This window comes from Salvelinus fontinalis, chromosome 8, assembly GCF_029448725.1.
Source record: "Salvelinus fontinalis isolate EN_2023a chromosome 8, ASM2944872v1, whole genome shotgun sequence".
Classification (NCBI taxonomy): Eukaryota; Metazoa; Chordata; class Actinopteri; order Salmoniformes; family Salmonidae; genus Salvelinus; species Salvelinus fontinalis.
In genome coordinates, this window is record NC_074672.1 from 26,428,308 (window position 1) to 26,572,486 (window position 144,179).

The following is a 144,179-nucleotide window of genomic DNA, read 5'->3' on the forward strand; positions in this document are numbered from 1 at the left end:
CTGCCAGACACGCCTTCCCTCCCTCAGCCATTTCCGAAATGTGGGGATTTCATTTATAGGCTGTATATTCACCAGCAGAATAAATTGTGTGATTAAATTGGGAATAAAAGTGATATTTTCATATAAACGACTTTTTATCCACTTTGCAAATACAAGGAAATATATTTGGTCATATCCATATAAATTCATGTTTAACTCAAATAATAAGTGAAGGGTGATGATTATATCGAAAGAAAAGCAATGAATAGGGGTTAGCTAGGCTACTGTAAATGACTCATTGATGTTTAGGCAGAGCATGACGTCATGGAGAGGCTCAACTCAGCCAGTTCATCTGGTACATAACATAACTGGTACATAACATAGGCCTAACTGTCTTTATAATGTATTAGGTTACGAGTGACAGAACATGTGCAATAATAAACATCATTTGCAGTACTCTCTGTGTTATACTTTAATATTTAATAAAGCATAAATATTTCTAATTATCACCAAAATGGCATTTGTTTTCATATGCTACATGGCTATTAGGTTCTGATATAGGCTATAAGGCTGTAATGTAATTTATTGAGATGGGTTTATTAAAAGATGATTGTGAGATATAGAGTCGCCTTCCAGTTGTGGATATGGCGGCTACGGGTGTAACAGCCCTGCGCGTGGAATAAACCATTCTCTCCTATTTCTGTGAGTAGAGAGGGAGGCAAAGAGCAGCGAGGGGGAGGGGTGTTGAGAGGAGGAGAGTGTAACGCGAGGATGGTAGTACCACGGGGTCTGCTGAGAGCCATGTTGGATATGAATGAAAGGGAGAGATGCTGCACCCCTGACGCCGACAGCCCGAGTTCTACCGAACACAGCGAGTAAATGACAACTTCCCGGGCCCAAGGAGAGACGGGGGAGCGCGGGGGAAGGTGTCGAGCGGTGCCGCTGGAGCTGGCGACCTAGCCGGCGACGGAAGAGAGGAAGAGACGCACTCGAAGATAGAGAGCGAGGGAGAGAGAAAGAGAGAGGGGTGAGAGGGAGAAAGGGGGAGAGGAGAAAGGATCTTACCAGACTAATGGCTGCACTGCTACTGGGTTCCTGCCTGCTCTCGCCACTTCTTCTCCACCTGCTCCTCAGCCCTTTGTTAGCAGTTATCCCGGTGAAGGCAGCAGGACCCTGCCGCTGGAGCCCGGGACCCTACCCTGAGACACCTAGCCATCCCGGGGAAGCTGGGGTCTTGGCGAGCAACAGCGGCTCGGTGATTCGCCCCAGGTGGACGTTACAGCGGTTCCCATCGGGACCAGAATGCCCAGTGTGGAGTCTTTTTATATGGCACGGAGCGCACGGAGACCCTTTTGGACCCGTGTGCACGGAAGAAGGGGGGGCGACAAGGGCATGGAATGGAGACATGCTTACCGACCCTGCAGGTATGAGCAGGAGCAGCAGTGGGGAGAGGGGCGTTGTTTCACCTGTTTTCTCTTCCCCTGTTCAAAATGGCAAAATGCGGTTTGTACAAAGGACTAGAGTGTGCGCGCGGTTACCAGCCTGTCTGCTGCTCTCCAAACCCGACACCAGGAGAGTCTTTGTGCGCGGCCACCACCGGGGACCTGATCGCGAGGCGCTCGAGATAGCTAGGGACGTGAGAGAGGCTTCTGAAAGGTGTAGAAGGCCTCTCCACCAGCCACTTTCTCCAACACAGCACATATATATAGCTAAGCAACCACCTGGACAGGTGGGTGTGGGCCAGAGGATGGACGGAGAGAAGGCACAAGTCAACAATCGCGTAAACGCAAATGATCCGGATGATGATTTTGCCTCTGTTTATCTAACAACCAAGCCTAAAGTGCGGGCTGCTCCTCCACAGAAATTATCAGTGGTGGCAGGCCGAGAACAGACCTCTCAATCCCGTGTAGAGAGCAAGGGGTTACCCTGGGGGTCTCTCCCCGTAACGAGGTGTTGTGGTTTGCAGCAGATGGATGTGGGGGGAGGACCTTCAGCCAGCGTTTTTAGACCTAGGGGGAGCATAGCAGGGAGTAATGTCAACATCCAATTTCCCCCCACCACAAATATTACGGATAGTCTCTGTTTTCTATCTAACGGTAGGCATACCGCTAATGAAAACATACATTCACTTAGCTCTATAAACTCGTTTTCCTTATTCCATGACGACATACAGGCAGCAGAATTGTCTGCTCGAGCCACTAATCCTAACCCTCAGTCCGAGCCAGCTCACAGTGAGTCAGCTCTCGTCACGCCTGTAATGTCTTCCATCACCGCTTACACTATATCATTCTCGGCACACGCCTGTGCAATTAAGTCTGGTGTTACTCACAGGGATATCGTTACCACAACCCCTTTATCATTCTCCATCGAGCTCAACCTGACTAAACGGGATGATGACTCAGACTCACATTCCCGGCCACGAGCTAGCCCCCACCACACTACCCGTTCTCAGCACATGAGTTCAGCACCACAGGCACTGTGGACAGCTCCCATGAAAACCTTTACACAGGATTTCCAAAGTAAACACGCAGATTTGGCTCACCACTTTCAGACAATCTTTTTCGGGAGTGTTCACAACGTCAATAGCAATAACAACATCAGAAATGACAACCAGAACCACAACAACAATAGCAATGAGGAGAACAAAGAGGAGAATGTTCTAACTAATGACGAAAGTAACGATGCCGATAGTAGACAGGTGTCGGGGGATCTGAGTGGACCGTGCTCACAGACACAGCAGGGGTCGTTCCCGGAAGAGTGCCTCCACGCTGCGTGTGCTGTCAACACCTTAACCACTGTACAGGGGGGCACGCGCACGCAATTAAAATCCAGTACACTGGTGCCATTACAACAAGAAGGTGTCAGTCTGCGAGAGAGGCATATGGGGGTCGAGGTTGAAGAGGGGTCTGGGGAAGGAGAATTACCGGTGGGGGGGGGACAGGCCAGAGAGCCGTGGAGAGAGGAAGTGGAGGAGTGGGAGTCAGAAGGAATAACAAAGAGAGCCACAGCCCAAACAGATATAACTGGAGAGGGAGAGGGAGAGGGAGGAAAGGGTCAGGAGAGGGCCAGGCACACACAGGCACAGAGTGGAGCAGGAGGAGGGGGGAACAAAGAGTGGCAGGGGGATGAAAGCACACAGGGAGAGTGGGAAGAAGAGGAGGAAAGGCACAGTTCCAGGGGAGAGAGAAGCCTGGAAAGGCACATAGTGAAAGATGGAGGTGAGGAGGACAGAGAGAAAGAGGTTTTGGTGGTGGGACGTGTTCGCCGTGCTGCCAACAGACACCCTCACTTCTCCCTGTATAACTTCCAGGTGCAGGTACCAGAGAACCAGCCCCCAGGCACCTCAGTCATAGCCATTTCAGCCACAGACCCAGACTCAGGTGACGCAGGCATGCTCAGCTACACCATGGCCCCTCTCATGAACAGCAGATCAACTGACTACTTCCACATTGACCCCGACACAGGCCTCATCACCACCTCCCAGGTGCTGGACAGGGAGCACATGGACCTGCATTACTTCCGGGTCACAGCGTCAGACCACGGCTCTCCACGCTTCTCTGGCACCACCATGGTGGCCATCACCGTGGCCGACCGCAATGACCACTCGCCCATTTTTGAGCATGCAGAGTACCGGGAGACCATCCGGGAGAACGTGGAAGAGGGTTACCCCATCCTGCAGCTCCGAGCCACTGACCTGGATGCCCCGTCCAACGCCAACATCCGCTACCGCTTCATAGGAGACACCGCAGCCACCGCCCGCGCCGCTTTCGAGATCGACCCCCGCTCAGGGCTGATCACTACGCGGGGGGCAGTCGACAGGGAGACTAACGAGCGTTACACCCTCCACGTGGAGGCCAGTGACCAGGGAAAGGAGCCCGGGCCGCGCTCAGCCACCGTTAAGGTCTTCATCACGGTGCTGGATGAGAACGACAACGTTCCCCAGTTCAGCGAGAAGCGCTATGTGGTGGCGGTCAGGGAGGATGTCCGGCCCCACTCGGAGATCTTGAGGGTAAGTGCTACGGACTATGATAAGGATAGCAATGCGGCCGTCCACTACAACATCATCAGTGGGAACAGCCGGGGCCAGTTCAACATCGACAGTGTGACGGGGGAGATCCAGGTAGTTGCCCCTCTGGACTTCGAGGCAGAGAGGGAATACACTCTGAGGGTACGGGCCCAGGACAACGGCCGGCCGCCCCTCTCCAACAATACAGGTATCATCAGCGTGCAGGTGACCGACGTCAACGACAACCCTCCCATCTTCGTTTCCACACCGTTCCAGGCATCAGTGCTGGAGAGCGCCCCCGTGGGCAGCTCCATCCTCCACATCCAGGCCATCGACACCGACTCTGGGGACAATGCCCGTCTGGAGTACAGGCTGACTGGCACTAGCCCTGACATGCCCTTTACCATCAACTCTGCCACCGGCTGGGTGACGGTCAGCTCGGCTCTGGACCGAGAGTCTGTAGAACACTTCTTCTTTGGGGTGGATGCCAGAGACTATGGCGTCCCACCTCTCTCTGCCACAGCCAGCGTGACCATAACAGTGATGGACGTCAATGACAACAGGCCAGAGTTTCTGCAGAAAGAGTACTTTGTGAGGCTTAATGAGGACGCGGCCGTGGGCACCAGTGTGGTCGTTGTGACCGCGGTCGATCGTGATGTCAACAGTGCGGTCACCTATCAGATCACGGGGGGCAACACGCGTAACCGCTTTGCCATAAGCACAGCCGGAGGGTCGGGGATGGTCTCCCTAGCGCTGCCACTCGACTACAAACAGGAACGGCGCTACGTTCTGACTGTGACCGCCTCAGACCGCACACTACACGACACGTGCCAGGTCCACGTCAACATCACGGATGCCAACACGCACCGGCCTGTATTCCAGAGCGCTCACTACTCAGTGTCTGTGAACGAGGACCGGCCGCCGGGCAGCACGGTCGTGGTCATCAGTGCCACGGATGATGACGTCGGTGAGAACGCTCGCATCACCTACTTCTTGGAGGACAACATCCCCCAGTTCCGCATCGACCCGTCCAGCGGAGCCATCACCCTGCAGGCCGAGCTGGACTACGAAGACCAGATGACCTACACTCTAGCCATCACCGCCCGGGACAACGGCATCCCACAGAAGTCTGACACCACCTACGTAGAGGTGAATGTGAACGATGTGAATGACAACGCACCACAGTTCCTCAGCCCCAGGTACCAGGGCACCGTCAGTGAAGACGCACCACCCTTCACAAGCGTCCTACAGATATCCGCCATGGACCGAGATGCCCACGCCAATGGCCGCGTCCAGTACACCTTCCAGAATGGGGAGGACGGCGACGGTGACTTCACCATCGAGCCCACATCGGGCATTGTACGCACGGTACGTCGTCTGGACCGCGAGAGTGTTCCCTTCTATGAGCTGACGGCGTACGCAGTGGACCGTGGGTTGCCTCCACAGCGGACACCCGTTCACATCCAGGTGACAGTTCTCGATGTCAATGACAACGCGCCCGTGTTCCCAGCGGACGACTTTGAGGTTCTAGTGAAGGAGAACAGCGCTGTGGGGTCAGTGGTGGCCCAGATTACAGCCACAGATCCAGACGAGGGGGCCAACGCCCAGATCATGTACCAGATCGTAGAAGGTAACATCCCTGAGATCTTCCAGATGGACATCTTCTCTGGGGAGCTCACCTCCCTCATCGACCTGGACTACGAAGCCCGCTCAGAGTACGTGATCGTGGTCCAGGCCACCTCAGCCCCCCTGGTGAGTCGTGCCACGGTGCGCATCCGGCTGGTGGACCAGAACGACAACCGGCCCCAGCTCCAGGACTTCCAGATTATCTTCAACAACTTTGTGTCCAACCGTTCCAACAGTTTCCCCAGTGGGGGGATCGGACGGGTGCCGGCCCACGACCCGGACGTGAGCGACCGTCTCTACTACACTATCGACCGGGGAAACGAGCTGCACCTGCTGCTTCTCAACCACAGCAGCGGGGAGATCCGGCTGAGCCGCAAGCTGGACAACAACAGAGCCTTGGTGGCCCCCATGCTCATCACTGTCACAGGTGAGCCAGAGAGAGAGAGAGTGTGGCTGGATGTGTAGAGAGGGATGGGGACAGAGAGATTTGTGTGTGAAAGAGTGTGTGGTTTGTGTGTGTGTGTGGGACAGAAAGAGTGTGTGTGTGGGACAGAAAGAGTGTGTGGTGTGTGTGTGTGTGTGTGTGTGTGTGTGTGTGTGTGTGTGTGTGTGTGTGTGTGTGTGGGACAGAAAGAGTGTGTGGTTTGTGTGTGTGTGTGTGTGTGGGACAGAAAGAGTGTGTGGTTTGTGTGTGTGTGTGTGTGTGTGTGTGTGTGGGACAGAAAGAGTGTGTGGTTTGTGTGTGTGTGTGTGTGGGACAGAAAGAGTGTGTGGTTTGTGTGTGTGTGTGTGTGTGTGTGTGGGACAGAAAGAGTGTGTGGTGTGTGTGTGTGTGTGTGTGGGACAGAAAGAGTGTGTGGTTTGTGTGTGTGTGTGTGGGACAGAAAGAGTGTGTGGAAGGGCTGGTCAGAAAATGTGAATGACTGAGCGGTAAAGGGGCATTTCAAATACTTAGGCTCTTGTTCCATGATTTATGTATTTGTATTGAGATAAATAAGGCAAAATGTGGCATGGTATGATAAACTGCCTGGTAACGATGGTTTATGATTTATTTTACTGTACAACAGTCATGCATTTCTAGTTTGTTAATAAATAGGTTTTATATGGGCAGTGTTTTTGTGTGAGCTGGCCTATTTACAGAGCTTTTATTCCAATTGCATTGTGGGTGCTTAATGCCTATTTGTGTGTGATTTTGAATACGAGTGTGTGTTTGTTTGTCTATCTGTGTTTGTTTGTTTGTCTGTGTATGTTTGCGTGATCGTATGTGCGTGTGTGTTTGTGCATCTCTCTTTCTCCCTCTCTCCCTGTCCCTTTCAATTTTCCATCTGCAGTAGGAGTCTCTGTTCATCGTTTCCCTCCCTCCATTTCGCCCTCCCTCCGTCTCTCCCACACTCAGCCTTTCTCAGCCTCTCTCTGCCCACTCCTCTCCTCCAGGGCTGGAGTGTTATGAGATTATAATGAAATACAGTCAGTCTGAGAGCAAGTCTGTCAGATTCATTGTATATGCTGCTGTCTGTGTCTGCCTGGCTCCCCTCCCCTCTCCTCCCCTCCCTTCACATTCTCTCTCTCTCTGCTCACGCTCTCTCTCTCATGCTCTCTGTCTCTCGCTCTATCTCTCTGTCCCTCATGGGCTCTCTGTATCACTCTCTTTTCTCTCTCTCTCTCTGGGGCTGTGGCTGTCTCTGGTTCTCTCTCGCTTGCTTGGCTTTGACTCGTGCTCTTGTCTAAGACTGGAGAGTGGGGAGATTAAGATGTAATATAGCCAGTCGGTCTAAGATCCCAACAGGACAGCAGGACTCATCTGATATCTGTCTCTGTCCATCTGTCTGTCTTCTTCCCTTGGGACACCAACACACACCACCACCACTTCCCCTCTTTTGTGTGTGTGTGTGTGTGTGTGTGTGTGTGTGTGTGTGTGTGTGTGTGTGTGTGTGTGTGTGTGTTTGTTTGTGTGTGTGTGTGAATCTGTGTGCTTGGGTGTGTATCTGTGTTTGTGTGTGTCTATACAGTACATATGGGTGTAGACAGAGATATTTAAACATGAAAGGCAAATAATAGAGATTTGATTTGCACTTTCTATAAAACGTGTGTTGTAAACGTTTACCGTCCAGCATATATAAATGTGTTCTTGACTGGTCATGCAAGGGATGGCCAGATAGTTTTGCACAGTTTACAGTGTTCGTAAAGAGATCCTTTTCTTCCTGCTCCAGCTGTAGGATTTTCTCATTAAATAATCCCTCTGTTAGCAGCCCAAGTGGCGCAGAGGTCTAAGGCACTGCATCGCAGTGCTTAAGACGTCACTACAAACACTGGTTCGATCCCAGGCTGTGTCACAGCTGGCCATGACCAGGAGACCCATGAGGCAGAGCACATTTGGCCCAGCGTCATCCGGGTTAGGGGAGGGTTTGGCCCACTGGGATGTCCTTGTCCCATTGCACTCTAGCGACTCCTTGTTGTGGGCCGGGTGCGGCTTGGCAGGGTTGTGTTTCGGAGGACGCATGGCTCTCGGCCTTCACCTCTCCTGAGTTCATACGGGAGTTGCAGCGATGGGACAAGACTGTAACTACCAATTGGATACCACGAAATTGGGGAGAAAAAGGGGTAAAAGTACAAAAAAGAAATAATAATAATATAATCCCACTGTAATGCACTTTAACCACAATAGACAGCAGGGTCCAATACCCCCTCTCTCTTTCTCCCTCTCTCTTTCTTTCCTCTCCTCTCCTCTCTTAGGATCATCCTTTACTTATTCAACACACACCGATGCATCCTGTAGTAAGTGTGTCCAGGTGTATTTGTGTGTGCAAGCGTAAGGACAGTATAATCAATGTGAGGGAGTGTGTATGCTACAAATAAGTAATTTCCCGTTATATACATACAGTAGTTGTAAACGTGGCGTGGTAGATACGTCTGTACGCCTGGGAAGATAAAACAGATAGATCAGATCACTGAGACTATAAGCATATGTCTGTAAAATGCACTTTTATGCTGATGCCTAATGTGTGTGTAAAGTGATCGTGTGTGTGTGTATCCATGTATGTGGTTTAATGGGAGATGAGACACTGTGTTGTTAAGATGCAGTATAAGCCTGTAGAGAGCTCTTTGACTGTGTGGCTTATTCCGTTCTACTTTGCACTGAGAATAATGAGTGTTCAGACCTCAGGGGGAGAAGGGATTTTAAAACAAACAGAGCACAGAAATCATCTGTCAGACCACTGCCTGTAGTGTGCATGTGTGTGTCTGTTCACACGAGCAAGATTGTGAATGAATGCAGGCTATGGATGTGTTTCTTTCTGTGGTTGTGTGTGTGTGTGTTTCCGTGTGTGGGAGTCTGAGCCACATTGTGTGTTCACAATTTAACCATCCTGGGGACCTACACTTGTTATTTCTAGGTGACTCTGCATGCCCAAAACAATTTCCATCCATTTGAAAAGGCCAACACTTGTTCAGTCTCCCCTGATATGACTGGAGGGAAAGGGAGAGGGGCTACTCTCTCCCTGTGTGTGTACATGAAATGAAAGTTGTTCCCGTCTCGCAGCAGGTTCAGGTTTGGCTGAAGTGACAGAGGAGCAAGGCAAGGCTCCATCTCTTTAAAAGGGTTTGGGCATGTACTGCATAGCTACTGACGTGGGTAGCAGGCAGCTTGCTATTTCCAGCCCTAGGTTTAGGAAAGGAAGCATTGCTTATATCTAGGAGGCGGTAAAACTATATTAGCCAAGTGTACCTGGAGTAGCCCCTCTCAACCCAGCAGACCTAAAACACCACTCCTCCGTTTGAAGTGTGGAGTCATGACACGAAAACATGGATAGGAGCAAAAAGAAGCACACAAAGTGTTATTTACAAACGCTTGTTTTCCCCTCAATGCTAAAGATGCTAAAATAACCTCCATTTATGCTTTGGGGAGGGTTCTAAAAGTTTATAGCTAGAAAGGTAGCTTAGCCTCAGAGGGCCAGTAGCTACAGTGATTGGGGACACTGCCCTGTGTAGGGTGCTGTCTTTCGGATGGGACGTTAAACGGGTGTCCTGACTCTCTGAGGTCATTAAAGATCCCATGGCACTTATCGTAAGAGTAGGGGTGTTAACCCCGGTGTCCTGGCTAAATTCCCAATCTGGCCCTCTAACCATCATGGTCACCTAATAATCCCCAGTTTACAATTGGCGCATTCATCCCCCTCCTCTCCCCTGTAACTATTCCCCAGGTCGTTGCTGCAAATGAGAAGGTGTTCTCAGTCAACTTACCTGGTAAAATAACGGTAAAATAAAAAATAAAAATAAATAAATAAACATGCATTAGGTCTGGGTTGTGTTGTACTCTGTGTAGCTACAATACCTGCTTCAGAGTGAGTTAGCTACTAGCTGCTAGCTGGGTTCTATTATTGTGCTGTATGTACAGTATCTGTTCCTAAGTTATTGCTGATTGCTCAGTTATATTGTACTGTATGTAGCCTACCTGCTCCCGACTTAGCTAGCTGCTAGGTGGATTAGCCTATATTGTAGCTCATTGTGTGTACCTGTTTCTGAGTTAACTATGTAGCTGCTAGCTGGAAATAAGCCAGGCAAGGGGTGCAAATCACAAAAGATGACCTCCTTGACTACGATCCATGTCTCATTACAAGAACAAAAGTAATTAGATATTCATTTTTGCAAGTTATTTTGCCTGAGCTGTATTCCCTATTTTGTATTCTGTGTTGACATTTCCTTTTTCTTTTTACAATGAGAGAAATTCTCCACTGTTTTTCCCCATATTATTTCTTGAACATGAAGAATCATATTTTGGTTTGAGCCTTCCTCTCATAATCCTAGTCGACCCCCTGGCTGTTCATTTATTAGCGCCTGGTGTGTATGTGTGTGTGTGGGTGTGTGTGTGTGTGTGTGTGTGTGTGTGTGTGTGTGTGTGTGTGTGTGTGTGTGTGTGTGTGTGTGTGTGTGTGTGGGTGTGTGTGTGTGGGAGTGTGTGTGTGTGTGTGTGTGTGTGTGTGTGTGTGCGTGTGCGTGTGTGTGTGCGTGTGCGTGTGTGTGTGCGTGTGTGATGTGAGCGTGTGTGAGGTCAGTAGGGAGTCAGCCTCCTCATAATCCTGTAATCAAACCAGCTGCCACCGCTCCCCTCCCCCCACAATGTCAACATCCTCATTCTGTCTCCTTTCTCTCAGTAGCTCCACAGACCTTCACTCTCTCCTGTCTCTCAGTAGCTCCACAGACTCTCACTCTCTCCTGTCTCTCAGTAGCTCCACAGACCTTCACTCTCTCCTGTCTCTCAGTAGCTCCACAGACTCTCACTCTCTCCAGTCTCTCAGTAGCTCCACAGACTCTCACTCTCTCCTGTCTCTCAGTAGCTCCACAGACTCTCACTCTCTCCAGTCTCTCAGTAGCTCCACAAACTCTCACTCTCTCCAGTCTCTCAGTAGCTCCACAAACCCTCACTCTCTCCTGTCTCTCAGTAGCTCCACCGACCCTCACTCTCTCCTGTCTCTCAGTAGCTCCACCGACCCTCACTCTCTTCTGACTCTCCTGTCTCTCAGTAGCTCCACCGACCCTCACTCTCTCCTGTCTCTCCTGTCTCTCAGTAGCTCCACCGACCCTCACTCTCTCCTGCCTCTCCTGTCTCTCAGTAGCTCCACCGACCATCACTCTCTCCTGTCTCTCAGTAGCTCCACCGACCATCACTCTCTCCTGTCTCTCAGTAGCTCCACCGACCCTCACTCTCTCCTGTCTCTCCTGTCTCTCAGTAGCTCCACCGACACTCACTCTCTCCTGTCTCTCCTTTCTCTCAGTAGCTCCACCGACCCTCACTCTCTCCTGCCTCTCCTGTCTCTCAGTAGCTCCACCGACCATCACTCTCTCCTGCCTCTCCTGTCTCTCAGTAGCTCCACCGACACTCACTCTCTCCTGCCTCTCCTGTCTCTCAGTAGCTCCACCGACCTTCACTCTCTCCTGTCTCTCAGTAGCTCCACAGACCCTCACTCTCTCCTGTCTCTCAGTAGCTCCACCGACCCTCACTCTCTCCTGTCTCTCAGTAGCTCCACAGACCCTCACACTCTCCTGTCTCTCAGTAGCTCCACCGACCCTCACTCTCTCCTGTCTCTCAGTAGCTCCACAGACCCTCACTCTCTCCTGTCTCTCAGTAGCTCCACCGACCCTCACTCTCTCCTGTCTCTCAGTAGCTCCACAGACCCTCACTCTCTCCTGTCTCTCAGTAGCTCCACAGACCCTCACTCTCTCCTGTCTCTCAGTAGCTCCACAGACCCTCACTCTCTCCTGTCTCTCAGTAGCTCCACCGACCCTCACTCTCTCCTGTCTCTCAGTAGCTCCACAGACCATCACTCTCTCCTGTTTCTCAGTAGCTCCACAGACCCTCACTCTCTCCTGTCTCTCAGTAGCTCCACCGACCATTACTCTCTCCTGTCTCTCAGTAGCTCCACCGACCCTCACTCTCTCCTGTCTCTCAGTAGCTCCACCGACCCTCACTCTCTCCTGTCTCTCAGTAGCTCCACCGACCATCACTCTCTCCTGTCTCAGTAGCTCCACAGACCCTCACTCTCTCCTGTCTCAGTAGCTCCACCGACCCTCACTCTCTCCTGTCTCTCAGTAGCTCCACCGACACTCACTCTCTCCTGTCTCTCATTAGCTCCAGCGACCATCACTCTCTCCTGTCTCTCAGTAGCTCCACCGACACACACTCTCTCCTGTCTCTCAGTAGCTCCACCGACCCTCACTCTCTCCTGTCTCTCAGTAGCTCCACCGACACTCACTCTCTCCTGTCTCTCAGTAGCTCCACCGACCTTCACTCTCTCCTGTCTCTCCTGTCTCTCAGTAGCTCCACCGGCCCTCACTCTCTCCTGCCTCTCCTGTCTCTCAGTAGCTCCACCGACCCTCACTCTCTCCTGTCTCTCAGTAGCTCCACCGACCCTCACTCTCTCCTGTCTCAGTAGCTCCACCGACCCTCACTCTCTCCTGTCTCTCCTGTCTCTCAGTAGCTCCACCGACCATCACTCTCTCCTGCCTCTCCTGTCTCTCAGTAGCTCCACCGACCATCACTCTCTCCTGTCTCTCAGTAGCTCCACAGACCATCACTCTCTCCTGTCTCTCAGTAGCTCCACCGACCATCACTCTCTCCTGTCTCTCAGTAGCTCCACCGACCCTCACTCTCTCCTGTCTCTCCTGTCTCTCAGTAGCTCCACCGACCCTCACTCTCTCCTGCCTCTCCTGTCTCTCAGTAGCTCCACAGACCCTCACTCTCTCCTGGCTCTCAGTAGCTCCACAGACCCTCACTCTCTCCTGTCTCTCCTGTCTCTCAGTAGCTCCACCGACCATCACTCTCTCCTGCCTCTCCTGTCTCTCAGTAGCTCCACCGACCATCACTCTCTCCTGTCTCTCAGTAGCTCCACCGACCATCACTCTCTCCTGTCTCTCAGTAGCTCCACCGACCATCACTCTCTCCTGTCTCTCAGTAGCTCCACCGACCCTCACTCTCTCCTGTCTCTCCTGTCTCTCAGTAGCTCCACTCACTCTCTCCTGCCTCTCCTGTCTCTCAGTAGCTCCACCGACCATCACTCTCTCCTCTCTCAGTAGCTCCACCGACCCTCACTCTCTCCTGCCTCTCCTGTCTCTCAGTAGCTCCACCGACCCTCACTCTCTCCTGCCTCTCCTGTCTCTCAGTAGCTCCACCGACTCTCACTCTCTCCTGCCTCTCCTGTCTCTCAGTAGCTCCACCGACCATCACTCTCTCCTGTCTCTCAGTAGCTCCACCGACACTCACTCTCTCCTGTCTCAGTAGCTCCACCGACCCTCACTCTCTCCTGCCTCTCCTGTCTCTCAGTAGCTCCACCGACTCTCACTCTCTCCTGCCTCTCCTGTCTCTCAGTAGCTCCACAGACCCTCACTCTCTCCTGGCTCTCAGTAGCTCCACAGACCCTCACTCTCTCCTGTCTCTCAGTAGCTCCACAGACCTTCACTCTCTCCTGTCTCTCAGTAGCTCCACAGACCTTCACTCTCTCCTGTCTCTCAGTAGCTCCACAGACCTTCACTCTCTCCTGTCTCTCAGTAGCTCCACCGACCCTCACTCTCTCCTGTCTCTCAGTAGCTCCACCAACCATCACTCTCTCCTGTCTCTCAGTAGCTCCACCGACCCTCACTCTCTCCTGTCTCTCAGTAGCTCCACCGACCATCACTCTCTCCTGTCTCTCAGTAGCTCCACCGACCCTCACTCTCTCCTGTCTCTCCTGTCTCTCAGTAGCTCCACCGACCCTCACTCTCTCCTGTCTCTCAGTAGCTCCACCGACACTCACTCTCTCCTGTCTCTCCTGTGTCTCAGTAGCTCCACCGACACTCACTCTCTCCTACTTTCCTATTTGTCCTGTAGTACTCCACACTACCAAGCTCTTCATGCTACCTAAATATGTGTATCTCTACAGATTGACATAGCAACCTCACCCCCCTCTCCCTCTCCCTCTCTCCCCCTCCCTCTCAGACGGAGTCCACAGTATCTCGGCCCAGTGCGTTCTTCGAGTGCTCATCATCACAGAGGACATGTTGAGCAGCAGCGTGACAGTGCGCCTCCAAAACATGTCCCAGGAGCACTTCCTGTCCCCACTGCTGGGTCACTTCCTGGAGGGGGTGTCGGCGGTGCTGTCCATCCCTCCGGAGGATGTTTTTGTATTTAACATCCAGCCGGACGGCGAGGCAGGGGGCATCCTGAACGTCAGTTTCACCGCTGCGCTGCCCGGGGGTAACTTTTTACCCTCAGAGGCCCTGGAAGAGCAACTCTACCTCAACCGTCCGCACCTCACCTCCTTGGCAAAGATGGAGGTACGGGAGGCGGAAGAACAGACAGATCAACTCAGAAACACAGATAGCATTAGACATATGTGGTTACGCATCAAGATACATAGATGTACGCACTGAACACACACACTTACAAGAATACATTTTACTCATGGACGGACACGCACACACACACACACATACGCTCTCTTTCACTCTCACGCTTTTCCCAACCCGTCCACTGACTTGAAACTATCTGTGTGGGTGTGTTGTAAAACAGGTGCTCCCGTTCGATGACAACGTGTGTCTGCGGGAGCCGTGTCAGAACTACATGAAGTGCATCTCGGTGCTTCGCTTCAACAGCTCTGCTCCCTTTATCTCCTCTCCCTCCGTCCTGTTCCGGCCCATCCACCCCATCGCCGGGCTGCGCTGCCGCTGCCCCGCAGGCTTCACTGGGGACTACTGCGAGACGGAGATCAACCTGTGTTACTCCAACCCCTGTCTCAACGGAGGGGTGTGTGCTCGCAGGGAGGGAGGCTACACCTGTATCTGCAGAGAAGACTACACAGGTAGACTACACAGCTAATAGGTGTTTAGTTACTGCGTGTGTGTGTGTGTGTGTGTGTGTGTGTGTGTGTGTGTGTGTGTGTGTGTGTGTGTGTGTGTGTGTGTGTGTGTGTGTGTGTGTGTGTGTGTGTGTGTGTGTATGCTTATGTCTGATGCACATTTTGTGTGACATTTCTGACTATTTATGAAAAATGTGTGTGTTTGTTCCTGTGAATGAGTCTCTGGAAACAGAGTAGTGTTATGTCCTCACAAGGACACAGGACTAGACGTGTTTCCCATCCCTCCTCCTTTCCCCTGGGAATAGCTGCAATACTGTCTTATGGTGGAAGTGATGGAGGATAGATGCCATAAATATGTTAGAGGTGTTTCATATTCTCTTTCATTTCAGATCAAAAAAGCTTGGGGTGAACCAGCACTTATCTTTCAGAAGTGAGAAGGAGCCTTAAGCGCTGTTCAAACTCTTACAGAGAGAGAAGTTAGAGACTAAAGGAGAGAGGGAGAGCTAGAAAGAGGGTGAGAGAGATTCCTTGGGATGAAGAAAGCGATCGCAACGATGAATAGAAAATAGAGACTGATGGGAAATAGAGGAGGGTTTTGAGGATTTTCTGTGTTGCCTGTGTTTGTATGAAATGTCACTGTGTTGTTTCAATGGACTGCAGAGAACTAACACAGGCATTTAATAATGATTCTATAATAGACGGCATGATTCCCATGGAGATAATAAAAGATATGGAGAAAAGAGAACTACTTAGAGTATTTATAGATAAAGGAAAGAAGGGGAGTAGAGAGTACATTTTCCATTTCCATTTAAGTCATTTAGCAGATGCTCTTATCCAGAGCGACTTATAGCAGTGAGTACATACATTTCCTTACTGGTCCCCCGTGAGAATGGAACCCACAACCCTGATGTTGCAAGCGCCATGCTCTACCAACTGAGCGCCATGCTCTACCAACTAAGCGCCATGCTCTACCAACTGAGCTCCATGCTCTACCAACTGAGGTCCATGCTCTACCAACTGAGCTCCATGCTCTACCAACTGAGCTCCATGCTCTACCAACTGAGCTCCATGCTCTACCAACTGAGCGCCATGCTCTACCAACTGAGCTCCATGCTCTACCAACTGAGCTCCATGCTCTACCAACTGAGCTCCATGCTCTACCAACTGAGCGCCATGCTCTACCAACTGAGCTCCATGCTCTACCAACTGAGCTCCATGCTCTACCAACTGAGCGCCATGCTCTACCAACTGAGCTCCATGCTCTACCAACTGAGCTCCATGCTCTACCAACTGAGCTCCATGCTCTACCAACTGAGCTCCATGCTCTACCAACTGAGCTCCATGCTCTACCAACTGAGCTCCATGCTCTACCGAGCGCCATGCTCTACCAACTGAGCTCCATGGGAAAAGGGGGACTAAAGGGAGTGGGAGGGGCTAAGCTAGGAAGAAGAAAGGGAAAGCATCAGAGGCAGAGAGAGGAGAACTAGGCAGAGAAAAAGAGAGAGGGACTAATGTACAGAGAGAAAGAGAGGTAAGGAGGTAGAGAGAGAAAAAGAGAGAGAGGGATGTAGAGAGAGAACAGGGAAGGAAGGAGGTAAAGATGGAGAGAGAGGGAAGGAGGTAGAAAAAGAGAGCGAAAGAGTCAGAGGAGGTAGAGAAGGAAGGAGGTAGAGCGATGGCCTCTGGGGATGTACCATGTGTGGGAGGGAAGGAGGGGTAGGTTGAGGAGCCGTAGGGGAAGCGATGGCCTCTGGGGATGTACCATGTGTGGGAGGGAAGGAGGGGTAGGTTGAGGAGCCGTAGGGGAAGCGATGGCGTTAATGAATAAAACAGCCCATGAATGAAGGGGTGTGAATGCATTAGCTCGAGATACAGAGAGAATGGGGAAGGGAGGAGAAAATAAGAAGCAGGGGAAATAAGAAGCAACGATAGGGATGAAGGGCAATAGGAAGATAGTTTTAAGAATGTGCAGGCATAGGGATGGAGAGAATGAGGGAGGAAGAGAGGAAAAGGGGAAGTCAGGATGGACAGGGTGTGTGGAGAAGAAAAGAGGGAGAGGGGGAAGAGGACAGAAATAGTGCTCCGTTTGTCCAGAATAAAGATAATAGAGAAGCACCGGTAGAATGTAGAGTCGTTTTTTATAACAAGAGCATAAGTGTCTTGTTATCTTAGGGAAAGCTTTTGTACAGTAATTGCTCCATTTCTATGTAAGTCTATGGAGAATATGAATGTAGAAGCTAAACTGTGCTCCCTATCGGTTTGAGTGGGCCTTCAGTGTGTTGAGTGAGCACAGAGTTGTACACCAAACAATTATAGGAGAGTCAGTGAAGTGAAAATAATAGGATCTTCTGTTCTTTGCCAGGGCAACATGGACTCAGTGGTAGACATAACATAGTAACTGTAAATCTGGGCAACTCCAATTAGTATGATATGTTACGTTTAATATGGCATACATTGATTTGTGGATGTCTATCATCCATTTCGTACAATATGTTATGAATTGCAATTTGTACAATATGTTACCAATTAGCAAAACGTATGTATTCAAATGTGTTGTCTCTAACATCAGCTAGGTGGCCAATGTTAGCTAGGCAAAGGGTTAGGGTTAGGGGTTAAGGTTAGGATTCAGGTTAAAGGGTTAAGGTTAGGGTTAGAGTTAGGGGAGGGTTAGCTAACATGCTAAGTAGTCGTAGCTAAAAGGAAGTAAGTACTTGCAAATTTGCTAATTAGCTAAAATGCCAAAGTTGTCCGTGATGAGATTCAAACACTCAACCTTCGGGTTGCTAGACGTTTGCTCTGTCTGTCTGTGTGTCTGTCTTTCTGTATCACTAGACAAATAATTCATGTTTATTAATGTCTGTTTATTTATTTTAATATTAATAAGTTGGTGTGTGTGTGTGTGTGTGTGTGTGTGTGTGTGTGTGTGTGTGTGTGTGTGTGTGTGTGTGTGTGTGTGTGTGTGTGTGTGTGTGTGTGTGTGTGTGTGTGTGTGTGTGTGTGTGTGTGTGTGAGCATGCAAGTGCCAGAGAGAGAGAAAAATAATGTAAATGGTGGTGGTGGTTTTTGTGTGTGTGTATGTATGTGGTGTGTGTGTGTCTTGGGGGGGGGGGGGGGGGTAGAAAGGAGGGAGAAGGAGGGGTGAAAGTTGTTTAAACTCTTCATGCTTTTAGACACAGAACTTTACCATGTTTTAACACTGCACATCACACCGGGGGGTACAGTCAGCCAGTTTGTGTGTGTGTCAGCGTGGGTGTCCATACACGCATGAGAAAAAGACCAAGGCACTCTGCAGTCTCGCCCACCAAGCACAATCGTCTGCTTGGTGGTTGTTTTAAACCATGCCAGTGGCTGCATTCACCATAGTAGTGTCTTGACGCTGAACAAATATTGTACCAATGAGACACCATTAGGCCCGCCATACAAAGGCCTAGCCTGCAGCTCTAACATGATCTGCATGTCTCCATGGACCTCAGCAGGCCTCTAAACTGGGGGCCTGGAGGAGCAGTGTGTCTGCAGGGTGAAGGCAGTTAATCCCCACACTGTGTTTACACCAGCTCATTGATAGGGAGGCTGGCTGGAGCTCTCTAGCTGTGTATTGTACTCAATCTGCTGAGTCTGACTATATGTATATTTTTGCCTGTAGTGATATAGTTTTATTTGCTGGGCATTCAGCAGAGACTACTGCCCACACAAATGGGTTTGCCTGCAGTGACAGTCATATTTTGAGAAATCCTGGCAAAGGAATTGTATGAGGAAATGTTGGTTTCTCCCATAGAGAATGACAGAAGCCTCCCATAGAGAATGACAGAAGCCTCTAGTGGCCAAAAGGCTGTTATAGCATGGACAGCACCATTGTGTGCTTCCACCATGCTTCAGACATTTTAAAGTAGATTCTGATGGGTTGTAGCCTCAATGGCGCTGCCCATGCTGTCACAGATGCTATAATGGCACAGATATGAAGATGAGTCCTCTATACATTCTTATGGTTCATCTATACATTTAATACACTACATGACCAAAAGTATGTGGACACCTGCTCGTCGAATATCTCATTCCAAAATGATGGTCATTAATATTGAGTTGGTCCTCCCTTTGCTGCTATAACAGCCTCCACTCTTCTGGGGCTTTCCACTACATGATGGAACACTGCTGCAGGGACTTGCTTCCATTCAGCCACAAGAGCATTAGTGAGGTCGGACACTGATGTTGGGTGATTAGGCCTGGCTCGCAGTCGGCGTTCCAATTCATCCCAAATGTGTTCAATGGGGTCGAGGTCAGGGCTTTGTGCAGGCCAGTAAAGTTCTTCCACACCGATATTGACAAACCATTTTTGTATGGACCTCGTTTTGTGCACGGGGGCATTGTCATGCTGAAACAATGCCCAAACTGTTGCCACAAAGTTGGAAGCACAGACTCATCTAGAATGTCATTGTATACTGTAGATTTAAGATTTCCCTTCACTGGAACTATGGGGCCTGAACCATGGAAAACAGCCCCAGACCATTATTCCTCCTCCACCAAACTTTACAGTTAGCACTTTGCATTCGAGCAGGTAGCATTCTCCTGGCATCCGCCAAACCCAGATTTGTCCATCGGACTGCCAGATGGTGAAACGTGATTCATCACTCCAGAGAATGTGTTTCCACTGCTCCAGAGTCCAATGGCGGCGAGCTTTACACCACTCCAGCTGACGCTTGGCATTGCATATGGTGATATTAGGCTTGTGTTCGAGTGTTCGGCCATGGAAACCCCTTTCATGAAGCTCCCAACGAACAGTTCTTGTCCTGACGTTGCTTCCAGAGGCAGTTTGGAACTCGGTAGTGAGTGTTGCAACCAAGGACAGTAGAGTGTTACCCGCAACTCGCTTCAGCACTTGGTGGTTCCATTCTGTGAGCTTGTGTGGCCTACCACTTCGCGGCTGAGCCGTTGTTGTTCCAAGACGTTTCCACTTCACAATAACAGCACTTACAGTTGACCAGGGCAGCTCTAGCAGGGCAGAAATTTGATTAACTGACTAGTTGGGAAGGTGGCAACCTATGACTGTGCCACGTTGAAAGTCACTGAGCAGAAATAGAGATAAAATTAATCACTAACCTTTGATGATCTTCATCAGATGACACTCATAGGACTTCATGTTACACAATACATGTATGTTTTGTTCGATAAAGTTCATATTTTTATCCAAAAATCTTAGTTTACATTGGCGCGTTATGTTCAGTAATGTTTTGCCTCCAAAACATCCAGTGATTTTGCAGAGAGCCACATCAATTTACAGAAATACTCATAATAAACATTGATAAAAGATACAAGTGTTTTACATGGAACTTTAGATAAACTTCTCCTTAATGCAACCGCTGTGTCAGATTTCAAAAAAACTTTACGGAAAAAGCATTACCATGCTATAATCTGAGTACAGCGCTCAGAGCCCAAACAAGCCATACAGATATCCGCCATGTTGTGGAGTCAACAGAAGTCAGAAATAGTATTATAAATATTCACTTACCTTTGATGATCTTCATCAGAATGCACTCCCAGGAATCCCAGTTCCACAGAGAAATGTTTGTTTTGTTCGATAACATCCATAATTTATGCCCAAATACCTCCTTTTTGTTCGCGCGTTTCGTTCCAAAATCCAAATTGATGACGCGCAGGTCAGACGAAAAGTCAAAAAATTCCATTACAGTTCATAGAAACATGTCAAACGATGTATAGAATCAATCTTTAGGATGTTTTAACAGAAATTTTCAATAATGTTTCAACCGGAGAATTCCTTCAGAAATGCGATGGAACGCAGGTCGCTCTCATGGGAGCGCCAGTGATCAGCTCATGCCAGACACCTGACTCAAAGAGCTCTCCTTCCCTCATTCTTCACAGTAGAAGCATCAAACAAGGTTCTAAAGACTGTTGACATCTAGTGGAAGCCTTAGGAAGTGTAATATGACCCCAAAGACACTGTATATTGGATAGGCAAACCTACAAACCTCAGATTTCCCACTTACTGGTTGGATTTCTTCTCAGGTTTTTGCCTGCCATATGAGTTCTGTTATACTCACAGACATCATTCAAACAGTTTTAGAAACTTCCGAGTTTTTTCTACCCAAATCTATTAGTAATATGCATATCTTAGCTTCTGGGACTGAGTAGCAGGCAGTTTACTCTGGGCACCTTATTCATCCAAGCTACTAAATACTGCCCCCAGCCATAAGAAGTTAAACAGCCTGGAGGTGTGTTGGGTCATTGTCCTGTTGAAAAACAAATGGTTGTCCCACTAAGCGCAAACCAGATGGGATGTCATATCGCTGCAGAATGCTGTGGTAGCCATGGTGGTTAAGTGTGCCTTGAATTCAAAATAAATCACAGACAGTGTCACCAGCAAAGCACCTCCACACTATCACACCTCCTCCTCCATGCTTCACGGTGGGAACCACACATGCGGATATCATCCGTTCACCTACTCTGCGTCTCACAAAGACACGGCGGTTGGAACCAAAAATCTCACATTTGGACTCATCAGAGCGAAAGGACAGATTTCCACCGGTCTCATGTCCATTGCTCGTGTTTCTTGGCCTAATCTCTTCTTCTTATTGGTGTCCTTTTAGTAGTGGTTTCTTTGCAGCAATTCTACCAGGAAGGCCTGATTCACGCAGTCCCCTCTGAACAGTTGATGTTGAGATGTGTCTGTTACTTGAACTCTGTGAAGCATTTATTTGGGCTGCAATTTCTGAGGCTGGTAACTCTAATGAACTTATTCTCTGCAGCAGAGATAACTCTGGGTCTTCCTTTCCTGTGCCGGTCCTCATGAGAGCCAGTTTCATCATAGCACTTGATGGTTTTTGCGACTGCACTTGAAGAAACTTTCAAAGATCTTGAAATTTTCAGCATTGACTGACCTTTTTGTCTTAAAGTAATGATGGATTGTTGTTTCTCTTTGCTTATTTGAGCTGTTCTTGCCATAGTATGGACTTGGTATTTTACCAAATAGGGCTATCTTCTGTATACCACCCCTACCTTGTCACAACACAACTGATTGGCTAAAACACATTAAGAAGGAAAGAAATTCCACAAATTAACAAGGCACACCTGTTAATTGAAATGCATTCCAGGTGACTACCTCATGAAACTGGTTGAGAAAATGCAGAGTGTGCAAAGCTGTCATCAAGGCAAAGGACGGCTACTTTGAAGAATCTAAAATATATTTTGATTGTTTTGACACTTTTTTGGTTACTACATGATTCCATATGTGTTATTTCATAGTTTTGATGTCTTCACTATTATTCTACAATGTAGAAAATCATAAAAAAATAAAAATGAACCCTTGAATGAGTAGGTGTGTCCAAACTTTGGACTGGTACTGTATGTGTACAGTAACATGCTGCATCCCCTCTCCTTCCCAGGCGAACGGTGTGAGTGGGACAGGCGTCAGGGCCGCTGTGTCCCGAGGGTGTGTAGGAATGGGGGGACGTGCAGGGAGCTGTCTGGAGGGGGGTTCCGCTGTGAGTGCCCCGCAGGAGGGTACGAGCGGCCCTACTGCGCTGTCACTGCACGCTCCTTCCCCCCCAAATCATTTATCATGTTCCGAGGCCTCCGCCAGAGATTCCACCTCTCCATTTCTCTCACGTGAGTACTGACTTTCCTTTTCTTTTTGTCTTTATTTTCTCTCTCACTCTCTCTTTTTCTCTCTTTCTCTCTCTCGCTCTCTCTTTCAATCTTTCTTTTTAGACCCTTTCTCAATTTCCTGCTCTTTCTTTCATGTGTCATGTCATTTATTTTTTATATTTTACCCTCTATCCTGTTCTCTTTGTCCCCTCCCCCACTCCTAGAGGCCCAACTTGGGACCTGGTGTGGCCCCTTGGTGTGTTCTGATTGGTCAGACGTGATTGCTAGGGTGAAGTGGTCACACATGTGATCTCAGGTCTAACTAAATCCCGTGACTCAGAGGTACATTAGCTTTAAGACACATGACGTGATCCGTCCCAGCCTCTCTCAGCAGGCATAGATCTTTTATTTATTATATACCACAATGTCCTATATACTCATGTACATTTGCATTAGAGATTTGCAGTGAACCCTACAGCTTATCCTGTACTATGTACAGAGCATCTCCTGTACCGTGTGTGTGATGGTGGGGTTACTCACAGCGCTCTAACATGGTTGTGGGTTGTATTACAGTTTTGCCACTCTGGAGAACAGTGGTCTCCTCTTCTACAACGGACGCTTCAATGAGAAACACGACTTCCTGACTCTGGAGATCCTAGAGGGACAGGTGGTGCTCAAGTACTCCACAGGTATGTGTCGATCTGGATCTGTATGTGTATGGCTTTGTAGGTGTGCCCCGCCTATACAATGGTAGGCAAAACCCTGGTTTTGAGTGTGACCTCTGACCTGTCTGTCCCCAGGGGAATTGTCCACTCAGGTGAGCCCCTTTCTACCTGGGGGCGTGGCCGATGGAAACTGGCACACTGTCCACATCCACTACTACAACAAGGCGAGTCCCTGTGTGTGTGTGTGTGTGTGTGTGTGTAACCCTTAATATCTGCACATACCATGCATTTGTTAGAATTTTCTCCCCTTCTACATTTTTCTCAGCCCTCGCACAGTGTGAGTACGGTATGGCTGTGTGTACAGGTTTGTCTTTCACTCTCTGTGAGTGTGGCTGTGAGTTCCCCTGCCCTCTTAGCCCATTTGCAGTGTCAGTGTTTATTTCTATGTCACATATTCTTCCCTCTCTCTGATAGTCCACTGTGTGTGTACTACATTTTACTCTCTGTCTTTGTAGCAGCACAAGCAGCAAGAGTACAGCAAGGTGTTTTGGTGTATTCTGTGTGTTCTGTGTGTGTTCTGTGTGTGTACTGTGTGTGTACTGTTTGTATGTATGTGTGTGTGTGTGTTAAATTTGACTGTCCCTGTGTCTGCCCCAGCCCAAGCGCAGTGTGAGTGGGGAGGCCCAGGGTCCATCTGATGAGAAGGTGGCGGTGGTCAGCGTGGACGACTGTGACACAGCAGTGTCGCTACGCTTCGGAACGCAGCTCGGCAACTACAGCTGTGCTGCTCAGGGCAAGCAGACCAGCTCCAAGAAGTAAGTCTCTCCATCTCTCTATCTCTATCTCTCTCTCTCTCTCTCTCTCTCTCTCTCTCTCTCTCTCTCTCTCTCTCTCTCTCTCACACACACACACACACACACACACACACACACACACACACACACACACACACACACACACACACACACACACACACACACACACACACACACACACACACACACACGTACGTCACGTGCAAGTCAGTGTCAGGGTTAAACCCTCAGCATTGCCACTTAAGCCTGGCAATGTTGTCTGGACTTGACAAGTCACTCACCACTGCTGCTGTGGTCTGTAAGCGCTGAGGAAAGTACAAGGGCAAAGGACAAGGACAACATCTACTAGTGTTGTGCTCCTCTCTTCCATCCTCCTTCTCTCTCTATCCCTCTGCCTTCTCTCCCTCTGCCTTCTCTCTCTATCCCTCTGCCTTCTCTCCCTCTGCCTTCTCTCCCTCTGCCTTCTCTCTCTCTCCCTCTGCCTTCTCTCTCTATCCCTCTGCCTTCTCTCTCTATCCCTCTGCCTTCTCTCCCTCTGCCTTCTCTCTCTATCCCTCTGCCTTCTCTCTCTCTCCCTCTGCCTTCTCTCTCTCTCCCTCTACCTTCTCTCTCTATCCCTCTGCCTTCTCTCTCTCTCCCTCTGCCTTCTCTCTCTATCCCTCTGCCTTCTCTCTCTATCCCGCTGCCTTCTCTCCCTCTGCCTTCTCTCTCTCTCCCTCTGCCTTCTCTCTCTATCCCTCTGCCTTCTATCTCTATCCCTCTGCCTTCTCTCCCTCTGCCTTCTCTCTCTATCCCTCTGCCTTCTCTCTCTCTCCCTCTGCCTCTCTCTCTCCCTCTACCTTCTCTCTCTATCCCTCTGCCTTCTCTCTCTCTCCCTCTGCCTTCTCTCTCTATCCCTCTGCCTTCTCTCTCTATCCCGCTGCCTTCTCTCCCTCTGCCTTCTCTCTCTATCCCTCTACCTTCTCTCTCTATCCCTCTGCCTTCTCTCTCTATCCCTCTGCCTTCTCTCTCTATCCCTCTGCCTTCTCTCTCTATCCCTCTGCCTTCTCTCTCTATCCCTCTGCCTTCTCTCTCTATCCCTCTACCTTCTCTCCCTCTGCCTTCTCTCTCTATCCCTCTACCTTCTCTCTCTATCCCTCTGCCTTCTCTCTCTATCCCTCTGCCTTATCTCTCTATCCCTCTGCCTTCTCTCTCTATCCCTCTACCTTCTCTCTCTATCCCTCTGCCTTCTCTCTCTCTCCCTCTACCTTCTCTCTCTATCCCTCTGCCTTCTCTCTCTATCCCTCTGCCTTCTCTCTCTATCCCTCTATCTTCTCTCTCTATCCCTCTGCCTTCTCTCTCTATCCCTCTACCTTCTCTCCCTCTGCCTTCTCTCTCTATCCCTCTGCCTTATCTCTCTATCCCTCTGCCTTCTCTCTATATCCCTCTGCCTTCTCTCTCTATCCCTCTGCCTTCTCTCCCTCTGCCTTCTCTCTATATCCCTCTGCCTTATCTCTCTATCCCTCTGCCTTCTCTCTCTCTCCCTCTAACTTCTCTCTCTATCCCTCTACCTTCTCTCTCTATCCCTCTGCCTTCTCTCTCTCTCCCTCTACCTTCTCTCTCTATCCCTCTACCTTCTCTCTCTATCCCTCCGCCTTCTCTCTCTATCCCTCTGCCTTCTCTCTCTCTCCCTCTACCTTCTCTCTCTATCCCTCTGCCTTCTCTCTCTCTCCCTCTACCTTCTCTCTCTATCCCTCTACCTTCTCTCTCTATCCCTCTGCCTTCTCTCTCTATCCCTCTGCCTTCTCTCTCTATCCCTGTACCTTCTCTCTCTATCCCTCTGCTTTCTCTCTCTCTCCCTCTCTCTCCGCCCTTCTCAGATCTCTGGATCTCACCGGTCCCTTGTTTTTGGGCGGAGTGCCCAACATGCCTGATCATTTCCCGTTTCACACCCGGGAGTTTATTGGCTGTATGAAAGACCTCCATATCGACAACAGACCTTTGGACCTGGCGGGATACATCGCTAACAATGGAACCCTACCTGGTCTGTATAGCATACTCACAGATACAAGTGGGAACTCAGATACTTTACTGGGGGTAAAAATCCAGTTGGAACTTCCACTCACTCACCACCAAATATGGTGATGAGAGGAAGTACAGTGACCAGCAAATGGAGAAGATGGAGCGAGATGAAACTGGGCTGACGTTCTACATATTTTCTCATCTATGAAAAATTCAATCTCAATACAGTTTTCTGTTCCCAAAAGTATAATATTTTGTGAACACAGTGCACAGGTTTTGTAGACTTGACACAAAGCATCTTTAGCATACCTGTCTGTGTTTGTGTTGTCAATAGAAACCACTAACCGCTAATTTGATTGAGTTTGTTAACACAGATGTAATGATTTTCTCTGGTTCTGATAGGATGTAGTGCCAAGCTGCCCTTCTGTAACTCCGACCCATGTCAGAACGGAGGAACGTGTCGTGTCAGCTGGGAGACCTTCTCATGTGACTGCCCCCTAGGGTTTGGAGGGAAGGACTGCAGCCATGGTAAGATAAGCACTGACATACCTGTCCAGTAAACATAGGCTGTTCTCACTCCTTTATAAACGGACGTATACACACACCTCATACTAACCTCACTGACCTCTTCTCCCTGCCCCCCTACAGTGATGCCCCACCCACATCGTTTCCTGGGAAACAGTGCCCTCTGGTGGGACCTGAAGAATGACGTGACCATCTCCACACCTTGGTACCTGGGGCTGGTGTTTAGGACGCGGGCCAGGGAGGGCACCCTGCTGCAGGCACAGGCCGGACAGTACACCAGCCTGGTCTTCCAGGTCTGTACACACATACATCTACACTTACCTGTGCTACCTAACCTGCACTAGTTTATCTGTGTCTATATGTCCGTCTGTCTTTGGAAATGTGTCCATTTATGTTGGAGTAATAGCAACCTACAGGGGGATTCCAAACCATATTTGTGTGGATTACTCTGTGGATTATTTAAACGTGTCTCTGTTGCAGCTGGTGAGTGGTCAGCTGGTGTTCTCGGTGACCAAGGGGTCAACGCTGCCGGTGCGTCTGCGTCTGGACCAGGTGCAGGTGAGCGACGGGCGCTGGCACGACCTGCAGCTGGAGCTCCGAGACGTCCGCAGCGGGAGGGAGACGCGCTACGTGGCTACCGTCCGCCTCGACTTTGGCCTCTTCCAGGTGAGAGTCACAAATTGTCCATACACACTGATTTAAAGTCAGATTTGCGTTTCTTCCCTTAATTGATTAGGCTATGATTGTCGAGGTGTAAACTGATCCTAGATCTGTACCCAAAGGTGACTTTTACCCGGAGAGACACATTAAGGTCGTGACCAGAATGACAAGTGACCCACTAAACCCCCATATCACTCAGCAGTGCAGACGTCTCAATGCAAATCATAACCTCTAATTGGCCCTGTAATCCTGGAGGTTGTTAATCCCAATATCCAATCCTAAAGCCAGTGTAATGTCTGCCCACTGCTGGTGTTAAAACCTGTGCTTGTAAAAATTCACTCCAGCCATGTAGCACCACACATTGTCTTGTTATGCTCTTTCATGGTCTCTCCTGTATCCTTCTTGTTCACTTGCTTTCATTGAAATATTTTTGTGTCTCTCACTCTTTCTCTCCCTAAACCTGTCTAACCCTTTCTATCTATTCTGTTCTTTCACATATTCACTCTTCCCCCTCTCTTTCTCTAACTCCATCTATTTGAATGCACTGAAGTCATTCCGAATAACAGCGTCTGTTAACTGGCTAAAATGACAAATTTTAAGTGTAATTTATTTAGTCTCTCTATTTCTTCCCTCTCTCTCTCAGGGCACAGTGATAGTGGGGAATGAGATCCATGGGCTGAAAGTGAAACACCTCCATGTGGGCGGAGTCCTGGGCTTGGGGGAGGTGCAGAACGGGATACGGGGCTGCATCCAGGTAAGGGTTCGATCACAATGGCAACTGTATCTTAACCGATGCCCATAATTCTTTCTGGGACTCTTATAGACTTTGTGTGTCAGCATGTACAGTCGTGGCCAAAAGTTTTGAGAATGACACAAATATTAATTTTCACAAAGTCTGCTGCCTCAGTTTGTATAATGGCAATTTGCATATACTCCAGAATGTTATGAAGAGTGATCAGATGAATTGCAATTAATTGCAAAGTCCCTCTTTGCCATGCAAATGAACTGAATCCCCCCAAAACATTTCCACTGCATTTCAGCCCTGCCACAAAAGGACCAGCTGACATCATGTCAGTGATTCTCTCGTTAACACAGATGTGAGTGTTGACGAGGACAAGGCTGGAGATCACTCTGTCATGCTGATTGAGTTCGAATAACAGACTGGAAGCTTCAAAAGGAGGGTGGTGCTTGGAATCATTGTTCTTCCACAGTCAATCATGGTTACCTGCAAGGAAACACGTGCCGTCATCATTGCTTTGCACAAAAAGGGCTTCACAGGTAAGGATATTGCTGCCAGTAAGATTGCACCTAAATCAACCATTTATCGGATCATCAAGAACTTCAAGGAGAGCGGTTCAATTGTTGTGAAGAAGGTTTCAGGGCACCCAAGAAAGTCCAGCAAGCGCCAGGACCGTCTCCTAAAGTTGATTCAGCTGTGGGATCGGGGCACCACCAGTAGAGAGCTTGCTCAGGAATGGCAGCAGGCAGGTGTGAGTGCATCTGCACGCACAGTGAGGCGAAGACTTTGAGGATGGCCTGGTGTCAAGAAGGGCAGCAAAGAAGCCACTTCTCTCCAGGAAAAACATCAGGGACAGACTGATATTCTGCAAAAGGTACAGGGATTGGACTGCTGAGGACTGGGGTAAAGTCATTTTCTCTGATGAATCCCCTTTCCGATTGTTTGGGGAATCCGGAAAAAAGCTTGTCCGGAGAAGACAAGGTGAGCGCTACCATCAGTCCTGTGTCATGCCAACAGTAAAGCATCCTGAGACCATTCATGTGTGGGGTTGCTTCTCAGCCAAGGGAGTGGGCTCACTCACAATTTTTCCTAAGAACACAGCCATGAATTAAGAATGGTACCAACACATTCGGTATCAAGAATGGTACCAACACCAAACTTCTCCCAACCATCCAGGAACAGTTTGGTGACAAACAATGGCTTTTCCAGCATGATGGAGCACCTTGCCATAAGGCAAAAATGATAACTAAGTGGCTCGGGGAACAAAACATAAATATTTTGGCTCCATGGCCAGGAAACTCCCCAGACCTTAATCCCATTGAGAACTTGTGGTCAATCCTCAAGTGGACCAACAAAACCCCACAAATTCTGACAAACTCCAAGCATTGATTATGCAAGAATGGGCTGCCATCAGTCAGGATGTGGCCCAGAAGTTAATTGACAGCATGCCAGGGCAGATTGCAGAGGTCTTGAAAAAGAAGGGTCAACACTGCAAATATTGACTCTTTGCATCAACTTCATGTAATGTCAATAAAAGCCTTTGACACTTATGAAATGCTTGTATTTATACTTCAGTATTCCATAGTAACATCTGACAAAAATATCTAAAGACACTGAAGCAGCAAAGTTTGTGGAAATTAATTATTATTTTATAATGTGTCATTCTCAAAATTTTGGCCACGACTGTATGCTATGTATGGTATATTGGTCTGTGTATGGTATATTGGTCTGTGTATGGTATATTGGTCTATGTTCTTATGAGACTGTATTTGACACCTATTTCGTCTATGTTTTAGGGGGTTCGTTTGGGGGTGCGACCAGATGCCACGCCCCTGCCCCGCCCCTCCAGGGCTGTCAAAGTGGAGACTGGCTGTAGCGTTGGCAACCCCTGTGTCTCTTCCTCCTGCCCGCCCCACAGCCGCTGTTGTGACAATTGGGAACGCCACACCTGTCTGTGCGAACCAGGTAAGATACTGCAAGAGAGAGAATATGTATTTGTGTGTTTGTGAGTCAGCAGATGTGTGTGTGTGTATATGTGCAGGCATTTAGCATTTGCAAAAAGACCTATGTTTATTTCTCTGTTGGCAAATTATACAAAACTATCAGGTGAGGTGAATATAAAGAGAAAGAAAGTTTGAGAGGTGTGATGGAGAAAGAGTGAAAAAAGAAGGAGAGAGGAAGCGGTGAGCACCGCGGGGGGAGGAGAGGAAATACAGAGGCTGACATCCCTTCAGCACCATCTACAACAAACACCTCTCCCTATTAGCATAGTGTAGCAGCGCTTCATTACCACGGTGTTGGCTTTCATCAGCACAATGAGCATTACAGTACATATGGAGCTGGCCAATGAGCGTCAGGAGGAGACCAATCAAAGTTTCATAACGCCACTCGGAAGTGCTCTGAATAATTCCCTCTCATCTTTGGCTGTGAGTACTCCAGTGCTGAATTAGCTTCAGGGCTTTCTCACGCACGAGAGAGTTACAGCTCTGTTCACACACTATATACTATACAGGCACACATACTGTACATACACATAGGGGACCGCACGACAGGGCACTGACATGAGGACATCTGCTGTCAGTGTGGGGCTGTATTTGTTTGTGTTCGCCTGTTTGCTTTTTAGCATGCAGAGGATAATTAGCTGCAATGAAAATTAAATAGGGTTAGTTCTGATAGATTTCAGTTGAATCGACCCAGAGCTCGCAGTCGGCGTTCCAATTCATCCCAAAAGTGATCGAAGGGGTTAAGGTCAGGGCTCTGTGCAGGCCAGTCAAGTTCTTCCACACTGATATCAACAAACCATTTCTGTATGGACCTCGCTTTATGCACGGGGGAATTGTCATGCTGAAACAGGAAAGGGCCTTCACCAAACTGTTGCCACAAAGTTGGAAGCATAGATTTGTCTAGAATGTAATTGTATTCTGTAGCATTAAGATTTCCCTCCACTGGAATTAAGGGGCCTAGCCTGAACCATGAAAAACAGCCCCAGACCATTATTCCTCCTCCACCAAACTTTACAGTTGGCATTCTGGCAGGTAGCATTCTGCTGGCATGCGCCAAACCTAGATTCATCCGTCACTGCCAGATGGTTGAGTGTGATTCATCACTCCAGAGAACGCGTTTCCACTGCTCTAGAGTCTAATAGCGGCGAGCTTTACACCACTCCAACCGACGCTTGGCATTGCGCATGGTGATCTTAGGCTTGTGTGCTGCTGCTCGGACATGGAAACCCATTTCGTGACGAACAGTTCTTGTGCTGACATTGCTTCCAGAAACAGATTGAAACTCAGTAGTGAGTGTTGGACAGACAATTTTTAAAGGCTACACGCTTCAGCACTCGGCGGTCCAGTTCTGTGAGCTTGTGTGGCCTACCACTTTGCGGCTGAGCCGTTGTTGCTCCAAGACGTTTCCACTTCACAATAACAGCACTTACAGTTGACCAGGGCAGCTCTAGCAGGGCAGAAATTTGATGAACTGACTTGTTGGAAAGGTGGCATCCTGTGACGGTGCCACGTTGAAAGTCACTGAGCTCTTCAGTAAGGCCATTCTACTGGCAATGTGTGTCTATTGAGATTTTATGATTGTGTGCTCGATTTTACACACCTTGTAGCTGAAATAGCCGAATCCACTAATTTGGAGGGGTGTGCACATACTTTTGTATATATAGTGTATGTTAATTTCCCAACATGCAGCTTGCCACGGCAAGGATGGTGTCATTGTGTGCATTTGTATGCAGTCAAGGCCAACATCTCTGTCTTTGTCAGTTTCCATGGTGAGGGCTATTATGTGTAGGAATCTATAGTGACATATATCCTTATATTGTGAATGCAAGGACACATTTAATAGGTGCAGGATCCTTTGTGAGGGACTTTTGTAAGAGCTGTTCACAGAAAGAGGTTCACAGCACTCACCTGGTTCTATAGGGAGATTATTTTAAACTCGGTTCGCTAAAGAAAACTATGTGAGAAGAATTCAACATGAAGCTTTGTTTTTTCTGATGAAAACGGTGTTTGTGAGAAGAGCTCTAGGAGGCTGTAGTTTTATATGGATTTCTTTGATACACAAATATCGTATGTGTGTGGACAGTACATTTACATTTACATTTAAGTCATTTAGCAGACGCTCTTATCCAGAGCGACTTACAAATTGGTGCATTCACCTTATGACATCCAGTGGAACAGCCACTTTACAATAGTGCATCTAGATCTTTTAAGGGGGGGGGGGGGGGGCAGAAGGATTGCTTTATCCTAGGTATTCCTTGAAGAGGTGGGGTTTCAGGTGTCTCCGGAAGGTGGTGATTGACTCCGCTGTCCTGGCGTCGTGAGGGAGTTTGTTCCACCATTGGGGTGCCAGAGCAGCGAACAGTTTTGACTGGGCTGAGCGGGAACTGTACTTCCTCAGTGGTAGGGAGGCGAGCAGGCCAGAGGTGGATGAACGCAGTGCCCTTGTTTGGGTGTAGGGCCTGATCAGAGCCTGAAGGTACTGAGGTGCCGTTCCCCTCACAGCTCCGTAGGCAAGCACCATGGTCTTGTAGCGGATGCGAGCTTCAACTGGAAGCCAGTGGAGAGAGCGGAGGAGCGGGGTGACGTGAGAGAACTTGGGAAGGTTGAACACCAGACGGGCTGCGGCGTTCTGGATGAGTTGTAGGGGTTTAATGGCACAGGCAGGGAGCCCAGCCAACAGCGAGTTGCAGTAATCCAGACAGGAGATGACAAGTGCCTGGATTAGGACCTGCGCCGCTTCCTGTGTGAGGCAGGGTCGTACTCTGCGGATGTTGTAGAGCATGAACCTACAGGAACGGGCCACCGCCTTGATGTTGGTGGAGAACGACAGGGTGTTGTCCAGGATCACGCCAAGGTTCTTAGCGCTCTGGGAGGAGGACACAATGGAGTTGTCAACCGTGATGGCGAGATCATGGAACGGACAGTCCTTCCCCGGGAGGAAGAGCAGCTCCGTCTTGCCGAGGTTCAGCTTGAGGTGGTGATCCGTCATCCACACTGATATGTCTGCCAGACATGCAGAGATGCGATTCGCCACCTGGTCATCAGAAGGGGGAAAGGAGAAGATTAATTGTGTGTCGTCTGCATAGCAATGATAGGAGAGACCATGTGAGGTTATGACAGAGCCAAGTGACTTGGTGTATAGCGAGAATAGGAGAGGGCCTAGAACAGAGCCCTGGGGGACACCAGTGGTGAGAGCGCGTGGTGAGGAGACAGATTCTCGCCACGCCACCTGGTAGGAGCGACCTGTCAGGTAGGACGCAATCCAAGCGTGGGCCGCGCCGGAGATGCCCAACTCGGAGAGGGTGGAGAGGAGGATCTGATGGTTCACAGTATCGAAGGCAGCCGATAGGTCTAGAAGGATGAGAGCAGAGGAGAGAGAGTTAGCTTTAGCAGTGCGGAGCGCCTCCGTGATACAGAGAAGAGCAGTCTCAGTTGAGTGACTAGTCTTGAAACCTGACTGATTTGGATCAAGAAGGTCATTCTGAGAGAGATAGCAGGAGAGCTTGCCAAGGACGGCACGTTCAAGAGTTTTGGAGAGAAAAGAAAGAAGGGATACTGGTCTGTAGTTGTTGACATCGGAGGGATCGAGTGTAGGTTTTTTCAGAAGGGGTGCAACTCTCGCTCTCTTGAAGACGGAAGGGACGTAGCCAGCGGTCAAGGATGAGTTGATGAGCGAGGTGAGGTAAGGTAGAAGGTCTCCGGAAATGGTCTGGAGAAGAGAGGAGGGGATAGGGTCAAGCGGGCAGGTTGTTGGGCGGCCGGCCGTCACAAGACGCGAGATTTCATCTGGAGAGAGAGGGGAGAAAGAGGTCAAAGCACAGGGTTGGGCAGTGTGAGCAGAACCAGCGGTGTCGTTTGACTTAGCAAACGAGGATCGGATGTCGTCGACCTTCTTTTCAAAATGGTTGACGAAGTCGTCTGCAGAGAGGGAGGAGGGGGGGGGAGGGGGAGGAGGATTCAGGAGGGAGGAGAAGGTGGCAAAGAGCTTCCTAGGGTTAGAGGCAGATGCTTGGAATTTAGAGTGGTAGAAAGTGGCTTTAGCAGCAGAGACAGAAGAGGAAAATGTAGAGAGGAGGGAGTGAAAGGATGCCAGGTCCGCAGGGAGGCGAGTTTTCCTCCATTTCCGCTCGGCTGCCCGGAGCCCTGTTCTGTGAGCTCGCAATGAGTCGTCGAGCCACGGAGCGGGAGGGGAGGACCGAGCCGGCCTGGAGGATAGGGGACATAGAGAGTCAAAGGATGCAGAAAGGGAGGAGAGGAGGGTTGAGGAGGCAGAATCAGGAGATAGGTTGGAGAAGGTTTGGGCAGAGGGAAGAGATGATAGGATGGAAGAGGAGAGAGTAGCGGGGGAGAGAGAGCGGAGGTTGGGACGGCGCGATACCATCCGAGTAGGGGCAGTGTGGGAAGTGTTGGATGAGAGCGAGAGGGAAAAGGATACAAGGTAGTGGTCGGAGACTTGGAGGGGAGTTGCAATGAGGTTAGTGGAAGAACAGCATCTAGTAAAGATGAGGTCAAGCGTATTGCCTGCCTTGTGAGTAGGGGGGGAAGGTGAGAGGGTGAGGTCAAAAGAGGAGAGGAGTGGAAAGAAGGAGGCAGAGAGGAATGAGTCAAAGGTAGACGTGGGGAGGTTAAAGTCACCCAGAACTGTGAGAGGTGAGCCGTCCTCAGGAAAGGAGCTTATCAAGGCATCAAGCTCATTGATGAACTCTCCAAGGGAACCTGGAGGGCGATAAATGATAAGGATGTTAAGCTTGAAAGGGCTGGTAACTGTGACAGCATGGAATTCAAAGGAGGCGATAGACAGATGGGTAAGGGGAGAAAGAGAGAATGACCACTTGGGAGAGATGAGGATCCCGGTGCCACCACCCCGCTGACCAGAAGGTCTCGGGGTGTGCGAGAACACGTGGGCAGACGAAGAGAGAGCAGTAGGAGTAGCAGTGTTATCTGTGGTGAGCCATGTTTCCGTCAGTGCCAGGAAGTCGAGGGACTGGAGGGACGCATAGGCTGAGATGAGCTCTGCCTTGTTGGCCGCAGATCGGCAGTTCCAGAGGCTACCGGAGACCTGGAACTCCACGTGGGTCGTGCGGGCTGGGACCACCAGGTTAGGGTGGGCGCGGCCACGCGGTGTGAAGCGTTTGTATGGTCTGTGCAGAGAGGAGAGAACAGGGATAGACAGACACATGGTTGACAGGCTACAGAAGAGGCTACGCTAATGCAAAGGAGATTAGAATGACAAGTGGGCTACACGTCTCGAATGTTCAGAAAGTTAAGCTTACGTTGCAAAAAAATAAAAATAAAATACAAGATCTTATTGACTAAAATGATATAGTACTGCTGGCTGGTGAAGTAGCCTGGCTAGCAGTGGCTACGTTGTTGAAAGTGAAGCTGGCTAGGTAACCTCGACAATTTCACTAAATTTCTCTAAACTACACAATTATCATGGATACAAGGACAGCAAAGACAACTAGCTAACACTACGCTAATCAAGTCGTTCCGTTGTAATGTAAGTTTCTACAGTGCTGCTATTCGGTAGAAGTTGGCTAGCTAGCAGTGTTGGCTAGGTAGGAGGACGGCAGCGCGGCAGGCGAAAAATAGCTGGCTAGCTAACCGATAATTACTCAAAGCTACACAATTATCTTAGATAAAAAGATAGCAAAGAAAACTATGTAGCTAGCTAACACTACACAAGTCAAGTCGTTCCGTTGTAATGAATCGTTTCTACAGTGCTGCTAATCGGTGGCTAGCTAGCAGGGTTGACTACGTTACGTTACGTTAGGGCGAGAATACCTGGCTAGCGAACCTTGATAACTACACAATTGTCACCGATACAAAGACGGCTATGTAGCCAGCTAAGTAGCTAGCTAAGATCGAACAAATACAAATCAAAGATAGCAAAGACAACTGTGTAGTCAGCCAACACTACACTGATCAAGTCGTTCCGTTGTAATGCACTCGTTTCTACAATGCTGCTATTCGGTGGCAAGCTGGCTAGCTAGCAGTGTTGGCTACGTTGCGTTACGTTAGGGCGAAAATAGCTGGCTGGCGAACCTCAATAACTACACAATTATGTTTGATGCAAAGACGGCTATGTAGCTAGCTAAGATCAAACAAATCAAACCGTTGTACTGTAGTGAAAATGAAAATCAGACCGTTGTACTATAATGAAATGTAATGAAAAGTTTATACTACTATTCGGTAGACGGTGGACGTTTGCTGGCTGCTGGGCAGATAGCAGTGTGGACTACGATAGACGACGGAATACGATAATTACGCAATTATCTTTTATACACAGACGGCTAAGTAGCTAGCTAAGAAGAAATTGCTAAGGTTAGACAAATTAAACCGTTGTACTATAATGAAATGTAATGAAAATGAAATGAAAAGTTATACTACCTGCAGAGCGAATGCAAATGCGACCGCTCGCTCCAAACCGGATGTTGAACTTGAACTCTATGGTGTTATGCATAGGTTTTTATAGTGACTGAGGGCTATGTTATAGGCACTTCGCTTTTTAATAAAAGGCCATTTCCAATTGAGCCAACATTTGCAGCATTTACCATGAATTGGTTCTCCACAAACACATTGCCTTTAAAAGCCGCAATTCCTAGAACCTGCGATAGGATTGAATAGCGGCCTATGTATCTTGTGTGAACAGCTCTATACTAAAAGTGTTTTTGTGTGTAGTATGTATTAATGCACAAACAGTTGAAGTTGGAAGTTTACATACACCTTAGCCAAATACATTTAAACTCAGTTTTTCACAATTCCTGACATTTAATCCAAGTAAAAAATTCCCTCTCTTCGGTCAGTTAGGATCACATTCCCAGTGGGTCAGAAGTTTACATACACTCAATTAGTATTTGGTAGCATTGCCTTTAAATTGTGTAACTTCGGTCAAACGTTTTGGGTAGCCTTCCACAAGCTTCCTACAATAAGTTGGGTGAATGTTGGCCCATTCCTCCTGACAGAGCTGGTGTAACCGAGTCAGGTTTGTAGGCCTCCTTGCTCGCACACGCATCGGTTTTCAATTCTGCCCACAAATTTTCTATAGGATTGAGGTCAGGGCTTTGTGATGGCCACTCCAATACATTGACTTTGTTGTCCTTAAGCCATTTTGCCACAACTTTGTCACAACTGGAAGTATGCTTGGGGTCATTGTCCATTTGAAAAACCCATTTGTGACCCAGCTTTAACTTCCTGACTGATGTTTTGAGATATTGCTTCAATATATCCACATAATTTTCCTTTCCTCAAGATGCCATCTATTTTGTGAAGTGCACCAGTTCCACCTGCTTCGAAGCACCCGCACAACATGATGCTGCCACCCCCAGGCTTCACGGTTGGGATGGTGTTCTTCGGCTTGCAAGCATCCCCCTTTTTCCTCCAAACATAATGATGGTCATTATGGCCAAACAGTTATATTTTTGTTTCATCAGACCAGAGGACATTTCTCCAAAAAGTACAATCTTTATCCCCATGTGCAGTTGCAAACCGTAGTCAGGCTTTTTTATGGCGGTTTTGGAGCAGTGGCTTCTTCCTTGCTGAGCGGCCTTTCAGGTTATGTCGATATAGGACACTTTTTATTGTACTTTTGTACCTATTTCCTCCAGCATCTTAACAAGGTCCCTTGATGTTGTTCTGGGATTGATTTGCACTTTTCGCACCGAATTACGTTGATCTCTAGGAGACAGAACGCGTCTCCTTCCTGAGCGGTATGACGGCTGCGTGGTCCCATGGTGTTTATGCTTGCATACTATTGTTTGTACAGATGAACGTAGTACCTTCAGGCATTTGGAAATTGCTCCCAAGGATGAACCAGACTTGTGGAGGTCTACAGTTTGTTTTCTGAGGTCTTGGCTGATTTCTTTTGATTTTCCCATGACGTCAAGCAAAGAGGCAAGGTAGGCCTTGCCTGTACCACAGGTACACCTCCAATTGACTCAAATGATGTCAATTAGCCTATCAGAAGCTTCTCAAGTCATGACATCATTTTCTGGAATTTTCCAAGCTGTTTAAAGGCACAGTCAACTTAGTGTATGTAAACTTCTGACCCACTGGAATTGCAATACAGTGAATTATAAGTGAAATAATCTGTCTGTAAACAATTGTTGGAAAAATGACTTGTGTCATGCACAAAGTAGATGTCCTAACCGACTTGCCAAAACTATATTTTGTTAACAAGAAATTTGTGGACTGGTTGAAAAACAACTTTTAATAACTCCAACCTAAGTGTATGTAAACTTCCGACTTCAACTGTATGTCCATGTCTTTGCTTTTGTTTTAGGTTTCAATGGACAGTTTTTTTTATTGGTAATGGCTCCTAATCCGTGACCAGAACTTTTATTTCTGAAGCTCTGTATTGTTGAGTTTGCAAATTCTCTGGGAAATTGGAACTTCACTCATTTTCTCATGCCAAAACCAGATTAGATACACACCGGTAGTTAAATCAGAGGTAAATGCCTAAAAGATTATATTCGCAATGTCACTAAAGAAAAAACAAACAACCAAAACAGCAATAGCCACCACAATGTCGAAACATGATTTTGTCATAAGTTCAGTAACATTTGCTTGATTTTGCAGTCCCAGGACATCGTGGTGCATCGACATTAGCATGCTAGCGACGCTAGTCAGCATGCTACATGATAATCAGCTTGCGTTAGCTAGCTAGCGTTAGCTTCTTAGCTAACCAGCTCTAGTAGGTGTAAACCGATGCTGGCTATGTGGCTAGCTAGATGACCAGCAGTGGTGACAGTGAGGGCCCTAATGTGATTCAAGACTTTAATTTATAAGTACCATTGTGCAGAAATGGCAAAGAAAATACTGGTTGATGAGCTAACTAAGTCAGCTAGTGTGATAGCTATGACATTTACCAGTGTGCATGCACAAATGCATGACGACACATTGTATCGAAGTCAAGAAGGAATGCAGAATGGACTGCCTCTCTGGAACTGGACTGCCTCATCTATCTAGCTAGACCAGGCTGCTCTCAGTCTGCAGCAGAGGGGTACAAAAATGCCAGTACACAAATGCATAGCTCATACAATTATATTTTGTTCTCATCAATGACAATACATCTTGCAAAGTAAATACCTGCATCAAATATATATCACTGCATTCCACAATAGTGTGTAAAATCTCTAGTTGTTTTTTGTCCATAGGAAAGGGGACCCAACATCAAGCGTGTGAAGGGGCGATACACATTATGATAGCTTGTGACTGAGGATGAAAAACCCGGTGACCACTAGACGTCCTCCTATACCCAGATCAAATGCACTAGATTTTCATCAGTACTGTGTGATTCTATAGTTATCTTTATTTTTTTATACTCAGCAGGTAGGGGCCTACGTACTTCAGATCTTTTGTCTTCATGAATGGTTTCATGTAAGCTTGGTTGCACCTCCCATCTGTTTAGCTAGCACAGACTGGAATACGTTCTGGGATACTTTCGATGGCATTGGGGAGTACACCACATCAGTCACTGGCTTAATCAATAAGTGCATCGATGACGTTGTCCCTACAGTGACTGTACGTACATACCCCAACCAGAAGCCATGGATTACAGGCAACATCAGCACCGAGCTAAAGGGTAGAGTTGCCGCTTTCAAATAGCGGGACTCTAACCCGGACGCTAATAAGAAATCCCGCTATGCCCTCCGACGAACCATAAAACAGGCAAAGCGTCAATACAGGACTGAGATTAAATCATATTACACCGGCTCCAACCCTCGTCGGATGTGGCATGACTTGCAAACTATTACAGACTACAAAGGGACCACAGCCGCGAGCTGCCCAGCGACATGAGCCTACCGGATGAGCTAAATTACTTCTATGCTCGCTTCGAGGCAAGCAACACTGAAGCATGCATGAGAGCATCAGCTGTTCCGGACGACTGTGTAGGCACGCTCTCCGTAGCCGATGTGAGTTAGACCTTTAAACAGGTCAACAAGCTTCCTGCCATCCAGGACCTCTATACCAGGCGGTGTCAGAGGAAGGCCCTAAAAATTGTCAAAGACTCCAGCCACCCTAGTCATAGACTGTTTTCTCTGCTACTGCACGCCAAGCGGTACCGGAGCGCCAAGTCTAGGTCCAAAAGGCTTCTTAACAGCTTCTACCCCCAAGCCATAAGACTCCTGAACAGCTAATCAAGTGGCTACCCAGACTGTTTGTTCCCCCCTTTCTTTTCTGCTGCTGCTACTCTCTGTTTATTATCTATGCATAGTCACTTTAACTCTAACTACATGTACATATTACCTCAATTACCTCGACTAACCTGTGCCCCCGCACATTGACTCTGTACCGGTATCCCCTGTATAAAGCCTCGCTACTGTTATTTTACTGCTGCTCCTTAATTATGTTATTTTTTACTTAATTTTCTTTAAACTGCATTGTTGGTGAAGGGCTTGTAAGTAAGCATTTCTCTGTAAGGTCTACACCTGTTGTATTCAGCGCATGTGACAAATAACATTTGATTTGATCTTAGTGTAAGAAGGCAGTTGATACAACAAAGGATGCAGTATTTACATTTCTCCTGGATTGCCATTTCTCATTTAGTTAGCCCCACCTCACCCCAGAAATGTGAGTCAGTTTTCTAATCAGTTTACAGAGAAAATACATAGATGTATGTGCTCCTAAGAGATCCATATGTGTTTTCCAAAATGTCCCAAATATGTTTATATACAAATCATATGCAATAGACATGTTACACCAGTGCAGCAAGCTAGTGGACTCTACATCAAGTACTGTTGAAATCAATTTGATTCTTGGGGATACGATGATACCTAGTGGTGATATGGTTGATTTCTCCCTAACCATCATTTTTTATCTCCCCCTCGCTGTTCTGTTTGTTGGGATCTGGTAGGTCACTAAAAACTGTCTCCACTTCTTTCCTGTTCAAGAACTACGAGTCAAATGTCAGAGAAGTTGTTGACTAAATAGGCAACGTAGTGAGATATATTTTGTCGTATGCACTTTTTTATGCAATAGCAAGATAATTTGCGATGACACATCGAGCTAGATACTTTACAGTTTACAACATGCTCACTCATAGCTATGTTAATTTATGTGTATTGACTATGATTAACTACAGATAATAAAATCATTGCAATGCATGAGAGCTGCATCTGTGTATGTGCCGGCACTTTTGCATACCATAGAACAGTCCGTCCTGGTTGTAATATTGACAGCACCAGAGGCGGTCTCTACTGGTCCTGCCATGCATGCAAAGCTAGCTAGCATCCTCTTTGATAACAGGTATACCTTGCTAGCTAACTTAGCTAGCTCATCAAACAGTGTTTTCTTGTTTTTGTCTGCACGATGGCACTTATTAGAGGCTTGAATATCATATGAACTTCACTGTCCCCACTGGTCATCTAGCTAGCCATGTAGCCAGCAGGGTTGCATCGATTTCCATTGGACTAGACTAGAGCTTGCTAGCTAGGTAGCTAATGCTGGCTAGCTAGCAAGCTAACACTAGTGTAAAAAATTGATGAAAAAGATATTAACGCAACCATTTCATTTTTTTACATTTCATATAAGGAAATAATTAAATTAAAATACATTCATTAGGCCTTAATCTATGGATTTGACATGACTGGGAATACAGATATGCATCTGTTAGTCACAGTTACTGTATCTTAAAAAAAGGGTAGGGGCGTGGATAATAAAACCAGTCAGTATGTGTCCACCATTTGCCTCATACAGCGTGACACATCTCCTTCAAATATAATTGATCAGGCTGTTGACTGTGGAATGTTGTCCCACTCCTCTTCGATGGCTGTGTGAAGTTGCTGGATATTGGCAGGAATTGGAACACGCCGTTGTACACGTCGACCCAGAGCATCCCAAACATACTCAATGGGTGACATGTCTGGTGAGTGTACAGGCCATGGAAGTACTGGGACATTTTCAGCTTCCAGGAATTGTGTACAGATCGTTTCGACATGGGGCCTTGCATTTCATGCTGAAACATGAAGTGATGGAGGCAGATGAATGGCACAACAATGAGCCTCAGGACCTCGTCACAGTATCTCCGTGCATTCAAATTGTCATCGATAAAATTCAGTTGTGTTCGTTGTTTGTAGCTTATGCCTGCGCATACCATAACCCCACCGCCACCATGGAGCACTCTGTTCACAACGTTGATATCAGCAAACCGCTTGCCCACACAGTGCCATACACACTGTTTGGCATCTGCCCGTTACAGTTGAGACCGGGATTAATCCGTGAAGAGCACACTTCTCCGGTGTGACAGTGGCTGTCGAAGGTGAGCATTTGCCCACTGAAGTCGGTTACGATTACGAACTGCAGTCAGGTCAAGACTCTGGTCTGAGATGTTTCTGACAGTTTGTGCAAAAAGTCCTAGGATGTGCAAACCCACAGTTTCATCAGGATGGCTGGTCTCAGACAATCCTGCAGGTGAAGAAGCCAGATGTGGAGGTCCTGGGCTGGTGTGCTTACACGTGGTCTGCTGTTGTGAGGCCAGTTGGACTTACTACCAAATTCTTATGGTAGAGAAATTAACATTAAATTCTCTGGCAACAGCTCTGGTGGACATTCCTGCAGTCAGCATGCCAATTGCACGCTCCCTCAAAACTTGAGACATCTGCATTGTGCTGTGTGACAAAAATGCACATTTTAGAGTGGCATTTTATTGTCCCCAGCTCAAGGTGCACCTGTACCCGCTAACTAGCTAGCCATTTCACATCCGTTACATAATGATCATGCTGTTTAATCAGGTTCTTGATATGCCACACCTTACAGGTGGATGGATTATCTTGGCAAAGGAGAAAGGCTCACTAAAAGGGATGCAAACAAATTTGTGCACAATATTTGAGAGAAATAATATTTTTGTGAGTATGGATAATTTGAGAGAAATAATCTTTCTGTGAGTATGGGACATTGGAGAGAAATAATCTGTTTGTTAGTATGGAATATTTGAGAGAAATAATATTTTTGTGAGTATGGAACATTTGAGAGAAATAATATTTTTGTGAGTATGGAACATTGGAGAGAAATAATATTTTTGTGAGTATAGAACATTTCTGGGAGATTTTATTTCAGCTGGTGAAACATGCATTTATATTTTTTTAGTATAGAACAGTGAGGGTTAGTTATTAAAACAACATTTTATAGCGTCGTTAGCATGCTAATGTTGATACACCATAGTTGTGGGTCCATAAAATCAAGCAAATGGTACTGAACTCATGTTTTGACATTGTAGTGGCTATTGCTGTTTTGGTAGTTTTTTTGCTTAGTGACATTGCGAATATCATCTTTTTGCCTTTTAACTCTTATTTAACTAGCTATGTATCTAAGTCCCAAATTCTCTTGAGATACTGTGAGAATTAGCGCACTCACAGATATGAAGCCTCAGAAATAAAAGATCCAGTCACGGATTAGGAGCAACTCCCTTTTTATATCAAATTGTGCATGTGTGATAGGTTTTTAACACGTGTGTGTGCACGTGTTGTAGGTTCCCATGGTAATGACTGTGTGCACGTGTTGTAGGTTCCCATGGTAATGACTGTGTACATGTGTTGTAGGTTCCCATGGTAATGACTGTGTGCACGTGTTGTAGGTTCCCATGGTAATGACTGTGTGCACGTGTTGTAGGTTCCCATGGTAATGACTGTGTACATGTGTTGTAGGTTCCCATGGTAATGACTGTGTGTGTGTTTTGTAGGTTTCTATGGTAAGGGCTGTATAGAAGCATGCCAGCTGAACCCGTGTGAGAATGATGCCAAGTGCCACAGGAAGCCCAGCTCATCACACGGATACATCTGTGACTGTGGAGACAACCACTATGGCCAGTACTGTCAGCACAGGTTAGTCTTTCAACTTTACATCTACTGTCGATCAACCATAGATCAACTACTATGGGCAATACTGTCAGCACAGGTCAGTGTGTCAACTTTACATCAACTTTAAATACATGAACATTATTAACGTACTGTCCATCTGTGACTAGGGAGACAGGTCAGTAAACACTAGAACTACAGATCAACTTCAGATGACTGAGGCCCAGATGTCTGTGTGTGTTTCTAATGTTAGTAACAGTATACCATAGCAGTGCCTGAGACTGGGGTGAGACAGCAGTGGTACAGTGCTCTGCTCTGTCTCTGTCAATGTGGATTTTGTTGTCCTTGTTTTTCAGCAGATATGCCCTAATCCCCAGGAGAGGATGAGAGGAGACTTAAGTTTCTCTGTGATGATAAAACACAGTGTATATATGTGACCCAGGTGTCACCCCACTCCAATGTGAAATCCCTCCCAGCTTTAGGTCTCACAGATTTGTCACTTCCTAATTTCCCTTTAATCTAGGTACTGTGGCCTATATAGCAGACAGGGACTGAAATTGAGAGAACTACCACTTTTAACGTGTGTGTGCGTGTGTTTCACTGTGTGTGTGTGTGTGTGTGCGTGCGTGCCTGTGTAGGATTGACCACCAGTGTCCACGTGGTTGGTGGGGCTCTCCAACATGTGGGCCCTGCCACTGTAACACCAGTAAAGGATTCGACCCCGACTGCAACAAGACCAGTGGCCACTGCCATTGCAAGGTGACCTGCCCGCCACGACACACACACACACACACACACACACACACACACACACACACACACACACACACACACACACACACACACACACACACACACACACACACACACACACACACACACACACACACACACACACACACACACAAGCATGCGCACAATCACGCATATCAGCAGTAAATACTCTTACCGTTAATCAACTCATATCGCAATCCCAGGCATGGGATCCCAGATCCATGCTCTTATATACCTCAGCAGACCTATCATCACCGTTGACCCTTACCTACTGTTTTCTAATCCCTGCTTGTGACCCTAATCCTTGATACTGATCCTAACCTGACACTGCTATCAAACAGGCGTTGTCTTATCGAGGCATTATCAGCAGCTTCACCTTGTAATCTGAGCAAGCCCATTACCCTTAACACTCTTAATGCCAACGGACCCACCGTATCCCTCATACCACCCTCCACACTGTGACCCCATTTTAAATCCTGTTTCAAGGACAGTACAGAAGCTCCATTTTCTCACAGTATAGTATTATAGTATTATATTGAGTATTGTAATTTAAATGTTGAATTGTTCTAAGATGAGATTTAACAAACTGGTGTTTCTTAACGCCCACCTGACAATATTTTTGTGTGTTTGTCTGTCCATGTCTCTGTACGTCTTTCCTTTTCTCTCTAAATCCTTCTCTTTTCTGTAAATCTGTCTGCTTTCATCTTCCCCTCTCTCTTTTTCATGTTGATTTGTGCGCATTTGTGTGTCTGTCTGTGTGCGTCTATGTACATGTATATGCCTGTATATGTGAATGTTTGCGTGTATATGTATGTGACTTTGCTATGTCTGTTCTTTGTGTATTTGGATGTGGTTGTTTTTGGTCTGAATGTTATGTCTACGTGTGTTTGGGTGTATATTTGTTTCTGTTGTGTCTGTCTCTCTGTGTACCTATCTCTGTGTATATATCCGTGTGTGTCAGGAGTTCCACTACCGCCTGCGGGGCAGTGACTCCTGCCTGCCGTGTGACTGCTACCCTGTGGGCTCCTTCTCCCGGTCATGTGACCCAGAGAGTGGCCAGTGCCAGTGTCGGGCTGGTGTGATTGGTCGACAGTGCAACATGTGCGACAACCCCTTCGCTGAAGTCACACTGAAGGGCTGCGAAGGTGAGACCGAGGGATTCCTCTCCTCCTACCTGTGATCTTCTCTTTCTCTTTTCCTCTCATGTCTTCTCTCTCATCTTCTCTGTGCCTCCCGCTTCTCTGATTCACTTATTTTCCCTGCTGTAAGACTCGTTCTCTCTCAAAAAACATCTCCCTCTTGTCAAACCTCTCTCCTCTCAAACTAGTAGGAGATTTTCATTGTCTTCATACACAGTTTTTATTTTTATTCATACACAGTCTTTTCCCCCCTGTTTCTCTCTCTCTCTGTCTGTTAGTCATCTATGACGGCTGTCCTAAGACCATCACCCTGGGTATCTGGTGGCCCAGGACGAAGTTCAACCTGCCAGCAGCCGTGCCCTGTCCTAAAGGATCCGTGGGTCAGTCCCTCAACACTCTACACTTTCTCTGTAGTTATATGAACCGTAACTCATTAAATTCTTTGAAATTGTTGCTTTTATATTTTTGTTCAGTATACTGTCTATTTTCTGAATCTTCCAAAGAAGGAAAGATGATAACATCTCCCATTAGAAGACTCATGATCTATACTGACAATAGGCAGATAAACGCCCCATTCCTTTGAAACCTAGTATCTGTGTTTGAATGTATTCCCTGTGCTGCTTTTTAGTGTTGTGGATGTGTTATACAGGTATTAGTGTCTGTGTCTGTTCTCTCCAGGTGCTGCTATCAGACACTGTGACGTGGAGAGGGGCTGGCTGGAGCCGGATCTCTACAACTGTACCTCTCCTCCCTTTGTGGAGCTCAATGCAGCAGTAAGAATACTCCACTACCCCATTGCTCATACTGGTTGGAACTGTACAATACGGAATGGTGTCTAACATAGTGTGTGTGTGTGTGTGTGTGTGTGTGTGTGTGTGTGTGTGTGTGTGTGTGTGTGTGTGTGTGTGTGTGTGTGTGTGTGTGTGTGTGTGTGTGTGTGTGTGTGTGTGTGTGTGTGTGTGTGCATAGCTGGAGTCGGTTGAGCGGAACGAGACAGAGCTCAGCACCATCGTGGAGAAGAAACTGGCCCACCAGCTCCGTGATGTCACCGAGGCCACGCCCCGTCTCTATGGCAATGACCTCCAGATTGCCGAGCGGCTACTGTCCCGCCTGTTGACCTTCGAGAGTCTGCAGACGGGCTTCGGCCTGACCGCCACCCAGGACGCACACTTCAACGAGGTGAGGGTTGCCTGGCAACACGCTCGTAAAACCTTTTATTGGAGTTTGGAAAATGTAGTCACTGTTTTATTAGATTGTGTGTGTAGGAACTGAATCTCCCTCTCTCCTTCCGTCTCCAGAATGTTCTGCAGGGCTGCAGTGCAGTGCTGGGTCCAGGCAGTGCAAGTTTATGGCGGGCCCAGATCCAGGCCCAGGGAGGGGCAGGAGGGCTGGCTGATCTGCTGGAGCAGTATGCCCAGACCCTGGCCCAGAACATGAAGCTCACCTACCTGAACCCCGTGGCTCTGGTCGCCCCCAACATCGGTGAGTCCCCCCCCAGGACAGAACCATCTGCTCTCTTACCCTTCATGTAGTGAGATCAGTTCATTGTGTCAAATGAGGTCCACCTTTCTGTATTGAGTGGTTGTTCCTGCTTTATTTGGTCAAGTAGTTAATCCATGCAAGTGTGTAGCCCTAGTCCTTTTCCTGTGTAAAAACGAAGGAGAGAACCCTATGCACAGCAGTGCATGATGAGATCCAGGGTTGGTTTTGTCAGAAACATATAAATATCAAAAACAAGTGTAAAAACCACACACTGATGACAGATGACCGACGTTGACTTTAATACTTGTTTTATTGCTGAGTAGTGAGTAAACCAACAACATTGTTCATCAGGTTATTTTTGTTATGTTGTGTGGTGTAACCTGGAGTCATGGACTGTGTGTATGCTCGTGTTTCAGTGATGAATCTGGACCGCGTTGAGAACCACACCCATGTGCGCAGACGTTTCCCTCGCTACCACAGCCCTCTTTTCCGCGGCCAGGCTCTCTGGGACCCCCACACACATGTGGTGTTGCCCCCTGCTGCCCTGGTGCCACAACGACACCAACGTAAGGAGAACACACACATACACGACAGCCACTGAAACACACAAACACACATACTGTACACACACACACAAGCACATGCACATACCTACCTTATGTCACTCCTCTTATGCCTTGTGCATGTTCCAGTTTCAGCTTCACAGAACACAGCTCCTGCCCCTGTCAGTATGTTGGCCAATCAGACGGGAGACTATGCTGCAGCCAGGCATTCTGTTTCGCTACTGGAGCCGCCTATCACCATTGTCATCATGTTGATCTATCGTAGCCTTGGAGCAGCACTCCCCCCCAAGTACCACACTGACCGACGAGGAGTCAGGTGTGTGTGTACTGTATATGCCTGCCCTCCAGTGTCTGTCTCTCTCATGACATCTGGTTTACTAGGAGTGTGTATTTATGACTGTTTATTTATGTTTTCATTGGACTTTTCAAAGCACAGCATTCGAATTGTGTTTGGTGGACCATAAAACAGTGTTAGGGCTATTAAGGCCGTCCTACTAAATCAAATTCTCTCTCTCCCTCTCCCCTCTCTCCTCTGTCACTCCTCCTCTCCTTTAGACTCCCCAGACATCCAGTGATGAACTCTCCAGTGGTCAGTGTGTCCATCTACAACAACCAGACGTTTGTCGGGGGTCCGCTGGACTCGCCCCTGCTGCTGGAGTTCCGCCTGCTGGAGACCACCAACCGCAGCAAACCCCTGTGTGTCCAGTGGAACCACAGCAGCCCGTGAGTAGAGCTTTACATGACTTGAGGGGGCTTGTGCTCTATGGGAAATAGATACTGTCCGCTGGGAGTTGTAGTGTGTTTGATGCTGTTATCTTTCTCTCACTTAACCCATCTCTTTTCTTCATCCTGACTTTCTCCCACCTTTTCTCTACCCCTATCCGCCCCTTCTCTCTCTCTCTTTCACTCTCACTCTCACTCTGATGCTCACTCTCTGTCTCTCTCACCCCACCCCCCTCTCTCTACAGGTTGGAGGTGGGAGGTTGCTGGACGGTGAGGGACTGCATCGTAGTATACAGGAACACGTCCCACGTGCGTTGCCAGTGTCAGAGGCTGGGCACCTTTGGTGTCCTGATGGACAGCTCCCAGAGAGAACAGCTGGAGGGGGATCTGGAGACCCTGGCCCTGGTCACCTACTCCTCCCTGTCTGTGTCCATGCTGGCCCTGCTGCTCACCGTCCTGGTGCTGTCCTGCCTCAGGGGCCTCAAGTCCAATACCCGCTCCATCCACTCCAACATGGCCGCCGCCATGCTGCTCTCTGAGCTCGTCTTCCTGCTCGGCATCAACCAGACCGAGCAGCAGGTATGTGTGGGTGGGTAGGTTACGTGTGTGTGTGTGTGTGGGAGGGGGGGGGGGTCTGAGAGAGAAAGAGAGAAATCAGTGTGCATGGGGCTATGTGTGTTTATGTGCATGGGTATGTTCAACAACTGTGTGTTCCAACTGTGTATCGTATGTACAGTGATGGTATATCATTGTCTTCAATGACCTTTAATATCCCATTTACTATTTTTAACTAGCTAATCTACACAGTCTGGATCATTTCCAGTCAAACTGACTGAAAGGTTTTTCTGTTTGAGTGGGTGGACAAAATGACCGTCTGGCTGAACATCTCTCTGCCTTGGTGTTCATTGCTGTTTTGCACTGTGATGCTTACAGTATAACACCAGATTTCATACATTCTCTCTCCCAGTAAATGTTTTCTAACTTGTCTGAAAGCCAAAGGCCTTAAACAAATTTCGGCCAAACTCACCAATATAAGCCCAATGGGCAAATAGTCACTGAACTCGGCTACAGACCCATATGAATACATTGAAAGTTGTCATAACATAATCTCTATACATGGCTCTGACTGTCCTCTCTCTGTTAGTTCCTGTGTACGGTGGTGGCCATCCTGCTGCACTATTTGTTCATGGCCACGTTTGCCTGGCTGTTTGTGGAGGGGCTCCATATCTACCGCATGCAGACAGAGGCACGCAACATCAATTATGGAGCCATGAGGTTCTACTATGCCATCGGATGGGGCGTGCCTGCCATTATCACAGGTAACACACACACACACTCGCAGTTCCCTACAGAGACCTGTTTTAGAATGGATTTCACTGATACTAGTAAGAACACAAAGTGAAAAACACATCTTACACTCGTTCAGGTTTGGCGGTAGGGCTGGATCCTGAGGGCTATGGAAACCCAGACTTCTGCTGGATCTCCATATATGACAAACTCATCTGGAGCTTCGCTGGACCCATCGCTATCGTCATTCTGGTACTGTCTCCCTCTCACTCTGTGTCAGTCACTTTGTTATCCTCAATGCCTCTAGTTACATTTACATTTAAGTCATTTAGCAGACGCTCTTATCCAGAGCGACTTACAAATTGGAAAGTTGATACATATTCATCCTGGTCCCCCCATGGGAATTGAACCCTGGTCCCCCCGTGGGAATTGAACCTACAACCCTGGCGTTGCAAGCGCCATGCTCTACCAACTGAGCCACACGGGACCGTGTAGTTCTGTGTCAGTCACTTTGTTTGCCTCTATACCTCTAGTTCTGTGTCAGTCACTTTGTTTGCCTCTATACCTCTAGTTCTGTGTCAGTCACTTTGTTTGCCTCTATACCTCTAGTTCTGTGTCAGTCACTTTGCTTGCCTCTATATCTCTAGTTCTGTGTCAGTCACTTTGTTTGCCTCTATACCTCTAGTTCTGTGTCAGTCACTTTGTTTGCCTCTACCTCTAGTTCTGTGTCAGTCACTTTGTTTGCCTCTACCTCTAGTTCTGTGTCAGTCACTTTGTTTGCCTCTATACCTCTAGTTATGTGTCAGTCACTTTGTTTGCCTCTAAACCTCTAGTTCTGTGTCAGTCACTTTGTTTGCCTCTATACCTCTAGTTCTGTGTCAGTCACTTTGTTTGCCTCTACCTCTAGTTCTGTGTCAGTCACTTTGTTTGCCTCTATACCTCTAGTTCTGTGTCAGTCACTTTGTTTGCCTCTATACCTCTAGTTCTGTGTCAGTCACTTTGTTTGCCTATATACCTCTAGTTCTGTGTCAGTCACCTTGTTTGCCTCTATACCTCTAGTTATGTGTCAGTCACTTTGTTTGCCTCTATACATCTGTAGTTCTAATTTGATCTAGTCTCATGTCTGCCTCATTGCTGTCTCTTTGTTGCAGATGAATGGTGGGATGTTTCTGATTGTGGCTCGCATGTCCTGCAACCCCTCCCAGAAAGAGACCAAGAAACTACCTGTCATGTGAGTATCCCAGAGAGGTTGAACATATTACATATAAATGGCCGTGTTCTGCTGAATACAATTCTATTGCAGTAATACAGTATAGCTTTAAATCCAGCCATTAAAGCTTTTTTGATAAAAAACCTCTCTGTCTCTCTCACTGTTTGACAAGCCCTCTCTCTTTTTGTCTCTCTATTCTTTTCCTTTTCCTTCTGTCTCTCCAGAGCCACTATACGTGGTGCCATCCTCCTGCTGCTCCTGGCCACCTCTACCTGGTTCTTTGGGCTGATGGCTGTCAACAACAGTATTCTGGCCTTCCACTATATCTTCATTGTACTATGCTTACTGCAGGTACTGACCCTGTTTTGTGTGTGTGTGTGTTATTAGACTGTGAGTACTTGGTGGTGTGTTAATGTATACATTCCCCTCTTCCCAGGGTCTTGCTATGTTCCTGCTATTCACGGTGATGAACGCGGAGGTGCAGGAGGTCTGGAAGTTGTCATGTCTGGGCAAGAAGAGCCTCAACGAGGACGCACCTAGAGCCCCACAGATCCCTGTGAGCATGCCCCCCCCCCACACACACACAGCCCACTACACCAACAAGGAACCCATCTACCCACCCATCCACTGTACATCATCTGGCCCCATTCTACGACACACATCACCCCCCCAAACCAAATCAGCACACCCTGGTCTGCCCCTAATATGACCCCCTCGGGGCTCTTCACTTGACCCACAATGCACTGTGCTTAGCCTGCTGTCCTTCCATTGTTCTCTTCCACTGACTCATCTGGGGAATGATTGTTGCTGTTTGCTCTGACTATTTCAGACTCGACTAGCGCGGTATGACCTAGAATGTTGATGTGTGCTCTAGTCCTGAATGTATTTTTCAACACATGTGTGTTTTGTGTCAAGGGTCAGAACCCCTACAACAATGCGTCGTTGCTGGAGCAGAGCGGGCTGCACCGCATCACCCTGGGAGCCTCCACCATCTCCTCTGTCAGCAGCGCTCGGTCAGTAAGCCATCTGAGATGCACAGGATCTGTGAGGCTGAAATATGTAGGGCAGTTTCCCAGACACAGATTCAGCTTAGTCCTGGGCTAAAAGCTATTCCAATGGAGATTCTCCATCAACCATGCTTTTAAGTCCAGGAGTAGGCTCAGTCAGTGTCTGGGAAACCGGCTCATTGTGTACATGTGCTGCAGACTTCCACTGTTTGTAAATAAGGTTTATGGAGCCTGGTAAATGTAGTGACCAGTCCAGTGTCTCAGTGTGTGTGGTCATGAGTAAATGCTCTGGTTAACACCTCTCCTCCCACAGGGAGAACCTGCTGGCCCGCCAGACCTTGGAACACAATCTGGGACTTGCTGGAGCTACAGACCTGGATGTGGCTATGTTCCATAGAGACAGAGGTACCCACTGGCACACGCACACACACACACACACACACACACACACACAGTCTTGCCCACGTGTGCACACATGCATTGTAATAGAAATACACACATTCATAAACACTCAACTGGGGTTTTAATACTGTATACAATACACTTAAAATGATAAATGTACATGACCACTTAAGTTTTTATTGGTGACTGACACTAACTGGTTCTATAACCTCGTTCTGTCTTTCTCTCTCTGTCGTTCTGTCTTTCCCTCTCTCTCTCTCTCTGTCGTTCTGTCTTTCCCTCTCTCTCTCTGCCGTTCTGTCTTTCCCTCTCTCTCTGTCGTTCTGTCTTTCCCTCTCTCTCTCTCTCTCTCTGTCGTTCTGTCTTTCTCTCTCTCTCTGGCATTCCCTCTCTCTCTCTCTGTCATTCTGTCTTTCCCTCTCTCTTTCGTTCTGTCTTTCCCTCTCTCTCTCTCTCTGTCGTTCTGTCTTTCCCTCTCTCTCTCTCTCTCTCTCTCTCTGTCGTTCTGTCTTTCCCTCTCTCTCTCTGTCATTCTGTCTTTCCCTCTCTCTCTCTCTCTCTCTCTCTCTCCCTTTCTCTCTCTCTCTGTCATTCTGTCTTTCCCTCTCTCTCTCTGTCGTTCTGTCTTTCTCTCTCTCTCTCTGTCATTCCCTCTCTCTCTCTGTCATTCTGTCTTTCCCTCTCTCTCTCTCTCTCTCTCTCTCTGTCGTTCTGTCTTTCTCTCTCTCTCTCTCTCTGTCGTTCTGTCTTTCTCTCTCTCTCTCTCTCTCTCTCTGTCGTTCTGTCTTTCTCTCTCTCTCTCTCTCTCTCTCTCTCTCTGTCGTTCTGTCTTTCTCTCTCTCTCTCTCTCTCTCTGTCGTTCTGTCTTTCTCTCTCTCTCTCTGTCGTTCTGTCTTTCTCTCTCTCTCTCTCTCTCTCTGTCGTTCTGTCTTTCTCTCTCTCTCTCTCTCTCTGTCGTTCTGTCTTTCTCTCTCTCTCTCTCTCTCTCTGTCGTTCTGTCTTTCCCTCTCTCTCTCTCCTTCGTTCTGTCTTTACCTCTCTCACTCTGTCGTTCTGCCTCTCTCTCTCTCTGTCGTTCTGCCCCTCTCTCTCTCTCTGTCGTTCTGTCTTTCCCTTTCTCTCTCTCTCTCTCTCTCTGTCTTTCTCTCTCTCTCTCTCTCTCTGTCTTTCTCTCTCTCTCTCTCTGTCTTTCTCTCTCTCTCTCTCTGTCGTTCTGTCTCCCTCTCTCTCTGTCGTTCTGTCTTTACCTCTCTCTCTCTCTCTCTCTCTCTCTCTCTGTTGTTCTGTATTTCTCTCTCTCTCTCTCTCTCTGTCTTTCCCTCTCTCTCTCTCTCTCTCTCTCTGTCTTTCCCTCTCTCTCTCTCTCTCTCTGTCTTTCCCTCTCTCTCTCTCTCTCTCTCTCTGTCGTTCTGTCTCTCTCTCTCTGTCGTTCTGTCTCTCTCTGTCGTTCTGTCTCTCTCTCTGTCGTTCTGTCTTTCCCTCTCTCTCTGTCGTTCTGTCTTTACCTCTCTCTCTCTCTCTCTCTGTTGTTCTGTATCTCTCTCTCTCTCTCTCTGTCTTTCTCTCTCTCTCTCTCTCTGTCTTTCCCTCTCTCTCTCTCTCTCTCTGTCTTTCCCTCTCTCTCTCTGTCTTTCCCTCTCTCTCTCTCTCTCTCTCTCTCTGTCGTTCTGTCTTTCCTCTCAGGTGAGGACTCAGACACAGACTCAGATGTCTCTTTGGAAGGGGAACGTAGTCTCTCGATCCCCTCCTCCGAGAGTGAGGACAACGTTCGTCTCCGTGGACGCATCCAGCGGCGTTTCAAACGCACCAATCACAGCGAGCGGCTGCTCACAGAGCCCACCCACAATGGCACCAAAGGTACACACAGACGCTAAGAAAATGTCAGACTGATAGACTCATAGATTCACAAATGAATACATACAGATATCATAAATGTCAGAAACCAATATCAATAAAAATCCTTATGCATTTACATGTCACTTCTACAAAACATTATCTCATATTGGATACAGTTGTGATTTATTTTGAATTGTTGGCCATTGGCGATTGTTCATCAGACCTGGATGGCAATGACCTGCTCTCCTATTGGCCAGCGCTGGAGGAGTGCGAAGTCCACTCCCTGCAGAAGTGGGGCTCAGAGCGCCGCCTAGGGGCTGACTACAGCAAGGATGGCGCCAACAACAACCAGCCTGACGCAGCGCTGACCAGCGGGGACGAGAACGGCCTGACAGGACAGCCCAGCCGCCACCGCAAGGGTGAGTCACAACCTCAGTTGGACCAGATGATACTATTTTGGTCTGTGTGGGTATCAATGGTTGATTTTGGAGTGCTGATGACCAGCAGTTATTACCAATGGGTTCCACATACAGATTCATGTAGACTCAAAGGCCAAAATACATACACATGATTAACCTTTTCTCTCTTCTCATCTCTCCCTGCTGTCTCAGGCATCCTGAAGAACCGTATTGGCTGTCCGCCGGCCCTGCAGGGTCTCTCCACCATGGGCCGGGTCCCCAGCGATCTCTCCTGGTACCGCACCTCCACCCTGGGCCACAGGGGAGTCCCGGCAGCCTCCTACGGCCGCATGTACTCTGGGACAGGCTCCCTGTCTGGCACGGGTTCCTTGTCCCAGCCCGCCTCCCGCTACTCTTCCAGGGAGCACCTGGACTCTCTGGCTCGCCGCCAGTTCTCCAGAGACCCCCTGGGCCGCCAGGCTGGAGGAGGGTCCCAGAACCGCCTGGACCGCCAGGGCTCCCGGGACAACCTGGACCTGCTCCCCCGCCGCCGTGAGCCGGGCCTAGACAGAGCCTCCAGGGAGAACCTGAGCAGCTCCAGAGACAGGCTGGACATCCAGCAGCACAGCGCCCACGCCTCCCGGGAGGACTTGAGTGGGAATGGAGGTGTGGAGCCGAGTCTGGGGGGGTCGCGCTCCCAGCTCAACACCCTGACGCGACGCCAGGCCTCCTCCCGTGAACACCTGGGAGGAGCGCTGATGAGCAGCCGCTCCCGTGAGCAGCTGGAGGGCAATGGGGGAGGTGGGGTGACTCAGTCCCAGCCCTGCAGGGAGTGGCTGCGCACACTGCCCCCCCGTCAGCCCTCGCACCCCGACCAGCCCCCACCCTCCTCCCCTCCACCCCCAATCAGCGAGGAACCCCAGGAATCCCCCCTACCCTGTCGCGGCCGGCTGGACTCTGCTCCCCCGTGTAGGTACCCCCTCCCTGCCCTCGGCGCGCCCCCCAGCCGCCATCCGTCCAGCGAGCACCTGGACATCCTGTCCTCCATCTTGGCCTCCTTCAGCTCTTCTGTGCTCACCCCCTCAGACCCCTCATCTGCACAGGGACCCTCCCCCTCCCCACCCCACTCCGCCACCTCCCACAGCATCTCTGAGGTCTCCCCAGACTCTGAGTAAGTCCTGAACTCAATCACTCACTCACCTTCATCTACCTGCTGCCTTTTCTCTTCACACTCCTGCTCTCTTTTTCTCTCTATCCTCACGCATTCCTCTTTTTGGTCATCCCTCTTTTTGGTCATCCCTCTTTTTGGTCCCTATCAAAGATGTGGTGATTTGGATTCTAAATGTGTCATAGCCTACATATCAGGAGACTTATGTAGCATTAATAACAATGATGTTATTTTCCCTTGTCACTGATTGTGGTCTCTCTTGCCTCTTCAGAGTCAACAGAAGTGAAGGACAGTCTTGATGACACCCTCCAAATCCCACAATGCATGTCTAGTGGGGTTACCAAGGACTGCGCGGGGGTAGGGCAGAGGTCAAGGAGCCCCTGGAATGCTGAAGCACTTTGGGATACTGGAGGATATGTTTTGAAGGAAGGCAGAGACAGTGAGAGGGAGTTTGAAGGTGCTGGGTTGGTGCTGCTGTTAAGTATTTTCGGTCACAATTAGTAACCAGTATGGGGAGGAGGGCTATATGATTGAAACAGAGGGGTGGCTACCTTAGCCACTACGTTTTAACCAACTTCGATCCTCAGATTTCAACATGAACACAAAGATCGGAATCGATCTGCTAAGAAAAAGATAAACCTGTAGATAACATTTTTATACATTTTGTATCTTTTTCAACAGAGATGGAAGAAAAAAAATCTCTTGTGATGTTTTGGAAGATTGTGTCCATGTGCGGTTGTGAAGGAGATGTGAATGGAATCTGTTGCTATGGGCGATAGCCCTAACTCAATCCCAAATTCCACTACCATTATCCCGAAACCTTTCCTCAAACCTGTCAACTATGTTTATAAAACTAGGGACCGGGGTTGGTTAGTGTTGATTGGATGAGATTACAAGACGTGATAGGATGAGGAAGATGTTGGGGGCGGGTGATTGTAAATAGGAAGGAATTTTAGGAAAGCGAGATTTGATAGAACAAATGATTGTGAACAAGAAAGAAAGCAGATATACTTTTATATTTGCAAGGCTTGATGATGGCTCATTCTTTAGACATAATTGTTCTGTTAATCCAAGACCCACTGCATTTGAATGTCGATCATCTATTCTACAGCCTCATATAGCTCTCTGTGCTACTATAAATCACAAACAAAACATATCAGTCAAAACAAAGTATTATATCAGATATGGTTCCATATCTAACGGTTTCTCTGCCTGAAGATATATGGTCCATTTAAGTGTAAAATATCTCTTTTCAATTACCTGCTGTAATATCATTTCATGTCTTTGGTGGTATGTTATTATAAATGTGACACTATAATTGCCAAAAATGTCCCCAGGGTACCCCCAATATCCATCCTTACCCATGTTCCATTCTGTTCAGCTGCTCCAGTTATTTAGCTACTGGGCAGTTATTTTTTCACATGATTTATTATTGCAGTACCTGAAACTTGTACAGACATAAGATTTTATTTTATTTATGACGATCATATTTATTACTTTGTAATTTTGTGTGAGAGGATGTAATGTTTCCTATGGCCTGACTCTCCCACTGTGACAAAATGCAATGAGAGAAAAGAACGAATGAGATGACTAGAGTCAAGAGGAAAGACATTGATGTGATGATGAAGGGATGGAGAGAGGATGGGATGGGGGATTGTCTTTGTCAGTTTGTTTATTCTGGGGTATGTGCTATCCAGTCAGCATGGGGGGAATTTGAAACAGCTGCTCCTCATTCACCGTGGAAACCATACAAGAGAAATGTTGCACATTAAAAAAAGAACTATTCCTAACAAGATGTGTTTTCTGTGAGTGACATTCCCTGATGAAAACAAGTGTTAGCAGAGACCAGTTTTGACAGTTTGTTTCTGGAGGCTCTTCTCTCTCAGGTATTTTTATTTGCCAGGTGTCTTTTCATATTCAGAGATCTCCTCCAGCCCATTACAACAAAACTCCCCCAGATTTTGAGCAGCAATGAAAAGGAATACTAAAACAAAAATCATTAAAACCTGAAACTGTCAAAAACTGAAAAAATCATTGTCAGAAAATAAGAGCAATAAAAATGTAGAAAGAAACTAAAACGTCAAATGATTTGATCGTGATCCTCATCCTCCATGTCCTTGCTACTAGAGGACAGTCGTACCTCTTCTCCTATCTTCTTCAGCTTAGCCTGATAGTATCTATTTTTTAGCTTGTAGGCCTTCTCTTTCTGCCTCACGGCCTGTCTCTTATCTTCTAGAACCTTCTGTTCTATCTGTAGAAGCCTCATCCTCTGCTCATGTTCCAGCTCCGACAGTTCCAACATGCACCCCCATACCGTGGGTCCTCCGCACCTCGCCCTGCCACTGCCACTAGAGAGGTGAGGGGTCGTGTGGTGGCCCGGGGGGGTGTAGGGCAGGTCAAAGTTCATTGGGCTGGTTGGTGGAGGGGGCCCGGAGGGGTCCACCACTTCCTGTTAGTGCTGTAAAGGAGGTTATGCCGATACTCATGTCTACCTGGTCTTTACTCTCACACTCGTGGGGAAGACATGACACTGGGTTAGATTAACTGTACTGTCAGACATTCTGCTCTTATAATAGAAAAACTTGCAGTTAATATTGAACTGTATTGACATTTTCATATGTAAGATCATCATACAGAGAGGATTGTCTATGGAGATGTGCTCTAGCTGAGAAGACACATTACCTCCTTGTGACTGTACAAATACTGAGCAATACAGTGCATTTGGAAACTATTCTGACCCCTTCACTTTTCCACATTTTGTTACCTTACAACCTATTCTAAAATTGATCAAATACATGTTTTCCCCAATCTACACACAATACCCATAATGACGAAGCAAAAACAGGTTTTTAGAACTTTTTGAAAATGTATTTAAAAAATTAAAAACAGAAATACCTTATTTACATAAGTATTCAGACCCTTTGCTATGCGACTCGAAATTGAGCTCAAGTGCATCCTGTTTCCATTGATCATCCTTGAGATGTTTCTACAACTTCATTTACCTGTGGTAAATTAAATTAACTGGACATGATTTGTAAAGGCACACACCTGTATACAGTGGGGCAAAAAAGTATTTAGTCAGCCACTAATTGTGCAAGTTCTCCCACTTAAAAAGATGAGAGAGGCCTGTAATTTTCATCATAGGTACACTTCAACTATGACAGACAAAATTAGAAAAAAAATCCAGAAAATCACATTGTAGGATTTTTAATGAATTTATTTGCAAATTATGGTGGAAAATAAGTATTGCAGCACTCCACCAATCAGGCCTTTATGGTAGAGTGGCCAGACGGAAGCCGCTCCTCAGTTAAAGGCACATGACAGCCGGCTTGGAGTTTGCCAAAAGGCCAAAGGATTTGGGCCTGGTCTCGAAAGCAATATATCCTTCACCTCGGACTAATTCAAGAAAAAATCTTTGTCCAGTTCAAGGTGAGTAATCACTGTTCTGATGTCCAGAAGCTCTTTTTGGTCAAAAGATGGTGGTGGCAGCATCATTATGGGACGGCAGGGTAGCCTAGTGGTTAGAGCGTTGGACTAGTAACCGAAAGGTTGCAAGATCCAATCCCAGAGCTGACAAGGTACAATCTGTCGTTCTGCCCTTGAACAGGCAGTTAACCCACTGTTCCTAGGCCGTCATTGAAAATAAGAATTTGTTCTTAAATGACTTGCCTAGTTAAATAAATAAATAAAATAATTTACCAACAAAATACCACAGTTTGTTTAGTAGCCCGTAAAAACGTCAGCTCCCACGTTGTAATATTGGTTATGTTTTTTTCTGATGGATTAAACAGAAATTGCAACCAACTTTCTATGGCTTGTTAAAAAAATATCGACATTTTGTAGATTATTTCATTTTCAAATAAGTGAAAGGTTGTAATCTGAATAATGGGAAAAAGACCATTCTTAAAAACGGGGTGACCCATTCTTACTAATCTGCTAGAGAACCAGTTCAGACGTAAGTATAGCTTTTGTATGACTGATGCCTTTAGTGAGGTCTAAAGCTTTAATATTTAGTAATTCATCCCAACTGTTACACCCCGAGAAGATTGTCCAAAACAGTTGAGATAATGGGACAATTCAGAGTACAATGCATTTTTCATCCCTAAGTACAATGCATTTCTCATCCCTGGATTGATGTACATTTTCCGAGCCATATCTCGTCTGGCTTCGCGGTGTCTTGATCTACACAGGAAGTCTGTCTGACCCTAGTGCAGCTGTAAGCAAGCAGGTCGGATCTACTGGCTACGTAAAGTAAGGTATTAAAAACAGGGGTGCCAATCCGTTTCATTTGTATAAAATCATAATTTTTTAGAGCATACAATATTTGTATTTATTTATTTATTTATTGCTAATCTTTATCAATGGTGCAAATAATTTTGGACTGACTATGTGTGTGAGCAGATTGGTTGACACCACATCATTCTATCATCTGAGGAAAACAAATATTATAAATGTGTGAACTCAATGTAGATGAGCTCATCTTAGCGGAGTGTCAGCACAGAATAGTGCTTCTACACCTGCATTGCTTGCTGTTTGGGGTTTTAGGCTGGGTTTCTGTACAGCACTTTGAGATATCAGCTGATGTAAGAAGGGCTTTATAAATACATTTGACTTGAGTAGTGTGGTATCACCTGCAGTGGGGGAGCCAGGCCAGAGGCTGGTGTAGCCCTCCTCTCTGTCCATGTCGTCCTGGTTGGAGATGAGGTTGGGCACCATGGCCGTGATCTCTCGCTGGACCTCGGTCAGGGCCGTGTCAGGCAGGCCAGTGACCACCTGCTTCTGGCGCCGGTGCAGCACCTGGCGACTCTCCACCTTCAGTCTCTTCCACAGTGTCTTCATGGTACCCACTGAGCTGGGTGGCCGGACAGGGAAGGCAGCATTGAAGACGTTCACCACCTCGCCCCACACGGCATTGCAGTGCACCGTGGTGTTGGGTGTCCTTCCTGTAGTCCTGGACTGTGCTCACCACACTGAATCCTCTGCAGGAAGTAGAGCTTTTGCTGCATGGTGAAGTTGGGCGTGAGGTACGACATGGTTGTCGGTTGCCAAGGCAACGGGGTGGAGCTGAGGGGTCTAGTCCTGCTCTGGTTTTGTGCGCCGCCCTATGGCCTAGCTAGCATTCGGTTGATTTTGAAACAAGGTTGTTTTCGGTGACAGTGTTGGTTGTGTGGTTTAGTCCAATTTGATGACCTGATCATTTGCAAGAACTGCTAGGTGCATGTATTTACTTGGATATGTCAGTGCCATGAATGTTACTGTAATCCACAGTAGAGCATCATCTTTACTGGGATAACCAACTGGTTTGGAATGTTCTTACAGCAACAGATGGCTGTCCACTGTTAAATCAAATTATATGATAAACAGGTGTAGTGGTCGATTCTGTGATTGTTAATCACGCACAAAATCATTTGTTTTCCGGGTTTGAAATGGAAGGAAGCACATCAGAACGACATTCAAATTTATATGAATACCTGCAGCAAGGTTTAGATTTTTAGAGGCATCAGCCATCGTTCGCAAGGATTCCAAATTTTTGCATCCACCTAAGACCTATCGAATGCCTTGCTTGCTACCTTAGCAGGTTTGTTAGCAATATAGCTAGCTAGCATTACTGTCAAACTAATAAACCTGGGATTCCCCATTTAAATGCACGTATTTTTATGTACATTTTAAATTACTCACACGCAACCAGACAGCAATAAAATCGTAGACAAACACTTTGAGTGACCAGGATACAAAATGTAAACAACAAACCTGCGTAATTTACGCAAATAGCACGTTGGACTAGTTTTTAACCAATGGGTACTCAACTCTATTGCAATTGCGATGCATCTGTCAGTGTAGACATATTTGATTGGATTCGTGACATACACACTACTCTGGCAGTGGAGAAACGCGTAGGTGGCTAGATAGAACCAATACACGAAATGGATAAAATGATTTGCAAGAAATGAAAGGGTTCTCCTATATAGATATGTAAGTAGCTAGCCATAGTATTTATAATACAGCAGTAGCCCTGACATTGCTAGCTAGTTGTTAGCATGCTAGTTAGTTTTATAATAGTTTTTTTATTATACAAAGTTATTAGCATTATGTCATCTAGCTAGTTATTGGTACACACTCTTTTCACGCCACTTCGATACAACTACAACCGGAAGTGATTTTTGTAGCAGGTTACACGAGCATTTTGCAATCCGGGACCTTTGAGACGTCCCTACCTCATTGAAGTTAACACTTAAAATGGGTTGGTGAAGGTTATGGTAGGGGTTACCCACTGACCTTTCGCTAACTCTTTTCCTAACCTTAACCTGAAATTCTCCTAACCTGCTATGAAAAAGTAACTTCCGGTCATAGCTGTATCGAAGCGGCGTGAAAAGTGTTTCTCATATTGTTTTCCTGCCTTGGTTTTGACAATAAGTCTGAAGTTGTTGTAAATTAAACTAGTTTTTTTCTGATTCTCATTCATAAGAGAAAGACTAACATAACGGGCTAAAGCCACAAATGATCAATCGAATGTTACAGCACACACACATAGCTAGTATCTAGCAAGTTGGTGTTGTCACACTACAGAAAAAGGCTTTTGAATAAGAGGATTACTGGCTAATTCTTCTGTATGTGTCCCAGGTTGTCAGGTATTGTTGAGGAGAGGAGCTCAGTGATGATGGAGACCGCAGCCCTGGTAGCGCCTGTCACTGCTCTGGAGTTCCTAAGGGAGGAGTACCTGCTGACAGGTACGGGATCCCTGGCTAGAGAATACAAGACTGTCCGTACCATAGAGATCCTATTAAATTACTAATATTCAAATTCCTAATTCTTTGGTCATTACTGCCTAATCAAAACCCTAGGATTATAAATCTGATCTGGGCCATGTTCCAAGAAATGTATAAACTGCATCCCTTCTCTCTTCCTTTGTCCTCGTTCTGTCATGAAGATTTTATTTTAAATAATGACATTTGCATATGGCCATACAGGTGAGGGTCCGATCCTGACAGTTTACTGCCTCCAACCACAGCCCAAAGCCTGCACCTGAGCTTGCTCCACAACTACCGCATCCATGGGATCCGTCCCAAACCACAGCCAAGAGACGGACGGACCTGTGACCCAGAGGATGATGTGGTAGTGTTTGGAGGGAAGGTTGTGCGCCTGCTGAGTGCTAGAAGGTAGAGGCTGGAGCCACTGGGCCCCCTCATGGAGCTGCAGGACTGGGCCCTGGATGTCCACTTGGTCTCTGGAGAGGAAGAGCCCTTCCCTCAGTGTGGCTCTGGCCCACAATGCTACTCTGTTGCTGGACCCTGTGGAGGGCCGCATCCTGGTCCTCTGCTCTTGCCAGGAGGGGTGTTTGCTGTACTCCACCCTGCTCCTTGGCGGGACCTGGGAGGACTCTGTCCTGGTGGGGGAGACAGTGTTCAACCAGCTGGTGCTCTGGAGGCCAGGAGGGGCACAGCCAGACAGGAAGGCCCCAGTGGAAAGGTGTCTGCCAGGTCATAGTGGTGTCTTCTTCAGCCTCTGTTACCGCCGGGAGACTGGCTGGCCTCCGCCTCTAATGACCTCAGTGTGAGGTTCAGGGGGCTGGGGGACCTGGGGGGTGCTGGAGGGGATATGACCCCAGCCCGACGTGTGTGGGGGTGCTGTACGGACACCAGTCTTCTCCGTAAAGCTGTCCCATGGACGGGTGTACAGCACTGGGGAGGATGGGGTCTCTGTTGTGGGACTGGGGAGGTGGGGGAGGGTGGGCCGGACACTGAATGGACACCGGGCTCGGGGAGTGAGGGTGGTCAGTGAGGGAGGGGAGGGCCAGGGCATGTGGGTGGCCACCGGGGGGCGGCAGATCGAGGTGTCCAGCTATGGCAGGTGGGGAGTGAGAAGAGGGAGGGGAATGCTGAGCAAGGAGAGGGCGAGAGCCTGGTGGACCTGGGCTTCCCCTCCTGTGACAGCAGGGTCCTGAGTTCAGGTCCTGTGTATTAGAGGTGTTGAGAGTTATGGGTTAGGGGTCTGCTGCATCCAGGGAGGGGCTGTGTGCTATAGGCAGCCTCCGTGAAGGGGTGCATGTCTTGTTGGGGTGTTGTTGAGGGCAGGGCCAGGAAAGGTCCACAGTGTGCTGTGGGTGGGGCAGGCAGAGGGACAGGGGATACCTGCAGGTGTCTGGGGCTGGTCTGTCGTTGACAGGTGGAGGTAGAGATGAGAGACACAGGACTGGATCTAAGGGTAGAACCACTGTGCTCTCCTCCTGCCTTCCTGTGCAAAATGCTGGCTCCCTGCTGTAGTTTACCTCAACCATCCACAGGGGGCACTGTGGCTATGTGGAGACAGGAGAGGATCACTGTTTCTTTTTGAAGGGAGAGAACACCAGCAAGAGAAGGGGTGGGGGTGATGGAGCAGAGCATAGGTATGAAGAGATTGGAAGAGAGGCACATAATGGGACAGTTGAAAGCAATGATGGAAAGGGGGATGTGACAGTCAGAGAGGGGGATAAGGATAAGAGAGGCTGGCCCTCCAGCCTGTGAGCTCTCTGTTGGGGTGCACGGGAAGCAGGGGGTGATGTGGCTGTGTGAGCATCGCGGGCAGCTGTACAGCGCAGGTAGAGATAGCTGTGTGAGTCCTCTGGGTCGGACCAGAGAGCCTTGAGGTTCTGAGGGTCCATCGGGCATGCAGGGGGATGGAGTGGCTGGAGAGAGTTCTGCTTCTGGAACCCCAGGACTCTAAAGAGGACCTGAGGGTCCAGGAACTAGAAGGGACTGGGTCTGGTAAAGAGGCCCACTTTGTGATCATGGTCTTCCACTCGGTCCACCTTGTGGTGTGGGACCCTGTGAGGCAGGAAAGGCTGCTTTCAGTGCCCTGTGGAGGAGGCCATCGGTCCTGGAGCGACTGCCCCCACCAGGATGGCCTCTCAGTGGGCCAGGGGATCCTGGTGTTCATCAAGCAGGGGGTGGTCCTGGCCTCTCAACCCTCTGGGGAGGTATTCAGCTTGAGAGATGGGCTGCATGGCAGGTGAGTGGGCTGTGTGTGTCGCTTGGGGGTGGTGGAGGCTGGAGAGGGCTGCTGGGAGGTGCTGGTGACCGGAGGAGAGGACACCAGCTTGACCGTCCTGGCGGTCCGACTGCAGACCGGTACTGCCAGAGTGCTGTCGTTCCTCACCGACCACATCTCTAATGTTCGGACACTGACAGCAGTCAAACGATTGGATGGAAGGACTGACCGATGAACAGACAGCAACACAGTGCCTCTCTGCACTGTTTGTATATGCGGGCTCAGATGCAGTGCTTCCGGCTGCTGATTGTAGGAAATGGAGAGTCGTGTCAGGTGATACAGGTGGCCAGCCACCGATTGGACGATCAGTGGGATGGAAAGCAGAACTGACACAAGACTGAAAATGGACCCAGAAACGAGGTGTTTGAACTTGTGGTTCATTTTTTTGCATTCAAAGATATCCCCTGACTTTCTACCAGAACACCCAACACACAGATACTGTCATGCAGCTGCCCTTTCTCTCACAGGACCACAAGCACACTCTGTTGCTTAAAATCCAATTCATGCTCAATCTAAAAACGAGGTCAGGGGCCGTATGGAGGGTGTGATGCATGCAGAAGCTAAATTGAGCTCCGTACCGCATGGCGTGCGCCTCCAAAATGTTGTAACAATGCAGAGGGCTCGGTATAGCTCAGCATTGACTTGATTGGTTGACAGTAGGTGGGGGCGGGAGGTCCAGTATAAACACAAACTCACTTCCTTAACAACTTCCTTCACAACAGCTCTGCTCTGCAAAGTGCAATAAGTATACATGCCCTGACTTCTGCGGAGGCCATATCGTAGTAAATGCTGTACGGCCACTGCAGACGTCGGATTTACCTAACATTATTTTACTAGTCAAATGCTTGAGGTAGAGGTCTGCACGGATTCACCTGTAACCTAGACCTGATCCGGGACCCGAGCAGAATGTCACATGTCTGGGTCGGATCTGATATGATTGTCAGGGGTCACAGGTATTTGTAATTTTAACTGACTTGTCCGGAAGGGCCCGTACAGATCCGAACGCAATTGCTGCAGTAAGAGAGAGAGAAATTATATAATTTATGCGGCTGCTCTTGCTTTTCACGAGAGTGGAGCGTGGCTTGTGTAGCTTGTTGTTGGCCAATCATAATAATAACATCTGCCTAACGTTCTCTCACCTCTGTCTCCATCAGGTGTGTTCCTCTTCAGTGCAGCCACAGATGGAAGGATAGCAGTATGGGATATGATCACCGTGGCCAACTTGGAGGACAAGCCCCCTACTGCGGCCCTAGCCCCACCCAGCCCCTGTCTAACAGTCCCCGCTCACTAGAGCGTAGTCAACACCCTTGCCGTATGGGAGGAAGGCCTGGGGGGGACATACAGACAACCCGGACAACATTAGCCAGTCGAGATGACGGACAGCTGTCATTGGCACTCATCGGCGTGCAGTACCAGGGGAAGTAGGTAGAGGGCAGCAGAGTGTTTACAGCTCCAGTCTCAGTGGTCAGTGGCTTTAGCTCACACTGCCCCTCTGACCACCCTAAGGATGCTGAGCCCAGGCCTGCTGATGTCCACCTCCCCTGACCAGAGGGTGTTTTGTCTGGCCAGTACCGTTTTGTCTGGCCAGTACCGGACTCAGCCAGCAGGGAGCGCTCTTTTCCCATGTCATAGACGCAGTAGGGCTGGAGGTATGGATGGGGGCTGGGCCTGAAGTTGGGGCTAGGGACAGGGGCTGGGTGCTTGTCTGTGGACAGGGGTTACAGCTGCTGAAGGTAACAGACATGGAGGATGGAAGGAACGGGTAGCATAGAACTGGAAGAAAGATGTGTGGGACGTGTGAAAGAGTCTTTTCACCAGCGTTGTCCGGAAGACAAGACAACATGACCTGTTGTGTACAGGACCCAATGCTTTCAGACCCATGGACTGGTACTTTACAAAATTAATTGTCAAAGCATCTGGCATTTTCCTCGGTGGGGAGGGTGTATTGCAAGTGCTGTGATGTGAAATGGAAGTCTCGATGGGGGTCAGTGCACAAGTTAACAGGGGGGCAAGACTGGAGCAGGTGTACATGAATATTTTAGTCACATCTGAGTGCCATCTTCACTGAGGAGGTAAAAGGACTGAATCAGAAAAAGAAGGCAACGAGAGAGAGAGAGAGAAGGGTTTGAGTATGGAAATGGACAGCAGAGGTGAATAAATAAGTCAACTATTGAGAGAGAGAGTGGTAGTTGAAGAGCCAGAGGATGGAAGGAGGTGATGCCTTCTGACCAATGACGTATAAAAACAACTGTATATGTGAATACATACACATTGCTTCTGACAGGCTCAATGGCAAATCTCTGGATTTGTTTTGTTTCAATAGAAAGACCTGTAATTCAACTGTAGTCTGTGCAGTGAGAGAAGACTCATGGAAGGAATCTATTGATGCCTGAAGGGAGTCGGGGCTGATTGGTGATGTCATTTACTGTAAGCACAGTTGGACAGAAGGCATTGTCTGCTGAAAGGTTAAAGTGAGAAAGGAGGAGTGTGTGTAGTGGTGCGTGAGGGATGCCTCGCCGGAGCCAGGAGAACGAGGCTGAGGTGTGCCAGTGGACCCCCGAGGGAGGAGGAAAGACCCCCAAGTTGAGGAGGAGCCCTCCACACCCACCAGAGAGGTACTTTAGTAAAGATAGGTAACATTGTTGTCATGGGTTATAATGGACTAAAGTAATGAACTGTGATCTCTCTGCTCTGTCATCACAGGTTATAGGATCAATGGTGTTACGGGATCGGTTGCCTATGATTGGCTCCTCTGGAAGGAAACCAGCAGGTACTGTGAACCAACTAAGGTTTCCCACCACTTCATTTAATAGCGCTACTATTGGAACCTGCTTCACTGTCTGTGTGTTGACTTGTGGTGCATGACTGTTTAAAAGGCTCCTTCTCCTCTTGCTCTGCATCCTCTCACACTCCTCCTCCTGTTTCATCCCCTCTCATCTCTGTTGGCTCTCAAGTGTTTGTTTTCCTCTGGCTTTGTTCTCTGTCAACAGACACTCAATCCTGTCAACAGAGACACACAGGGCATGAAATAATTAACAATGCACTGTAAAGCACACAACAACAGTTCTTGCTGTGAGATGTTACCCCACTCTTCCACCAAGGCACCTGCAAGTTTCCGGACATTTCTGGGGGGAATGGCCCTAGCCCTCACCCTCTGATCCAACAGGTCCCAGACGTGCTCAATGGGATTGAGAAAAAGGGCTCTTCGCTGGCCAACACTGACATTCCTGTCTTGCAGGAAATCATGCACAGAACGAGCAGTATGGCTGGTGGCATTGTCATGCTGGAGGGTCATGTCAGGATGAGCCTGCAGGAAGGGTACCACATGAGGGAGGAGGATATCTTCCCTGTAACACACAGCATTGAGATTGCCTGCAATGACAACAAGCTCAGTCCGATGATGCTGTGACACACCATCCCAGACCATGACGGACCCTCCACCTCCAAATCGATCCCGCTCTAGAGTACAGGCCTCGGTGTAACGCTCATTCATTTGACGATAAACCCGAATCCAACCATCACCCCTGGTGAGACAAAACCGCAACTCGTTAGTGAAGAACACTTTTTGCCAGTCCTGTCTAGGCGACGCTGTTGTCGGTGATGTCTGGTGAGGACCTGCCTTACAACAGGCATACAAGCCCTCAGTCCAGCCTCTCTCAGCCTATTGTGGACAGTCTGAGCACTGATGGAGGAATTGTGCGTTCCTGGTATAACTCGGGCAGTTGTTGTTGCCATCCTGTACCTGTCCCGCAGGTTTGATGTTCGGATGTCCCGATCCTGTCCAGGTGTTACACGTGGTCTGCCATTGCGAGGACGATCAGCTGTCCGTCCTGTCTCACTGTAGCGCTGTCTTAGCCATTTCACAGTACGGACATTGCAATGTATTTCCCTGGACACATCTGCAGTCCTCATGCCTCCTTGCAGCATACCTAAGGCACGTTCACGCAGATGAGCAGGGACCCTGGGCATCTTTTTTGTTTTGTTTTTCAGAGTCAGTAGAAAGGCCTTTTCAGTGTCCTAAGTTTTCATAACTGTAACCTTAATTGCCTACTGTCTGTAAGCTGTTAGTGTCTTAAAACTTCTACCGACTCAGAAACCCGGATCCGGGAGCACCCCCACCTCCCCCACCAGTAAAAAAGCTGAATAGCATACCTAGCATAGCGTCACAATTAAATAGTAGCATCTAAATATCATTCAATCAGTGAATCCAGCAATCATTTCTGATTTGTAAAATGTTTTACAGGGAAGACACAATATGTAAATCTATTAGCTAACCACGTTAGCAAAAATCACAATTTTTCTTTGTCCACCATTTTTTCTCACCACCAGTAGCTATCACCAATTCGGCCAAATAAAGATATTGATAGCCACTAACCAAGAAAAAACCTCATCAGATGACAGTCTGATAACATATTTATTGTATAGGATAGGTTTTGTTAGAAAAATGTGCATATTTCAGGTATAAATCATAGTTTACAATTGCACCCACCATCACAACTCGACTAGAATAAATACAGAGAGCAACGTGTATTACCTAATTACTAATCATAAAACATTTCTTAAAAATACACAGCATACACTAATTGAAAGACACAGATCCTGTGAATCCAGACAATATTTCAGATTTTCTAAGTGTCTTACAGCGAAAACACAATAAATCGTTATATTAGCATAGCACATGTGCAAACATTACCCCAGCATTGATTCACGGCAAAAAGAGCGATAGCATTATCACCACCAAAACGTATTAATTTTTTCACTAACCTTCTCAGAATTCTTCAGATGACACTCCTGTAACATCATATTACAACATACATATAGAGTTTGTTCGAAAATGTCGATATTTAGCCACCAAAATCGTGGTTATACAATGAGAAAAGTAGCCAAGCTGGTCAGAAAATGTCGGGCGCCATATTGGACAGTGATCTAGTCTTATACATAAATACTCATAAACTTGACTAAAAAATACAGGGTGGACAGCGATTGATAGACAATTTAGTTCTTAATGCAATCGCTGAATTACATTTTTTAAATGATCCTTACTTTACAATACAGGTTGCGCCAAAGCAAAGCTACACCACAGAAAATGGCGGCATAAGATTTTAACATTTTTACGTTTACATTTACATTTAAGTCATTTAGCAGACGCTCTTATCCAGAGCGACTTACAAATTGGTGCATTCACCTTATGACATCCAGTGGAACAGCCACTTTACAATAGTGCATCTAAAGGATTTATCTAATTTTTCGACAGAAACACGATTTATCATCATAAATAGTTCTTACTATGAGCTGTTCTTCCATCAGAATCTTGGGCAATGAATCCTTTCTCCGGTCTAATCGTCTTTTGGTCGAAAGATGTCCTCTTGTCCCGTCGAAATGGCCACTAACGTTCACCATGCACTCGAAAAGTGCCCAGCTCCTCGAAGTGCGTCACACAGAAATGCCATAAAATCGCCCTAAACGGATATAAATTGCTATAAAACGGTTCAAATGAACTACCTTATGATGTTTTTAACACCTATAACGAGTAAAAACATGACCGGAGAAATATTACTGGCTAAACAACAGCTTGGAAGGAGGCAAGTCCGACGTCCATCGTGCGTCAGGCGCAGAGACGAAAAGAAATGTACTTCCGGTCATTGGTGTTTTATACAGGCCCTGATTGCGCAATCGACTCCATTCAAAGCGTCACCACTTACTGACATCTAGAGGAAGACGTAGGCAGTGTTTGTTTCCCCATAGCATTTACAGGGACATTACAACTGACCTGGGAACAGGGGCCAAGATTTCTGAAATCTCACTCCCTGTCATGAAAAGTGCTGTAGAAGGAGTTCTGTTTCACTCAGAGACATAATTCCAACGGCTATAGAAACTAGAGAGTGTTTTCTATCCAATAATAATAATAATATGCATATTGTACAAGCAAGAATTGAGTACTAGGCAGTTTAATCTGGAGACCGATTTATGCTAAGTCGAAACAGCACCCCCTATATTCGCAAGAAGTTTTAACGACCGTTCCACAGGGGCATGTTAATTAATTGTTTATGGTTCAAAGCCTGAGAAACAGTGTTTAAACCCTTTACAATGAAGATCTGTGAAGTTATTTGGATTTTTACGAATTATCTTTGAAAGACAGGGTCCTGAAAAAGGGACGTTTCTTTTTTTTCTGAGTTTATGAGCAGAATTACTGTCTTACCCAGTGGCATGTCCAGGGGGTGGCACCCCCTGAAATCTGATTGCCCCCCCCCCCCCCCCATAAATTCTTAGATCTGATATGTCGTCTCTGAATATATTGATAATTTTGACCAAGGCGCGCACCAACAGAAATACTCATCTATCTCACTGGAGAAAGCATCTGAGCGAGTGAAACAGTGCCCCTCTGTCTTAGTATTTGTAACCCATGTACAATATCTGACGCTATCTGGCCAAAAAGAGTAGAGAGTAGATACATAGGCTACAGATACTAAACCAGAGGGGCGCTGCGTATTGCAAGAAAATTATGAAACATGGATGATAAATGTTTATTTTATTGTAATTTTGGGGGGAAACATGGCTTCCCTTGGCAACTATGAATAAACACTACTTTTTAGGCTGAATGTCAATAACTTAGTGTTTGTAATAGATGTCCTTTTCAAATGGCGGGTGCACAGTGCACTGTTCGGATGCTGGACTTATTCTGGAGTAGACGAAGATGCGCAGGTAACCTACTTAAGTGATTAGTTTGACAATCAGATGATAACATGAATGGTTGTGTTCACATTAAAAGTTTTTTTTTTTACTAAAGGTAATACATGTCTTTACTATAAAGCTCATAAGAAATTTGTCACGGAAGGATGGCACTTTCAAGTGATCTTACTGCTGTATGCTAATACATTATATTAAATCCTGACCAAACACTAACAATCATTTGATTTATTTGAACAGTGAAATTTACTAAACCTAAGCTGAAGCATTTAATGCAATGAACCTTCATAATTATATAGAAAATCCACCTTGCATCAATTAAGGTTAAAAATGTAATGGCCCCCCCTAAACTGGATCTGTGCCCCACCTTGGCCACCCCATTCAAAATGTTCTAGACAGGCCCAATGGTCTTACCTCAATTAGCCATGAAATCCTAGTTTGAAAGCGACTGTTTTTCTGGAAGCTGTGCTGCGCTGTTTCCCCACAAGTGCCAGCCCCCTAGCAATTTGAGTTCTAGCCAATGATCTTCAGCCCCTCGCTATTTGAGTGACAGCTAGCAGGATGCAAACACAGCAGAGAGAGAGCAATGACATGGTGCACATATCTGCACATGTGAGATAGTAAGACATTTTTGGTGACCACTTTTGTCTCGTGGGCGCTACTTTCAGAACTACTGGCTAAAAAGTACACAAAGTACCAGAGAATCTCTTTAATGTTCAATATAATGTGGCATATGTTCACAATAATTCTCTCCCAATAATGGGGAAACATTTTTTTTGAAGCCTATTTGTTTTAGTCATATCACTTTATATTCTACAATCAGTTATAGTCTTTAATGTGTTAATATGTGATGTGGCAAATGGATGATTTGTCCAAAGACCGTTATGCATATCAGTACAGCAAAGTACACATAATCACATACACCTGAGCTTTGACCAACTCACTTGTACAGATACCTGAGTTCACCTGTACAATCATTCTCACACACCTATACCCTGCTGCCTTTGTGCTACAATGACACCAGTGTTAGGAGAGAACATGCATGACAGGCGCTGAAACACACAGACACATTCACATACTGTACACACATACACTATACAGTGTATTCAGACCCCTTGACTTTTTCCACATTGTTAGGTTACAGCCTTATTCTAAAATGTATTAAATTATTTATTTTCCGTCAATTTACACACAATACCCCATGATGACAAAGCAAAAATGTTTTTACATCTTCTTGGGAAAGACGATACCACCTGTATTAATGGGAGTTTGTAACGGTTTTCGTTGTCTGAAGAAGAGTAGTCGGACCAAAGCGCAGCGTGGTAAGTGTTCATGCCTTTTTATTAGAACAGAACACTATAACAAAATAACAAGAGAAATAAATGAAACCGAAACAGTCCTGTAAGGTGCAAAACACTAAACAGAAAGTAACTACCCACAAAACACAGGTGGGAAAAAGCTACCTAAGTATGATTCTCAGAGACAACGATTGACAGCTGCCTCTGATTGAGAACCACACCAGGCCAAACACAAAGAAATACAAAACATAGAAAATGAACATAGAATGCCCACCCAAATCACACCCTGACCAAACCAAAATAGAGACATAAACAGCTCTCTACGGTCAGGGTGTAACAGAGTTTCTCCCATTCTGCTCTGCAGATCCTCTCCAGCTCTGTCAGGTTGGACGGGGAGCGTTGCTGCATAGCTATTTTCAGATTTCTTCAGAGATGTTCGATCGGGTTCAAGTCCGGGCTCTGGCTGGTCCACTCAAAGACATTCAATGACTTGTCCCGAAGCCACTCCTGTGTTGCCAGGTTTCCTCCAGACGTGACGCCAAAGAGTTCAATCTTGGTTTCATCAGAACAGAGAATCTTGTTTCTCATGGTCTGAGAGTCTTTAGGTGGCTTCCGTCTGGCCACTCTACCATAAACTCCTATTTGTTTTTTTTATTTGTATTTATTTCACTGTTATTTAACCAGATAGGCCAGTTGAGAACAAGTTATCATTTACAACTGTGACCTGGTCAAGATAGAGCAAAGCAGTGTGACACAAACAACACAGAGTTACACATGGAATAAACAAACGTACAGTTAATTACACAATAGAAAAGTCTATATACAGTGTGCAAATGTAGTAAGATTAATGAGGTAAGGCAATAAATAGGCCATAGTGGCGAAATAATTACAATTTAGCAATTAAACACTGGAGTGATAGATGTGCAGAAGATGAATGTGCAAGTAGAGATACTGGGGTGCAAAGAAGCAAAAAAATAAAAAACAATATGGGGATGAGGTAGTTGGGTGGGCTATTTTTATAGATGGGCTATGTACAGGTGCAATGATCGGTAAGCTGCTCTGACAGCTGATGCTTAAAGATATGAGTCTCCAGCTTCAGTGATTTTTGCAATTCGTTCCAGTCATTGGCAGAAGAGAACTGGAAGGAAAGGCTGCCAAAGAGGAGTTGGCTTTGGGGGTGACCAGTGAAATATACCTGCTGGAGAGCGTGCTACGGGTGGGTGCTGCTATGGTGACCAGTGAGCTGAGATAAGGCGGGGCTTTACCTCACAGAGACTTTTATAGATGACCTGGAGCCAGTGGGTTTGGCAACGAATATGAAGCGAGGGCCAGCCAACGAGAGCATACCGGTCGCAGTGGTGGGTAGTATATGGGCTTTGTTGACAAAACAGATGGCACTGTGATAGACTACATCCAGTTTGCTGAGTAGAGTGTTGGAGGCTATTTTGTAAATGACATCGCCAAAGTCAAGGATCGGTAGGATAGTCAGTTTTACGAGGGTATGTTTGGCAGCATGAGTGAAGGATGCTTTGCTGCAAATTAGGAAGCCGATTCTAGATTTCATTTTGGGTTGGAGATGCTTAATGTGAGTCTGGAAGGAGAGTTTACAGTCTAACCAGACACCTAGGTATTTGTAGTTGTCCACATATTCTAAGTTAGAACCATCCAGAGTAGTGATGCTAGACGGGTGGGCGGGTGCGGGCAGCAATCGTCTGAAAAGCATGCATTTAGTTTTGCTTGCATTTAAGAGCAGTTGGAGGCCACGGAAGGAGTGTTGTATGGCATTGAAGCTTGTCTGGAGGTTAGTTAACACAGTGTCCAAAGAAGGGCCAGAAGTATACAGAATGGTGTCGTCTGCGTAGAGGTGGATCAAAGAATCACCAGCAGCAAGAGCGACATCATTGATGTATACAGAGAAAAGAGTTGGCCCGAGACTTGAACCCTGTGGCACCCCCATAGAGACTGCCAGAGGTCCGGACAACAGGCTCTCTGATTTGACACACTGAACTCTATCTGAGGAGCAGTTAGTGAACCAAGCAAGGCAGTCATTTGAGAAGCCAAGGCTATTGAGTATGCCGATAAGAATGCGGTGATTGACAGAGTCGAAAGCCTTGGCCAGGTCGATGAATACGGCTGCACAGTATTGTCCTTTATCGATGGAGGCTATGAGCGTGGCTGAGGTGCACCCATGACCAGCTCGGAAAATAGATTACATAGCGGAGAAGGTATGGTGGGATTCGAAATGGTCGGTAATCTGTTTGTTAACTTGGCTTTCGAAGAGTTTAGAAAGGCAGGGTAGGATAGATATAGGTCTGTAACAGTTTGGGTCTAGGGTGTCGCCCCCTTTGAAGAGGGGGATGACCACGGCAGCTTTCCAATCTTTAGGGATCGCAGATGATACGAAAGAGCGGTTGAACAATAGAGGTTGCAACAATTGCGGCAGATCATTTTAGAAAGAGAGGGTCCAGATTATGTAGCCCTGCTGATTTGTAGGGGTCCAGATTTTGCAGCTCTTTCAGAACATCAGCTATCTGGATTTAGGTGAAGGAGAAATCGGGGAGGCTTGGGCAAGTTGCTGTGGGGGGTGCAGAGCTGTTGACCTGGGTAGAGGTAGCCAGGTGGAAAGCATGGCCAGCTGGAGAAAAATGCTTATTGAAATTCTTGATTATTGTAGATTTATCGGTGGTGACAGTGTTTCCTATTCTCAGAGCAGTGGGCAGCTGGGAGGAGGTGCTCTTATTCTTTACAGTGTCCCAGAACGTTTTGGAGTTGCAAAGGATGCACATTTCTGTTTGAAAAAGCTAGCCTTTTCTTTCCTAACTGCCTGTGTATATTGGTTCCTAACTTCCCTGAAAAGTTGCATATCGCGGGGGCTATTCAATGCTAATGCAGTACGCCACAGGATGTTTTTGTGCTGGTCAAGGGCAGTCAGGTCTGGAGTGAACCAAAGGCTATATCTGTTCCTGGTTCTACATTTTTTGAATGGGCCAGGTCGATTGGAAAGGCCTGCTCCCTGAAGTGTTTTAGGGAGTGTTTGACAGTGATGAGGGGTGGTTTGGGGGGGTGGTTTGACCACGGACCCATTACGGACGCAGGCAATGAGGCAGTGATCGCTGAGATCCTGGTTGAAGACAGCAGAGGTGTATTTAGAGGGCAGGTTGGTCAGGATGATATCTATGAGGGTGCTCGTGTTTTCGGTTCCATGATAATTTGTGTGAGATTGAGATTGAACTAGCTTAGATTGTAGGACGGCCGGGATGTTAAGCATATCCCAGTTTAGGTCACCTAACAGTACAAACTCTGAGGATAAATGGGGGGCAATTAATTCACATATGGTGTCTAGGGCACAGCTGGGGGCTGAGGGGGGTCTATAACAAGCGGCAACAGTGAGAGACTTATTTCTGGAAAGGTGGATTTTTAAAAGTAGAAGCTCGAACTGTTTGGCCACAGACCTGGATAGTATGACAGAACTCTACAGGCTATCTCTGCAGTAGATTTCAACTCCACCCCCTTTGGCAGTTCTATCTTGGTGGAAAATGTTGTAGTTGGGGATGGAAATTTCAGAATTTTTGGTGGCCTTCCTAAGCCAGGATTCAGACACAGCTTGAACATCAGGGTTGGCGGAGTGTGCTAAAGTAGTGAGTAAAACAAACTTCTGATGTTAACATGCATGAAACCAAGGCTTTTACGGTTACAGAAGTCAACAAATGATAGTACCTTGGGAATAGGAGTGGAACTAGGGGCTACAGGGCCTGGGTTAACCTCTACCTCTCTAGGAACAGAGAATAAGGGTACGACTAAAGGCTATAAGAACTGGTCGTCTAGTGCATTGGGGACAGAGAATAAAAGGAGCGGATTTCTCGGTGTGGTAGAACAGATTCAAGGCATAATGTACAGACAAGGGTATGGTAGGATGTGAGTACAGTGGAGGTAAACCTAGTCGTTGAGTGACGATGAGAGATGTTTTGTCTCTGGAGGGACAAGTTAAGCCAGGTGAGGTCTCTGCATGTGTGTGGGGTGGGACGAAAGAGCTATCTAAGGCATTTTGAGCGAGTCAGTGCTGCAATTGGTGGAGTGCTGCAGAGATGGTTGTCCTTCTGGAAGGTTTGCCATCTCCACAGAGGAACTCTCAAGCTCTGTCAGAGTAACCATCGGGTTCTTGGTCACCTCCCTGACCAAGGCCTTTCTCCCTCGATTGGCCGGGTGGTCAATTTCAAATCTGTTTTCACTTTGTCATTATGGGGTCTTGTGTGTAGATTGATGAGGGAAAACATATTTTAATCAATTTTAGAATAACGCTCTAACGTAACAAAATGTAGAAAAAGGGTGTCTGAATACTTTCCGAAGGCACTGTATATGCAAAAGTATGTGGACACCCCTTCAAATTAGTGGGTTCGGCTGTTTCAGCCACACCCATTGCTGACAGGTGTTTAAATCGAGCACAGAGGCATGCAATCTCCATAGACAAACATTGGCAGTAGAATGGCCTTACTGAAGAGATCAGTGACTTTCAACGTGGCACCGTCATAGGATGCCACCTTTCCAACAAGTCAGTTCATCACATTTCTGCCCTGCTAGAGCTGCCCTGGTCAACTGTGAGTGCTGTCATTGAGAAGTGGAAACATCTAGGAGCAACAACGGCTCAGCTGCAAATATGTAGGCCACACAAGCTCACAGAACGGGACCGCCAAGTGCTGAGCTGCGTAGCATGTAAAGATCGTCTGTCCTCGTTTGCAACTCTCACTACCGAGTTCCAATCTGCCTCTGGAAGTAACGTCAGCACAATAACTCTTCGTCGGGAGTTTCATTAAATGGGTTTCCATGGCTGTGCAGCCGCACACAAGCATAAGAACACCATGCGCAATGCCAAGAGTCAGCTGGAGTGGTGTAAAGCTCGCCGCCACCTGACCCACGGAGCAGTGGAACAGCATTATCACCATCTGGCAGTCCGACTGACGAATCTGGGTTTGGCGGATGCCAGGAGAACACTACCTGCCTGAATGCATAGTGGCAACTGTAAAGTTTGGTGAGGAGTAATAATGGTCTGGGGCTGTTTTTCATGGTTCAGGCCCCATAGTTCCAGTGGAGGGAAATCTTAACTCTACAGTATACAATGACATTCTAGATGAGTCTGTGCTTCCAACTTTGTGGCATCAGTTTGGGGAAGGCCATTTCCTGTTTCAGCCTGACAATGCCCCGGTACACAAAGCGAGGTCCATACAGAAATGGTTTGTCGAGATCGGTGTGGAAGAACTTGACTGGCCTCAACCCCATCGAACACCTTTGGGATAAATTGGAACACTGACTGCGAGCCAGCCCTAATTGCCCAACATCAGTGCTCAATCTCACAAATACTCTTGTGGCTGAATGGAATCAAATCCCCGCAGCAATGTTCCTTCTTGTGGAAAGCCTTCCCAGAAGAGTGGAGGCTGTTATAGCAACAAAGGGGGGACCAACTCCTTTATTAATGCCCATGATTTTGGAATGAGATATTTGACGAGCAGGTGTCCATCTACTTTTGGTCATGTAGTGTACATGCCCTCCTGTGCAAACTGACATAGTGTCACGTGTGGGTGTCTGATATCAATGGATAGTGAGACTGATAAGTAGAGGCTTTGATGTTGTCTATTTGGACTTTGTCCTCCAGAATGGGGTGGAACATAACACACGTATAACCCTGTGATCAAACTTTATCAGTGTAGAAGCAACAGTCATGTTTCATACTTTGGTAGTCCTTCTTTGATCTGGTTTCATTCAAATATTATCCAATTTCATGAAAACAACAGGATTTTCATTTTTCAGGACGTTTTTAAGCAGTTTTGTGTTTCCGTGATTTAGTATATGTTGAATGCTTTCCTCAGGTCTCCACACTGTTGGCTTTGAGGGATTAGTTCAGTATAGTCGTGAATGATGCCTTGTAATCCACCAACCAATTCACTGATGGGGTTGTAGGATTTTAGACTGATCTCTTAGAAAGAAACACATTTGCTTGATAGCTTAAGTCATCCTGTGGATATGACAGTATGGCTATAGAGATGGGCCAGGAGATCATGGGGTTTGTTTGGATTCTTTCTCCTGGGCAAAGCCCTACTAAAGCCACAGTTCTCTTCCCAAATGGCACCCTATTCCCCATATAGTGCACTACTTTTGACCAGAGCCCATAGTGCACTAAAAAGGGATAGGGTGCCATTTAGGATGCGGACTCTGTCTGAATGGGAGCCATTGATAAAGGAGGTATTCAGTAGCATTGAACAGTTGGGAGAGGGGAAGGGAGGGAGTCGGGAGGGTGGATTGGCGCTATTCTGAGTAGAGTTCAAGGCTTCACTCCACCCTCCCAGGCACACATGGTGTAGGGTACACACACTCTCACATTCACATTACATAGGCCTACTCATTCTCTCTGCACATAGTTTTCTACAGGTTTTATCTTCACCATAGTATTTACTCTACTACACACTGTTTGGATATTTCCCTATTTAATTACTATGCTATTATTTTTGTGCATTCACTCTAATTATATCTAAACTGTTTCACTCAACTATTTATACAAAAAATAGAGAGCCATTGGCGAATGGAAAATTGGCAGAAGTCAGGGAATGTTGACCGTCCTTATCTAACAGTGCTGGATAGTGTTTCTGCACTGTGTTTTTGACTTCAGGATGAACAGTATTATTCTTCATTCTCTCAAGCCTGTTTTGCATGATCACACAGCCATGCTGGATGAAGCACACAGCTGGATATCCCTGTGCAGCGGTTCAGAAAGAAGTCCCGGACGGTTTGGGAGAGATAGAAGACAGATTGCTGGTGAGTGACAGTGGGGCCTTGTTTGCCCCAGCACTGTATTCATGGAAAGATTCTCAAATGGATTTCGCTAAACTCCTCTGTTCTCCGTACTCTCCTTACATCCTTTTGAAAAAGGTAATTGAGGAGAGGAAAATTGGAAACAAATGCACTTGTATGAAATGAGACTCCTCCACTAGCACAGCATCAGGCAAATTATGCTTACAGAGGACGAATCCCAAAATACATGACTAAAGTTGTACAAATGTATTTTAGAGATAAAAGTATAAGTAGCATATTGTTTTAAATGTGTGCATGATTTTCTCTTGTGTGTGGTGGATTTCGGCAGAGTAAACTCAGAGGATACACTTGTGCTTGCTCCGCGGGAAGACGCAATCGAGGACAGAGGCAGACTCCTCCGTTCACCTAATAACGAATTTTTACTCCTCGATCACTCAACCACTTATCGGTTTCCAGGTCATGAAGGAGAAAGGATAGAGGAGTCCTTTCAGCTTGTGCTAAACAAGTGAAATGTGGGTCAAGTTACCATGAGAGAGAAAATCATGCAAGGCTTTAAATATAATATCTATCGGTATGTTTGTATGTATGACTGACACAGGTACTTTCGCCATTCTTGCTATCATGACTGGCACTGTGAAGTGTAACGTAGAGTTTCTTAGCAACGGTGTTGAGGAGCGGGAGGGTTGACAGAGACGTGGCCAGAGTGTGTGTCTGGCAGTACAACTTACCTTCCTTTGTGGCCTCATACAGGTGAACGCTCACACACACTGTCAATTGTCTCTGTTACTCTACAGATAGTGTTGGTTTTGTTGGGGTGTGTGTAGCTGGCTGTCTCAGCCCCTGTTGAGTGGCTACACCATGGCACCCGCGCTCCATATCAACATCCACCAGCTGCCTCTACTCTTGGCATCCCAACCTACAGACACAGCGGCATTCTGGCTGTAGGCTAAGTAAGCTTCGCTTTGTTTGTGTGTGTGTGTGTGTGTGCTCGATGTGTGCATGCATGCATGTGCAGGAGAGAGTGAGAGACGCTGGTTGATGTGCTGTCTGGAGTGACAGCATGTGCTTCTACACCTGCATTTCTTGCTGTTTGGGGTTTTAGGCTGGGTTTCTGTACAGCACGTTGTGACATCAGCTGATGTAAGAAGGGATTTATAAATAAATTTGATTGATTGACTGTTGCAACGCCTGGCATGCTGTTCTGGTCATCTCTATGGTGATCCTGGTGGGAGTCAAGATGCTGAATAGACTCTTCAAGATGAAGTTATCCAAGCCCATTCCATGGGAGCTGGTGCTGGTAGACACACACACACACACATTCAGAAATGAGTCAGAATTGCATAAAGGTCTGTCTTTCTGTTCATGACTGTTCCAGTATGATGACTTGCTCTCCTCTGTTCTCTTCACTTTATCTTCAGATAATCCTGCACAGCTTCCTGTCAGTACAGTTGGCGTAATCCTGGCCACCTTCCTGTCATTGCAGTTGGAGTAATCCTGGCCACTTTCCTGTCAGTACAGTTGGAGTAATCCTGGCCACCTTCCTGTCAGTACAGTTGGAGTAATCCTGGCTACCTTCCTGTCAGTGCAGTTGGAGTAATCCTGGCCACCTTCCTGTCAGTACAGTTGGAGTAATCCTGGCCACCTTCCTGTACAGTTGGAGTAATCCTGGCCACCTTCCTGTCAGTGCAGTTGGAGTAATCCTGGCCACCTTCCTGTCAGTACAGTTGGAGTAATCCTGGCTACCTTCCTGTCAGTGCAGTTGGAGTAATCCTGGCCACCTTCCTGTCAGTACAGTTGGAGTAATCCTGGCCACCTTCCTGTACAGTTGGAGTAATCCTGGCCACCTTCCTGTACAGTTGGAGTAATCCTGGCCACCTTCCTGTCAGTGCAGTTGGAGTAATCCTGGCCACCTTCCTGTCAGTACAGTTGGAGTAATCCTGGCCACCTTCCTGTCAGTGCAATTGGAGTAATCCTGGCCACCTTCCTGTCAGTACAGTTGGAGTAATCCTGGCCACCTTCCTGTCAGTACAGTTGGAGTAATCCTGGCCACCTTCCTGTCAGTACAGTTGGAGTAATCCTGGCCACCTTCCTGTCAGTACAGTTGGAGTAATCCTGGCCACCTTCCTGTCAGTACAGTTGGAGTAATTCTGGCCACCTTCCTGTACAGTTGGAGTAATCCTGGCCACCTTCCTGTCAGTGCAGTTGGAGTAATCCTGGCCACCTTCCTGTCAGTACAGTTGGAGTAATCCTGGCCACCTTCCTGTCAGTGCAGTTGGAGTAATCCTGGCCAATTTCCTGTCAGTGCAGTTGGAGTAATCCTGGCCACCTTCCTGTCAGTACAGTTGGAGTAATCCTGGCCACCTTCCTGTCAGTACAGTTGGAGTAATCCTGGCCAATTTCCTGTCAGTGCAGTTGGAGTAATCCTGGCCACCTTCCTGTCAGTACAGTTGGAGTAATCCTGGCCACCTTCCTGTCAGTGCAGTTGGAGTAATCCTGGCCACCTTCCTGTCAGTACAGTTGGAGTAATCCTGGCCACCTTCCTGTCAGTACAGTTGGAGTAATCCTAGCCACCTTCCTGTCAGTACAGTTGGAGTAATCCTGGCCACCTTCCTGTCAGTACAGTTGGAGTAATCCTGGCCACCTTCCTGTCAGTACAGTTGGAGTAATCCTGGCCACCTTCCTGTCAGTGCAGTTGGAGTTGTGTCAAGGTAGTAGGACACATACCCACTGGGTCAGTCTTACTGTCTCTCTTCATCTGTTTGTGCAATGTAGAGAAATAATAGTGAAAGTGAATTTATTTGTGATATAAAACCCCCCCCCAACCCTCACCTCTCTAGAACATGCCAAGGAGCTGTTTGGTCCGGCTCTGTCCCTCGCTGCGGTAGGCTTCAACTTCACATCCTCCATGGGGAGAATGTTCTCCCACAAACATGGTTACACCTTGGACAGCAACCAGGTAACAGAGAAATGAGCTCTCACATTGTCTCATAATGAACTCACTATCCTCACTTCACTGTCAGAAGGACCAGTTTTTCTCTCCCCCTATTTCACTGCTATAAGTGGTCTCCCGGCTGTAGGACCTGTTTGGCGATAGGCCTCTGCAACACAATTGGAGGGATGTTCCTGTGTTTCGCTGTCAGCTGATCCTTGCCACACAGTACGGTCCAAGGGAGTGTTGGGGGGAAAAAATAGGTAGTGATTTTAAATGTAGGAATATGTAGTCCATAGTTGGCTGCATTGTCACTAGACTAAACTCTGGCACAAATCATGACTTCTTCTCACATCTTCTATCTCTTACAGTACCATTCAAAAGTTTGGACACACCTACTCATTCCAGGGCTTTTCTTTATTTGTACTATTTTCTACATTGGAGAATAATAGTGAAGACATCAAAACTATGAAATAACACATATGGAATCATGTAGTTACCAAAAAAGTGTTAAACAAATCAAAATCCATTTTATATTTGAGATTCTTCAAAGTAGCCACCCTTTGCCTTGATGACAGCTTTGCACACGCTTGGCATTCTCTCAACCAGCTTCATGAGGTAATAACTTGGAATGCATTTCAATTAACAGGTGTATCTTGTGAAAAGTTAATTTGTGGAATTTCTTTCCTCAATGCGTTTGAGCCAATCTGTTGTGTTGTGACAAGTTAGGGGTGGTATACAGAAGATAGCCCTATTTGGTAAAAGACCAAGTCCATATTATGGCAAGAACAGCTGAAATAAGAAAAGATAAATGACAGTCCATCATTACTTTAAGACATGAAGGTCAGTCAATCCAGAAAATGTCAAGAACTTTGAAAGTTTCTTCAAGTGCAGTCGCAAAAACAATCAAGCGCTATGATGAAACGTGCTCCATGAGGACCGCCACAGGAAAGGAAGACCCAGAGTTACCTCTGCTGCAAAGGATAAGTTCATTAGAGTTAACTGCAACTCAGATTGCAGGCCAAATAAATGCTTCACAGAGCTTAAGTAACAGACACATCTCAACATCATTTGTTCAGAGGAGACTGCATGAATCAGGCCTTCATGGTCAAATTGCTGCAAAGAAACCACTACTAAAGGACACCAATATGAAGAAGAGGCCAAGAAACATGAGCAATGGACATTAGACCAGTGGAAATCTGTCCTTTGGCCTGATGAGTCCAAATTGGTTCCAACCGCCGTGTCTTTGTGAGACGCAGAGTAGGTGAATGGATTTTCTCCGCATGTGTGGTTCCCACCGTAAAGCATGAAGGAGATCTGATGGTGTGGGGGTGCTTTGCTGGTGACACTGTCTGATTTATTTAGAATTCAAAGCACACTCAACCAGTATGGCTACCACAGCATTCTGCAGTGATACGCCATCCCATCTGGTTTGCGCTTAGTGGGACTATCATTTGTTTTTCAACAGGACAATGACACAAAACACCTCCAGGCTGTGTAAGGGCTATTTGACCAAGGAGAGTGATGGAGTGCTGCATCAGATGACCTGGCCTCCACAATCACCCGACTTCAACCCAATTGAGATGGTTTGGGATTAATCATGTAGTAACCACTTTTTTGGTTACTACATGATTCCATATGTGTAATTTCATAGTTTTGATGTCTTCACTATTATTCTACAATGTAGAAAATAGAACAAATTAAGAAAAACCCTTGAATGAGTAGGTGTGTCAACTTTTGACTGGTACTGTATATGTCCTGGTAACTGACAAAATAAAGGAAACACTTGAGTAAATGAGGGACACAAAGTATATTGAAAGGAGGTGCTTCCATACAGGTGTGATTCCTGATTTAAATAAGCAATTAACATCCCATCATGCTTAGGGTTATGTGTTAAATGTCCAGTTGCCCATTATTTAACAAATAACACATAGGCCTATGTATTTTATTTCAATATCCTCCTACAATCCACCAGGATTTTTTTTTTTTAACAATTTTTATTGCATTTATTTCCATCAATAATCAGTCCAAAAAGTATTGCACCTGAATTTGACCGCAAAAATATGACTGTTATATTTTCCCTTAATTAAAGCTTTTAAACAATTAACATAATGTATTGTCATTTTATTTCAATTTCAGTAGCTAAAAAAGGAGGTAGGCATATCAGTTCCAGCTAAAACTTGGATTAGAATCCCGTGCAGAAATAGATCTCTGTGTGCAGGCAGCCTGCTTGCTCAAGCGCATCGGTCAACATACCGTATGTAGTTGGGACATTGCCCCTGGTAGGCTACACAACAACAAAGCAGAAAAACAACAGTTTCTCAAAATGTACACAAAAAAGCAAAAGGATTTGACTGCTAAGTGTTATTCCCTGTTCTCCAGGTATAACATTTTTGGGTTCCATGAAGAACCCTTTTCCACAGAGGGTTATACATGGAACCCAAAAGGGTTCTACCTTGAACCAAAAAAGGTTTTCCTATGGGGACACCCGAAGAGCCCTTTTTGAAACTTCCAGAAGCTTTAAAATGTGGGCCAGGTTGTCAGGATGCGTAATGTACTGTATAAGTACACATTAATTACAAGTAAGTACCCCTCAAGATACATTTCATTTTAACTATCTAAATCCTGTGTAACACCTAGTAATGACATTGTACTTATGCAAACATTACATTGAGGAGAGACTGACTGCATCACTTATTTTTATAAGAAACATTAATGTGTTGATAATCCCAAATTGTTTGCATGGTCAACTTACACACATCTCTGACACACACTTATCCCACCAGACATGCCACCAGGGGTCTTATCACAGTCCCCAAATCCAGAACAAATTCAACAAAGCACACAGTATTATATTGAGCCCTTATTGCATGGAACTTCCTTCCATCTCATATTTCTCAAATAAACAGCAAACTTGGTTTCAAAAAACAGATAAAGCAACACCTCATGGCACAACGCCTCTCCCCTATTTGACCTAGATAAGTTGTGTGTATGCATTGATATGTAGGCTACGTGTGCCTTTAAAAAAAATGTATATAGTTCTGTCTTTGAGCTGTTCTTGTCCATTGATGTTCTGTATTATGTCATTCTGTATTATGTTTCATGTTTTGTCTGGACCCCAGGAAGAGTAGCTGCTGCTTTTGCAAAAGCTATTGGGATCCTAATAAAATACCAAGTGACGTTCTATGCTTTGAAATAATGTGTTTTCAGTTAACCCAGATGGTACACTTTATTTTGGTCGCAAGTGCTAGCAATAACATTGGCTGGAGATATATTTTCAACAGTCCACATTCATGGGTAAGTAATTAGACTGTTGAGCATAATCTCTCAGACACCCAGCACATCCACGAGGAGTCACAACCTTTGTGAGTGTGCTGACAAACTGCCTGGGAGCTCCTCAGTGGTGAAACTCCTCCTCCTTCAATCAGTGGTGAACCAGGTGGAACAAATCTTCCAGGCAATCTGGGCGTGCAGCACCTGGCTCTGCTGTTGTCTTTAGACCGCAGTGAAAGGAGCATTTATAAAACCACAAGACCAAGGAAACTTCATCTTTGTGATCAAGGTGACTGTGCAAGTCCAAGCCCTCCACAAAACTGAAAGACAGCCGGTAAGCGCCATATTGGCCATGTTTGGTTAGACTGACTTAAGCAGTGCACTGCTAATGATACTCTGGAAAACACAGACTTAACTCTTAACTTTGATAGGACTTTTGCAGTGGTATTTATAACTTCAAATGTTGTTTGTGGGGTATAAAGGAAAAGTAAGAAGAGCCAAATTCATTGTTGACAAAGAACTTGTTTGAAATGGTTAAAAGTAATTTAAACTTTGTAGAAATCTTAGTAAACCAAGTTCTTAATTCAGTAACAAATGTATAGTCTAAAAAATCTTTGGCTAAAAAATGTAAGATTTGTCTGCTTAACTACTGATTAGAAAATAAATGTAATTTTTTACTACTAAAAATATTTTGAATGTATTTGGCTAAAATGCAAATCTAGATAAAAAAAATACTGATTCTGCTCATTTGATTTAAAATGGTGGGTTTCTATTTTGGGAAACATTTGCTTAAAAGTGGAAACCTTGTATTTTATAATGGCAGAAATGTGTTTATCTGAGGTGAATGTGGATAATTTTGTGTATTTAATTAGGCTGTCAACTCAAATAATAACTTGTATTTGTCATCTCTTTTTTGAGGTTTTTCACCTGTTTACTGCCAACCAAAGAATGGTAAATAAAAGACAAACAACTGATTCTATGGCTGTTTATTGAGTGAAATCCAGTTAAAATCTTCATGTGGAGGGACTGTCCTTTTCAAGTGAGGAATTGCACAAGAAAGAGGTCAAAACTTGACAGTGAGAGTTGTTACTGAATCGGATGCAGCTGAGAAGAAACAAAACACAACGTTTGTGAATGTAGTGGAAAGCTGCATTTGTAACAAGCATTAATTGTTACACCTTTGTAATCACAGACCACAATTACTACCAGTTACATGTTATTACACTAACTATTAGTTACAATACTTGTTACACTGTAATTACACATGCAATTACACTGTAATAAGGAGCCCTTAATATGAAGTGTTACCCCAGGTTATGATGAGGTCTTAACTATGACCAGTAGGCCACATAATATGCACGTTATATAGTGGTCAGAATTATGACCTGCTGGTCGTGTGGTGGTCAGAAAAATACATAGTGGGGCAAAAAAGTATTTAGTCAGCCACCAATTGTGCAAGTTCTCCCACTTAAAAAGATGAGAGAGGCCTGTAAATTTCATCATAGGTACACTTCAACTATGACAGACAAAATGAGGAAAAAAAATCCAGAAAATCACATTGTAGGATTTTTTATTAATTTATTTGCAAATTATGGTGGAAAATAAGTATTTGGTCACCTACAAACAAGCAAGATTTCTGGCTCTCACAGACCTGTAACTTCTTCTTTAAGAGGCTCCTCTGTCCTCCACTCGTTACCTGTATTAATGGCACCTGTTTGAACTTGTTATCAGTATAAAAGACACCTGTCCACAACCTCAAACAGTCACACTCCAAACTCCACTATGGCCAAGACCAAAGAACTGTCAAAGGACACCAGAAACAAAATTGTATACCTGCATCAGGCTGGGAAGACTGAATCTGCAATAGGTAAGCAGCTTGGTTTGAAGAAATCAACTGTGGGAGCAATTATTAGGAAATGGAAGACATACAAGACCACTGATAATCTCCCTCGATCTGGGGCTCCACGCAAGATCTCACCCCGTGGGGTCAAAATGATCACAAGAACGGTGAGCAAAAATCCCAGAACCACACGGGGGGACCTAGTGAATGACCTGCAGAGAGCTGGGACCAAAGTAACAAAGCCTACCATCAGCAAGGGCATTGAAGATGAAATGTGGCTTGGTCTTTCAGCATGACAATGATCCCAAACACACCGCCCGGGCAACGAAGGAGTGGCTTCGTAAGAAGCATTTCAAGGTCCTGGAGTGGCCTAGCCAGTCTCCAGATCTCAACCCCATAGAAAATCTTTGGAGGGAGTTGAAATTCCGTGTTGCCCAGCAACAGCCCCAAAACATCACTGCTCTAGAGGAGATCTGCATGGAGGAATGGGCCAAAATACCAGCAACAGTGTGTGAAAACATTGTGAAGACTTACAGAAAACGTTTGACCTCTGTCATTGCCAACAAAGGGTATATAACAAAGTATTGAGATAAACTTTTGTTATTGACCAAATACTTATTTTCCACCATAATTTGCTAAATAAATTCATTAAAAATCCTACAATGTGATTTTCTGGAAAAAAAATTCTCATTTTGTCTGTCATAGTTGAAGTGTACCTATGATGAAAATTATAGGCCTCTCTCATCTTTTTAAGTGGGAGAACTTGCAAAATTGGTGGCTGACTAAATACTTTTTTGCCCCACTGTATTCTGGTCAGTAATAAGACGTCATAAAAATGGCCGACCAGAATAAGCCGTCATAAAAGACATCGTACGTTCGTCTCTCCCTACAGCTGGTGTGTTTGACCACTCTAATCTCCACCCTGCTGTTCAACCTGGATCTGGGCCTGACTGCTGCCATGGCCCTCTCTCTGATAACTGGAGTGACTGTATTCTCCTGCTCCAACCCTCTGTGCTTTGCAAACTCTGAGCTGTTCTTCAGCTCTCTGAGTTACTGGAGGTAGGCTACATGCCACGAGACATAAACCATACCTCAACCCAGATAATATAACATAAACCATACCTCAACCCAGATAATATAACATAAACCATACCTCAACCCAGACAATATAACATAAACCATACCTCAACTCAGATAATATAACATAAACCATACCTCAACCCAGACAATATAACATAAACCATACCTCAACCCAGACAATATAACATAAGCTATACCTCAACCCAGACAATATAACATAAACCATACCTCAACCCAGACAATATAACATAAACCATACCTCAACCCAGACAATATAACATAAACCATACCTCAACTCAGATAATATAACATAAACCATACCTCAACCCAGACAATATAACATAAACCATACCTCAACCCAGACAATATAACATAAGCTATACCTCATCCCAGACAATATAACATAAACCATACCTCAACCCAGACAATATAACATAAACCATACCTCAACCCAGACAATATAACATAAGCTATACCTCATCCCAGACAATATAACATAAACCATACCTCAACCCAGACAATATAACATAAGCTATACCTCAACCCAGACAATATGACATAAACTATACCTCAACCCAGACAATATAACATCAATTATAAACTGTGTGGTTCGAGCCCTGAATGCTGATTGGCTGACAGCTGTGGTATATCAGACCGTTTACCACGGGTATAACAAAACATTTATTTTTTACTGCTCTAATTACATTGGTAACCAGTTTATAATAGCAATAATGCAATTTGGGGGTTTGTGGTATATTGCCAATATACCACAATATTGCCAATATACCACGGCTAAGGGCTGTATCCAGGCACTCTGCGTTGTGTCTTGCTAAAGAACAGCAGCCCTCATTGAGAACCATCCCTTACCTCAAATGTCAGGAACGAGGCACGGTCTGGTGCTAGAGTTAACCTCAGTCATCTTCATGGACTCTGTCAATCAAAGCATTATGCAAGTTGAGCTCAAACAGTCATTACCTGAAACAAATAACACAAACCCCATGTATAGACAATGATGTTACCACACTATGTTAGGTCATTATCTCTAGTTCTGCATTCCAGCTGTACAAACAATTTGCTTTATTGGGTTGATTGCTTTTAACAATAGCTTTGTGACTGGTGCATAACATATTGCATAATCCAGTCAAACATAATACCCATTACATCATGAAAATGTATGGGCCTCCTTTACCTCACAGCACATCATAATGGATGTTGTTGATGTTATCTGTGTGTTCTGTGTTATCTTCAACCATACAGACAGTTTTTGAATAAGGTGTGTGTGTGTGTGTGTGTGTGTGTGTGTGTGTGTGTGTGTGTGTGTGTGTGTGTGTGTGTGTGTGTGTGTGTGTGTGTGTGTGTGTGTGTGTGTGTGTGTGTGTGTGTGTGTGAGATAATGAGCATAAGAGAGAGTGTGAGATAGAGATATTCCATACTGTGTGTTTCTGGTAGCTTGCCCAGGTAAATTCCCACAAACCGTCATGTTACTGTCTTAACAACCTCCCTTATAAAGCTCCCTGCTCTCCCCTCAACAGGGATTGATGTACTGTATATATATCCTATTGTGAAACTGGACACTGCTATGATATTGTACCCCTCAGGACATCGATAGTACTGTTTTTGGTGTAAGATGTGATGGCAGCTGCAGTTGCTTTAGAAATCAGTTTCAGATTGTAATGTACTGTGCATGTCGGTTTCAGATTGTAATGTACTGTGCATGTCGGTTTTAGATTGTAATGTACTGTACATGTCGGTTTCAGATTGTAATGTACTGTGCATGTCGGTTTCAGATTGTAATGTACTGTGCATGTCGGTTTCAGATTGTAATGTACTGTGCATGTCGGTTTCAGATTGTAATGTACTGTGCATGTCGGTTTCAGATTGTAATGTACTGTGCATGTCGGTTTCAGATTGTAGTGTACTGTGCATGTCGGTTTCAGATTGTAGTGTACTGTGCATGTCGGTTTCAGATTGTAGTGTACTGTGCATGTCGGTTTCAGATTGTAATGTACTGTGCATGTCGGTTTCAGATTGTAATGTACTGTGCATGTCGGTTTCAGATTGTAATGTACTGTGCATGTCGGTTTCAGATTGTAGTGTACTGTGCATGTCGGTTTCAGATTGTAATGTACTGTGCATGTCGGTTTCAGATTGTAGTGTACCGTGCATGTCGGTTTCAGAATGTAGTGTACCGTGCATGTCGGTTTCAGAATGTAGTGTACTGTACATGTCGGTTTCAGAATGTAGTGTACTGTGCATGTCGGTTTCAGATTGTACTGTGCATGTCGGTTTCAGATTGTAGTGTACTGTGCATGTCGGTTTCAGAATGTAGTGTACTGTGCATGTCGGTTTCAGAATGTAGTGTACTGTGCATGTCGGTTTCAGATTGTAATGTACTGTGCATGTCGGTTTCAGATTGTAGTGTACTGTGCATGTCGGTTTCAGATTGTAATGTACTGTGCATGTCGGTTTCAGATTGTAGTGTACTGTGCATGTCGGTTTCAGATTGTAATGTACTGTGCATGTCGGTTTCAGATTGTAGTGTACTGTACATGTCGGTTTCAGATTGTAGTGTACTGTACATGTCGGTTTCAGATTGTAGTGTACCGTGCATGTCGGTTTCAGAATGTAGTGTACCGTGCATGTCGGTTTCAGAATGTAGTGTACTGTGCATGTCGGTTTCAGATTGTAGTGTACTGTCCATGTCGGTTTCAGAATGTAGTGTACTGTGCATGTCGGTTTCAGATTATAATGTACTGTACATGTCGGTTTCAGAATGTAGTGTACTGTGCATGTCGGTTTCAGATTATAATGTACTGTACATGTCGGTTTCAGAATGTAGTGTACTGTGCATGTCGGTTTCAGATTGTAATGTACTGTGCATGTCGGTTTCAGATTGTAATGTACTGTGCATGTCGGTTTCAGAATGTAGTTTACTGTGCATGTCGGTTTCAGATTATAATGTACTGTACATGTCGGTTTCAGAATGTAGTGTACTGTGCATGTCGGTTTCAGATTGTAATGTACTGTGCATGTCGGTTTCAGATTGTAATGTACTGTGCATGTCGGTTTCAGAATGTAGTGTACTGTGCATGTCGGTTTCAGAATGTAGTATACTGTGCATGTCGGTTTCAGATTGTAATGTACTGTGCATGTCAGTTTCAGAATGTAGTGTACTGTGCATGTCGGTTTCAGATTGTAATGTACTGTGCATGTCAGTTTCAGATTGTAATGTACTGTGCATGTCGGTTTCAGAATGTAGTGTACTGTGCATGTCGGTTTCAGATTGTAATGTACTGTGCATGTCGGTTTCAGATTGTAGTGTACTGTGCATGTCGGTTTCAGATTGTAATGTACTGTGCATGTCGGTTTCAGATTGTAATGTACTGTGCATGTCGGTTTCAGATTGTAATGTACTGTGCATGTCGGTTTCAGATTGTAGTGTACTGTGCATGTCGGTTTCAGATTGTAGTGTACTGTGCATGTCGGTTTCAGATTGTAGTGTAGGACTATGGAAGGTTTCTTTCATTTTGAGCTCAATATTAACATGCTGTAGTCTTCCTTTGAGCTATGAACAGGCAGCATAGGGAGAGGAGCCAGCCTAAATCAGTCGATCTGTCTGTCTGCAATCTCTGTGACATGTCCAAGTCCAATCCTCCTGCGCAATGATAAGAGGTGTCTGTGTGGGTTTAACGGTTGGCTGTTTCTCTTGGACCACCTCCAATGAGATAAGAAATGGGTGTGCTCAGCTGATGTCATTCGACAATGGCATCCTCGTTTCCATTTCCATTGCAGGCCTGCTGTACTACTGGCATTGCCTAGGTGGGTTGGTAAAGTTTATTAAGACAAATGTCAAGGCGTGGTTCATGTTACATAGAAATAAATCATGACTGACTGACTCGCCCTCTTGTCACATCGTTTCCAAATCAAGTGTAATTCAGGAGGGTAAATGTGGATGGTTTTTTCAACCTCGCTCAGTGAAAGGTTGTACATTACCTGTATAGTATTATGACTGCAATCCACATGCTGATAGTTCACAACATAACTATAGTAGGTTATGAGACCATACTGTCAAGTCATTCATTCTTTCTGCTGTGTGTTTTAGAAAGAATGGAAATAGATACAATTTATATAAAATATGTATTGTGTTCAATTCTATGTTTCATAGCAGGTTAATGTTTTGAAGGGGAAGAGAAAGGTTAAAGAAGGATTTTTAACCTTGAGACAATTGAAATATTGGATTGTGTATGTGTGCCATTCAGAGGGTGAATGGGCAAGACAAAATATTTAAGTGCGGGGTATGGTAGTAAGTGCCAGGTGCACCAGTTTGTGTCACGCATTGCAACGCTGCTGGGTTTTTCACACTCAACAGCTTCCCGTGTGTATCTAGAATGGTCCACCACCCAAAGGAAATCCAGCCAACTTGACACAATTGTGGGCCAGCATCCCTATGGAACGCTTTTTGACACCTTGTAGAGTCCATTCCCTGACAAATTAAGGCTGTTCTGTGGGCACAAGGGGGGAGTGTAATCAATATTAGGAAGGTGTTCCTAATGTTTGGTATACTCAGTGTATATATCCACTCACAGTCAGGCAGACAGACAGACAGGCATAAACTCAGACAGACAGGGATGCAGGCAGGCAGACACACTCTAAACTCAACCCTAAACCTAACCCTAGCTTCATATGCACATATAGCCATAACCCTAACCCTAGCCATAACCCTAATCCTAGCTTCATGTCCACTCCCAGCTCAACCCTAACCCTAGCCATAACCCTAACCCTAGCCATAACCCTAACCATAGCCATAGGAGTTAGGGTTGATGTGGACAAGACGTTAGTGTTCGGGTTGAGGCCAAGATGTGGACATGAAGCGAGGGTTAGGGTTAAGGGTTGAGCCGGGAGTTGATAGATGGGTTGAGGATAGGTTTAGGGTTGAGCTGGGATGTGGACATGAAGCTAGGGTTAGGGTTGAGGCTAGGTTTAGGGTTGAGCTGGGATGTGGACATGAAGCTAGGGTTAGGGTTGAGGCTAGGTTTAGGGTTGAGCTGGGAGTGGACATGAAGCTAGGGTTAGGATTGAGGCTAGGTTTAGGGTTGAGCTGGGAGTGGACATGAAGCTAGGGTTAGGGTTGAGGCTAGGTTTAGGGTTGAGCTGGGATGTGGACATGAAGCTAGGGTTAGGGTTGAGGCTAGGTTTACGGTTGAGCTGGGAGTGGACATGAAGCTAGGGTTAAGGTTGAGGCTAGGTTTACGGTTGAGCTGGTATGTGGACATGAAGTTAGGGTTGAGGCTAGGTTTAGGGTCGAGCTGGGATGTGGACATGAAGCTAGAGTTAAGGCTAGGTTTACGGTAGAGCTGGGAGTGAACATGAAGTTAGGGCTGAGGCTAGGTTTAGGGTTGAGCTGGGATGTGGACATGAAGCTAGGGTTGATGCTAGGTTTAGGGTAGAGCTGGGAGTGAACATGAAGTTAGGGTTGAGGCTAGGTTTAGGGTAGAGCTGGGAGTGAACATGAAGTTAGGGTTGATGCTAGGTTTAGGGTAGAGCTGGGAGTGAACATGAAGTTAGGGTTGATGCTAGGTTTAGGGTAGAGCTGGGAGTGAACATGAAGTTAGGGTTGAGGCTAGGTTCAGGGTTGAGCTGGGATGTGGACATGAAGCTAGAGTTAGGGTTGAGGCTAGGTTTAGGGTTGAGCTGGGATGTGGACATGAAGCTAGAGTTAAGGCTAGGTTTACGGTAGAGCTGGGAGTGAACATGAAGTTAGGGCTGAGGCTAGGTTAGGGTTGAGCTGGGAGTGGACATGAAGCTAGAGTTAGGGTTGAGGATAGGTTTAGGGTTGAGCTGGGATGTGGACATGAAGCTAGAGTTAGGGTTGAGGCTAGGTTTAGGGTTGAGCTGGGATGTGGACATGAAGCTAGAGTTAGGGTTGAGGCTAGGTTTAGGGTTGAGCTGGGATGTGGACATGAAGCTAGGGTTAGGGCTGAGGCTAGGTTTAGGGTTGAGCTGGGAGTGGACATGAAGCTAGGGTTAGGGTTGAGGCTAGGTTTAGGGTTGAGCTGGGATGTGGACATGAAGCTAGAGTTAGGGTTGAGGCTAGGTTTAGGGTTGAGCTGGGATGTGGACATGAAGCTAGGGTTAGGGTTGAGGCTTGGTTTAGGGTTGAGCTGGGATGTGGACATGAAGCTACAGTTAGGGTTGAGGCTTGGTTTAGGGTTGAGCTGGGATGTGGGCATGAAGCTAGGGTTAGGGTTGAGGCTAGGTTTAGGGTTGAGCTGGGATGTGGACATGAAGCTAGGGTTAAGGTTAGGACCTCAACCCTACACTTAAGCCAATTTATTAATTTACCCCTCCCCCCACTCCCACAACCTGACCTAGAGTTAATGTGCTTTTGAGTGACATCAGCAGAACGGTTGAGGCTTGAAACAAAATTTGCGCATGGGGATTGTTCAACAGAACGCAAGCCTACATTAACTCTTTACAGTGAAAACTTGGTCCCACAGAGAACAAGGCTTTTTTCCATAGAAAAGCATTACCTACAGCCCTCACATAACCATGTCGCCCCGTTGAATGCGATTGAATTAGCTAACCGTCCTTGTACACAACCAATCGGGAGCTTATAGGGATGCCCTATGTTGAGGTTCAGCTCCATGTAGCAACAGGAAATGGCTTAATTAATCAACATGGTCCTTTATTCTCTCCCTGCAGTTACATAAAAACAGTCTTCCATCATCTGTAGAATGGTCAAAAAATATATATTTAAAAAAATTTCAGGGGGTAGATCAGCTTTAATTTTGCAGATAGATGTCATGCTGTCCCTAGGAGGGGTGCGTCACTTGAGTGGGTTGAGTCACTGACATGATCTTCCTGTCTGGGTTGGCGCCCCCCTTGGGTTGTGCCGTGGCGGAGATCTTTGTGGGCTATACTCGGCCTTGTCTCAGGATGGTAAGTTGGTGGTTGAAGATATCCCTCTAGTGGTGTGGGGGATGAGCTTTGGCAAAGTGGGTGGGGTTATATCCTTCCTGTTTGGCCTTGTCCAGGGGTATCATCGGATGGGGCCACAGTGTCTCCTGACCCCTTCTGTCTCAGCCTCCAGTATTTATGCTGCAGTGGTTTATGTGTCGGGGGGCTAGGGTCAGTTTGTTATATCTGGAGTACTTCTCCTTTCTTATCCGGTGTCTTGTGTGAATTTAAATATGCTCTCTCTAATTCTCTCTTTATTTCTCTCTCTCGGAGGACCTGAGCCCTAGGACCATGCTTCAGGACTACCTGGCATGATGACTCCTTGCTGTCCCCAGTCCACCTGGCCGTGCTGCTGCTCCAGTTTCAACTGTTCTGCCTGTGGCTATGGAACCCTGACCTGTTCACCGGACGTGCTACCTGTCCCAGACCTGCTGTTTTCAACTCTCTAGAGACAGCAGGAGCGGTAGAGATACTCTTAATGATCGGCTATGAAAATCCAACTGACATTTACTCCTGAGGTGCTGACTTGCTGCACCCTCGACAACTACTGTGATTATTATTATTTGACCATACTGGTCATCTATGAACATTTGAACATCTTGGCCATGTTCTGTTATAATCTCCACCCGGCACAGCCAGAAGAGGACTGGCCACCCCTCATAGCCTGGTTTACATACATTTAGGTTTGAGTCATTAAAACTCGTTTTTCAACCACTCCACGAATTTCTCGTTAACAAACTATAGTTATGGCAAGTCAGTTAGGACATCTACTTTGTGCATGACCCAAGTAACTCTCCCAACAATTGTTTACAGACAGATTATTTCACTGTATCACAATTCCAGTGGGTCAGAAGATTACATACACTAAGTTGACTGTGCCTTTAAACAGCTTGGAAAATTCCAGAAAATTACGTCATGGCTTTAGAAGCTTCTGATAGGCTTATTGACATAATTTGAGTCAATTGGAGATGTACCTGTGGATGTATTTCAAGACCTACCTTCAAACTCAGTGCCTCTTAGCTTGACATCATGGGAAAATCAAAAGAAATCAGCCAAGACCTCAGAACAAAAATTGTAGAGCTCCACAAGTCTTGTTCATCCTTGGGAGCAATTTCCAAACACCTGAAGGTACCACGTTCATCTGTACAAACAATAGTACGCAAGTATAAACACCATGGGACCACACAGCCGTCATACCGCTCAGGAAGAAGAAGCGTTCTGTCTTCTAGAGATGAACGTGCTTTGGTGCGAAAAGAGCAAATCAATCCCAGAACAACAGCAAAGGACCTTGACCGTGAAGATGCTGGAGAAAACAGTTACAAAAGTATCTATATCCACAGTAAAACAAGTCCTATATCGACATAACCTGAAAGGCCACCCAGCAAGGAAGAAGCCACTGCTCCAAAACTGCCATAAGAACGCCAGATTACGGTTTGCAACTGCACATGGGGACAAAGATAGTACTTTTTGAAGAAATGTCCTCTGGTCTGATGAAACAAAAATAGAACTGTTTGGCCATAATGACCATCGTTATGTTTGGAGGACAAAGGGGGTGGCTTGTAAGCCGAAGAACACCATCCCAACCGTGAAGCACGTGAGTGGCAGCATCATGTTGTGGGGGTGCTTTGCTGCAGGAGGGACTGGTGCACTTCACAAAATAGATGGAATCACGAGGTAGGAAAATTATGTGGATATATTGACGCAACATCTCAAGACATCAGTCAGGAAGTTAAAGCTTGGTTGCAATTGGGTCTTCCAAATGGACAATGACCCCAAGCATACTTCCAAAGTTGTGGCAAAATGGCTGAAGGACAACAAAGTCAAGGTATTGGAGTGGCTATCACAAAGCCTTGACCTCAATCCCATGGAATATTTGTGGGCAGATCTGAAAAAGCGTGTGCGAGCAAGGATGCCTACAAACCTGGTTACACCAGCTCTGTCAGGAGGAATGGGCCAAAATTCACCCAACTTATTGTAGGAAGCTTGTGGAAGGCTACCCAAAACGTTTGACCCGAGTTAAACAATTTAAAGGCAATGCTACCAAATACTAATTGAGTGTATGTAAACTTCTGACCCACTGGGAATGTGATGAAAGAAATAAAAGCTGAAATAAGTCATTCTCTATGCTATTATTATGACATTTCACATTCTTAAAATTAAGTGGTGATCCTAACTGACCTAAGACATGGAATTTTATACTTGGATTAAATGTCAGGAATTGTGAAAAACTGATATAAATGTATTTGGCTTAGGTGTATGTAAACTTCCGACTTCAACTGTATTTATGTGTATATACATATTTTTCACATTTTAATAATATAATTTCCTTCATTATTTTCCGCTAACCCAACACTACACTAACTGGAGTAAACTAATGAACAACAACACTTAGGCTTCTACTTCCAGCTTATACATACTATATACATTTTACGGACACAATCTATTTTACAATAGTTCTGTTTTTGTTTTTAGTCCTGTCCTTCCTCAACCTCTCTCATCTATCGGTCAATTCTTAACGTAAATATTTGAAAGACAGGGAATCGTTAAACAGTGTCCCCAGGAAGCTGTACATTGAAGTGACTTAACATCGTAGGGGTGGTTTCAAAGGGTTAAAAAAGTTGAATCTTGCCAAATGTTACATATTTGTGATCTGGGACTCTGCATATGAAATCTGAAGTCAATCGAACCAAAAGCGTTTTTGACCTCCATTGGACACAATGGTCTTGCAGTTCTAGAAAACTAAGAGCCTTGTTATGAATTATTGAATCAATTCTGAAGAGGATATTGGTCAATTTTTGTTTTTATTGACTTGAATCTGTCTTTCTGTCTCTCTGTCTCTCTGCCTGGCTAACTGTCTGCCTGGCTAACTGTCTGTCTGTCTGTCTGTCTGTCTGTCTGTCTGTCTGTCTGTCAGGTCTGTCGGCCTGTCGGCCTGTCTGTCTGTCGGCCTGTCTGTCTGTCGGCCTGTCTGTCTGTCGGCCTGTCTGTGGGAGAGAGAGGAGGGAGAAGGAGAGAGAGATGAGAGTAGGGGGAGGCAGGGAAAGGATGGAGGGAGAGAGAAGAGAATGAAGGGGGATAAAGAGGAGGTAGAGAGTGAGAGACAGATAAATGAGAAAAACGTCAACCCTGTGACATTCATATTTTCCCATTGACTGTAATGTATTGCGAAAAGCGTCCACTACTGTGACATTAAACAAATTATTAAACCAAGCTGACGTTATCCTGTGATATAATGTTGTAACCACACTGCTAACCCTAACCTTAAATTAAGACCAAAAAGCACATTTTTGTTTTCATGAATTTTTACAATATAGTGAATTTTGACTTTGCATCTTGGGAAACCGCTCAGTTTTACCTCCAGGATAAGACTGATTACAATAAATGTCAACCTGATGTTTTATAGGGGGGAGTGGGGTAAGTTGAGCCACCCTTGTTTCTAAGAATACATACACAAAATTAAGAATTTGACCAAATAGGACTCTGCACACTCACACTGACACTCCAACACACACACACGCACACGCACGCACACACACACACACACACAGTTTTCACAACGGTGGGTTTACTTTTAATGATTGACATTGGCAACACCCCTGTTAGATTACTTATCATTAGGAGTCTTTTCCCAATGCAAAGTTGTGAAGTCAACACTTCTATTTAACTCTATGTGAACCTTTTGAATACTAAAGAAAGTAATATTGTTTCAACATATATCATCAAGCTTCAGATAGAAATGAAATATTAATAAATATTAAATATCCACTCCATGTCAGAAGAGGGAGGGAAAAGAATACAACCCATAGTTTAACTTGACTGCAAAGGGAGGGACAGAATAACTGCCAATAGATAAGTCTAGCAGAGAGCATAAATATAGTTACATATTAGGGACTCCACAAGAGGGGTGAACTGGAGGGCAAAGTTGAAAGGTCATCCAGGATCGCCATTTTAGGCATTTCCTTTGACAATGACCAACAATAACCTGTTCCAAAAGAGGTTTGGTTTTTAACATTAGAATGTCCAACAAACTCCAACCCAACAGGTTCATTATTTATTCCTCAAGGTCCCCTAGTATCATTATTGGGGTCAGTTTGTGCACACAACCTGGTCGTACACCATCCACACAGGGTAAGCAAAAACAATGGTAATATCCCTGACTCGACTGAATGATGTCCTCTATCTAATCAGGCCCAGATAAGGCCCCTCATATGTCTCTTTCTAAAGACCTGCTGTCTCACTGCCTTGGCTTGAAGCTCCAACGTCCAACCCCATGCCTGGCTGTACATCTCAGCTGTGACAAATGATTGACTGGGACTTTGCTCTCCTCCTCAGTCCTCCCTACCTCCACGACTATATCTCTGTTTTGTCTTCAAGGTCCACTGTCAAGATACTTGGACAAGCGGGAATACTCAGTAATAGAGAAGGCTAAGGAGGAAAAGAGTGTGGCAACACAGTGAATCTCAAAGGGATTAATAACATAAAAATATCCTCTCTAACTGGAACAAAGTTGTACAAAGGCTCAGACAGTTTGGACAGATTCATCAAGCATTTGGATTACCATATTTGGACAAACCGGCATTGAAGGAGAGAAACATCTTTCCACAAGTTGAAACTACGACAAGTGGGATATCACAACTGATCCTTGAGAATCAACCTGAAGCCAGTTTCTATAGAGACATAAGACATTTAAGTGATAAGATCACAACACATCATAGCACAGGGAGAGGCAAGGTTGAAGGAAGTATCAGAGGTGACCTCTACCCATACGGGACTCTAGCAGATCACACAGGCCCAACCATGGAGGAGAGAAGGCGTGTGGGCTACTACGTGCACAGAGAGGTGCTGGATGAGGGAAAAGTGGACCAGTTGGCTGAGAAATCAGATGTTAAAGTCCCTTTCGCTGAAAAAATCAGAGAGTCATTGAGGTAAGGCGATAACCTTACTTTAACCTTGCATACAACTGAGAAAAAAAACTAATATGAAATGAAACTGTGACAAAACAGTGTTCAGTGTTGACGTCTCTAGAATGCTGTGTCTCAGAAATGACTCACTATTGAGTGAGTATTGTTAAGTATAATAATGCACAAGGTTGGGTAGGTTACTTTGTAAATGTAATCGGTTACCGTTACCTTTCCAAAATTATGAGTAATGCAACTTTTGAATTACTCAAACTCAGTAATGTAATCTGATTACTTTCAGTTACTTTTGGACTACTTTTTCCTTAAAGATGCAGTCTGTGATCTTAAAACCTCTACGGACCCCCCCTCCCGGATCCGGGATCATCCTCATCAAAAAAGCTGACTAGCATAGCCTAGCCTAGCGCCACCGGGATATCATATAATATAATTTCATGAAATCACAAGTCCAATACAGCAAATGAAAGATAAACATCTTGTGAATCCAGCCATCATTTCCGATTTTTAAAATGTTTTACAGCGAAAACACAATATATATTTATATTAGCTCACCACAATAGCCAAACACACAACGGCATTTATTCACCACCAACATAGCTTTCACAAAACACACAAATAGAGATAAAATTAATCACTAACCTTTGAACAACTTCATCAGATGACAGTCTTATAACATCATGTTATACAATACATTTATGTTTTGTTCGAAAATTTGCATATTTATAGGTATAAATCGTAGTTTTACATTGCAGCCACCGTCACAAATAGCACCAAAACAGCCAGAATAATTACAGAGAGCAACGTGAAATACATAAATACTCATCATAAAACATTTATGAAAAAGATATGTTGTACAGCAAATGAAAGATAAACATCTTGTGAATCCAGCCAATATTTCCGATTTTTTTAAGTGTTTTACAGCGAAAACACAATATATATTTATATTAGCTCACCACAATAGCCAAACACACCATGCCATTTATTCACAGCCAACATAGCTTTCACAAAACCCACAAATAGAGATAAAATTAATGACTAACCTTTGAACAACTTCATCAGATGACAGTCTTATAACATCATGTTATACAATACATTTATGTTTTGTTCGAAAATGTGCATATTAAGAGCTACAAATCATGGTTTTACACTGTGAATACGTAGCCATAATGCACCAAATTGTCCGGAGAAATTTTGGACAGTCACGTAATCTAACCAAAAAACTCATCATAAACTTTACTAAAAAATACATGTTGTACAGCAAATGAAAGATACACTGGTTCTTAATGCAACCGCTGTGTTAGATTTTTAAAAATAACTTTAGTACAACGTACAGCATGCAATATTGTGAGACAGCGCCCACCAATTCTCCACCTTGTTGGAGCCAACATAAACCACAAAAATACGAAATAACATCCTAAATATTCTCTTACCTTTGATGATCTTCCAGCAGAATGTAGTGCAAGGAGTCCTAGTTCCAGAATAAATCGTTGTTTTGTTTTAGAATGTCCATTTCTTCTGTCGAATTAGCAACTTTGGCTAGCCATGTTGAGCGCACATGTCCAAGAATTCTTGGCGCATGGAATGAAAAATTCCAAAATTCACAATAAACGTTGAATAAACTGGTCAAACTCGGTTGAAAATCCATCTTTATGATGGTTTCTCATATGTATCCAATAAAGTCCGAGCCGGAGCATTTCGTCGTGTATACCTAACGCATTTCAGAAGACAATGTGGGGTTCCCTGGTGCGCAGTTGAATACTGCCAATAGGGCGGACCTGTCACTTCAAAAGCTCTCATTCGGTCTCACATCAAGCTAGACACCCCATTCAACATTCTACTGCCTGTTGACATCTAGTGGAAGGCGTATGAAGTGCATACAGATCCATAAATATAAGCCAGTTGAATAGGCAGGCCCTGACACAGAGCCCCATTTTCAGAATTTTCACTTCCTGTTTGGAAGTTTGCTGCCAAATGAGTTCTGTTTTACTCACAGATATAATTCAAACAGTTTTAGAAACTTCAGAGTGTTTTCTATCCAATAGTAATAATAATATGCATATTGTATGATCTAGAACAGAGTACGAGGCCGTTTAATTTAATTTCCCAAAGTGAAAATAGCGCCCCCTATTAAGAAGAAGTTTTAAGCACAACAAATTCGTAGCATATTTTACGAATTGGATTCGCAACATATCATATGAATTGCCAAAATTTAGGGGTAAAAAAACATGTTTTTCTGCTGTACACCACATTCTACTGTCTGAAATTATACAAAGTTCTGAACCATCACTTTGAGAGGAATCCATCAAATGCATTTGGTATGTCATCATAGGGATCTCTGACTTATCATCAGACTCCTTCAGGTGGAACAAACTTGCAAATTAAAAAAATTCTGAATTGAATGTCATTGAGGAAACAGACTTTCTGAACTTAATTCCCCGGGTGCCGATGATTTGGACTTCGATTAAGGCAGCCCCCCGCACCTCTCTGACTCAAAGGGGTTGGGTTAAATGCGGAAGACACATTTCAGTTGAATGCATTCAGTTGTGCAACTGACTAGGTATACCCTTTCCCTTCCCTAAAAGTAATCCAAGAAGTAATCATCCAATTTTTCAAAAGTATCTGTAATCTGATTACAAACTTTTAGCTGGTAACGTTTTACTACAGTAAAATATATATTACCATCTGTAATGCCTGGACAGTCTCAGTGCATCCTAGTGTTGCACAGTGTGTCTAAAAGTATCTGTGTGTCTCTTAGTTCCCCCTACAGATGTAGGATCTTAATTTGAGCATGTTTGCTACAGCAGGAAAATGATTATGCCGCAACAGGAAATGTCAATTATTAAGATCCTACACCTGTATGTCTCAGTAGGTCCTGTGTGCCTGTTTCAGGGCTTTAAGAGATTATCGGTACTCAATTTACTGTTATCATACCAGGGTTAACACTTTAGAACTGGTAATCGATACCAGGTGCTCTCATCAAACAGTAGAACATTAGAGGCAAATCTCTGTACCCTCTATAACCACAGACCTGCATATGTCTCATTAGTGTTAGCTTTTCTGAGTCTCAGTGTGTGTGTGTGTGTGTGTGTGTGTGTGTGTGTGTGTGTGTGTGTGTGTGTGTGTGTGTGTGTGTGTGTGTGTGTGTGTTTGTGTGCGTGTGTGTGTGTGTGAGCATATGTGTGTATATGTGTGTGTCTCTTCTCTCCCAGGTGTTCTGGCCCCAGGCTGAAGAGTTGTATGTTGTCGTCTGTTCCTGTCCTCTCCTGGCTGCCTCGCTACTCCCTCAGAGACAACGCCATCGGAGACCTGATCTCAGGCATCAGTGTGGGCATCATGCACCTACCACAAGGTCTGATTGCCTGACTAAATACTGTATAACCTCTGTATTTAAAACATACTTTTATGTGTCTTGTATTATTGCCTTGTTACTTTAATAAACATATAATAACCATCTTTGAGTAACTTTTGAATATGAATATATGTTGTGTCACTGTAGGGATGGCCTATGCTCTGCTAGCAGCAGTGCCCCCAGTGTTTGGTCTCTACTCTTCCTTTTACCCCATCCTCATCTACTTCATCTTTGGGTCGTCCAAACACATCTCTGTGGGTAAGTTCTTTGCTATGTAGAGAGTACAAACCATGTTTAATGTTTGATGTCACACACAGAGACCATGGGTCCTACTAATCACCCCAAACAATCCAAAACAACTCAAAACAGTTACCCTAAAGAACCCCAAATAACCTATACATGCGCAAACATTTCAGTCATACTTTTTTATTATCTCTGCTATCGTGATAATATAGAATATAGAATCCTGAACCCAATATAGCACAAACCAAACCAAAAGTGAACCAACTGATCATTTGGGTGGTTTTGTGTTGTTTTGCTGGCCAGTTTGTGGTTCTTTCGGGTACTTGTAGGTTGTTTTGTGTTGTTTTGCTGGCCAGTTTGTGGTTCTTTCGGGTACTTATGGGTTGTTTTGTGTACCTGTTTGTGGTTCTTTGTGCTTGTTTTTGGTTGTTTTGGGTAGCTTTGGGGGGGTTCTCTTGGGTACCTTTTGTGTTGTTTTGGGTACCTTTTGCGTAGTTTTGGGTACCTGTTTGTGGTTGTTTTGGGTACTTTTGGATTGTTTTGGGTACTTTGGGGGTTCTTTTGGGTACATTTGTGGTGTTTTGGGTACCTTTTTGGTTGTTTGGGGTGTTTTAAGGTCATTTTGGTTACTTTGGGGTTGTTTTGGGTACTTTGGGGTTGTTTTGGGTTCTTTTGGGTACCTGTTTGGAGTTATATGGGGTGAGTAGTAAGACCCGAGATGGCTACCTTATTTTGCCATCCAGTGAACACAACACTAATGTTTTGCCTAGTCAGAACATTAATTTCAAACTAACTACTTTACGGTATATTAACCTCTCTAAGGTACATATGCAGTGATGAGTGTGATGATCGGGGGAGTGACAGAACGCTTGGCCCCAGACACTAACTTCATGATGTATGTTAACGCCACCAATCAGAGTATGGTGGATGTTTTGGCTCGAGACACGGAGCGGGTGAAAGTGGCTGCTGCCGTTACTTTCTTGTCCGGCCTCTTCCAGGTAAATCTGACTGAACTTCAACTGCATGCCACAAGACTGTTAGCCTGCTGAGCTAAAGCCTAGAAAGTCTTTAGGTCTCAGGCAAAGTTATTCATCATTACTCGTCTCCAAACTACCGTCTCAAAACTACCCTTTGTTAAATTAGCAGAGATTGTATGACAGCTTCTCCCGTGTGTGGTGTGTGTGAATGTGTGTGTAGATGCTCCTGGGCCTGGTTCAGTTTGGCTTTGTGGTGACCTACCTGTCTGAGCCCCTGGTCAGAGGGTACACCACCGGAGCAGCCATCCACGTCATCGTCTCTCAGCTCAAGTACACCTTTGGTATCAGTCCAAAACGCCACAGCGGATCCTTCGCCCTGATCTTTGTAAGTACTACAAACACACAGGCAAATGCATATACTCGAGCATGTGTCCTGTCCCATGTCCTGATGCCCATCTCTCTCTCTTTCTCTCTCTGTCTCTGTCTCTCTGTGTGTGTAGACGGTGATAGAGGTGTGCTATTTGGTGCCAGAAACCAACATAGGCACCCTAGTGGTGAGCCTGGTGTCCATCATTGGCCTCATCATGGTCAAGGAGCTCAACACCTACCTGGGCAAAAAGCTGCCAGTACCCATTCCTGTAGAGCTGCTAGGGGTGAGTCACAGTCCCACTCCCCCTACACCCAACAGAGGATAAACAGATTAGTTCCCACCGTGAATATTAGACCAAATGAATGGCATTGAGATACAATTCTTGTGCATAAACAATGGATAATGAAGTGGAGTAGGAGGAACACTGCTAAAGTAGAAAAAATATATAGTAACTTAATTTTGACCACATAAACAGCCAAACATTATTTTTATGAAAGTACAACAAGGTACTGTAACAATTATCTATGGACAGAGTATATTTTATTCAATCTATGTTCCAACTGTGAATAAAGTTGCTCTCTATCTCTCTCTGACAACATTGACTTTAATAGCAGATTTTTTTTTACAAATAATTATCTAGAAATAATGTATAATGTCCACTACTACTGAATGTGGATTCAAACATTGAATTAATCTCTTCTTCTGTCTGTCTGTTGTCAGATCATCATCGCCACGGTGATCTCCTGGCAGGTCAACCTGGAGGGGAAGTATGGAGTGGAAGTGGTGGGAGAGATCCCCTCTGGGTGAGGAGAGGAGCATTATACACACAGAGATACCACATAGATACACAACCACATAGATACACAACCACATAGATACACAACCACATAGATACACAACCACATAGATACACAACCACATAGATACACAACCACATAGATACACAACCACAGATACATTTTTTTTTAAATGGTTTATTTTATTTCACCTTTATTTAACCAGGTAGGCTAGTTGAGAACAAGTTCTTATTTACAACTGCGACCTGGCCAAGATAAAGCAAAGCAGTGCGACACAAACAACAACACAGAGTTACACATGGAATAACAAACATACAGTCAATAATACAATAGAAAAAGTCTATATACAGTGTGTGCAAATGAGGTAGGATAAGGGAGGTAAGGCAATGAATAGGCCATAGTGGTTAAATAATTACAAAATGGCAATTAAACACTGGAGTGATAAATGTGCAGAAGATGAGTGTGCAAGTAGAGATACTGGGGTGCAAAGGAGCAAAATAAATAACAGTATGCGGATGAGGTAGTTGGATGGGCTATTTACAGATGGGCTATGTACAGGTGCGGTGATCTGTGAGCTGCTCTGACAGCTGGTGCTTAAAGCTAGTGAGGGAGATATGAGTCTCCAGTTTCAGTGATTTTTGCAGTTTGTTCCAGTCATTGGCAGCAGAGAACTGGAAGGAAAGGCGGCCCGAAGGAGGAATTAGCTTTGGGGGTGACCAGTGAAATATACCTGCTGGAGTGCGTGCTACGGGTGGGTGTTGCTATGGTGACCAGTGAGCTGAGATAATACGGGGCTTTACCTAGCAAATACTTACAGGTGACCTGGAACCAGTGGGTTTGGCGATGAATATGAAGCGAGGGCCAGCCAACGAGAGCATACAAGTTGCAGTGGTGGGTAGTATATGGGGCTTTGGTGACAAAACGGATGGCACTGTGATAGACTGCATCCAATTTGCTGAGTAGAGTGTTGGAGGCTATTTTGTAAATGACATCGCTGAAGTCAAGGATCGGTAAGATAGTCAGTTTTATGAGGATATGTTTGGCAGCATGAGTGAAGGATGCTTTGTTACGAAATAGGAAGCCGATTCTAGATTTAATTCTGGATTGGAGATGCTTAATGTGAGTCTGGAAGGAGAGTTTACAGTCGAACCAGACACCTAGGTATTTGTAGTTGTCCACATATTCTAAGTCAGAACCGTCCAGAGTAGTGATGCTGGACGGGCGGGCAGGTGCGGGCAGTGATCGGTTGAAGAGCATGCATTTAGTTTTACTTGCATTTAAGAGCAGTTGGAGGCCACGGAAGGAGAGTTGTATGGCATTGAAGCTCATCTGGAGGTTAGTTAACACAGTGTCCAAAGAAGGGCCAGAAGTATACAGAATGGTGTCGTCTGTGTAGAGGTGGATCAGATAATCACCAGCAGCAAGAGCGACATCATTGATGTATACAGAGAAAAGAGTCGGCCAGAGGATTGAACCCTGTGGCACCCCCATAGAGACTGCCAGAGGTCTGGACAACAGGCTCTCCGATTTGCCACACTGAACTCTGTCTGAGAAGTAGTTGGTGAACCAGTCGAGGCAGTCATTTGAGGAACCAAGGCTGTTGAGTCTGCCGATAAGAATGTGGTGATTGACAGAGTCGAAAGCCTTGGCCAGGTCAATGAATACAGCTGCACAGTATTGTCTCTTATCGATGGCGGTTATAATATCGTTTAGGACCGTGAGCATGGCTGAGGTGCACCCATGAACAGCTCTGAAACCAGATTGCATAGCGGAGAAGGTATGGTGGGATTCGAAATGGTCGGTGATCTGTTTGTTAAACCTGTTATGATGTCACGTTAGCTAGGAGTGGTGGGTGCGGTGTTAGGCGCAGAGAGCAGAGGTTCCAGAAAGGACGTATTTTTTCCAAAAATGGTCAAGCCAAAAACAACAGGCACAAATGACCACAAAACGGGACACCAAACAATCCGTAATGGAACAAAACACAAACCTCCACTGACAGAAAATAAAATATGCCCGCAAAAAGCAGGCGGGTCTTGAAGGCTTAAATAGCCCCGAATTAACTACAATCAAGGTACAGGTGAAAACAATAAAGACAAAACCAACAGAAAAGGGAAAAGGAATCGGTGGCAGCTAGTAGACCGGTGACGACGACTGCCGAGCGCCGCCCGAACAGGGAGAGGAGCCACCTTCGGTGGAAGTCGTGACATATGGATCCCTCCGCGCGCCAATCCCTTTAGCGGGATCGATTTGACAACATCCAGTGAAATTGCAGAGCGCCAAATTCAAAGTACAGAAATATCAATATTCAAGATTCACGAAAATATAAGTATAATACATCAAAATAAAGCTTAAGTTCTTGTTAATCTAGCCGCAGTGTCAGATTTCAAAAAGGCTTTACGGGGAAAGCAGACCATGCGATTATCTGAGGACAGCGCCCCGCATACAAACACATGAAAATCATTTTCAACTAGGCAGGTGGCAACACAAAAGTCAGAAATAACGATATAATAAATGCCTTACCTTTGAAGATCTTCTTCTGTTGGCACTCCATAATGTCCCAGAAACATCACAAATGGTCCTTTTGTTCGATAATATCCTTCTTTATATCCCCAAAATGTCCATTTATTTGGCGCGTTTGATTCAGAAATACACCGGTTCCAACTCGCCCAACATGACTACAAAGTATCTAATAAGTTACCTGTAAACTTGGTCCAAACATTTCAAACAAAATTGCTAATCCAACCTAAGGTAACCTAAAACGTAAATAATCGATTAAATTTAAGAAGGGATATACCATATAAAAACAACGTGAAGCACGTTCCAGTTCATGTGCATCAAACAGTAGAGTCCATTTGGAATGACACTTACAATGAACTTACAATGACACTTACAATTTACTTTGGGCACGCTTTTCATCCGGACGTGAAAATACTGCTCCCTATCCCTAAGAAGTTTTAACTTGGCTTTCAAAGACCATGGAAAGGAAGGGTAGGATAGATATAGGTCTGTAGCAGTTTGGATCTAGAGTGTCTCCCCTTTTGAAGAGGGGGATGACCGCGGCAGCTTTCCAATCTTTGGGGATCTCAGACGATATGAAAGAGAGGTTGAACAGGCTAGTAACAGGGATTGCAACAATTTCGGGGGATAATTTTAGAAAGAGAGGGTCCAGATTGTCTAGCCCGGCTGATTTGTAGGGGTCCAGATTTTGCAGCTCTTTCAGAACATCAGCTATTTTCACTTCCTGACCATAGAGAGCTTTTTATTCTCTATGTTGGTTAGGTCGGGGTGTGCCTAGGGTGGGTCATCTAGGTAATTATATTTCTATGTTGGCCTGGTATGGTTCCCAATCAGAGGCAGCTGTTTATCATTGTCTCTGATTAGGGATCATATTTAGGCAGCCATTTCCCCTTGGTGCTTTGTGGGATCTTGTTTTTGTGTAGTGCCTGTGAGCACTGCATTTTCATCACGTTTCGTTTGTTCGTTTATTGTTTTGTTTTGCTTTGAGTTTCACATAGTAAATAAAGATGTGGAACCCAGATCACGCTGCGCTTTGGTCCAGTTATTATACGATCGTGACAGCTATCTGGATTTGGTCGAAGGAGAAATGGGGGAGGCTTGGGCAAGTTGCTGTGGGGGGCGCAGGGCTGTTGACCGGGGTAGGGATAGCCAGGTGAAAAGCATGGTCAGCTGTAGAAAAATGCTTATTGAAATTCTCAATTATCCCAGATTTATTGGTGGTGACAGTGTTTCCTATCCTCAGTGCAGTGGGCAGCTGGGAGGAGGTGCTCTTATTCTCCATGCACTTTACAGTGTCCCAGAACTTTTTGGAGTTTGTGCTACAGGATGCACATTTCTGTTTGAAAAAGCTAGCCTTTGCTTTCCTAACTGCCTGTGTATATTGGTTCCTAACTTTCCTGAAAAGTTGCACATCGCAGGGGCTATTCGATACATAACGACATAGATACAAAACAACATACAGTACATGCACAGCCATAACAGCCCACATCCCAGATACTCAGTCACATAGTCTAACTACACAACCACTCATACAGATGCTATTATACCTAGCTATACAACCACCAAACTACAGTACACAACATGATCACACAAAGATATCCTTGTCAAGGAGAATAACAGTTACCATTGTTTCTCTTCCCTAGTCTACAGCCCCCTGTAATGCCTACAGCCTCTCTATTTGGGCAGGTGATAGGTGATGCCTTCGCTCTGTCTGTGGTTGGCTACGGCATTGCCATCTCCCTCGGACGGATCTTTGCCCTAAAATATGGCTACAAAGTTGACAGCAACCAGGTAAAAACATTGTCAATGACTATGTAATTGGAAATCTCTCTGGGTGTGGTTGTTGTAATGTGTGGCATGCACTGCTTGTGAATGACTGGTTGTGCTATTCACACCCCTATTTACTGAAGAAAGTGGTCTCTACCTGGTTTAGGAATTGATAGCCCTGGGTCTCAGCAACTCCATTGGAGGGGTGTTTCAGTGCTTTGCAATCAGTTGCTCCATGTCCCGCACCATGGTACAGGAAAGCACTGGGGGCAAGACTCAGGTACAGACTCTTCTCATTATGACAGTAGTCATACATTATTCTGTTGCATTGATAAGTGGGTTCATTAAAAAACACTTGAAGCGTTAATTAAAACCCACATCACACACCCACATGGATTCATTAAAACACAAATAATTAGTTGTCTAGCTCATCATTTAAACAGACAGGGCTCAATATTCACAACATTACGGAATTACAGGAGGGCCTGGTTGTTGTCTGTTTTAACCCTCAATGATCCATCTCTCTCTCCCTCTCCCTCCCAGGTGGCGAGTGCTCTTTCAGCCATGGTGATTCTGGTCATCATGCTGTGGATTGGGGCTCTCTTTGAAGAGCTGCCAAAGGTACCATTCTATTGGCTGTTAGTTAATAGACTGAGGTAGTTCTGTGTGTGATTGTGATTGGTGGCTGTCTCTCTGTCCACCAGGCCGTGTTGGCAGCCATTATCTATGTGAACCTGAATGGCATGATGAAGCAGTTCATGGACATCCCAACTCTGTGGAAGAGCAATAAAGTGGATATGGTGAGTGAGTGAGAGAGAGAGAGAGAGAGAGAGAAGGGGAAGATGGAGGAGGAGAGCGGAGAAAGAGGGCTGGGGGAGGAGGGGTAGGGGGATATATTGGAGAGATGGAGGAGGAGAGCGGAGAAAGAGGGCAGGGGGAGGAGGGGTAGGGGGATATATTGGAGAGATGGAGGAGGAGAAGAGCGGAGAAAGAGGGCAGGGGGAGGAGGGGTAGGGGGATATATTGGAGAGATGGAGGAGGAGAGCGGAGAAAGAGGGCAGGGGGAGGAGGGGTAGGGGGATATATTGGAGAGATGGAGGAGGAGAGCGGAGAAAGAGGGCAGGGGGAGGAGGGGGAGGGGGATATATTGGAGAAGATGAAGGAGCAGAGCGGAGAAAGAGGGCAGGGGGAGGAGGGGTAGGGGGATATATTGGAGAGATGGAGGAGGAGAGCGGAGAAAGAGGGCAGGGGAGGAGGGGTAGGGGGATATATTGGAGAGATGGAGGAGGAGAGCGGAGAAAGAGGGCAGGGGGAGGAGGGGTAGGGGGATATATTGCAGAGATGGAGGAGGAGAGCGGAGAAAGAGGGCAGGGGGAGGAGGGGTAGGGGGATATATTGGAGAGATGGAGGAGGAGAGCGGAGAAAGAGGGCAGGGGGAGGAGGGGTAGGGGGATATATTGGAGAGATGAAGGAGGAGAGCGGAGAAAGAGGGCAGGGGGAGGAGGGGGAGGGGGATATATTGGAGAGATGAAGGAGGAGAGCGGAGAAAGAGGGCAGGGGGAGGAGGGGGAGGGGGATATATTAGAGGGATGGAGGAGGAGAGCGGAGAAAGAGGGCAGGGGTTGAGGGGAGGATGAGATAGATTTTATTGAATTGTTTTTTTCCTCACAGAGGTAATATGATCCCATAGTAGAAACTTAAGTCTCAGGGGTAAAGTGAGAGAGTTTGGATGTGTGTTAACTTTCCCCTGTCTGCTCCCCTCCCTCTCTCCCTAGCTGGTGTGGGTGGCAACTCTGATCCTGACCGTGCTCTTCAACCCTGACATGGGCCTGGCAGCCTCCATTGCCTTCTCCATGCTCACGGTCATCTTCAGGACCCAGCTGTGAGTACACAACCGCTCTCTCACACACACACACACACACACACACACACACACACACACACACACACACACACACACACACACACACACACACACACACACACACACACACACACACACACACACACACACACACACACACACACACACACACACACACACACACACTAGAGTGTACACGCTAACACACACACAAAACTATCCCAGACAGACTCCACCTAACCACAAACATCCAACACTACTCATTTGGATCTACCCCACACATCATTAAACCACCCATTCACTCTTAAAAGTCATTTTAACAGATTTAAAAGAGACTAGATGTCATATCTGCTCCACCTATGAAACTATTTTTGAAAAAACATACCAAATTGTGTAATAAATCGTGTGTTAAATCACTACATCTGTCTATTTGTCCGTTTAAGGCCGAAGTACTCCCTCCTAGGGCAGGTCCCTGAGACTGACATCTACAGACCAGTGGAGAACTATAATCAGGTATGCATCCATGGCAACAAGATATAAAAACATACAGTACGTATTCAGTTACTCTCTAATCACACAACCACTCAATCAAGAGGGAGTCTTTAAGTTGTAGTTATCAGGTCTATGTCTGTGGAGGTGTTTCACTTTGGTTTTCTACAGTATAGAAGTTGTAAGGTGTACTTCAACTAGTGTCTGGGGTGAAGTTTCCCCTAGATACAGATCTAGGATCAGCTTCCCCTCTCCCAATCCTATCCTTAATACTAGAATCATTAGTTGCAACATCCATTTTTGGACTTATAAATTAATGATATACAGCCATTGATTCTAGAAGAATATAATTTATAAATGACTTAACTGTCGTAACCGATCAGAACCCAAAATATTAGCTTGTTTTACTCCAATGTTTGTAAACAATGTAAATGTAAACAAACACAGTATAGCCTCAACATGGTTAAAACTATACTTTTGATATCCATCGCTCTGTCTATGAATTTGAGAGTGGATACATTTCTCCATGCCTATCCCTCAGCTTTTAAAAAAAAAGGCAGGGTAACCACTTTTGTATTGTTTCAATCATAGCCGTGGGAATTAGGGGTGCTGAGGGTGATGCAAAACCCACTGAAAAAAACATAAATAAATACAAATGATTTATAAAAGTATATATTTTTTCCCAAAAGTATTGCACTGGGCCTTTACTAGTCCTGTATTAGCGGACCCATACAGACATCTGTAGCACGGGCAAACATTTTTCCAGCCCCCCTCCCTGTTAGTCTTTATTATAATAAGAGTATTGATATAAATGACCATTGTCTCTCAGGTGAATGAGATCCCTGGTGTGGTGATCTTCCGCTCCTCTGCGACCCTCTACTTTGCCAACGCTGAGATGTACCAAGACGCCCTGGCAGAGAAGGTGAGGTCACAGGAATTACTATGCACTACACAACAATACTTTGACAAATTGGCAAAATGCCTGACCTGTTTTGCTTACATTCTGCTGTGTGCGTATGGAGAGCATGACAGACATTGTTAAGATGGCATCCATTCCTCTCTCCTCTCTACAACCCTGTTATGCTGTCATGTTCCAAGGCAGGAATAGAAAAACATGATAGAATGTCTCACTCCCTTGCTATTGTGTCTCCAGAGTGGGATTGACATCACCAAGCTCATCTCCCAAAAGAAGAAAGCAGAGGCCAAGAGACTGAGGAAGGAAAAGAAAGAGGCCAGGAAAGCCAAGAAGGACGCAAAGAAGAATGCACAGGAATTGGTGAGGAGGAGTGACACTGAAGAGAGAGAGATCATTCCAGTCTGTTTGTATATCTCCAATGAAATCCAATAATATGGTCAATGTGTTAGGAGAGTATTGGATTAATATGCAGGTAATGTGTTGGGTGAGTGTCTTATGAATGATCCATCCATGTCTTGTCCTGTCCAGGAAGGCGAGCCAGACAGTTCGGAGAACGAGGTGGAGAAGGGTGTGGCCACAGTGGAGGAAGGGAGTAAACCTGACTCCACCCTTCCTCGTGCCATCATCCTGGAACTGAGTCCAGTCAACTTCCTGGATACTGTGGGCGTCAAGACTCTACGCAATGTGAGTCGTCTGTATGCACTGATATCCATCTTACTCAACCTTTTAACCTGTTCTGCCAGCTCACCTTGCTCTTTCTCTCCCTCTATTTCTTTCTCTCTATCGCTCTCTATTTTCTCTGATAAAATGCAATGTTGCCAAAATGAGAGACACAATTCAAGCAAAATGAATGGAGCAGTCTCTTTCTCGCTCTCTCTGACCTGACCTTTGACCTCTCTGGTGCTACTTCAGATCCAAAAAGACTACGGTGATATCGGTGTAGAGGTAGTCCTGTGTGGATGTCAGAGTGAGTGTTACATTTTCCATGTACTATTACCAAGACCTCCATGCTAAACATACAGCACTGTAACATGCATACCCTGGGGGCTGAAAATAGTGGGCGTTCCTGTAGTTGTTTCTGTGTTTCCCATCATGTTTTCCGTGTTATTTACTTACATTCTCTTATGTAATTGCGGAAATTGCTTATCATTACTGATTATACAGGCAAAATCACTAAAGTGGTCAATGTTTATGTTGTTAAGAATGTTGATTAACCATAATTATGAATGTTAGATCACATCACTCACTTACTCTCTCTCCATCCATTCCTCCCTCCCTCCTCTCTCTCTCGCTCTCTCTCTTTCTGTAGCTGGTGTTATTGAGAACCTGGAGAGTGGAGGGTTCTTCAGTGAGAAAGTCAGCAAAGCATGTCTCTTCTCCTCAATCCACGATGCAGTGCTTCACTGTCAGACAGACAGGGCCAAGATTAACAAAGATGACGAGGTGAAACATACTAACACACATGGGCATGACACGTGCACACACACACAAGCATGTGTACACAAATATACACACACACACACAAACACACTCACATTATTTTACTAAAATAATGTGAACCTGTTTATATTGTTTATACACACAAATTGTTATTTTCAAACATTTGGTTTTGTGGGGTTTAGTTGTTGGTTGCTGGCAGCTCTGTTTTAGCGTTTAGTTGCAAGCGTGACTCTTCTCCAGCTCCACAGGGAGATTGTACATGTTTGTGGTAGTTGGTCAGGGAACACACACTACAGTCAGGGAACGTTTTACCAGTGATCAGGCAGGTTATACTGATAGATCCTGAAAAGCCTTCTCTGAAAGCGTCAAGCGGTGTTTGGAATACAAAGCCTCTGACCTAAGCCTCTCTAAAGCAGTGTGCAGAGACTATGTTATGAAACTGCCGAGGGTGGTGGCTGTGTTGAAACAGGAAGTACCGTTAACTTTACAAAATGTTCCTCTCAAACCATCAAACACAGTCTGCTGACGTTATGTGCAGGGTGGCCCCAAACATCTATGTGACTATACAAGAGTGGTCCACAATGTACGTGACCCTGAGTGGAGCTTTTGCCTTTAAATAGTTGTTAACTATTTATAACCAAACCAGCCATGGTATAACACTCTCTCCTCTCCTCTTTTCTCCCCATTCTCTCTCTCTCTCTCTTGCTCTCCCTTGCCTGTCTTTCTCTATCTCCCTCTGCTCTCTAGGAAGTGCAATCGACTCATTTCTGAATACTGAGGGTAATGGAGGCGTCTTACTGTATGGTACTTGGGTACTTATTAGAAAGTTCAGAATACTTGACATTCATATTATGTCCACATATTTTTTGACACAGAAAGAAAGTATGAAAGAAAGAATGTATCAAAAAGAGACACAGATACAAACACTTCAACGAGACACACAAACCTTGACAGCCCCAGATTAATGTTAGCCATGCAATGTGCCAAGGATGTACATTGAAACAGAATAATATTATTCTATGACCTTCCTATAAGAAAATAGATACACCTTTGGGGAAACTTTTATATTGAAAGATATTAACATTTTCTGTGCTAAATAAACTATTGTATATTTATTGTTTAAATTGTTAACAAATAAAAAAAACATCTAAAAACATGTTCCTCTTCATACCTAACTTTATATTTGTTGAAGGAAGAATAATGTTAGTTATCTGTTGTGATTGTCAACATACATGTTTGATTCTATATTGCAGAGATGCATTGTGTTAAGAGTCATGTCTATATCAGTTCATTGTCAAATGTTCAATGTCAATCAAAATAATGACTTCATGTTCAATAGTATCTGCATGTGCTGTGTCATATAATCTTAATTTACTGATGTAGCTAAGCTTGTGCTCAGGATGCAGAGCATGATGTATAGGTAAGCTGTTATTTCATGTTCTACCACCCCAAGGCAGTGTTCAGTGTCAACAACATATGTGTAACGCTCGTCGTTAGGTGGAAGAGAGGAGGACCAAAGCGCAGCTTGGTATGTTTCCATATTTATTGGAAACACTTAACAACACGAACAAAACAATAAATAGAAAATTAAACTAACGACGCTACAGACCTGAACATGTGAACATACAGACAATGAAGAACGCAATGAACAGGAACAATCACCCACAAACAAACAGTGAGAACAGCCTACCTAAATATGGTTCCCAATCAGAGGAAACCTAAAACACCTGCCCCTGATTGAGAACCATATCAGGCTAGTTGACAACCCTAAACCAAACATAGAAACACATAACATAGAATGCCCACCCAGCTCACATCCTGACCAACTAAACAAGACTAAACAAAGGAAATAAGGTCAGGGACGTGACAATATGCATGCTGCCTATATCTCTTAATGGCACAGTCAGGAGAGAGTGCTATAAAAGACTGCATGATTTGCATGACATCGAGATACTGAGAAACAGCTTCTATCACCAGGCCATTAGACTGTTAAACAGCCATCACTAGCAAGGTACCTTCCCGATACTCTGCCCCTCACCTTAAGACTAATGCCCCATGTATAGAGAGACATTGAACACTGGCCACTTCATATACACTTCATATACTGTTTACTCACTGTGTATGTACAGTTGAAGTCGGAAGTTTACATACACTTAGGTTGGAGTCATTAAAACTAGTTTTTCAACCACTCCACAAATTTCTTGTTAACAAACTATAGTTTTGGCAAGTCTGTTAGGACATCTACTTTATGCATGACACAAGTAATTTTTCCAACAATTGTTTACAGACAGATTATTTCACTTATAATTCACTGTATCACAATTCCAGTGGGTCAGAAGTTTACATACGCTAAATTGATTGTGCCTTTACTAGGATTAAATGTCAGGAATTGTGAAAAACTCAGTTTAAATGTATTTGGTGAAGGTGTATGTAAACTTCCGACTTCCACTGTATACTGTATTCTCAACATAACTCATCCTAATATACCTACTACTGTACATACCATTTTCTTTTCCAAATGATATACAGTTGAAGTCAGAAGATTACATACACCTTAGCCAAATACATTTAAACTCAGTTTTCCACAATTCCTGACATTTAATCCTAGTAAAATTCCCTGTCTTAGGTCAGTTAGGATCACCAATTTATTTTAAGAATGTGAAATGTTATAATAGTAGAGAGAATTATTTATTTCAGCTTTTATTTCTTTCATCACATTCCCAGTGGATCAGAAGTGTACATATACTCAATAAGTACATGGTAGCATTGCCTTTAAATTGTTTAACTTGGGGCAAACGTTTCATGTAGCCTTCCACAAGCTTCCCACAATAAGTTGGGTGAATTTTGGCCCATTCCTCCTGACAGAGCTGGTGTAACTGAGTCAGGTTTGTAGGCCTCCTTGCTCGTACACAGTTTTGCAGTTCTGGCCACAAATTGTCTATGGGATTGAGGTCAAGGCTTTGTGATGGCCACTCCAATACCTTGACTTTGTTGTCCAGAAGCCATTTTGCCACAACTTTGAAAGTATGCTGGGGGTCATTGTCCATTTGGAAGACCCATTTGCAACCAAGCTTTAACTTCCTGACTGATGTCTTGAGATGTTGCTTCAATATATCCATATAACTTTCCTACCTCATCATAATTCCATCTATTTTGTGAAGTATACCAGTCGCTCCTGCAGCAAAGCACCCCCACAACATGATGCTGCTACCCCCGTGCTTCAGGGTTGGGATGGTGTTCTTTGACTTGCAAGCCTCCCCCTTTTTCCTCCAAACATAACGATGGTCATTACGGCCAAACAGTTCTATTTTTGTTTCATCAAACCAGAGGACATTTCTCCAAAAAGTTTAATCTTTGTCCCCATGTGCAGTTGCAAACCTTAATCTGGCTTTTTTATGGTGGTTTTGGAGCAGTGGTTTCTTCCTTGCTGAGCGGCCTTTCAGGTTATGTCGATATAGGACTCGTTTTACTGTGGATATAGATACTTTTGTACCAGCTTCCTCCAGCATCTTCACAAGGTCCTTTACTGTTGTTCTGGGATTGATTTTCACTTTTTGGCACCAAAGTACTGTCACGACTTCCGCCGAAGTTGGTTCCTCTCCTTGTTCGGGTGGCATTCGGCGGTCGGCGTCGCCGGTCTTCTAGCCATCATCGATCCATTTTTCATTTTCCATTTGTTTTGTCTTCTCTTCCCACACACCTGGTTTCAATTCCATCATTACATGTTGTGTATTTAACCCTCTGTTCCCCCCATGTCCTTGTCAGGAATAGTTTGTTGTGAGTGCATGTGCACGTTTATCTGGTGTGCGCCGGGTTTTGTACCCATTGATTGTTTGTTCTGTTTCCGGTGGTTTTTATTATTAAACTGCTCCATTGTAACACAGTTTTTGCTCTTCTGCGCCTGACTTCTCTGCCGCCAGTACGCACCCCTTACAAGTACGCTCATTTCTAGGAGACAGAATGCGTCTCCTTCCTGAGCGGTATGACGGCTGCGTGGTCCCATAGTGTTTATACTTACGTACCATTGTTTGTACAGATGAACGTGGTACCTTCAGGTGTTTGGAAATGAATCCCAAGGATGAACCAGACTTGTGGAGGTCTACAATTTTCTTTCTGAGGTCTTGGCTGATTTCTTTTGATTTTCCCATGATGTCAAGCAAAGAGGCACTGAGTTTAAAGGTAGGCCTTGAAATACATCCACAGGTACACATCCAATTGACTCAAATGATGTCAATTACCCTATCAGAAGCTTCTAAAGCCATTACATAATTTTCTGGAATTTTCTTAGCTGTTTAATGTGTGTGCCAGTCAATTTAGCATATGTAAACTTCTGACCCACTGGAATTGTGATAAAGTGAATTTGTCACGACTTCAGTAAGTAGTGAGTACAGGAGTCAGGCACAGAGAGCAGGGTAGTTCAAAAAGATGTGGATCTTTAATATTCCAACACAACCAGAGAGACGGTCACGCCACACACACAAGGGCGCGTAAAGTCCCAGTCCAACAAACAGGATGAAACTGAATCAGGAACAGAAACCACAAGAATAATCAAACACCACAAACAGAAAAACAAGCCCGCACAAAAGCCGGCCGGCCTACTGGGTTTAAATAGCCCACAACCAGACCTAAACACGAAACAGGTGCAACAAATCAGACACAATTAAATGAAAACGAAAAGGGGATCGGTGGCAGCTAGTAGGCCGGTGACGACGACCGCCGAGTGAACAGGAAGAGACACCATCTTCGGCGGGATTCGTGACAGAATTTTAAGTGAAATAATCTGTCTGTAAACAATTGTTGGAAAAATTACTTGTGTCATGCACAAAGTAGATGTCTTAACCGACTTGCCAAAACTATAGTTTGTTAACAAGAAATTTGTGGAGTGGTTGAAAAACAAGTTTTAATGACTCCAACCTAAGTGTATGTAAACTTCCGACTTCAACTGTACTGTCTATACACACCACATAATTATATTTTTCTTGTGGATTCTGACACTGCTCACTCTAATATACGTGTCTCCTTGGATGTTTAATTGGACTCATTCTGCCATTTCTTGATTTTGTTTTAGATTATTTGTATTGCATTTGCTAGACATTCTACTGCACTGATGGAGCTAGTAACATGCACCTGCTTCAAAACGTGTAAATCTGTGTACGAGACCAATAAACTTTGACTTGATATGTTTAGTTGCAAGCGTGACTCTTCTCCAGCTCCACAGGGAGATTGTACATGTTTGTGGTAGTTGGTCAGGGAACACACACTACAGTCAGGGAACGTTTTACCAGTGACCAGGCAGGTTATACTGATAGATCCTGAAAAGCCTTCTCTGAAAGCGTCAAGCGGTGTTTGGAATACAAAGCCTCTGACCTAAGCCTCTCTAAAGCATTGTGCAGAGACTATGTTATGAAACTGCCGAGGGTGGTGGCTGTGCTGAAACAGGAAGTGCCATTAACAAAATGTTCCTCTCAAACCATCAAACACAGTCTGCTGACGTTATGTGCAGGGTGGCCCCAAACATCAACTATACCAGTCAAAAGTTTGGACACACCTACTTATTCTAGAGTTTTTCTTTATTTTTCCTATTTTCTACATTGTAGAATAACAATGAAGACATCAAATTATGAAATAACACATATGGAATCATGGAGTAACCAAAAAAGTGTTAATCAATTCAAAATATATTTTATGTGAGATTCTTCAAAGTATCCACCCTTTGCCTTGATGACAGCTTTGCACACTCTTAGCATTCTCTCAATCAGCTTCATGAGGTAGTTACCTGGAATGCATTTCAATTAACAGGTGCGCCTTGTTAAAAGTTTATTTGTGGAATTTCTTAACTTCTTAATGCGTTTGACCCAATCAGTTGTGTTGTGAAAAGGTAGTAGTATACAGAAGATAGCCCTATTTAGTAAAAGACCAACTCCATATTATGGCAAGAACAGCTCAAATAAGCAAAGAGAAACGACAGTCCATTATTCCTTTAAGACAAGAAGGTCAGTCAATCTGGAAAATTTCAAGAACCCTGAAAGTTCCTTCAAGTGCAGTCGCAAAAACCATCAAGCCCTATGATGAAACTGGCTCTCATGAGGACTGCCACAGGAAAGGAAGATCCAGAGTTACCTCTGCTGCAGAGGATAAGTTCATTAGAGTTACCAGCCTCAGAAATTGCAACCCAAATAAATGCTTCACAGAGCAACAGTAAACAAGTAACAGACACATCTCAACATCAACTGTTCAGAGTATACTGCGTGAATCAGGCCTTCATGGTTGAATTGCTGACCTTGCCTCCACAGTCACCTGACCTCAACCTAATTGAGATGGTTTGGGCTCCCGAGTGGCGCAGCGGTATAAGGTGCTGCATCTCTGTGCAAGAGGCATCACTACAGTCCCTGGTTTGAATCCAGGTTGTATCAAATCTGGCCGTGATTGGGAGTCCCATAGGGCGATACACAATTGGCCCAGCGTTGTCCAGGTTTGGCCGGGGTAGGCCGTCATTGTAAACAAGAATGTGTTCTTATCTGACTTAAGGTTGAATAATAACGCAGAGTGAAGGAAAAGAAGCCAACAAGTGCTCAGCATATGCCGGAAGTCCTTCAAGATTGTTGGAAAAGCATTCCAGTTGAAGCTGGTTGAGAGAGTGCCAAGAGTGTGCAAAGCTGTCACCAAGGCAAAGGGTGGCTCCTTTGAAAAATCAAAAATATATTTTGATTTGTTAAACACTTTTTTGGTTACTACATGATTCCATATTTGTTTTCTAATAGTTTTGATGTCTTCACTATTATTTTGCATTGTAGAAAATAGTAAAAATAAAGAAAAACCCTTCCATGAGTAGGTTTGTCCAAACTTTTGACTGGTGCTGTATGTGATTTGATATCATATTTCTGGATCATAATGCATTAGTCTACGATGTCCAAACCCAGATCCATGTACAACATTCCAGAGCATCACAGTAACAATACTTACCCTTTCTGTACCTTAATGTTTTTCTTAAATTCTTAGTATGTAACTTACCTGTTATTACTACAAGGGCACTCAAGAGTCAATGGAGACATAAGGGTGGCTAAGGCAATAATACTGTCAAAACGCTAGTTCCTCTAGTTTCTCTGCATATTCCACTAAGTATATATATTCATGCATGAATGTTTTCTTTCTTTTTCTCTCTCTCTCTCTCTGTACATGTGTGTGGGTTTGTGTGTACATGCGTGTGCGCATGCATGCACATGTGTGTATCTGTGTGTGTGAGAAAGAGAAAGACCATTAGATTTTCATAGAAAAAAAGCTGAAAATCTAATGATCCATAGTTGTACAACCATAACAATCTATAATTGGAACTGGCCAAATCCAGTATTTGAACATGAACATTTAATATCAAACGGATGGGTTTATTCTGGGCCTCTGGCAAAACATAATCTATCTTCATCACCTATTCTCTGTTCCCAGAACCTCTAGCTAATAGCAGTTTTGCTCTGGACATGCAGAACACATGTGGATTGGGAGAGAGAGAGAGAGAAAGAGCAGGACAAGAGGCATTTTGGTCTAGTACGTGAAGCTCCATCCGCCTGCTGGAAATGGGTTTCAGTCAGTGTGTGTATTTGGTGTTTCCTTTCGCACGCATTACCTACAAGCAGCCACGCAACTTCAACCGAAAGAGCTGAAAAGGAAGAGAGAGCCGTGTGAGAGGAAGCAGAAACTCGACAGACCTTTCAGGACATAAGGTTGGTCAACTTTTTTTGCCAGTCATCATCATTATAAAAACAAGACCTCAAGCATCGTTTCCATTTCTTGCTGTTATCTCAGCCAAGAGTTTACTGTCCACCTCTGAATATTGAATTTTATTCAACAGATACAATGTTGCTACTAATAATAATGTAACAAATGTGACAGGTATGCCAGTTAAATCACAAAAATGTCACGTTTAGCTACATTGTTATAAGTAGCAAAATTGTATATGTTGAAACAATGGACTGTGGACCCATATTTTTGACACAGGCTATCAAAAATAACATAAAAGTATTTATAGCATTTCTGGCTATATGTATTCTTGTGTATGCTATTTGACCCCACTTTCGACAGTGCCAAAACTGGTAGTGTTGTCGACAGTGCCCCCTCATGTCCCTTGAGACTGTGGTCAATCTATTTATAGCTTATCAGAAGCACTGTCATCAATAGTTAATTGACACATAGCCTATTCCAAGGCGCACATTCGTTAACATTTATATTTGGTTTCACAAGCCTACATCAACTTGATATAGGTTATTATTACAATTTAGTCAAACTAGACCTCAGGAAATAGCGCGGTTAATTTTTTATGACAGCCTCTTTTGCACGACATTCATTCTGTAGCCTACATTCAGTCACCTTGACTGCACTGTAGCCTATTGTCAGAGTGCCGGTACTGTTTATGTTTAGGTGCAGGAGCTCCACAGTACTTTTGAGTTAATACTCTATAAGAGGAACAGGAGCTCAAGCAGTAGAACATTTGAAGCGCTGGTACCCAGCTGAGGTGAGCGTCTGCCCATGTCAAGCACAGCCTATTGTTACTGTAACATGAGACTATATAGCTATCCATTTAATGTGCACTTGCCATAAAAGTCAGCTGCTGAGCGTGAAGGGGGAGGGGTTGTGGTGAAGCGTGACCACAGTCACCCGGGGAGAGGCGAGTTGAACATAGGCTTACGCTTCCGTGACGTAGATCGCTGTATTGAATTGAACAAAATATTTGTAAACTGCGGAATCGCTTGCTGCTGACCACCAGCCAGCCAGCAAATGAATGAAAAATAGCGAACAATGAACGTCTTAGTCACGTGCTTGTTTTTCGCCGGTCTGTCCTACCTGTACAGCACCGACCTAATATCCGTGCTCCGTGTTTATGTTGCAGAGTGGGTCCTCGGCGCCTCCATGCCCGAACCAGGAGCTCCGCGGCGGACTCCGCAAGGTGTCCCCTACGCCGACTTGCAGCACATCGTCAACGCCGACGGACAGCACTTGTTCTGCCGCTACTGGGAGCCGGAGGGCCCCCCAAGGTCAGTGGAATGTGTAAAACGAGGCATAATCCATAAAAGAGCGTGGATGATCGAAGACAACGACATTGTTTTCGTCACCTGCCATGTCCGGAGGTTGTGCGTGTATTTTTGAAATCATAAACAATGCATTTAATATTTAATAGAACGTCCACTGCTATGTATCCTATAATAAAAAGTAACATTTTCCACAGAGATAATATATTTTTGAGGCTACACCAGCCTGTTAGAGTCTGTCAGACTCAAATAAGATACAACATAACGTTTTCAATACAGTAAGTTATTATGCACCTGTCCTTGGTCCCTGCCCCCTCACCCCATAACACCATTTAAAATGGAACAGACTCCAATACATCAGAGACAGAGAGTTGGCCCTGGAAACAGAGGCACACAACATCTGGACTGTAGTCAAGCTAGTGTCACACCAAACCATGGAGCTTGCAGTAGCCTACAACTGACTCATGCTAGCTCTGACAGGGTGTTTGTGGTTACACTTCTCTATAAACATGTAAGCATGTTCCTTGTTTGTGGGCGGATTGAGAATCTGTCTCGGATCACACACACAGCTCCTGTCATATAGGCCAGGCTACAGAACGTCACTGCTAGTGTATGAACCTAATTCAATCAACATTACAGTCAGTGTACACAGAGTGCAGGCTAGTCCAATGGCACAGTACAGTAAGTACAGTACACCCACATCTCACACAACAACAACAACCGTTTACATGCCTGCACTGTGGTCTAGCAACGGTTACTGCAGCAACCATTCATCCTCCTCAGCAGCACAGTCTTACTACAGACATGCTGTTACTATGGTTACATCAGGTCCCTAGAATACTGCTAATTTAATAACTTCTACTAACAGTAGTGTGGGTCGGTTTATAGTAGAGCACTGTTTGTTTAGCACATGCTATTCTAGACTGGAGGCTAGTATTTGGCATCTCATATGGGGGTGGGAAAATCAGAGAGAAACATATTTTGGGGCTTTCTGTTCATGTGGTGGCATCATTTATAAAAATGACCATTTTGGTATAAATCTCTACAAGCTATGGATTCTCCACTTTATGATTTTGTGAGATCCAGCCCCTCAGGGTTTAAAGGTTGGATTAAAATAAAATAAATGCTTGTTTAAAAATGTGTTGTAACATCAACCACATGCCATTTCTGCCATACATGTCCATTGATGACATCACTGACTGGGCATATAAAGAGTAAAGGCATCTGTGTGCTTCCCATCCGGAACAGTTCGTGCATATATTATGATGACATTCTGGGAAGTTTTTGTTCGTTTTGGTCTTCGGCCCGTTTTTTGGGGGGGCTGTTTGTGCACACCATTTTGTTTTCTCGAAAAGCTGAAGTTCGGAGCCAAAATCTACGCCCCTTTGTCGGTCATTGGTCAACAGTAGAGATTCTTCAATGAAGTGTTTGTTGTCATTCAAAGATAGACGACTCGTTTTCATGCAATTTTTTTAACTTGAGAAATACTGCTAAACCTTACCCTAAAATTAAAACCTAACCCTAACCCTAAATCCCTAACCTAATCAATAACCCTAATTATAACCCTAACCCCTAACCAATAACCCTAATTATAACCCTAACCCCTAACTCCCTAACCTAACCAATAACCCTAATTATAACCCTAACTCCCTAACCTAACCAATAACCCTAATTATAACCCTAACCCCTAACTCCCTAACCTAACCAATAACCCTAATTATAACCCTAACCCCTAACCTAACCAATAACCCTAATTATAGCCCTAACTCCCTAACATAACCAATAACCCTAATTATAACCCTAACTCCCTAACATAACCAATAACCCTAATTATAACCCTAACCCCTAACTCCCTAAGGGTTAGGGTTATGTTAGGGAGTTAGGGGTTAGGGTTATAATTAGGGTTATTGGTTAGGTTAGGGAGTTAGGGGTTAGGGTTATAATTAGGGTTATTGGTTAGGTTAGGGAGTTAGGGGTTAGGGTTATAATTAGGGTTATTGGTTATGTTAGGGAGTTAGGAGTTAGGTTTATAATTATAACCCTAACCCCTAAGCCTAAAATAGCCTTTTTACAAGTGAGGACCAGCAAAATGTCCTCACTTCTCTGAATTTTTGTTGGTTTGCTATTATTGTGAGGACTTTTCAACAAGCATTTAATATACTCACAAGTATATTAAAACGTGTCCACACACACACACACACACTGTATGTAGTTAAGTGGATCATTCCACTATTGATGTTTTACACAATTGAATCAGGATTACAATAATTTCCTTACCCAACAAGGCTTTCTTGAATGTTTGTCTTATTGCGTTTAGTCTCTCTCACTACTCACTTACACACACACACACACACACACACACACACAGAATGTGGCTTTGAAACAGGCTTATCAAATGCTGCCTCTAGCTTGAAAGAACATCAAGTTTTCCCGCAGCATGAAACAAGCCAAGATGATAATCATCTTTATGAGATGCAGACTGAACTCTGTTTAATAGCACACGGACTGATATCCACCATGAATAGATTAATTCACTCAAACACAATAAGACTGGTCAATCTCTATGGCATATCAAGCTGCACGTGTGTAGTCGAGGTAGGGAGAGTTTGTAAATGGCCAGGGCCTGACACAGTCTGTCTCACACAGTCTGTAGTCAGGGCTATGGACCTGGAGTGTTGAGCAGCTTAGTCCCTTGATCTGATTAAGATGCCAGTGTTCAGGCCCTGGCCATTTACAAACTCTCCCTACCTCGACTACACACGTGCAGCTTGATATGCCATAGAGATTGACCAGTCTTATTGTGTTTGAGTGAATTAATCTATTCATGGTGGATATCAGTCCGTGTGCTATTAAACAGAGTTCAGTCTGCATCTCATAAAGATGATTATCATCTTGGCTTGTTTCATGCTGCGGGAAAACTTGATGTTCTTTCAAGCTAGAGGCAGCATTTGATAAGCCTGTTTCAAAGCCACATTCTGGGAGACAAGTGGGTTTCAAATTCCTTGGCGAGATTGAGGGAGGGAGAGAATTTTGACTCCCTACTACCATTCTCAAGACACTGAATATACTGAGATTAGCTCTATAGAGGTCCTACTGTCCCATGTGTGTTGGGAACATTATGTTCACACAAAGGTGCGCTTTGAGAAACTCCTTAGCCAACAAGTACATGGGAAGCTCTAGCCAGCTGGAGGCTCTCAAATAAGAATGAGAGAATGAAAGAGAGAGAGAAACTGGAACAGAGATACTAATGAAGTTTAATGAACAGCCACTCTCACATCTCCTTCTCTGAACACATTCAGGCTAATTGCCACTGACTGAGAGCTTCACTTAGTTTTGCAAACTGGTTATAAGCAGGAACTAAAGCAGCACTGGCAAGCTGGATTGGTTCCCTGCTCTTTCTCATGGCTATGTGTCTGTTTTTGGAGATTAGTCCTCTGTCTGGTTCCACTTAACTCTGCTGCTCTGTGGGCAAACAAGGGTGTGTCGCGGTTCTGATAACTGCTATTGCTGGAGGATGTGGGCCGTTTTATTCTGATGAAACCCTTGATGGTGATCACAAGGATGTTGTTGTTAATGTGTGTCCATGTGCTGATGTGCATGTAATGTGACTGACTTCTCCTTCCCCATTTCTTGCAGGGCTCTGGTGTTCGTGGCCCATGGGGCAGGGGAACATTGTGGGCCGTATGATGAGATCGCCCAGACCCTGAAAGAACAGTCTCTGCTTGTCTTTGCACACGACCATGGTGAGTTAAACACCCTGCAGCACCTCTTACAGAGCCACAGGGGTAGCACTTATTTTACGCAACAGAAATGACCTATTCTAAGATTATTATACAGTAATGAGGATGGTGTTAATGCATGCCATTTGTCTACGACAGTCAAATCTTTTTCCCTTGAGTTTCAAAGTAATAACCAAAATATTGAATCATTAGGTGAGAGTGGGATGTTTGACACAGACGAGCATGCACACACACACACACACACACACACACACACACCCTTCACTGCAGAGGAGCAAAGAACAGCATCGCCTGATAGACACCAATGGGCTTCCATTGCACGATTATCAGTGGAAGCTATGCGAGAGAAAGGGACATGTTCTGAATGTTTTCTTTCAGCAGCGGTGGCAAGGTTAGCGGGGGGTTAAATTTTAAAGCTAATTTCCTGCAATTATACACATTTTGCCATGGCTAATACCTTGTTTTTATGCTATCTGAGTGACTCAAACATTATAACAAAATCTATGCTATGCCATTTTTTACATTTTAGATTCTCCCTGAATGTCTATTTTAGTGATTGTTATTTCTCAAAAATAATCAAATTAAAATTATGCAGTATATTGCTCCATTATACTTTATCTGGTTTTAGTCTTTTAAGTTTACACTGAAAATGTTTTTCCATCCCCATTTTTAAAATGTAAAAGGGAACACTTAAACAACACAATGTAACTCCAAGTCAATCACACTTCTGTGAAATCAAACTGTCCACTTAGGAAGCAACACTGATTGACAATAAATTTCACATGCTGTTGTGCAAATGGAATAGACAAAAGGTGGAAATTATAGGCAATTAGCAAGACACCCCCAATAAAAGGAGTGGTTCTGCAGGTGGTGACCACAGACCACTTCTCAGTTCCTATGCTTCCTGACTGATGTTTTGGTCACTTTTGAATGCTGGCGGTGCTTTCACTCTCGTGGTAGCATGAGACGGAGTCTACAACCCACACAAGTGGCTCAGGTAGTGCAGCTCATCCAGGATAGCACATCAATGCGAGCTGTGGCAAGAAGGTTTGCTGTGTCTGTCAGCGTAGTGTCCAGAGCATGGAGGCGCTACCAGGAGACAGGCCAGTACATCAGGAGACGTGGAGGAGGCCGTAGGAGGGCAACAACCCAGCAGCAGGACCGCTACCTCCGCCTTTGTGCAAGGAGGAGCAGGTGGAGCACTGCCAGAGCCCTGCAAAATGACCTCCAGCAGGCCACAAATGTGCATGTGTCTGCTCAAACGGTCAGAAACAGACTCCATGAGGGTGGTATGAGGGCCCGACGTCCACAGGTGGGGGTTGTGCTTACAGCCCAACACCGTGCAGGACGTTTGGCATTTGCCAGAGAACACCAAGATTGGCAAATTCGCCACTGGCGCCCTGTGCTCTTCACAGATGAAAGCAGGTTCACACTGAGCACATGTGACAGACGTGACAGAGTCTGGAGACATTTACATTTACATTTAAGTCATTTAGCAGATGCTCTTATCCAGAGCGACTTACTAGTACATACATCCATACTTTTTTTTTTGTACTGGCCCCCCGTGGGAATCAAACCCACAACCCTGGCGTTGCAAGCGCCATGCTCTACCAACTGAGAGACGCCGTGGAGAACGTTCTGCTGCCTGCAACATCCTCCAGCATGACCGGTTTGGCGTGGGTCAGTCATGGTGTGGGGTGGCATTTCTTTGGGGGGCCGCACAGCCCTCCATGTGCTCGCCAGAGGTAGCCTGACTGCCATTAGGTACCGAGATGAGATCCTCAGACCCCTTGTGAGACCATATGCTGGTGCGGTTGGCCCTGGGTTCCTCCAAATGCAAGACAATGCTAGACCTCATGTGGCTGGAGTGTGTCAGCAGTTCCTGCAAGAGGAAGGCATTGATGCTATGGACTGGCCCGCCCGTTCCCCAGACCTGAATCCAATTAAACACATCTGGGACATCATGTCTCGCTCCATCCACCAACAACACGTTGCACCACAGACTGTCCAGGAGTTGGCGGATGCTTTAGTCCAGGTCTGGGAGGAGATCCCTCAGGAGACCATTCGCCACCTCATCAGGAGCATGCCCAGGCGTTGTAGGGAGATCATACAGGCACGTGGAGGCCACACACACTCATTTTGACTTGTTTTAAAGACATTACATCAAAGTTGGATCAGCCTGTAGTGTGGTTTTCCACTTTAATTTTGAGTGTGATGACTCCAAATCCAGACCTCCATGGGTTGATAAATTTGATTTCCATTGATAACTTTTGTGTGATTTTGTTGTCAGCACATTCAACTATGTAAAGAAAAAAGTATTTAATAAGAATATTTCATTCATTCAGATTTAGGATGTGTTATTTTAGTGTTCCCTTTATTTTTTTGAGCAGTGTATATACATACAGTACCAGTCAAAAGTTTGGACACACCTACTCATTCAAGGGTTTTTCTTTATTGTTACTATTATCTACATTGGAGAATAATAGTGAAGACATCAAAACTATGAAATAACACATATGGAATCATGTAGTAACCAAAAAAGTGAAAACAATCTAAATATATTTTAGATTCTTCAAAGTAGCCGTCCTTTGCCTTGATGACAGCTTTGCACACTCTGCATTTTCTCAACCAGTTTCATGAGGTAGTCACCTGGAATGCATTTCAATTTACAGGTGTGCCTTGTTAATTTGTGGAATTTCTTTCCTTCTTAATGTGTTTTAGCCAATCAGTTGTGTTGTAACAAGGTAGGGGTGGTATACAGAAGATAGCCCTATTTGGTAAAAGACCAAGTACATATTATGTCAAGAACAGCTCAAATAAGCAAAGAGAAACGACAGTCTGGAAAATGTCAAGACCTTTGAAAGTTTCTTCAAGTGCAGTATTAAAAACCATCAAGCACTATGATGAAACTGGCACTCATGAGGACCTCCACAGGAAAGGAAGATCCAGAGTTACATTTTCTGCAGAGGATAAGTTCATTAGAGTTAACTGCACTTCAGATTGAAGCCAAATAAATGCTTCACAGAGACACATCTCAACATCAACTGTTCAGAGGAGAATGCGTGAATCAGGCCTTCATGGTCAAATTGCTGCAAAGAAACCACTACTAAAGGACACCAATAATAAGAAGAGACTTGCTTGGGCCAAGAAACACGAGCAATGGACATTAGACCTGTGGAAATCTGTCCTTTGGTCTGATGAGTCCAAATATGAGATTTTTGGTTCCAACCGCCGTGTCTTTATGAGACGCAAAGTAGGTGAATGGATGATCTCTGCATGTGTGGTTCCCACCGTGAAGCATGGAGTAGGAGGTGTGATGGTGTGGGGTGCTTTGCTGGTGACACTGTCTGTGATTTATTTTGAATTCAATGCACACTTAACCAGCATGGCTACCACAGCATTCTGCAGCAATACGCCATCCCATCTGGTTTGTGCTTAGTGGGGCTATCATTTGTTTTTCAACAGGACAATGACCCAAAACACACCTCCAGGCTGTGTAAGGGTTATTTGACCAAGAAAGAGAGTGATGGAGTGCTGCATCAGATGACCTGGCCTCCACAATCACCCGACTTCAACCCAATTGAGATGGTTTGGGATGAGTTGGATTGCAGAGTGAAGGAAAAGCAGCCAACAAATGCTCGGCATATGTGGGAACTCTTTCAAGACTGTTGGAAAAGAATTCTAGGTGAAGCTGGTTGAGAGAATTCCAAGAGTGTGCAAAGCTGTCATCAAGGCAAAGGGTGGCTACTTTGAAGAATCTCAAATATATTTTGATTTGTTTACATTTTTTTGTTTACTACATGATTCCATATGTGTTATTTCATAGTTTTGATGTCGTCACTATTATTCTACAATGTAGAAAATAGTCAAAATAAAGAAAAACCCTTGAATGAGTAGCTGTGTCCAAAGTTTGAACTGGTACTTATATATATATGTGTATGTAATATATATATATATATATATATATATATTGTGGTAGCCACTATTTAGCAGCAGTTGTGTGCCGCTGCTGAATGCATATAGGGGAAACACTGTCTTCATTGGCATGTTCAGAGCAAAGTGTTGGAAGGAAATGGGAGGAGGGATGGATGGCTAGCACGTGGATTGACATGTACAGGGATGGAGATGGCTCTCTTTGCTCTCCCTCTTTTCTGTACAGAGAGTAAGAGGGGGAGAGTGAGCAATTTATTCCCCTCTTGTCTCTAACTCAGTAGTTTCTCTCGTTTCATCTCGTGTCTCTCTCTCCCTCCATCAGTTGGCCATGGCCAGAGTGAAGGAGACAGGATGAATATTAAGGACTTCCAGGTGTTTGTCAGAGACTCCCTCCAGCACATTGACCTGATGAAGGGACGACACCCTGACCTGCCAATCTTCATCATTGGACATTCTATGGTGCGGTACCCTCTTTAGTCTCCTCCCTGACCAAACATTGAGACTGTATTATTGCCAGGGGCTATGGTATGTTTACCTCTCAGTACAATACAGGACAAACTGTTTTCTCAGAGGTCATAGGGCCAGGGTTACCTTAAGGCTATATCCATCACACAAACATTAGACAAGGCCTGCATTCAACACCCCTGCACTCAGTGTGACTCAAATGACCACAGATCACAGCTGACGTGTATGCCATCATTTATTCTACAAACTCTTGGGAGATGGTGTCCTTTGAAAGTCTAGCTTTGTAAGAACCAATAGTGCCAAGTCAGGCTTTCAAAAGGATTTACCGTATTTAGCATTAGAGGCCTCGTTTCCCTTCCGTGCTGCTCTTTCCTGTCTGTTTGCTTGTTCTGCTGTTCTATGACTGAAGTCTGCTTCTGTGACGTAAAGCCCACGCACAATGGAAACCACCTGTAGCCTATAGGTCAAGATCCTCATTGTGATAGCAATCCTTTAGATTCCCTCATGTACCACCAGCCATGCACATATAGACAGCCTTCCCCTGGGTTTGACCTGCAGTACTTTGCTTCACTATGACTGGAACGTAGGCAATTTTAGTAGAGTAAATGTTTAGAACGTCTGAACGTAAACATTTAAACAGGACGTTTTAATGGGAAGTTATTGTAATGGAAAAGCCTGTGGAGTGAGGTAAGGCTTGGCATTTTACAGGCATGTGGGCCGGCTTCCCGGACAGAGATGATGCTTAGTCTAGGACTAAAAGGTATGCTCAATGGAGGAGCGCCATTTAAAGTAATTTTTAGTCCAGGACTAGGCTTAATCTGTGTCTGGGAAACCAGCCCCAAATGAAAGGACAAAGCATTGCTTAGAACCCATGTCTGATGCCTTGAGACTGTAATGTACGAGCAGCGTCAAATTGTGCACTTCTTGTGTCGGGCAAATACTACCACCACTATTGGCATTAAAGCCCTGAAGCCTGTGGTCTCAATCAACATGACAAATCAGAGGAAGATTTTCAAAAAGTAAGTGAATATCTAATCATTATTTGTGAATGTATGAAACCTGTGCAGGTGGAAAAATATTTTGACGTGGGGCGCCGTCCTCAAACAATCGCATGGCATGTTTTCGCAGTAATAGCTACTGTAAATCGGACAGTGGAGTTATATTAACAAGAATTTAAGCTTTCAGCCGATATAAGACACTTATATGTACATAAATATTTACAATTCATAATATTTATGATTATTTATTGGAATTGCTCGCTCGCCAGTTTCAACGGAAGTTGTCCCGCTAGCAGGACTCCTATCCCTAAGAAGTTTTTAAAGACCTGAAGCCTGTGGTCTGTCAACACAGAACAAAAGCGGTACTTGCAGCGTGCTGACCGAGTTGCGACAAACCTCCCGATTCTACTTGCAATGCTCGTCATTGGCCAACAAATTGACTTTGAGCCAATCAGAGAACACAAACCCCCACGTGGGGGAGCCAACAGAAAAAAGGAAAGAATTGGGCATTTTCTCCATACACCAATGGATGAGCCAGTAACACTTCATATGCAATGTAGGCTATGGGTGGTAGCTAGCTAAGTGCACAGACGCAATGCACACAACACTAAATACTTCCTCCAAGCTAGCTAACCACTGTAGCTAGTATTGACATTATAATTAAATCACAATGGATTAACTAGTTTCCATGAAACAGCTGCCTGTGTTAGCTGATCCTTAGCATTGTCCTTAGCTAGCTAGCTATGTTGTACTAACTAGCAAATATGCTAACGTTAGCTAGCTAGGTAAACGTTTGGCTATGGGCTGGCACTGGCAGTATGGGGTTATGGAGAGGGAATTAAATTGTTTCTTTGTCATCTTGCTAGGTAGTTATCTAACTCTGGCCATCTGGCTGGTATCAATAATGGCTTTCTACAAAATAGCAACATTAGCGCAGATCGCTTGACATCTAGACCATAAGCAATACGCACGGATATGCAATGCCAAACATCGCTACTGCCACCTAGGGTTTGGAGTATTTTAACAATGTGTTAACTGGTTGATGACTTCCAAAGTCTTTGTTGTGTGAACTCAAAAGAGATTGACTGCAGACACTGTTCAGAGGTGCTAAGTACTGTCGGCATTTGTGGTCTCTCTTGATTAGTTATTAGAGAGATCCAAGAGATACACAGAATATATTCATTATACAGTGCATTTGGGAAAGTATTCAGACCCCTTGACTTTTTCCACATTTTGTTACGTTACAGCCTTATTCTAAAATTGATTAAATAGTTTTTTCCCCTCATCAATCTACACATAAAATCCCATAATGAGAAAGCAAAAAAAACAACTGAAATATCACATTGTCATAAGTATTCAGACCCTTTACTTAGTACTTTGTTGAAGCACCTTTGGCAGTGATTGCAGCCTTTAGTCTTCTTGAGTATGACACTACAAGCTTGGCACACCTGTATTTGGGGAGTTTCTGCCATCCTTCTCTGCAGATCCTCTCAAACTCTGTCAGGTTGGATAGGGAGCGTCGCTGCAGAGCTATTTTCAAGTCTCTCCAGAGATGTTCGATCGTATTCAAGTCCGGGCTCTGGCTGGGCCACTCAAGGACATTCATAAACTTGCCCCGAAGCCACTCCCGCGTTGTCTTAGCTGTGTGCTTAGGGTTGTTGTCCTGTTGGAAGGTGAACCTTCGCCCCAGTCCGAGGTCCTGAGCGCTCCTGGAGCAGGTTTTCATCAAGGATCTCTCTGTACTTTGCTCTGTTCATCTTTTCCTCGATCCTGACTAGTCTCTCAGTCCCTGACGCTGAAAAACATCCCCACAGCATGACGCTGCCTCCACCATGCTTCACTGTAGGGATGGTGCCAGGTTTCCTCCAGACGTGACACTTGGAATTCAGGCCAAAGAGTTCAATCTTGGTTTCATCAGACCAGAAAATCTTGTTTTTCATGGTCTGAGAGTCCTTTGGGTGCCTTTTGTCAAACTCCAAGCGGTCTGTCATGTGCCTTTTACTGAGGATTGGCTTCCGTCTGGCCACTCTACCATAAAGGCTTGATTGGTGGAGGGCTGCAGAGATGGTTGTCCTTCTGGAAGTTTCTCCCATCTCCACAGAGGAACTCTGGAGCTCTGTCAGAGTGACCATCGGGTTCTTGGTCACCTCCCTGATCAAGGCCCTTCTTCCCCGATTGCTCAGTTTGGCCGGGCGGCCAGCTCTAAGAAGAGTCTTGGTGGTTCCAAACGTCTTCCATTTAAGAATGATGGAGGCCACTATGTTCTTGGGGACCTTCTATGCTGCAGAAATGTTTTGGTACCCTTCCCCAGATCTGTTCCTCGACACAATCCTGTCTCGGAGCTCTCTGGACAATTCTTTCAACCTGTCATCTATACGTTTTTGCTCGGTAAAGCTTTGCCTTATCTCAGCTCACTGGTCACGATAACAACACCCACCTGTAGCACGCACTCCAGCAGGTATATCTCACGGGTCATCCCCAAAGCCAACACCCCCTTTGGCTGCCTTTCCTTCCAGTTCTCTGCTGCCAATGACTGACTGGAATGAATTGCAAAAATCGCTGAAGCTGGAGACTTATATTTCCCTCACTAACTTATATTTCTCTCACTAACTTCAGCTATCCGAGCAGCTAACCGATCGCTGCAGCTGTACATAGCCCATCTGTAAATAGCCCATCTAATCTACCTACCTCACCCCCATATTGTTTTTATTTACTTTTCTTCTCTTTTGCACACCAGTATTTCTACATCTGCACATCTATCACTCCAGTGTTAATTTAGCTAAATTGTAATTACTTGCTACTATGGCCTATTTATTGCCTTACCTCTTCACGCCATTTGCACACACTGTATATAGACTTTCTTTTTTTCTTCTGTTGTGTTATTGACTGTACGCTTGTTTATTCCATGTGTAACTCTGTGTTGTTGTTTGTGTCGCACTGCTTTGCTTGATCTTGGCCAGGTCGCAGTTGTAAATGAGAACTTGTTCTCAACTAGCCTACCTGGTTAAATAAAGGTGAAATAAAAATAAAAAACCTCATTGCTTGGATTTTGCTCTGACATGCACTGTCAAATGTGGGACCTTATATAGACAGGTGTGTGCCTTTCCAAATCATGTCCAATCAATTGAATTTACCACAGGTGGGGTCCAATCAAGTTGTAGAAACATCTCAAGGATGATCAATGGGAACAGGATGTACCTGAGCTCAATTTTGAGTCTCATAGCAAAGGGTGTAAATACTTATGTAAATAAGGTATTTCTTTATTTTATTTTTAATACATTTGAAAAAATGTCTAAAACCTGTTTTCGCTTTGTCATTATGGGGTATTGTATGTAGATAGAGGACATTTTTTTTACTTAATCCATTTTAGAATAAGGCTGTAACGTAACAAAAAGGGGAAGGGGCCTGAATACTTTCCGAATGCACTGTATATGCCATTTAGCAGATGCTTTTATCCAAAGCAACTTGGTCATGCGTGCATACGTTTTACCTCTGGGTGGTCCCGGGAATCAAACCAACTACCCAGCCTTGCTCTACCAACTGAGACAAATTGTATGGTTATTACTAAATAGATCTAGCTATGTTCGTGCTATATATGTGATCTATTTAGAGGCTCACTCAAAAGAGGCTCACTCGATAGAGGCCCCCACTCTCATGAATATTCAAATATCTGGGCAGACAAACACTGTTCAAACAAATTGGTCTCCCAGAAAAACATCAAGAATTATCTGTGCCAAATTGATTAATTCTAGAAAGCGGTTGTGCATCTCCTAATTAGTTTACCCTTGCTTATTTGATTTAAATCACAGAAGACGTCATAACTTCTCTTCCTTTTCCCCTTTCATTCAGGGTGGAGCCATTTCCATTCTGACGGCGTGTGAACGACCAAATGACTTTGCCGGTGTGGCTCTGATTGCTCCTATGGTCAAGATGAACCCAGAATCTGCCACACCCTTCAAGGTGGGTTTCAACCATACAAATATGCTTTACTTGCTGCCCACCCATCATCCTCCCAATAACTTGAATGAGGATGTCCGTTCTGGGATTTCTAGTTCTATGGTTTCACCTGCACCCAGTCCCTTCTCATTTAGCGGGTCACCAATGTCTACAGCTCCATACAACTCAGTACCATACCATTTGTTTTTACAACTACTTAACCACTGACCAGAGCTGTATTAGTTCCCTACATGCCTTTGTAATCGCTGTGGATTTCCTTCTTTGTTGTCTACAGGTGTTCCTGGCTAAAGTCCTAAATCACATGGTGCCTAGTCTCTCTCTGGGCTCTATTGAGTCTAAATGGGTTTCACGGGACCAAAAACAGGTGAGACTGATCTATGGAATGTGTGTGTGTGTGTGTGCATGCTTGCTTGTGTGTATATACATCCGTGTGCAAATACATGAAGCAGATGTTTAGGATGTAGAAGTTAGAGTTAAAGAGTTTATTTAGTTGCAAGGGACAACGTGATTGAATGAAGAAAGAGAGTTGGAGATAAGACTGGATAGGAGCCCATATGTCTGGGTTTGTGTTGTGTGTGTTTTGCCGTTTCAAAGGCTGCTCCACAATAGAAGCTTGACTGAGATCCAGGCCTAGGAATTTGTCACGTCGTCCAGCTCTCTGTTTACACCCAAAGCTACCCTTAAACAAAGGAAGCAACAGACAACAATGGGTATCGGGCTATCACCCTTCCCTCCTTTCAATACCTGTTGTGTTGAGGAAGTGCACTTATCACAACAAAGGCAGGTGCAGGTTTGGTGTCAAGCTTCTAGGCAGAAAATAGGTCATGAGTGTTACAGTTCTCCATTTGTTAATTATTCAAATATACTGTACACAATGTATTCAGGCCAGATCTTGTAGAGTAGTATTTGCATCATGTGTCAATATTGAGAAAGCCAAGTACCCTGTGGGATACTATCAGTGAACGTCTAAAGGAAATTAAACATGCTCAGTGGTCACTCAAAAGTCCCTTCCTTTTACCCTGCAGGTTGAGGCGTATGACAATGACGAGTTGAACTATCACGGTGGGATGCGTGTGTCATTTGGCATGCAGCTGATGGGCGCGGCGGCGCGGATCGAGAGAGAGGTCCCTGCCATCACCTGGCCCTTCCTGCTTCTCCATGGTGACGACGACAAGCTGTGTGACATTAGAGGGTCCCAGATGATGTTTGACATGGCCCAGAGCACGGACAAGAAGATTAAGGTGGGACCAGCACCAGAGACATAGAGAACCAGTCAAAAGTTTCAAGGGTTTCTCTTTATTTTTCTATTTTCTACATTGTAGAATAATAGTAAAGATATCAAAACTATGAAATAACACATAGAATCATGTAGAAACCAAAAAAAAGTGTTCAACAAACCAAAATATATTTGAGATTCTTCAAAGTAGCCACCCTTTGACTTGATTACAACTTTGCACACTCTTAGCACTGCAGACAGGCCAAAGCCACACATGTCTCAACAGATGTGAATAGGTCAGACACTAAGTCATACAAACGGATAAAGACAAGCCAGTATATTTAGAAAGGACACCATCTTATCTGCTCTTGAACTTTTCTATTTTCTGCTCTTGAACATTCTGTATTTGTTTCACTGGCTGTTCCAAGAAAATACATCATCACATATGAGAGAGAGAGCGAGAGAGCGAGAAACACACACACACACACAGAGAGAGAGAGCAAGAGAGCGAGAAACACACAGGCGTACACACACACACACACACACAGAGAGAGAGAGAGAGCAAGTCCAAATTCAAGTCTGCAATTTAAAGCACTTCAAACCCAAGAGCTGAGCCCAGAAACGAGCCCTCTCAGTCAGCTGGTGTTGTACCTAACCAACCAAGCTGACACCAGCACTGCTTCAAAAATAATTCCAATAAACAAAATCATGAACCAATCAAAGGACTCATATTTACAACACTGGAAAAACGAAACTAAATTCCAAAACCGTCTAAATTGCTATCTGACCCTAAACAGAGAATATGAACTGACTGATCTCTACTCTGTCAGAGATACGAAGCAGAGACAGATCCTTACCAAGTACAGGCTGAGTGACCATCAATTGGCAATAGAAACCGGCAGACATAAAAAGACATGGCTAACCAAAGAGGAGCGTGTATGTGGTCACTGCACGACAGGGGAGGTAGAAACAGAGATGCACTTTCTCCTTTACTGTGAGAAATATTCCTCACAAAGAGATTAATTATTCACAGAAATGACTACATTTACTCCAAATCTTTACTTATTAAACCCAGAGGAAAAACTAAAAATACTCATAGGCGAAGGAGCAATGGCTCCTCTTGCAGCCAAATATGTATTTTCCTGCCATAGCCTGAGGGACACTGGATAATACCATCTGCACAGTAAACAGTACAACGTTGGAAAAACAAAACAAAATTCCAAAACCGTCTAAATTACTTACTTACTTACTACTAATCGTTCCAAATAGTAGTGGTATGGGTGGTAATGGTAATGATAGCAGTTTAATGATGATGGTGGTGGTAGTAGTAGTGATGTAATGGTGAAGATTACCGTTTTTAGTTATAAGTTAGTTTCATTTTCCATATATTACATTTCTACTATTGACTGTTACTATTATATTGTTATTATTTTTGTATTATTATTTACTACCATTTTATATTATTATTCTTTATAATTTTATCACAATGTATATTGTATACACAGAGATAGAGAGAGAGGGGGAAGCATACACAGAGAGGGAAGCACACACACACAGAGAGCGAGAGGGGGAACACACACACACAGAGAGAGAAAGGAGGAAACACACACACAGAGAGAGAAAGGAGGAAACACACACACAGAGAGAGAGGGAAACACACACAAAGAGAGAGATGGGGAAACACAGAGAGAGTGGGGGAAACACAGAGAGAGTGGGGGAGACACAGAGAGAGAAAGAGAGAGAGGGGGAAACACACACACACAGAGAGAGAGGGAAACACACAAAGAGAGAGATGGGGAAACACAGAGAGAGTGGGGGAAACACAGAGAGAGTGGGGGAAACGCAGAGAGAGTGGGGGAAACACAGAGAGAGTGGGGGAAACAGAGAGAGTGGGGGAAACACAGAGAGAGAGGGGGAAACAGAGAGAGAGGGGGAAACGCAGAGAGAGTGGGGGAAACGCAGAGAGAGTGGGGGAAACGCAGAGAGAGTGGGGGAAACGCAGAGAGAGTGGGGGAAACGCAGAGAGAGTGGGGGAAACGCAGAGAGAGTGGGGGAAACGCAGAGAGAGTGGGGGAAACACAGAGAGAGTGGGGGAAACACAGAGAGAGTGGGGGAAACACAGAGAGAGTGGGGGAAACACAGAGAGAGAGAAAGGAGGAAACACACACACACAGAGAGAGAGGGAAACACACACAAAGAGAGAGAGGGAAACACACAAAGAGAGAGAGGGAAACACACACAAAGAGAGAGATGAGGGAAACACAGAGAGAGTGGGGGAAACACAGAGAGAGTGGGGGAAACACAGAGAGAGTGGGGGAAACACAGAGAGAGTGGGGAAACACAGAGAGAGAGCGAGAGGGGGAACACACACACAGAGAGAGAAAGGAGGAAACACACACAGAGAGAGAAAGGAGGAAACACACACACACACACAGAGAGATGGGGAAACACACACAAAGAGAGAGAAAGGAGGAAACACACACACACACAGAGATGGGGTAACACAGGGAGAGTGGGGGAAACACAGAGAGAGAGAGAGGGGAAACACACACACAGAGAGAAAGGAGGAAACACACACACACAGAGAGATGGGGAAACACAGAGAGAGTGGGGGAAACACAGAGAGAGTGGAGGAAACACAGAGAGAGAGAGAGAGAGAGGGGGAACACACACACACAGAGGGGGGGGGAAACACACACACACACAGAGAGAGAGGGAAACACACACAAAGAGAGAGATGGGGAAACACAGAGAGAGTGGGGGTAACACAGAGAGAGAGGGGGGGAACACACACACACAGAAACACACATTTTGTGGAATGAATGAAATTGGCACATGTGTGCAGTATATTCGTTATGTATCTTATTTATCACACGTATACAGATAGTCTTTGAGTGGAAAATCTGTCAGACAGCGCAAGCGCTGCTGCTGCAGCATCTTTTTGTCCTTTCAAGACAAACACGAGGTGAAATCATGACGTCAGTGGTCTTCTGGTCAGAAAGTCAGAGCTCTAGGAGGAGGCCCGAGTTCTCAAGTTGGAATTCCGAGTTGGATGACCGTTCAAAAAAACAAATCCCCAGTCGGAGCTTGTTTTTTCCCCAGTTTCCAGTTGTATTGAACCCACTGAAGTCAGAAGTCGTCTATTTCCAAGTTCCCAGTTCCTATTTGTTTTGAACGCTGCGTCAAAACTGCAACAGAAGGCATGCTTTATCAGCACTTTGCAACGAGCTGGAGGCAGTATGCATTTTGAAAACACTTAAATTGTTTGAAACCTTTTAATACATATTGAGACATGTCTTACCTTGCTTCAAAGTAGCCTATTAGATCTCTTTCTACATTTCTAACGGATATTTTTATCTCCGTCACATGGAACTGCTCACATGTGCAGTGCTCTTTTGAAAACTGTTTTCTTCTAATTGCATTATAGAACAAACATTTGCACATTGCCTACTGTCTTGTGCGCATTGCTGCGCTTATAATGTCTAGACATTTGGGTTTAGAAAAATGTTAAGAAATGTTCTGATCTGTTGCATCAAACTCAATGCTTTAAAAATATGTATGTAGCTTAGGCCTACTGGCTGTATGAATGTGGGATCTATCATCCCACAACAGTCCCATTTCGTTCTCGACACGCTGACCAATAGAATAGGTAGCTTAAAATGTTCTTCTATAGGCTAGTGATGTTGGCTGAGGAAAATTACATGTGGACTGGAATTCTAACATGTTCAAAGTGCACGTCAGAATTCGGTTAAGAAGGACCACACATCGTTGCATCCTCACTTACATGTTCTGTCATTCTGAGCACCGTGGGTGGACGCCCTAATCAGATTATGCACCAACTGCATATGGGTCCGCTAAATTTCTCATGTCCAGTAAATTAAAATGTTGCCGGTCAAATTTCCTGCTCCACATTTTCCTAATGGAAACCCCGGTGTGTGTGTTGTCTCTCTCAGGTGTATGACGGAGCATACCACGCCCTGCACCATGAACTCCCAGAGACAGCGGCATCGGTGCTGAAGGAAGTCACTGGCTGGATCTCTGAACGTCTCACTGTGTCTCCTTCTCAGGGCTCCTAGTCCCCTCCTCTACACCCCCCAACCCACTGTATGACCTAAACACATTTGTACTGACAGCACATACTCTACTGCTAGCCGACCAGTAGCGATCATTTTCAGTACAAATGTAGTTAACTGCACCTTAAACCAACCCCAGCCCTGTGCTAGTCAGTCAGACTTAAAAGCTCTTGGTCCTCTGGGGGGGAAGAGGGGGGTGACAGGTCAGGAGGCCCACAGGAGGTTCCCTTAAGGTCAACTTGTCATTGACCTTTGACCCCCATGGCCAATGTAGGTCTTGATTTTCTAGGCTCTTCATTAGGGACAACAGTTGTGCCCCTGCTGCCAGGCAGCAGTTCATAGTACATATATCAGCCATGTCTCCCTGTACTGAGTTCAAAGAGAACAATGCTGAGAGCTAGGCCAGGCGCAATTCACAGAGGTCTTTTTTTCCTCCTTTGTAACCACAGTGTTCAATAGGCCAACAGAAACATGCTGAATTCACCCAGGCTGAGGTGTTCCCTTTTGTGTGTTGCCATGGAGACAACTGGCCTTTGTTATCCCCACCGTATCTCAGATCCTTTGTTTATAGAGTCAAACATTTTGGACTTGTTTGAACACCCAACTCCCCAGATTGCTGCCACCAGTGGTCATCTATCAGAACGGCAGGGTATAGGTGGCTGCAACCCAAGATGGAGAAGTTGCCCGTTACTATGGCAACACCTCAGGAAAAACCCTATGAAAAAAAGGCTGAATCCATTAGAGCGCCACAGTAAGGTGAGGCATGCTGTGAATCATTATACAGTACATGCTGTGTACAGACAAAGGCGTCACTTCGCTGCAGTTCCTATATTGAAAAGATGACGGCCTCAATTCATCACCTACAACCTCACCATTTATCTGTGTTTCTCCATAGTCTGCATTGCTTAGGACTAATACAGATTTTAATGTATAATGTGAAATATCCATGTTACCGATATTCCTCTTTTAAATGGTGGAAGTTGTTTTGTAAGGGGAAGACTGGTGAATCTAATTGTCTGATGCGTTAAGCATTTAATAAAGTGAAATTCAATTGGCTAGACATTTGTCAATAGACCATTGTTAGTAACTCAACTAAGGGGCCAGGGTTTCGGTCTAGAAGCACGGTTTTGACTGCTCCTACAGTTTTGCTTTGGTACTGCAGTTTAACTGATACCCAGCCCAGAAAGACAATTTCCTTAGTTGGCCATATAGAATACCACAGTATGAGTCATAATACCCATAAAACTTGGCGTCAAACAAGGAACTGGTTCCAATCATTTTTTCCACCATAAATATATTCACCTGTATTTACCTCCCAAAAATCAAATGCTAATTAGCTGCTGATGTGGCAATCATTAACTACTACAAATGCCATGATGATCTGGACGAGACAGCTGAATCGAGGCAAAGGTAAGAATCTGGATTAACTATCTACGGTGTCAGCTAGAGATGACGTGCAGGAGCTTGCAGGGATTTGTAGTTTTTCATGTCTATTTTGATGCCAATTAGCATTTTCGAATCAG

At 45.2% G+C, this 144,179-nt stretch overlaps 3 protein-coding genes and 2 pseudogenes across 5 annotated transcripts in view; 4 read left to right on the forward strand and 1 right to left on the reverse strand.

Annotated features, from left to right (window-relative positions):
- Positions 1–696: 696 nt before the first annotated feature.
- celsr3 (cadherin, EGF LAG seven-pass G-type receptor 3) lies at positions 697–57,518 on the forward strand. 2 transcript variants are annotated; one of them, XM_055931963.1, is made up of 36 exons: positions 698–1,403; positions 3,290–6,038; positions 14,079–14,416; positions 14,652–14,940; positions 22,332–22,554; positions 23,107–23,222; positions 23,334–23,422; positions 23,856–24,013; positions 25,873–26,036; positions 26,417–26,542; positions 26,663–26,832; positions 27,020–27,205; positions 27,843–27,953; positions 29,735–29,903; positions 43,620–43,761; positions 44,373–44,493; positions 45,470–45,653; positions 45,926–46,027; positions 46,326–46,420; positions 46,617–46,826; positions 46,946–47,129; positions 47,546–47,695; positions 47,822–48,008; positions 48,248–48,415; positions 48,661–48,994; positions 49,560–49,734; positions 49,842–49,954; positions 50,854–50,933; positions 51,137–51,263; positions 51,349–51,468; positions 51,828–51,925; positions 52,233–52,324; positions 54,005–54,178; positions 54,379–54,576; positions 54,769–55,726; positions 55,995–57,518. In XM_055931963.1, the coding sequence occupies exons 1-36, from the start codon at positions 1,377–1,379 to the stop codon at positions 56,020–56,022; spliced, it is 8,955 nt and encodes a 2,984-aa protein (XP_055787938.1). In that variant the 5' UTR covers positions 698–1,376; the 3' UTR covers positions 56,023–57,518. The 2 variants fall into 2 exon arrangements, with proteins under 2 accessions (XP_055787937.1, XP_055787938.1); XM_055931962.1 differs by having other exon boundaries at positions 697–6,038.
- A 63-nt stretch (positions 57,519–57,581) lies between these two features.
- Positions 57,582–61,231, reverse strand: LOC129861454 (fibrinogen silencer-binding protein-like; annotated as a pseudogene).
- A 302-nt stretch (positions 61,232–61,533) lies between these two features.
- LOC129861455 (WD repeat-containing protein 6-like) lies at positions 61,534–98,822 on the forward strand (annotated as a pseudogene).
- A 1,127-nt stretch (positions 98,823–99,949) lies between these two features.
- Positions 99,950–116,853, forward strand: slc26a6 (solute carrier family 26 member 6). Its single transcript, XM_055931966.1, has 19 exons — positions 99,950–100,537; positions 103,738–103,877; positions 104,025–104,135; positions 104,943–105,118; positions 105,318–105,482; positions 105,598–105,750; positions 106,188–106,270; positions 110,425–110,572; positions 110,715–110,828; positions 111,092–111,169; positions 111,253–111,348; positions 112,324–112,430; positions 112,856–112,925; positions 113,731–113,823; positions 114,055–114,177; positions 114,346–114,501; positions 114,730–114,784; positions 115,127–115,260; positions 116,005–116,853. The coding sequence occupies exons 1-19, from the start codon at positions 100,410–100,412 to the stop codon at positions 116,026–116,028; spliced, it is 2,154 nt and encodes a 717-aa protein (XP_055787941.1). The 5' UTR covers positions 99,950–100,409; the 3' UTR covers positions 116,029–116,853.
- Positions 116,854–122,751: 5,898 nt separating this feature from the next.
- LOC129860980 (monoglyceride lipase-like) overlaps positions 122,752–144,179 on the forward strand; it is a 22,183-nt gene continuing 755 nt past the window's right edge. The window contains exons 1-8 of one of the 2 annotated variants that reach the window (XM_055931965.1): positions 122,752–122,972; positions 124,136–124,280; positions 127,911–128,017; positions 132,270–132,406; positions 137,260–137,370; positions 137,642–137,731; positions 138,393–138,608; positions 142,537–144,179. The exon at positions 142,537–144,179 is cut by the window's right edge and continues 755 nt beyond it. In XM_055931965.1, the coding sequence (XP_055787940.1) occupies positions 124,156–124,280; positions 127,911–128,017; positions 132,270–132,406; positions 137,260–137,370; positions 137,642–137,731; positions 138,393–138,608; positions 142,537–142,659 (909 nt within the window). In that variant the 5' untranslated portion in view covers positions 122,752–122,972; positions 124,136–124,155 and the 3' untranslated portion in view covers positions 142,660–144,179. Of the gene's footprint in view, positions 122,973–123,887; positions 124,281–127,910; positions 128,018–132,269; positions 132,407–137,259; positions 137,371–137,641; positions 137,732–138,392; positions 138,609–142,536 lie in introns of those variants that run through there. The other variant, XM_055931964.1, reaches the window with a different exon arrangement.

Coding starts and splice junctions, on each gene's coding strand:
- celsr3 (XM_055931962.1), top strand. CDS start 1,052: ATGGCTGCACTGCTACTGGGTTCCTGCCTGCTCTCGCCACTTCTTCTC. Junction 23,223..23,333: donor GGTGCTCAAGTACTCCACAG/GTATGTGTCGAT, acceptor GTCTGTCCCCAG/GGGAATTGTCCACTCAGGTG. Junction 44,494..45,469: donor GTGGCCACTGCCATTGCAAG/GTGACCTGCCCG, acceptor CGTGTGTGTCAG/GAGTTCCACTACCGCCTGCG.
- slc26a6 (XM_055931966.1), top strand. CDS start 100,410: ATGGAGGAGAGAAGGCGTGTGGGCTACTACGTGCACAGAGAGGTGCTG. Junction 100,538..103,737: donor AAAATCAGAGAGTCATTGAG/GTAAGGCGATAA, acceptor CTTCTCTCCCAG/GTGTTCTGGCCCCAGGCTGA. Junction 106,271..110,424: donor GTGGGAGAGATCCCCTCTGG/GTGAGGAGAGGA, acceptor TCTCTTCCCTAG/TCTACAGCCCCCTGTAATGC.